General features: G+C 41.9%; 16 protein-coding genes and 1 non-coding gene across 31 annotated transcripts in view; 6 read left to right on the top strand and 11 right to left on the bottom strand.

Annotated features, from left to right (window-relative positions):
* Window positions 1-1,212: 1,212 nt before the first annotated feature.
* LOC115741324 lies at window positions 1,213-19,296 on the bottom strand. Of its 2 annotated transcripts, XM_030675190.2 has the most exons (6): window positions 19,264-19,296; window positions 4,547-5,017; window positions 3,951-4,209; window positions 1,765-1,863; window positions 1,483-1,664; window positions 1,213-1,382 (listed from the first exon to the last, which is right to left on the bottom strand). In XM_030675190.2, the coding sequence occupies exons 2-6, from the start codon at window positions 4,972-4,974 to the stop codon at window positions 1,307-1,309; spliced, it is 1,044 nt and encodes a 347-aa protein (XP_030531050.2). In that variant the 5' UTR covers window positions 4,975-5,017; window positions 19,264-19,296; the 3' UTR covers window positions 1,213-1,306. The 2 variants fall into 2 exon arrangements, with proteins under 2 accessions (XP_030531050.2, XP_048140640.1); XM_048284683.1 differs by lacking the exon at window positions 19,264-19,296 and having other exon boundaries at window positions 4,547-5,086.
* On the bottom strand, window positions 12,282-14,384 carry LOC115741326 (protein transport protein SEC13 homolog B). Of its 5 annotated transcripts, none has more exons than XM_030675194.2 (2): window positions 14,269-14,384; window positions 12,282-13,403 (listed from the first exon to the last, which is right to left on the bottom strand). In XM_030675194.2, the coding sequence occupies exon 2, from the start codon at window positions 13,352-13,354 to the stop codon at window positions 12,446-12,448; it is 909 nt and encodes a 302-aa protein (XP_030531054.1). In that variant the 5' UTR covers window positions 13,355-13,403; window positions 14,269-14,384; the 3' UTR covers window positions 12,282-12,445. The 5 variants fall into 5 exon arrangements, with proteins under 5 accessions (XP_030531054.1, XP_030531056.1, XP_030531052.1 ...); XM_030675196.2 differs by having other exon boundaries at window positions 12,282-13,400; window positions 14,269-14,370; XM_030675192.2 differs by having other exon boundaries at window positions 12,282-13,400; window positions 14,273-14,336.
* LOC115741322 (alpha-mannosidase 2) lies at window positions 17,204-23,188 on the top strand. The gene is made up of 4 exons (XM_030675187.2): window positions 17,204-18,030; window positions 18,996-19,145; window positions 19,227-19,259; window positions 20,066-23,188. Exons 1-4 carry the CDS (start codon window positions 17,455-17,457, stop codon window positions 22,799-22,801), a joined length of 3,495 nt encoding a protein of 1,164 aa, XP_030531047.1. The 5' UTR covers window positions 17,204-17,454; the 3' UTR covers window positions 22,802-23,188.
* A 7,414-nt stretch (window positions 23,189-30,602) lies between these two features.
* Window positions 30,603-33,962, top strand: LOC115741323 (protein NRT1/ PTR FAMILY 5.9). Its single transcript, XM_030675189.1, has 4 exons — window positions 30,603-30,989; window positions 31,114-31,331; window positions 32,513-33,027; window positions 33,121-33,962. Exons 1-4 carry the CDS (start codon window positions 30,950-30,952, stop codon window positions 33,935-33,937), a joined length of 1,590 nt encoding a protein of 529 aa, XP_030531049.1. The 5' UTR covers window positions 30,603-30,949; the 3' UTR covers window positions 33,938-33,962.
* Window positions 33,963-36,692: 2,730 nt separating this feature from the next.
* Window positions 36,693-38,399, bottom strand: LOC115741325. Its single transcript, XM_030675191.2, has one exon. The coding sequence runs from the start codon at window positions 38,002-38,004 to the stop codon at window positions 37,000-37,002; it is 1,005 nt and encodes a 334-aa protein (XP_030531051.1). The 5' UTR covers window positions 38,005-38,399; the 3' UTR covers window positions 36,693-36,999.
* Window positions 38,400-41,370: 2,971 nt separating this feature from the next.
* On the top strand, window positions 41,371-45,990 carry LOC115741328 (protein CREG1). 3 transcript variants are annotated; one of them, XM_048283754.1, is made up of 7 exons: window positions 41,371-41,604; window positions 42,146-42,181; window positions 42,272-42,473; window positions 43,275-43,353; window positions 43,489-43,606; window positions 43,903-43,948; window positions 45,897-45,990. In XM_048283754.1, exons 1-6 carry the CDS (start codon window positions 41,438-41,440, stop codon window positions 43,925-43,927), a joined length of 627 nt encoding a protein of 208 aa, XP_048139711.1. In that variant the 5' UTR covers window positions 41,371-41,437; the 3' UTR covers window positions 43,928-43,948; window positions 45,897-45,990. The 3 variants fall into 3 exon arrangements, with proteins under 3 accessions (XP_048139711.1, XP_048139712.1, XP_030531059.1); XM_048283755.1 differs by lacking the exon at window positions 45,897-45,990 and adding an exon at window positions 44,389-44,472; XM_030675199.2 differs by lacking the exon at window positions 45,897-45,990 and having other exon boundaries at window positions 41,372-41,604; window positions 43,903-44,077.
* A 6,167-nt stretch (window positions 45,991-52,157) lies between these two features.
* On the top strand, window positions 52,158-56,231 carry LOC115741330 (ferredoxin-thioredoxin reductase catalytic chain, chloroplastic). The gene is made up of 6 exons (XM_030675201.2): window positions 52,158-52,386; window positions 53,346-53,458; window positions 54,514-54,563; window positions 54,692-54,763; window positions 55,501-55,561; window positions 55,766-56,231. Exons 1-6 carry the CDS (start codon window positions 52,173-52,175, stop codon window positions 55,808-55,810), a joined length of 555 nt encoding a protein of 184 aa, XP_030531061.1. The 5' UTR covers window positions 52,158-52,172; the 3' UTR covers window positions 55,811-56,231.
* A 2,727-nt stretch (window positions 56,232-58,958) lies between these two features.
* On the bottom strand, window positions 58,959-66,727 carry LOC115741348 (peroxidase 63-like). Its single transcript, XM_048283712.1, has 5 exons — window positions 66,595-66,727; window positions 66,482-66,514; window positions 65,603-65,759; window positions 65,303-65,484; window positions 58,959-60,390 (listed from the first exon to the last, which is right to left on the bottom strand). Exons 1-5 carry the CDS (start codon window positions 66,649-66,651, stop codon window positions 59,158-59,160), a joined length of 1,662 nt encoding a protein of 553 aa, XP_048139669.1. The 5' UTR covers window positions 66,652-66,727; the 3' UTR covers window positions 58,959-59,157.
* Window positions 66,728-70,603: 3,876 nt separating this feature from the next.
* LOC115741331 (gibberellin-regulated protein 14-like) lies at window positions 70,604-72,114 on the bottom strand. Of its 2 annotated transcripts, XM_030675204.2 has the most exons (4): window positions 71,967-72,114; window positions 71,248-71,313; window positions 71,181-71,217; window positions 70,604-70,949 (listed from the first exon to the last, which is right to left on the bottom strand). In XM_030675204.2, exons 1-4 carry the CDS (start codon window positions 72,021-72,023, stop codon window positions 70,777-70,779), a joined length of 333 nt encoding a protein of 110 aa, XP_030531064.1. In that variant the 5' UTR covers window positions 72,024-72,114; the 3' UTR covers window positions 70,604-70,776. The 2 variants fall into 2 exon arrangements, with proteins under 2 accessions (XP_030531064.1, XP_030531063.1); XM_030675203.2 differs by having other exon boundaries at window positions 71,181-71,313.
* Window positions 72,115-73,560: 1,446 nt separating this feature from the next.
* LOC115741329 lies at window positions 73,561-76,242 on the bottom strand. The gene is made up of 4 exons (XM_030675200.2): window positions 75,787-76,242; window positions 74,964-75,017; window positions 74,326-74,385; window positions 73,561-73,842 (listed from the first exon to the last, which is right to left on the bottom strand). Exons 1-4 carry the CDS (start codon window positions 76,120-76,122, stop codon window positions 73,714-73,716), a joined length of 579 nt encoding a protein of 192 aa, XP_030531060.1. The 5' UTR covers window positions 76,123-76,242; the 3' UTR covers window positions 73,561-73,713.
* A 1,349-nt stretch (window positions 76,243-77,591) lies between these two features.
* LOC115741378 lies at window positions 77,592-77,693 on the bottom strand. Its single transcript, XR_004015462.1, has one exon. It is a non-coding gene; the product is annotated as a U6 spliceosomal RNA (small nuclear RNA).
* A 528-nt stretch (window positions 77,694-78,221) lies between these two features.
* LOC115741377 (ankyrin repeat domain-containing protein EMB506, chloroplastic) lies at window positions 78,222-80,642 on the bottom strand. Of its 4 annotated transcripts, none has more exons than XM_030675252.2 (8): window positions 80,177-80,642; window positions 79,988-80,067; window positions 79,709-79,807; window positions 79,527-79,625; window positions 79,325-79,423; window positions 79,126-79,224; window positions 78,719-78,844; window positions 78,222-78,590 (listed from the first exon to the last, which is right to left on the bottom strand). In XM_030675252.2, exons 1-7 carry the CDS (start codon window positions 80,565-80,567, stop codon window positions 78,740-78,742), a joined length of 972 nt encoding a protein of 323 aa, XP_030531112.1. In that variant the 5' UTR covers window positions 80,568-80,642; the 3' UTR covers window positions 78,222-78,590; window positions 78,719-78,739. The 4 variants fall into 4 exon arrangements, with proteins under 4 accessions (XP_030531112.1, XP_030531110.1, XP_030531111.1 ...); XM_030675250.2 differs by having other exon boundaries at window positions 78,222-78,623; window positions 78,721-78,844; XM_030675251.2 differs by having other exon boundaries at window positions 78,222-78,602; window positions 78,721-78,844.
* A 728-nt stretch (window positions 80,643-81,370) lies between these two features.
* Window positions 81,371-85,747, bottom strand: LOC115741300. 4 transcript variants are annotated; one of them, XM_030675143.2, is made up of 9 exons: window positions 85,442-85,747; window positions 84,477-84,635; window positions 83,887-83,967; window positions 83,164-83,253; window positions 82,746-82,838; window positions 82,524-82,667; window positions 81,983-82,056; window positions 81,784-81,835; window positions 81,371-81,683 (listed from the first exon to the last, which is right to left on the bottom strand). In XM_030675143.2, exons 1-8 carry the CDS (start codon window positions 85,544-85,546, stop codon window positions 81,799-81,801), a joined length of 783 nt encoding a protein of 260 aa, XP_030531003.1. In that variant the 5' UTR covers window positions 85,547-85,747; the 3' UTR covers window positions 81,371-81,683; window positions 81,784-81,798. The 4 variants fall into 4 exon arrangements, with proteins under 4 accessions (XP_030531003.1, XP_030531001.1, XP_030531004.1 ...); XM_030675141.2 differs by having other exon boundaries at window positions 81,949-82,056; window positions 83,164-83,250; XM_030675144.2 differs by lacking the exon at window positions 83,164-83,253 and having other exon boundaries at window positions 81,949-82,056.
* A 5,868-nt stretch (window positions 85,748-91,615) lies between these two features.
* On the bottom strand, window positions 91,616-92,736 carry LOC115741318. Its single transcript, XM_030675175.2, has one exon. It carries the CDS (start codon window positions 92,305-92,307, stop codon window positions 91,756-91,758), a length of 552 nt encoding a protein of 183 aa, XP_030531035.1. The 5' UTR covers window positions 92,308-92,736; the 3' UTR covers window positions 91,616-91,755.
* An 8,670-nt stretch (window positions 92,737-101,406) lies between these two features.
* LOC115741276 (probable inactive receptor kinase At2g26730) lies at window positions 101,407-103,793 on the top strand. The gene is made up of 3 exons (XM_048284017.1): window positions 101,407-102,813; window positions 103,071-103,638; window positions 103,690-103,793. Exons 1-3 carry the CDS (start codon window positions 101,526-101,528, stop codon window positions 103,703-103,705), a joined length of 1,872 nt encoding a protein of 623 aa, XP_048139974.1. The 5' UTR covers window positions 101,407-101,525; the 3' UTR covers window positions 103,706-103,793.
* A 4,240-nt stretch (window positions 103,794-108,033) lies between these two features.
* Window positions 108,034-109,984, top strand: LOC115741228 (RING-H2 finger protein ATL46). The gene is made up of 2 exons (XM_030675017.2): window positions 108,034-108,351; window positions 108,429-109,984. Exon 2 carries the CDS (start codon window positions 108,653-108,655, stop codon window positions 109,823-109,825), a length of 1,173 nt encoding a protein of 390 aa, XP_030530877.1. The 5' UTR covers window positions 108,034-108,351; window positions 108,429-108,652; the 3' UTR covers window positions 109,826-109,984.
* Window positions 109,985-115,824: 5,840 nt separating this feature from the next.
* Window positions 115,825-117,984, bottom strand: part of LOC115741227 — a 3,812-nt gene continuing 1,652 nt past the window's right edge. Inside the window, exons 4-7 of the mRNA XM_030675016.2 lie at window positions 117,708-117,878; window positions 117,381-117,593; window positions 117,204-117,292; window positions 115,825-116,794 (exon numbers count right to left, since the gene is read on the bottom strand). Of these exons, the coding sequence (XP_030530876.1) occupies window positions 116,093-116,794; window positions 117,204-117,292; window positions 117,381-117,593; window positions 117,708-117,878 (1,175 nt within the window). The 3' untranslated portion in view covers window positions 115,825-116,092. The remainder of the gene's footprint in view (window positions 116,795-117,203; window positions 117,293-117,380; window positions 117,594-117,707; window positions 117,879-117,984) is intronic.

The raw sequence follows: 117,984 nt of genomic DNA, 5'->3' as shown, positions 1-117,984 counted from the left end.
CACCGATGAATCCCTCTCGGAGTGCATAAGTTGGAGTGCAGTTTGAAGAAGAGGTAAAATGAAAACAAAATCTGCTATACTCAAAAGGGCTTTCAATAGGTGTCTTTGAGCTACGCATGCTTCTTCAATTTAGTTGAGTTAAATTCGGTAAAAAGATTTCGACTCTTCGACCTTGGGATCCAACATTATGCTCGTGCATGAAAAGGGAAGAAAAGCAGGACTATTGAACTGCCCAAGAACTGAGGAACAATCTGAATGAATAGCGAAACAATGACTTGTTCGATTCGAACGTTCGCCTACAGGGGCAACGGTATGTACGAGTACAAAATAGAGCGACGCTTGACATGAAATTAAGTCAGTTTCAAAAAGGAGAATAAAAAAAGAAAAAACTCAGCTGGGACAATTTGTGGGTCGCATTGTCTAGCACCAAACAAGGACCAGTGACGGTGTCGGCTGCCTCCATTAGCACGAGGAAGACAGCAATGCAAGACCCAATCATATTCCAGATCAAGTGGTTTGTCAGCCATTATGTTCTGTGTCTGCGAGGAGCAAGCGTGATTCAGACAGAAACTAGATTTTGATTGTGCACATCCACCTGCCTTTAACCCAACCATCGAGAGAGAGAGAGAGAGAGAGAGAGAGAGAGAGAGAGAAATAACACGAGTTAATTGGATGGATACCAGTTCACCAAAGACCACTTGAGCGGGGGTCATTAACGGATGTTTAGGATCTACTCTTAAGTCGGCTTCACTTCATGCTTGTTGCATGGAAGCCATGAACATGGACTAGAATGCACCCATATGGAACAACCTAATATCGCAACCATCTGCCACCGTTCGTCAATGGCCCGATTCAATAGCAAAAGAAAATTTTCATCACCTTGCCTCACCATGTCCAAGTAATAGGAAGGAATTGCGGTGCATAGGCCACTTTCACTAAGCAACGTTTAAAAGCCATCGCTCGAGCTTACTGATCCAAACAAGTTTACAGCTTGTATATTACCTCTATCAACAGTGATTGCATAATATCGGTAGAGAGATCAATGGCAGGGAATTTAGATACGAGACCATCATCGAGATGATATTCTTACTTAAACTACACCAGCACAGTCCTGTCCAATCGCGCAGACAATTTCACCGGAAGATGCATTTAAATGGTTGAAGCTACACTATTCATGAGCCTATAATTTCAGTGAAATGATTCGAGTAGGAGTGAGATGAAAAATTGGGGATTATTTTTCCACTGGCAATTTAAGTAAATAGAACGTCTGGGAAAAAGAAGAGAATGTACATGCCTCCTATAATCTCTACAACAATCCAACCACACAACTCAACTGCAACCTGTTCTCCAAGCCTCTCAAGTGATGACCCAACAACATACACCTGTCATGGAAGGAAAACCTGAGTAAGCAATTGATGAGGTAAAAAAACTGGCTCAAATTGATAGCACCAATAATCCATCAAGAAAAGAGAAATTACACACCAAAAAAGGAGTTTCGCTAAATTATCCCTTGAAGTGCCTATCACGTCAAACAATTCATCCTTGCCCTCTAGAGCACTTTCACTGGTCATTTTATCTTGAAAAAACCTTCTCAATATGTTGTGAACTAGTTGCTGAATGATTTCTTCCACTTGTGTCGATGAGGGATGTGATAATTCATTCACCTGTTGAAACAAATCAAGAGCATGAGTACACAAATTGTGCAGGAGGTGTTTTTACAACAATTTAGACAAAGCTAGTACCAGAAATGAAGTTTGAGTTTACCATATCAGAATCTAAAGACCGCAAGTAATTCAACAAATCATTGCTACTCTCTTTGTCCAACTGAATTCGCATGTTTCCCTTCTTGTGTGAATTCAACTCCTGAGAAGGTAAGAGCTCAACCAGGTAAGAAGCTGCACATTGATAATAAGAGAAAGGGAGAAGGAACGGCATATCAACATGAACTAACAGGTTATCCAATTCGCATACCAGGCTGCTGACACAAGACTTGCAGACAATTGTCTTATTAATCTGGTGGAAGGTCAAAAAGAGGCCAGAACAGGACTGTTTCTTACAGAGGTAGCCATCAATTCACTGCCAGTACGAGGAGACCAAGACACAGCATATCATACGATAGCTGTAGGATAGAAGTCCTAGATATTTCAGACAACTCGTCAAGAAGCAGCAAACATGCTGGAGCTAAGCAGAATCGCCAATTCATCACTCTCATTCTAGACTAATTATGTTGATGACATTGACTAAAGCACTTATATTCAAACAGCAAAGACCAGTATTTTTCCCATCATTGTGACTTCGCAACTTGATTTCTCATTATTGTCTCAGAAATGGCAATTTGCCCTACCCATTACAGATCCACACTTATCTGCCCCTGGCGGAGCAAAGTGTGGCAAAATCTCACGCATTTGGAATGCAAGTCAAGAGGCTTCTTTCCCCCACACTCCGTAAAGATCTTTGACAAAAGAAATTTAGTAATGATGTTGAGAGAGAGAGAGAGAGAGAGAGAGAGAGAGAGAGAGAGAGAGAGAGAACAACAGCATTCAAATTTAGCCATCCATTCAGGCAATTTGACTGTCCATGTTTTTGGGATTTCTTGAAAACAATTTAGTCAACATTTTGCCCCTTTTACCCTTTGCCACATTTACTATTTTCTGTAGTGTAATCATCTTCCTTACCGCGTCAAGCAACTTAAAAACCAGACATCACGACTTTTGTTCAATCGACATACAATGCGTATGCTTTTTTGCCTCATTGATATCGTTCTGTCCAATGATGTCCACACCCATGTGCACCGACAGCGGACACAGCCAATATTGACAACGACAAAGAGACAGTATTGTCTCCCCCTTCTGCCTCCACTTTCAACCAGTTCAATTTTTTTAGATTCTTTGTATTTACCCAACGGATGACTTGATCATCACAGTTTGATTACTGTTTTGCTGCATGTGCTACCTGTACCTTTTCCCTTCTTTTCCACTTCTGTTGGAAAGACAGAAAGGGCAGACTAACTCAAGCCAAGCAACATTGCAGAACACCCAATAGTTATGTATGGAAAGATGGAAAAAAGAAAATGACCACAACGTTGGGTATTCACTTAAATCTTGTTAGGGATAGTGCCTTTTTACTAGTATACAGGGCTCTTTATCTTGAAGGCGTATATAGCACTTGGGCTCTGGCAGGAGGAGACATAAGAAAAATTACAAACTTGACCCTCAGCCCTAGTGTTACACTCATTTATTTAATAAAACCTCCTTTTGTAGGAGGAGTCCCTGCACACTGGTGCTTAAAACACTTGTGCTTTGCCAGTCATGCATGCTGGGACTTAAGATGCTGGACTCCGATACAACATCAAATCCACATCTTGTCATAATATCCAATTTTCACCTTATCTATTCATCCCCTCATCAGCAGCTATGATGTATCAGTCAGGAAATACAAATGTGTCAACCAGCAAGCATATCCCTCAACCCACAAGACCCAAATAAGGGCAGAAATATAATGGAATATCATATGACCTTTGCACGTCATGCTGAAGTCATTTCCAAAATCCCTAACTTAACATCCAGATCATTCTGTAGCTGTCCACAACATGCCAAATTCCGGAAACCAACCCAAAGAACCATCTTGCAATGGGTGCTTAATCTCTGGCTTGCTACCATTACTAAGTAGCTTCTCCAGCTCATCGCCCCCAAAAATACGAGCAACTTCATTATGATTTACATTCAATGATTTAATCCTAAGAGACCTATAGCATGAAATTTGCAATAGCACCATATTTAGAAATATCTCATTCAAAGACACTCACATGAGGATTTCCAGTATCATCAAAGCTCAAATATGATAATCAACAGACAAGAGTATATAAGAACAGTTTGCATTCAGATTTTCACAAAAGAACAAATCATGGAAAGGAAGAAAATAATAATGAGGTGAAAAGGGAAAACACCTACCTCTTTGACCATATCCAGTTCTGACTGCAACTGCTGAATGTAATTCAATGCCTCCGGAGATAAATCACCAAATATCTGCACGTTTCTTCCCTCCAAATCTACAACAGACACATCACTCTCATCTCCACTCTGCCTCTCCTCACCTTCCACTTGTGAAACATCACTTTGGCTCACCAAATCCCTCTTCATGGAAGCGTCCGAGGAACTATCAAAGTTTCTCATCAAAGACATCCTGTACTCCGCATTCCACAACGTATACCTGAAGTTCAAGTCATATTGATGGCAGTTACTATGGACGTTCGCTTAGACATATATAGTTACACCAGTTCAAAAATAATATCCATGGACATCCCTTTGATTTGTTCAAATTACACACGAACGGTTACTTTTAAAAATCAGAACAGACACCGGCGTCCATTGCACGAACCCCCCTCGAAAAATGAAAAAGAAACCCCCGGTAATACAATCCAACATCCAGTGAGACCCCTAGGATTGCGATGAAAATGCACACGGCGATCAATTTTCCCTAAACACAGAAATTAACTTGAAATTCATCCCGTCCGTCGCGGGAAATCAACAGCAAGGCATTCAATTACCCGGTGATGATGGAGGAGACGAGGAGCCGACGTAGAGGCTGCTCGGAGATATGAATCGTAACGGCGAACTGATCCGAAGGCAGAAGCCCCAGCATCGCGGAGATCGTCTGCTTCATCGAGTCCTTGGCGGAGTCGGAAACGCCCTTGGAGATGACGGAATTATCGAGCGGCTCGATCCGCTTGAGCATGTTGGCGATGACCGAGAAGCCCCGGTCGAGCGAGGACTTGCGCGTGGAGACGAAGTCGTCGGAGACGCCGCCGCTGAGGCAGCTGACGGTGGCGGAGGGGGGCGGGGAGCTCCGCCTGGCGTGGGAGGGGGGAGCGGGGAAGAGGCGGCGAGGGAGGGGAGGGAGGAGGGGCGGCGGCTGCTGCTTCGGCCAGAGGTCGGCGACGCCGCGGAGCAAGAAGGAGCGGGCGGAGGTTGCCATGCGAGGGTTTTGGAGATGTGGGGAGAGCTCCTGCCGTCTCCCTCTCTCTGGTTCAGAGATTGCTGAAATCTCTCCGCGATTGGCCCTCTTTTCTTCCCTCTCTCTCTGCCCACTCGGAGAAGATTGGTTGTATGCCACTGGATTTCGGGATTTATTACGAAATCGCCATTCTGGGTGCACGCTAGTTTGGTGCCCCACTGGGGCGGGGCCGCGGGAGACGTCCTTTCATGTACCGAATCGTGTGGGGCCCATCTATTTCCAGCCATTAAAAATGGGTGTGGAGGGCCCCACACGAGACGCACGTGATGTACACGCGCTGGTCTACGCCTTTTTGGGATTTTCCTTCGCCGCCAAACACTGTAGTGACTGTACTTTCCACTGTAAACATTTTCTTAGCAGTACTAGATCGTGCAACGTCAATTTCATGTTCGGTTCTCACGCGCTAGTCTAGTCCTGCAATTATCTATTTCATGTTCGATTGCCCCAAATTAATATACATATATCATATTTACTTAAAGCCAGTGTTTTTGTTATAGATAATCACAAAGTGGTACAACGTGCCACATTTTCCCAAACTAATGAACCTGTCTCTAGAGGTGAGCGGTCTCAAGATCCGCTCACGTTTCACATCTATTCTTAATTGAAGAATTGCACTAAATCATCGCCTCTCATAATCACTATTTGCTGCTACGGTCCACTGATAAACACTCATATTTAAACACACGAAAAACATTAAACATTAACAAAGTATAAATCTCGATCATGGATATCGCTACAAATGAAAGTTCGGACTAGTGGTTCCAGATTATACACTCGTTATCGGACCCAAAGAATACCGCATGATGGCGCGAAGACATAAAACAAGAAAAGTATAAAAACTTGTTCCGGATCTCTGCCCGTTGAAACATGTTCCCTAATTTTTGGAACTTGAAAACTAGCTTACATACCCTAAAATATGAAATTAGATCGGTTCTTACCGGTTCGATTCTCCAATTCCCGATTCTATTATGGAATCATGCTCACCCTTACCTATGCCATATTTACCTGGCCCAATTCCCTAGAAAATCCCTAATTTTATGTTCGGTTTCAATTCTACCCCTGACTTTTTTTGTTCCAAAAAAGACCCCGATTTTTAGTCTGGTTCCAATTTTGCCCCCGAACATTTTTTCATCTAGAAAAAGCCCCTCACTTTAGATCTGGTCTCAAATATGTCCTAAACTTATTTTTGCCTTAAAAAAAAAAGCACCGACTTTTCATATAATGTCAAATTTGTCTCCGTTAACCGTCCGTCCAAAACTTGTCATTAGTTGTTTGACATGACATTTCAACGTCGGTGTCAAATCCACATTAGCAAGGTGTTGTGGTAAGTTATCTTAAAAATAAAACCATTCTTTAGTATGAAAACTAGAAAAATTAGGGACGACTAACGGCGACTTTTGAACGGAAGGTTAACGGAAAAGATTTGGAACCGAAACGAAAGTTTGTGATTCTTTATTTAGACAAATACAAATTTCAAGATAGATTTGAGACTTAACTTAAAGTTAGTTTTTTTTAGATTAAAAATGAGGTTTTACTTTGCCCCTCTCCATCCGATATACAACAATTCATTACTACGCATTTCAACGTAGCGCGATTCTCTTGTGAGAAGAGCGACTAGTTTCGTCTTGCATTTAGAAGTCGATTGGGTTGCATACGACGCGTACAACGCGATGCAATCGACCGGTTATATTGATTTGGGAGTGCATATTACGTGCGCAACGCAGTGCAGTTGATTAACTATATCTCGTCACTTTCGTGCAACCGATACAAGAAACGTCATTTCTTATAATGACAATTTGATGTTTTCTTTATAAAACAAAGTGTGCACGATTGCTGTAGGAAAAAGAATTTGTGATACTATAGACCATCTCAATATTTGATCATACGGATTCTATTACGAGATTTACAGTGAGATAATGCAAATTGACCGTAAAATTACTTGTCCTAATTCGAAACCAAGCCCAAGACATCAATATTACGGTGGTGGTTGGTCAGGCGTTATGTTTGCATTCGGGTTCCTAAGATTCCTCTTGCATCCCTTCGAATCTCGTCTACTCAAAAGCGCCTTGCGATGTAAGGTAACGTCGTCAGGTTAGTTTCCAAGTCAAGTTTCTTTTTCTTAATCTAATGAGGATCAAGCTAATCCCGTTGGGCTCAAGATATGAAAAGGTCTTCCGCGTGCATTTGAGCGAGACATGTACGTGGAATACGGCATAGATCTTATCGGATATCGATACATGCATTGAATTAGTATTCAATGTTTTAGACGGGAAGGGAAGATAATGCATGGGTGCAAGTTTCTGTTTATAAAGATTAATTTGTTGTTTGTTATTCTCTTCAAAGGAATGCTGCCTAATTCACCAATTTGCGAGAAGACATCTAAAGTGTAACGCGTGAGTTTCCTGGTGATAGTATTCTGAGTAATGCAACGGTCTATTGGGACATGCCACGTCCAAAGGGCCATGGCTGCGTGCACGATTAAGCAATACAATTCAGGATGGTCTATAGAACACTGGCTCCTTAGCCTCGGTCCCAGTCTAGGGATTGGCCGGGTTGTCCTCGAGATTGGGTTAATGCATATCGAACGAGTTGGAGTTTGAGAAGGATCTCTTTGGTAGCATTCCGGAACTAGTCCGGTCGGAGAGGTGAGAATGCACAGCTAGGACTACAAAATGACGGTCATTCGGACATCATCTTCCAAACTCAGGGTAAGATTGCACGAAGATGCATTGGATCTGGTGGAGGTGATTGTTTCTCGGCGGAAGCTGAGTAAGAGAGCGAGGTTTCTAAGGCCGGAAAATCCAAGGATGGACTTGGAAGCATGAGAAGAGGTGCAGGTACAGCAGCAGTACTTACTATAGTTGGCAGTTGTTCCACAAAACATCATATGATGATACCATAGTAGAAAGCCCTACATTGTTTAACTTCTAGAACAGTCAGCAATGGTCCCACAAAGTCCGACGATTATAAAATTTGAATATTAAACCTCCCTTTCATCGAACAATATAAAGTTTTAAAATAAATGATAATGGTCCGCAAAATCTTGCATAGTATCAAAACAGGAGAATTGTCCAAACTCCTATTTGCCTTCCCTGTTATCTTTAGACTTAGGTAGACCCATCAAACGGCTGGGCTTTTGATTGGGTCATAAATTGTTTAATCCAAATAGACTCATTTAATCCGTTTATGACCCATTTATTCCTATGCAATTGTAGTAACTCATAACCAAGCCGACTCATAACCAACGCATACCATACCCGACCCCGTACTCCTAAAACACTTTCTTTTATAATTTAATCTAAGAAAACTCATATCCAAACCGAGATTACAGTGCAAAGTGAGTAAGCGCGAGATCGAGTAAGGGCGAGAGAGAATGAATATAAAGTAATAAAGGTAGGTTGAGTATAAGTAAGTTGTATACCCATTTATGACCTTTTTTTTTTTGGGGTGCACGTGCTAGCCACCACACACGTACCACCGGTTAAGTCACCCCGCAACGCTCTTGGAATTCGAACACTCGACCTTTTGCGAAAGGAAGAGCGCGCGAACCCGCGGCGCCACCCGGGTGGGTGGTCATTTATGACCTATTTAATACTCATATTTTGTAAAAAATCCGTTTATGACTCATTTATTCGATACAACTGATCAATCTAACAAACGGATAAAGAAATGAGTTTATGTTTAACAAGTCTAGTCTTAGGTCAAAAGTCCAACCTACACATCAGCATTGCATTCTCCTTGTTGTGCTCCTCGAAGGCAAAACGAGCGAGGCCATCGATCTCGAGGCTGTTCTCCTTTCCCTCAACTTCACGCATATCTCCCAGCGTTGGCTTTGTTCATCAGCCTGAAAACCAATCTCCAATGCTCGCGGTCTAAAGATATTATAAGAGACAAAAGGCCAAATAGAATCATTTTCAACTTAAGTTACGGGTAACACATATATGCGGACTGAAAAGGTTTAGGACTTTTTTGACAATTTTCCCCGTCACCCCATGTAGACACCAGAACTCCGGCAAGGCCAGGGTCACGACGGTGGGTGGATCAAGGATTACCCCAAGCCACAGCAGCAGGAGCTGAGGCAAATGCAGCACCGCCACGGCCGGCATTACTCACCCCGAACCAAACATATATACTGTGAGAGAATCTGTGAGAAGAACGAAGTAGTCTTTGAGGCGGTGCTAGAACAAGATGGCCAACGCAAAGCCATGGTGATCAAGGCCGTCGACTAAGGAGATCCCGAGGTCCGACCGCCGCAATATTTGTCCTCGAATCAACTACACGGGCTACTCTCATATATACCGACTGACCGGATCGCGTGATCCGATCAAGTATTGTGGATGCACAAGTTTGTCATTTTTTTTTCTGTCATGATTTCTTCTTTTTCCTGTAATAATTAGTAAGTTTGTAACGTGGAGCATGAACGTGATGAGAGAATTATGCAGTGGGTACGAGATCGAGGTTTTAGCATCTTCTCTTTCTTCGGCTTTTCTTCTCTGGTGAGGAACGGATCGAAGCTTAGCGCGACTGAAAGTAAGAGTGATTCCCTCGAAGTAACCTCGTCATACTCTTGTTGCTGCTTTCTTTCATGTCTCCAAGATAGGGTAGCATCAAAACCACTGTGTCCGCCGACAAGTTGGCAACGAAACCAACTCTTGCAACATGAATTGATATGGAAATCGACAAAAGATGTGAAAGGGTCCTTTGTTGATTCTTGGACAGGAGAAGCGAATTGACGAGAAAATTAAAGGTACTAAAATTCGAGGAGATCAAGACCAACCGTGTGAAAGGGTATTGAAATTTGATGATAGCAAGAAAATTAAATAAAATAACTGGTGTTCATGCTCGATTGGCGGTCCTTTGCTTGAATTACAATCCTAAAATCTATAGCAACTGAAAATGGTTAACAACGATGACAAAGAACTAAATAACAACATACGTGACTCTTAAAATTCAGCAACATGTATTAATAAATGGTTACTAAAAGACCCACTACTCGACGATCGTGTCCTCATCACTTGGCCCACGCCGACAGACTGGTGATCGTGCCAACCAAAATCGTTGGCCTCATGACTCCAAACAGTTGCATCCCTCTTGATTTGTCAATCTTTCCTCATTTCAACGATGGTAATGGATGAATCTTATCGCAATCCTACGAACTCTTTTGATACTAAAAGCATCCAACTTGTGATTTCGGAATCTTTCTCGCGAAAGAAAACCACCCCGAGTATGATTGGCCAATACCGCTCGGACTTTGCCTCGCTTCTTGCCTAATCAAATGAAATTAGTTGGATATCTCATTTCACGAGCTCTAAAGTTGGAGGGACACACAAAACGAAGAAAAGAAAGAGAATGGCCTGATTACCTGTGGATAAATCATATTTCATTTGATGGTGTCTCAAACCAAAACATACATCAATCTTCTTGTCCGGTCATCTTCCTTTGATCTGCCGACCCAATTAATTCCGGACTGTTGTTTTGTGGCACAGCCGTGAGGACCACACTCTGGATGGACCGACCACCAGCCGAGTCTTAGGATGCGATTGTTTCCGGAAAATGAACAATTTAGTTTGAGTTTTCTGAACTTTGATAGTTAGTATCACTTATAAACACGAGTAACCAATACGTTCTTTATCGTCCGTAAAATATTTTTGCCTAGGTTGTTACTGATAAAAACATTTTCCTCATCGACTCACAATCATAAGTGAGATAACGGATCAAATTTAGTACAAATCGTCTTTAAATTGTCGATTCTTTGTGAAAAGAACGCGCCCTTATTTTTTTCCCAAACTCCATGCCACCGGCCAAAGGCCTACCGGTGGTCCACGGCTCTTCGTCGGCTAAGCACAACGAGTGTTTTTAAGTGTTGTGACATAGACAGTAACCCAAAAAGGCTTTGGCGGAGGCTCAGATCATTATCCACAAGCCCAAAGCGTACGAGCATCACTCGTCAATGAATGGACATGATGCTGATTCTTCGTGCTCGCTGGAGTTATGTATCCTACCCGATTAAGTGACTAGAGGATATCGATTCTGGCATTCGCGGATAATGGGTTTGTGATGTGCTGAATTGGCATAATAGGTGGAAATTGACCATTCACGTTGTTGACCATATTAAAACATATATTTCAACTTCGTGTCTAATTAGAGTAAACTGAAGTTCGTTGAATGAACGCAAGCTTTTAGAGCTTGGAGCTGTTGCAGACATGTAAATAGCTTCCACTTCTCTGGAAGATCTTTAGGCATCGGATCATGGTCACGAAACTAAACTCAGTATCGCATATTATCTTAGCTTAAATGCTTATAGCTGAGATCCAATCGGCCATAAGTTCAGGGTACATTTTTGGTATATGCAATGAAACATTTTCCTATTGTAGGAGGGTGGACTTTGGCTCTAAACCAACGTAATGGACAGAACTAGAGAGGGATAAATTTTTCAGGCGATTGAGAAAAGATCAATTTCTGTTCTTGACGCCCTATTAGGAGCTCAAGCAGGGCGAGGGGAAAAGGAGATTGAGAAGGCACTTACTGATGACACAATCTATACCCTGAACGTGTGCACATTTTAACTTCCAGCATAGCATCCAGTCAAATTTGACACAAGCGAAAGTCAAGATAGCATCACATAAAAGCTTCAACCCATTGGATCAGGCGGAGGAGCACAATCGATTCTCCGATCCAGGAAACACTGTATCAGACAGATCCCATCAACCGAACTCTGGATCGCACCTCAATCCTAGGAACAGGAAGAGAAAAGGAAGCGTGCAATGAAACACTATGCTTGATAGTGACCACGGATGCTGGACTCTCAGGGACCGCCGTATCAGTGATGAAACACAGTTAAGGTTATGAAAACCAATTTGAAGCCTTAATATAAAGATGGATACAAAGACAGATACAAAAAGCGCTAGTGTGGAATTTCCACACTTCCATTAAAATACCTGAGAATGGGAGAAGAGGACGACGGTTTGATAAAAAAATAGAATGTTTACTAGCCTTTAGAGGCATAGACTGATTGTTAAAGCATTTGAGACCAGAAAGTACGCAGTTTCTTGGTCTTCTTACATGTAATTTAGCTGCAGGTTGTTGAAGCAACCAATAATGATGCACAAAAACAACACACATGTAGTTTGGTCTTTGATCAGGCAGATAAATTCCTTGACCTTCTTAGACAATGAAGGGCATAAACATGCACTGGTATATATAACTATTTCCCAGAGAAAATGGAGTTTGTACCCACCAGTCGAACATTCGCCGAGAAAAAACAAATGTGATAATACGCCTTCATTAATCTCTTAAGGAAAGATTATGTAGAAATAATTGTATTCACAAACTCTAAGAATCAAAAAGAGAACACCACGACAATAAGAGTCTATCATAGAGGTCCTACGCAAAGCAAAACGCAAGTAGATAACAAAACAGGCAAACTCCAAATCTATGGCTCAACTGTAGTAACTTGTTGCCACTCACCATCCACCGCCTCATTCCACAACGTTACGTTGTTATTCCCATCAGCGACTGCTAGCAAATTTCCAGTCAGCGACCAGGAAACCCTCCAAACTGGAGTCTTGAAAACCTTCAAAACTTTACCCTGCCATTGCTCTCCTTCCTTGGCCACCGTCCATATTACAACGGTCCCATCTTGAGAAGCACTTGCAATAGTGGACTTTGGAAGCCCCAAATTAGGTGCCCAAGCCACATCTCTAACCCAATCAGAGTGCATCTGAAGGGCAGGGAAGCAATCCATCTTCCAAGTTCCATTATAAAGCTTCCACACCTTCACTGTATTGTCACACCCTCCCGAGGCCAGTTTCTGAACAGGATCTAGCAAACCAGATCCAACTAGAGCACCAGGAGCCATGGCTGGGGCCCATGAAACAGAAGTGACGCCAACGGGGTGAGCTTGCTCTATCCTAGTGGTGTCCCAACCCCCATCAGGTCGGGCAGTAAAGACAGAGATATTCCCATCAGATGAACCACAAGCCAAGCAGAGACCTAGTTCGTGAGGTGCCCAAGCAATGGAATTCACGGATGACTTGTGATCATTGAAAACATGAGCTTGAGCCCAATCATTTTGATTACCCTCCTTCCATAAGATAACTTGTCCATCATATGAGCAAGAAGCAAGGATTGATCCAAATTTAGGGTGTGCCCAAGCAACCTGCCAAACAGGGCCTTTATGACCACTCAATGAAGCAAGGTGCTGTGATCCAGAGTTATTGCTCACGCCTATTATCTTGATAGTGGTGTCCGACGAAGCTGTTGCCACACGCTTTCCATAGTAATCCATAGCTACATCATGGACAATGTCCTGGTGACCTGTCTCAATCTTTTGAGAAGGCATGATGAGTAAGTTCTCTTCTCCTCTTGACCACTAATTTCCTCGTCTTCTGATTCACATCAGGAGCAAAAGTGAGAGCATCAGTCTTCAGTATTAATAATTATAAATTTGTATATAGGATACGAAGATCAAAACTTCATGTTCATTTCCATATTTAACGGAATCTCCACAAAACAAGATTGTAATTCTAGGTCGCAGCTGGCGAAATAATCCAGACTTCTCTACAGTGCGACTAATGACATATTTCAAAGTCCAGAGTTCCTGTCAATATTAATCTCCCTAGTCATAGTCAAATCTCGAAAACCCACGAAGTTCTACCACCGTCAACTTCATGGCACTTTGAAGGCTTGAAAGGCCATAGAACCCAGCCCACATTACTTCATCTTCTAAAAACTGTTACGAATAAGCTGCTACTAAAGTAAGCAACCTTGAACATGGATCCAGCATCTCTAGAGGAACACACTGTATGCCTAATGCTTTTCTTAAAGGCAAAGTTCCCTATCAACGATAAACCTTTCATGGTCGGAGCATACCAAACAGTAAACACAACAGTCCAGAAACAATTTTCCCACCGTTGAGAATTTCGCCAGGAACTACAGCATTCGCATCAGTTCAAGAAACCGATTGCGCTAAGAAAGCACAACCAAACACGGAATCAGCCAAAAAGCACGACGAACTCATTCTAGACGACGATCAAAAGTACAAGCTACATCATACATAAATTCCAACAACCCCAGCAGCGAATTCGATTCCAAATCTACCTATCTACCGCAACCTCGATGGAGATCTAGGGATGCAAGGGATGGATCCGAATTCAATCGGCGTAAACACGGACAAAAATCAAATCAACAGCGATCAATGTCGAGCGAGCACGTAGAAGCACGAATCAACGTAGAGATTTAGAAGGAGAAATCCTCTTACCAGCACGAATCTGCCTACCAGCAACTTCAGCGAAATGAGAGAGAGAGAGAAGGTTGTGGAGAAGCTCAATCTCGAAACGCTCTTTCGGCTAATATACGCACTCTGGTTCTGCTCGTGGGCCTGTTTGGAAACGAGGTTGTCCTGCTCCACCTTGGGCCTGGTGCGAGGAAGGGCCCGGACTTAAAGCCCATAAGACATTTTCAAGTCCCACGTGGAAGTAAAATTCTAGTTGTTCTGTGGTTTGCATTTGGATATACTAATTTAAAAATTAATTTTGTCTAATCAAAAGAAAAAAAATTAGTAACACCATAAGATAATTACAGTCGTGGAAGAAGAGAACGGCATCGATAGCGAGACTTATACCAACCACCGAGGCGGTTGCCGCTCTCAGGCGACTATCGTTCCGATGCCCATAAATAACTTCATTTGCTTTGATTGTTATGGCCACTTTCTCTAGATTCAAGATTAGATATCGCTGCCTCCAGGTGGTTCATTTCCTTCGTTAATTCCCATGAGGTGGGAGCACATCTCGGGCCACGATGACCAACATTCGATGGCTAATGTTGCTAGAGATGGGCACAAGGCGAGACGGAGCATATTGCATGAGGCAACGTTGTCATGCCCTACCATAATTGTATATTTGAGCAATAGTTTTTCTTGTAGTATAAATGCACGGAAAGTCCTAAAAAGTCATAAAATTTGGCACGAAAATGCAATCAAATTCTAGAACTTTCAAAAAGTGCAATTAAGTCCTAAAACTTGTTATAAAAGTGAAATCGAGTTTTAAAACTTTTACAAAGTATAATCAACGGAATGACTTGATTGGATCAATTTAACAAATTTTATAACTTGATTGCATTTTTATTGCAAGTTTTATGACTTAATTACACTTTTTGCATGTTTTAAGACTCGTTTGCACTTTCATGATAGTTTTTAGGACTTTCAATGCACTTGTTCTTTTTTTTTTTCAAGAAATGGGTGCATTCGTGATATATATTCAAGCAATAAATAACAAAAAGTATTGCAAATGTCTAAATTTGGCATCAACCGCTTGCAATATAAAACAAGTAGGGGTGAGCAAATCGGACCGCCCGGACCGAACCGATCGAATTTTTTTAAATTTTTTTATTTTAAGTTCGGTGCTCCCTTTCTTCTCCACATGCAAATGAACAAGAAAGCTAAATCAAGTGTCCAAGAATGAGCAGCGGCCAGATGACTCAGTTGGAACGCGCCCATTGCGATCTCCGTGTCCCGGGTGCCGTTTATGGACCTCTGTTTGATGTTGGCCGATCCAACGATTATGTACTCGTCGTCAACTAAAATGGGACATAAATCAGCGCTCCGCCAAAAAATCCATCATATCCGATCAAAAGTCATCGTTCACGCACCTATCATCATCTTCCCATGGACATAAATCATGAACCTTCTTGCTTCCTAGGCTCTGAGATAGTCACTACCTGGCTCGGGTTTCTCTTTAGGCACTAGCTCACCACTCCTCCTTGCTTCCCTATTTCCAAGGCAGAAGAAGCCAAGTAATCTCTAGGATTTGCATCAACCCTCTTCTTCTGGAGGGCATTGGCAATGTTTGTGTACATCATCTCCATCGTCCTGCTTTGCCAATCCAAGATTGCCTTCACCAAGTCGCTCTCCGGTATGGCCTCGGGCCATATCGGGATCACCATGTACACGGCAAACCTCTTCATGACAGGGATTGCACTGTACTCGTCCAGATAGTTGGTCAAGCTTGTGTGCTCAACGTCAAGAGTGGTGCATATTTATTTTTTTTTAGCACGTGTCCAGTCCAATGGAACTGCCCCGAATCTGGACCGGACCGGTGGTCCGATTCTCGGTTCCAGAAAATTGAGAACCGAGACCACCAATCCGGTTCTCGATTCTTGAGGGGAACCGGACCTGACCGAGAACCGATCACTCCTAAAAACAAGTATGTATGTCTTGAATATATAAGTCACGAGTGCTACGTAAATTTGAATATGAGTACTCTTATGTCTAATTACAATACATATACGACTTATATAATAATCTATGTATGGATATATTCGTAACTATATGTTATATTAAGTTAAACAAGTTCGGGGCAAGGGAAATGGCTCGAGGAGGGTCTATTATCTCCCCTTGCCTCGTCAAATCCCTCGTGGAATATTTTTCGCATGAAAAGTCTGTCCACATAACGCGATAGGAAAGTCGACACTTAAGAGGAACAATATTTAAATCCGAGCTTTGTATATTTTAAGAAAAATGAATGACTCGAAAAATATTTATCAAAAACATACCACTTACATCACTCACAACAATGAATACATTTTTTTTTTTCAAAAATACGCAGATACAAATTTGTAAATAGTATTTATTTATTAATTATTTCAAGCGATAAAAATAAACCGAACCTTAAAATCCGAGTCTCATTGGTAATAGATTTAGGATATTTCCATAATCGCTAAGGGCATGTATGATAACACTCTTTGGAAAGTGTTTACGTTCCGAAAGTGCTCCCGGAACACTTTCGTAACGTAAACGTGTATGGTTGAAGAAACACTTTTAAAGCCAAAAAAAGAAAAAAAAATTTGTTTACGGGTTTTGGAACACTTTTTAGAAACAACTCGAGAGCGAGCTCGTGTAAGCCACCATCGCGCACCATCGTCGGAGAGGAGCTAAAGTGGCTGCCGTCGCCGCCGATCGCAGGTCGGCGGCCGGTGGTCGCTTGCGGCCGCCGGTTGTAGATATTTCCTTTTGGTGAAAAAAAATATTTTTTTATACTTGTCAAACGCGTTTCTGTTTTTGAAAATCGTAACTGAAAAAAAAAAAAATATTTCTATTCTAAATATGTTCTTAGAAATAGAAACGTTATCACACGCAGTCGAATTGCGTCGAGAATGGGAATGTTGAGTTCAAGATGATTGACTCCGCACCACCGCAATTCCAAAGTCCTCGCTTCTACTCCTTTCCCCGAGTCGCGAAACGCGCTCACTCCCATCCCAAGTCCCCCACGCGTGCTCTCTTCGGTACCATCGCTTTGCTCCGAAGTCTCCCGCCGCAGACCTACCGCCTCTGGCCGGCGCGCCGCCGCACCAACGCCGACCGAAATGACATCAATCTCGTAGATCCCGATATCTCTCGCTCTCTGTCTCTCTATCTATCGCACGGGTACGCACGACCCGGGGACGATGCCCTTCTCCTCCTACCTCGGCAAGACGCGGCGTCTCGGGGGAGGGCCGCCGCAGAGCCTTCTCCCTTCCTCGGCCCCCGCCAAGACGAAGGCGATCTCCACCCGCAAGTCCTCCCGCAAGCGGACGGCCCTGATCAACTTCGTCCTCACCAACCTCGTCACCATCGCCCTCTCCGCCTCCCTCCTCTTCTTCCTCCTCACCCTCTTCCTCTTCGGCGTCCCCCAGCCCATCTCCTCCCGCCTCCGCCCCTCCCCCACTTCCTACCGCCGCCCCTTCAAGCCCCGCAAGCCGATCTCCCTCATCAAGCGCGTCAACGACACCGCCTTCGGCGCCAAGGTCGACGTCACGACCAAGGACTTGTACGACAAGATCGAGTTCTTGGACGTCGACGGCGGACCGTGGAAGCAAGGGTGGAGGGTGAACTACAAGGGGAACGAGTGGGACGAGGAGCGGTTGAAGGTGTTCGTGGTCCCTCATTCGCATAACGATCCCGGTTGGAAGCTCACGGTGGAGGAGTACTATGACCGCCAGTCGCGGCACATTCTGGACACCATCGTTGAGTCTCTGTCGAAGGTGCGATTTTGGTTAGGGTTTCGGTTTAAGTGAATTTGGTGAAGTCGTTCGGGTGAATTTTTGCAGGTTCTGTGCGCTCTTTTTGGTGTTTGGGATGCGAAATCGGTCTATTCATTTCACCGAATGATGGAAGTTCCTGATTTGGAAATGCATTTGTTGCTGCTATAATACCTGGTCGAGATTCCTTTTATGCTCATGTGAGAGCATCTTGGTTTTACTTCGAGTTAGTGAAGGCGTTATGGTTGGTTAGGTTGAGGCACACTCGATCACACAAAAAGAGTCTCTGACTTTTACGATTAGATTTTCGACTTACCTTAGAGCTAGATCCTCTGTAGAGATGCTTTGGCAATATCACCTGTGGTGGATGACTGCCTGAGCTTTATGGTTCTTGAACCTGAATAACTTGATGGAAAAAGTCCAAGTCTTCTGCGAGCTTTTCAAGTCGTGATCACAACGCATAGACTCTTGCGAAATCTAACAAATTTAGAGTTTTGTAAGTGGATTTTCAGATTTTCAAATTTTACTGTATGATGAAATCCTGTGGTTTGATGGAATTGTTGCTCAAAGCCTCAATCGCAATCTCCTTTTTCAATGCATTTCATATGTTATCTTCTGCTTTGGCAGAAGCTTTGCAGTCGAACCAGGGTGCATAAAATGTCACTGCATACTAAGGATTAGCTGTGACTTGATCATTGTGGTTCTCTTGCCCGGAAATTTATCTATTCTCATGGGTTCCAAATTTTGGATGTTTTGACGCCAAAAGTTTCACTTCTCTTCTCTGCTCGTGAGAAGCTCATTAGCCATGTGAATTAGATTGTTTAACTTCAATTGATGTTAATGAGACCATTTGGTTGCTTGGGTGGAAAAAAGTGAAGGGGAAAAAAATAGATGGCTTCTTTTGTCAATTTTGGCTAGCAAGTTGAATTGGCGGAGATCTGCTAACTTGGAAAAGTATGGGTTTGCAGGATAATCGCCGAAAGTTTATCTGGGAAGAAATGTCATACCTGGAAAGGTGGTGGAGGGATGCATCAGAATTAAAAAGGCAATCTTTCACCAATTTGGTGAAGAATGGTCAACTAGAAATTGTTGGTGGTGGTTGGGTGATGAATGATGAGGTAACTAATGTGATTGCGCTCGACTGCAGCAATGGTTTATTAATTGTTATATAAGTTAACAACATTTGTCTCTTGATGCAGGCTAATTCGCATTATTACGCCATAATTGAACAGGTACTCTCTCTCTCTCTCTCTCTCTCTCTCTCTCAGAGTATCCAAACTATAAATGTGCTTTATGGCACATAATTCTGCTAAGAGTTTGATCTAGTTTTGCCAGTCTCAATAGTAGAATCTGAATAGGTCGAGGACAAAGTTAACTGTCTGCATCTCTACTGCAAGCTTGTCTCAGTGAAATGATAATGGAGTGTTCTCGACAAGCAACATGTTTCATCAAACACCATTTTCCATCATCGTTAGTTTTTGGTTAGGCCTTCCCTGAGACAAAAGCCACGTAGCCTATGTACGCAGATCTAGTGGAAACAGTATGTGTTTTCACCCTGAATGGAGGCCTGTGGATACGTGCCCTGGTTGTAATATATAGGTTTTATACTGGAATCTGTCTTTTAGTGTGGTAAATTGTGCTGATAGATCGACAAATGGTTCAGGGAAAATAACTTTTATACTGCTAGTCTCCAGTAAAATAATTCTACAATGGAGAAAAATTACTTAGAGATTGGTCATGCTAGGTCTTTTACAATTAATTTTACCCTAGCAGAAATATACCAACGGTTTTTCTTCTCTCAGCACTTGATGGCTTCAGCAGGCATATCCATGTCACATGCAAATATTTGTTTTAAGACCCTTGGATGTATGTGGATGTTGAGTTGTACTCATCAAGTGCATGTCGAGCCTATAGAGATACGGAGGGAGGGAGGGAGGGAGGGAGGGGGGGGGGGATGGGGAGGTAGGATGTGCCTGTTTCTTTGTTAACTTGTTGCTTCTCTTAATTTCTTCCCCTTCTTCTGCCTGAATGTTTACAGATGACAGAAGGGAATATGTGGCTCAATGAGACCATTGGCGTTATTCCTAAGAACTCTTGGGCTATAGATCCGTTCGGTTACTCGCCCACAATGGCATATCTTCTTCGTCGAATGGGCTTTGAAAACATGCTTATCCAGAGGACCCATTATGAGCTGAAGAAGGAACTTGCTTGGCACAAGAAATTGGAGTACGTATGGCGTCAGAGTTGGGATGCGGAGGAATCGACCGACATTTTTGTCCACATGATGCCCTTCTACTCTTATGATATACCACATACTTGTGGACCAGAGCCAGCTGTTTGTTGTCAGTTTGACTTTGCTCGAATGCGTGGGTTCATGTACGAACTTTGCCCTTGGGAACAACACCCAGTGGAAACCAACCAAGAAAATGTGCAGGAGAGGGCACTAAAACTGCTTGATCAATATAAGAAGAAATCAATGTTGTATAGGACGAACACACTTCTGGTTCCGCTTGGAGATGATTTCCGCTACATCAGCATTGATGAAGCTGAAGCCCAATTTAGGAATTACCAGTTGCTATTTGATTATATCAACTCTAATCCCAGTCTAAATGCAGAAGCAAAGTTTGGCACTTTGGATGATTACTTCAGAGTGCTTCGTGAAGAGGCTGAGAGGGTTAATTACTCACAACCTGGTGAAATTGGCTCGGCTCTAATTGGAGGCTTTCCATCTCTAGCAGGGGATTTCTTTACTTACGCAGATAGGCAACAGGACTATTGGAGTGGCTATTATGTTTCAAGACCCTTCTTCAAGGCCGTTGATCGAGTACTTGAGCAAACACTTCGTGCGACAGAGATGATTATAGCTTTATTGCTAGGATATTGTCAAAGAGCACAATGTGAAAAGCTTCCTGTAGGGTTTTCCTATAAGTTGACAGCTGCCAGAAGGAACTTGGCTCTTTTTCAGCATCATGATGGCGTGACTGGTACTGCTAAGGATCATGTGGTTCGTGACTATGGGATACGTATGCACACATCTTTGCAGGACTTGCAAATATTCATGTCCAAAGGAATTGAAGTACTGCTTGGGATCCGTCATGATAAGTCCGACCAGACCCCTGCCCAGTTTGAGCCAGAGCAGGTTAGGTCTAAGTATGATGCTCAGCCAGTTCATAAAGTGATCGCTGCTACTGAAGGAACTTATCACTCAGTCGTTTTTTTCAATCCCCTGGAACAATCGAGGGAAGAAGTTGTCATGGTCATTGTCGACAGGCCTGATGTTGCTGTTCTGGACTCAAATTGGACATGTGCTCAGAGCCAAGTATCTCCAGAGCTGCAGCACCACAAAAGCAAGATATTTACCGGGCGGCATCGACTTCACTTCAAAGTTTCTGTACCTCCCATGGGGTTGCAGACATATTATGTTGCAAGCGGTGTTGTTGGATGCGAAAAAGCTAAGCTGGCGAAAATCAAGCATCTCTCGAAGTCCAATACATTATCATGTCCAGCTCCATATACTTGTACAGAAATACAAAGCGACACTGTTGAAATCGGAAACAGGCATCAGGTGCTTACTATTGATGCAAAGCATGGATTGTTGCAAAAAATTAGCCATCCGGATGGTTCAGAAAACGTTGTTGGTGAAGTCATTGGTATTTACTCAAGTTCTGGAAGTGGGGCCTACCTGTTCAAACCGATCGGAGATGCAGAACCTATCATCCAAGCTGGTGGGGTCATGGTTGTCTCAGAAGGTCCCTTGGTGCAGGAGGTGTATTCTTATCCAAAGACAATGTGGGATAATTCACCAATCTCTCACAGCACACGCATCTACAATGTAGAAGACTCCGTACAGCGATTCTTTGTGGAGAAGGAGTATCATGTTGAGCTCTTGGGTAAAGATTTTAATGACAAAGAGTTGATTGCTCGATACAGATCAGATATAGATAACAGAAGAATATTCTATTCAGATTTGAATGGCTTTCAGATGAGTCGGCGGGAGTATTACACTAAGATCCCACTTGAGGGAAATTACTATCCAATGCCTTCTCTTGCCTTCATGCAAGGAACTGATGGTCGGCGCTTTTCCGTTCATTCAAGGCATTCACTGGGTGCAGCTAGCCCTAAAGATGGATGGTTAGAGATTATGCTAGACCGTCGATTACTACGAGATGATGGGCGCGGTCTAGGACAAGGAGTTATGGACAACCGTGCAGTGACTGTGGCATTCCACATCCTCGTCGAATCCAACATTTCCCGTGCCTCAAATGCTGAATCCAACCCTCTTCCATTAAGTCCCTCGCTTCTTTCCCATTCCGTTGGCGCCCACTTAAACTACCCTTTACACGCATTCATTTCCAAGAAGTCTCATGATATATCTGTTCAGCCTCCTGCAAAATCTTTCTCTCCTTTATCTTCTTCTCTGCCATGTGACTTGCACATTGTCAGCCTTAAGGTCCCCAGGCCTTTAAAATACTCTCAGCAAGCGGCGGAAGGTTCTAGGTTCATTCTAGTCCTGCAGCGGCGACACTGGGATTCTTCCTATTGTCACAAGGGTAGGATGAAGTGTACAAATTTAGCTGATGAGCCTGTCAATCTATTTAACATGTTCAAGGGGCTTTCAGTTTTAAATGCAAGAGCAACTTCTCTGAATCTTCTTCATGAGGATGCAGAGTTGCTTGGGTATGCTGAGCAGCATGCAGATGTTCAAGAAGGACACGTAATCATATCTCCCATGGAAATTCAAGCTTACAAGTTGGAATTACGGCCACATCCGTGAGTGTACTAGTATGGCCATTCTGTAAGTTTGTGAGTGTGAACCGTGGCACGGTGGATCCGGGTGATCTGCTCCTAGGTAATCCGACCCAAACCAGCATGGGTCCAGAACTGAATCTCACAGCAGCTGGGTGGGGTCTATCCTTCGGAAGATCTTCATATGTGAAAGAGAGTCCAAAGAGGCTCATACATTTCGTTGCTTTACTCAATTCTGCGCTGCCACGAGATCCGCTTGATGGTTTTTTCCCTATCTGATGTGATCTTTACACGCTTGTAAAACAGGATCAATTTTGTGATAATAGGAAGTTGGTAGTCATCTACGTACTTTGTGCCTGAGGATGCTGAGAAACCTTTTGTAATTTGGTTTCATAGGGAACGCCTCGAGACCACGAAAAGCTTCTGATATTATCTGCTTCGATGCTCATTTCTACCATAATCACTCTCTGCTTTTCCAAAATGGTTGAATTTATTCTTTCGAGAGAAGGAAGGAAGATTTCATCTGAATTCGAAGGGTAATTACTCAACTCTATTTAAAAATTTATTACAGGATATTTACGTTTGACATTTTCGTTGAGCTTCGGAAAAATCCAACTTCGTTTCTGTCGGTCTTTACCATCGTTGTGACACTTAGGTTTGTTTCCTCGTGTCTCGCTGCAACGCTCCCGTTCCTCCGTGAAACTAACCCCTGTTGAAGGATTCCTTTGTTTTTTTTTTTTTTTTGGGGGGTCGAAGGATTCCAAATCCTCCGATCTGTAACTCAAAACCCCATGAATACTCCCTCCATCAACCCTCTGATTTCTGTCATGGAAGACTCGTAGGAATGTGTCTGCACCGGGCATGCACACGCCGGAGACACCATCGTGGATATTCCATCTCATCTCTCCGGTAAGTGATCTCTACTTGGTCACCGCGGCGGTTTCGTATTTGCTTGTGTGAATTCTGTTGAGCACAGCCGGAGTTTAGTGACATCGAGATGATCATGAATATTTGCGTGGCTATGTAAATGATTGGTCCGATCAATGCCACAAAACTCACTAGCCGTACGCATCGTCGACATCTAAATTTTGATCTTTCCTTAATCATTTATTTTGAATAAAAAACCAGGAGTTAAATTTTTAATTCCTACCCAAAAAAGAAAAAATAAATTCGTTATTCATATCTAATTTTCTTTTTTTTTTGTCAATCATACATCGCATTTAGAATTTAATTGGACCGGCGGCAGAAATGGACCTCCGATATTGAGGTGCGGCGGACCAAGACCTATCAACGAAAAGGAAAAAGAGAATCGTGAGCGGATAAGAGAGACGATTCTCTCTATCTATCGTGGTGGTTCGTCGCAGCGGTCACGAAGTATTTCCCTTCGCAGGTCCACGTCGAGCGAATTTCCTGATCCGAGGATTGCAAGCTTGGTCGTCAACTTTCTTGAAATCAAAATCTTCGAGCATGTTCTAATATTACGTTTAGCTCGTTTTTGCTTGATTATTTAGTGCCTTTGATTGCATGTTCTGATTGCCTGTTTTAGAAGGATCTAAGTATCTGATTGCCATATTTTGCACGTTTGAGTATGTTGCATATCTGATTAGAAAAGCAGCATATTCTCTTCTTTGATTCGGATGATTGCATTCCTAGATAGAATGTTTTAAGAAATTGCAAAATCATCACCCGCCTAAATTTGGAATTTGTGATAGCAATTTTAGGGTATTTGAATATCTTGGTGTATAATCTTTGCCAAATTTGAAAGACTGTCAATCAGTTTCGAATATTCTTAAAATCTTGCCTAACACGGATAAATTCTATATAAAAAAAAATCTTTTGGGATATGCGCAGAATTTTCTAAATGTAATCGATTATGAAATTTCCTAATCCGCAACCGCGTACATGGAAATAAGTCTATCTATTAGGCTTTAGATGGAATTATTTTCATAGCGGGCATTTCGAATTTTAGGGTCGATCTGGCTTTAGATCGAAATTTAATTCGAAAGAAATAGCCGTAATTATATTTTCATTAGAAGATTTGCGAATTTAATTTAAATTCACCCATAAAAACCGAAAATCACAAAATAAAAAATAAAAAATCATTCATGTCTCATTTTTTTAATTTCACGTCACAAAATCTCACAAAAAAAAGAGAGGAAGATATGGTTTCTTAAAAACCACATCTCTTTATGGGTTGCATTCAACAAATTAAATTCTTTTGAATCCATTCTAATTTTTAAACGATGTAGAGTGTAGACATGGGGTAAAAATATTTTCTTAAAATTTTGGGGATTAATGCAAATTAAATTCGAAAATTATAAGTCAATCTTGAACTAATTCACCCTCCTTTTTCATTAATTTTTAATTTCGAAAATTTAAAAAAAGAAATACGAAAAAAATCATAAAAAAGAAAACCCAAAAAAATTGCATCTTTCAATTGCACTTTTGAAATTCAAATCAAAATTCATTAAAATTGCCAAATCAAACATTTTTATGAAATTGGTATCGAAATGGCATTAATTGAAAAAATAATGTAACCAAGTCCCCGAACTCTTAATTCTATGGTTCGTAAAAATAAAATAGTATTCTCTCACTATTTTATTTAGGTTTCTAATCAACCCACCAAAAATGATTAGTGGCGGCTCTGAAAATTAAAATCTTTGCATAATAAATACTTGAACCTAAAGTTGCGATTTGATAGAGCTCGAACTAGGTTAGCTAATCCAATTAATTAATCTAGTAATTCATTAACCTAAAATTGAAAAACTTAATTGTAGGTCACGACAGTAGGCGGAACCATCCGTCCCTATTCATATACTCGGTAGAGCGGATCATAATCATGTTGCTATTTGAATAACGCGTGACCGATAAGTTAATAGGCGAATTTAGTATACGAAACGGATGAATTTGAAACGTCGGAACTCACATAAGTCCATGCAAGACCAATCATTTCTAGTGGTCCAAATTCATCTTGGTATATGTACAACCTCCACTCACTAGATGGCTAGTTTCACATGAGATCTGGCCCCAGTCGCGATCGAGTTGTGAGGAGATCGTTTCGGGGCACAACATGATGACATTTTCTAAGTTCACATACCACTCTAATCGAAATATCTCATGCACTTCCTTTCGTTTTGCGAGTTACGTGGGTTGCTCCGAGTCTCAAAGTGGGTGCTCCGTCATTGGATTCAATAAGTTGGTGGTGGTGGTGAGGAGCACGTCGAGGGAAGTGCCATCCTTCTCATTCACCACCATATCTCAATCTCCCTATCCGTTTCTTTAATAAAAGCTTATTAGGGTTTTGAGAAATTGCCATGAAGCAGCAAGAGGAAAACGGAGGCTCTTTTGCATTGATTGGAGTGGTTGCCTGTTTCTAACATGCTCCACATCCTCGTCAGCCACCACTGACTCTCTCTCTCTCTCTCCCTGATTTTTTTGGGTAGAATGTCTATCCGGTGGATATAACCGACACCCGCCTCGCGTGCAAATCGAATTAGAAGTGACCCATGAAATTTCACAAGTTGAGGCAGAACCCATATTTGATACCGTGTTGAATATGGCTCTACTTAAGTTAATAGGCACTGAGAGCCCGTATGTATATAAAGAACACACACACACATATATATATATAGGATCTTCGGCTAATGTCATAAATGCCAAATGTCTTGTTATCATTGCATTATACAACGATCGAATGTTCTTTGGTTACGTTTGGTCGTCTAGAATTTTTAGTCATGATACAATGGGATATGAAGTACAGAAATTTTGATATATTATATCCATTGTGTGGTGAATTGCAGTAACAAAGGTGAATATTTTCACAGCATATCATATTCATTGTTTGGTATAACGGCACATTAGTGAAATGAGTCCGTCACGACACTCTTGCCTACTTCATTTTACTTGCTTAATTTTTATTATTTTTCCCCTATTTTTTATTCTTTTCTTTAATTTTTTCATTTTTTTACCCATACCATCATTACCTAATAAAAATTTTATAAATTTTAAGCTATACTAATATATTATAAGATAGTAAATTTGAATATATAAATAAATAAAAACATTTTTTTATTTTTTATTTATTTTGAAATTTTTCATATTAGAATGTAAATGCTATTTATATTCAAATGTTATTTATATTTTATTAGTTCAAGAAGTTTGTTATTCAAGAAAAATAACTTTTATTTTATAAATATTAGAAATTTTATCAACCTTTATCTCACCTCCCCATGAAATAATTTTATTCAGGCTATATCTCTATTATATCCGATTTTATCCTATCTTGAGTAAGCACCAAATATGGCACCATAAATTTTATCTTATCCTAAACTATATTTTGACTACTAGACGTAGGCTCATCAGTTGAAACTTTAGTGCGGGTAATAAGAGGTAGAATCGTGCATTTTAAGATTAGAATTGGTGGGTTTTGTTTTTCAACCCTTCTTTTCCTAGACAAGCAGGTCCAATAATAGATGACGAAGGCCTAATCGCAAATGCTTAAATTGTATGTTTCATAGCGTAACGCATCCGTAATTTGTGCATAAAAAGAAAAAGTTGAATGCCTTGTCGATTGGCGATTTAGGGCCTATTTGGTAATGTTTATGTTCTAAAAAAGTGATTCTGATTAGAATCAATATTTTTTATTCGATTCTCTGGATGAGTTTTAGAAAATCAGAACGCGTTTGGTGGCTGTTTAAAATTTCTGTTTTCGGAACAGAAACGTGTTTGGTAACCGCACAAAATTTCTGTCCTGGAAAATAATTTATCTTCATAATTTATCATTTAAATCAAATAATTACATAATCACATTCGATGACTTTCCTCAGACCCATTCTCTTGCACAATGACATCTTTTTGGCCAAAATAGGAATGCTTCAGATTTGTTCCTTGGAAGGATAATACGTTAAATTGTTGTTTTCCCATGCTTCTCTTGAGGCTATGCATATGCCAAGAATAAAAGAGGTAACTCTGATTATCTTTTATTGCTCAAAATGAATAAAATCCATCACTGCTACATATGTGGCTCGGTTTTACCCTTTGATACCATGCAAATGATCAACGATGCAGCATGGTACTTCGCCAACAAATCGCAAGGCTCAGGAAAAATCGAAAGGAGAAATTACCAAAAATAGGATTAGCCACAATTTCCTACTTTTTGAGATTTTTTTTGGAATTTTCGGGATTTTTTGGAACGATTTGCCCATGAGGGGAAAAATCGTCATTTGGGAGAAATCGAAATGAAAAATCATCAAAAATAGGATTGGCTAATTGAAATGCCCATCTCCTAATTTTTGAGATTTTTTTTTTGAATTTTTTCCAATTTTTTTAGATTTTTTTAAGAATTTTCCATTTTTATTTTTTAATCATTTATTATTTTTTAAATTTTTTTATTAATTTTCGAAATTTTTATTGAAAAAAAATTATCCAGACTGTATCAGATTGACCCAATCCACACCTCACGAGCGCCCGACAAAAGTGAAAGAAAACTATTGCTGCCTTTTTTATTCTTAAAAGTATTCTTTTTTTGGAGAAATGACTTTTTTTATATATTTTTTTATCCAAAAGTGTTTACGGGAGCAGAATCATAATCAGAATCATTTGCGTTACCAAACATATTTCTTATTCTTTTTTGTTTCGAGAAATAGAAACAAAGGAACAGAAACGCTACTAAACATGCTCTTAATCTTTTGCAATTATTATATCCAAGATTAGAACATGACGAAAATTGTCAAAACCTCTCACTTTTACACTTCCATGTTTACACACAAACACACATTTTCATTTACTTTTTAAGGGATGCATTAGATGCTCTCCATTAAAATGAGAAGTCAACTATGGCACCGATTCTCTTCCAGAGCTTCCATATTGTGTTGGATGTGTGTCAAATACTCCACATTCTCCGTGCTTAATACGTTCTGATAGATCAAAAGAGTAGTAATAGCTAGAGAGGAAATCAACTCTTTCTATCTATTTGATGAGACAACTATCGATTCTTGATCCATCGGATGCGACACGTGGTCGGTGTGGAGAGCGCACGGTAGAAGTGCGATACCTTACTCGAAGAGATCGCCAAGAGGAAGTTCAAGTTCGAGCCATCAACATATTCAGTTGGACTCATCTTTTCTCAAAGGCTTAACCAAGGAGTTATGGACCAACTATATATATGACCAAAAAAATTAGAATATACCGATTGCTCAACCCCACGTCAATTCTTTTATGTGGGACTTTTATAACATAACTTACACGTGCATCTCAACAGTTAGCACTCTACACACTCCAACGACAAGCGAGTCCAGTATCCCGACATACCATTTCGACATGCACATAATCAATTTTAAGCATTTTCAATAAAGTAGGGGTCAAAATGTAAATTTATAAAAAAAAATATTCTTAAGTCATATAACCAGTTACCCCAAAATTAATATAGCCAACCAGCCTAAAAAAAAATATAATCGTAAATCCCTAACAATAGAAGAAGAAGAAGAAACTCACTACCGATATTTTTATATATACATGATAGATTTATCATGTATATGCAATGTGTCAAAATTTTCTATTTTTTTAGAAATGATGTATCGGTGTATTGTGTCTGTTTGCCTGTTGGTATGGTGCTACTTAGGAAGTCACTCCACAAAAATCTAGTGAATAAATAAACCAAGTTTAATAAAAGAATAGCTTGATTTTTTTTTAAGACCGTTAGGAAGAAGCACTAATCTTTACATTTTTTTATGGGCACGGTAATTAAATACATTATGGTCTGCCATGTCGTCCGTAGTTAACTTATATTCATGTGGTGCTTGTCGAATATGGTGCACGATATTAAAGTGCATGATAAGGATTTTCAAATTAAGAAAACAGAGTCAAATAAAATTCACTTTCTGACCTATTGAAAAAAAAAGGGTTTTGATTTCGTTGCCATTATTTCAAGAGGGGACTTTGTTTCGGAAAAATTATCTAAAAAAATTTTCAACATTTTTTTAAAATTGAGTCATAAATGTTTTTATATTTTTTAATTAATTCTATCTGATCAATTTTAATCGAAAATTGATGACATGGATGTTGACCGTCCACAGGCCATCCTATGTGACTCTGCCGATGCCGATGTGAATTTTTTGTATTTTTGTATTCACATTTTTAAGTCTTTTTTCTTTCTTTTTATTTTTATTGTTGGGGCCGGTAGGAGGCCGGCCGCCGCTAGCCGAGGGCTCGCAGCCTCGGCCGAGGCTGCCATAGTTGGCGCACTTTTGCCGGCTCTTAACAATAAAAAAGAAAAAAGAAATGTTTCTAAAAAAAAAAACCCAAAAAAAATTATTTTCTGTCTTTCTTCCTTTTGGTCTTGTCCGCGAATCATCAATGCAATGCTTTTTGTTTCAGCGACACTCGCCATTAGCAACAGCCACCACTTTCCCTTGCCCAAGGTCCCAACTTTAGGACATGTGTCTTCATGGTGTCGAGGTTGCCGCAGCAGGGTTACACTTGTCCGAGACGCCACGTGTCTCCACGCAGTGGCTTCCGACTCGTGACCAGGAGAAACGCCCCGCCCTCTCTCGTCGGGCCAGGCCAACGTGGATGACCACGGCATGTCGACATTTTTACAGCTTTGATGCTGCAGTGCTGCACCAGCTCTTCTTCCCCCACCCCACCTCCCTGTATCGACATCTTCTCCCACTTCTTCTTTTTACCATAATCAAGATTTAGGGTTTTGAGAGAGAGAGAGAGAGAGAGAGAGAGATCATTTGGGTTGTTGGTGAAGAATATTCCCGGGTCAATATGCGACCCGACCGAAACTGAAAGCAGGATAAGATTTCCCTGTCCTCTCCGACTTTTACGTCTTTATGGAAACAAGACATGTTTTGGGGAGGCAGATCCGAAACTTTTCTTTTTCTAGTTTTGTTTTTTGAGATTAGTGTGAAGTCTAGTGTTGTCCCACTCACTATCGTATAAGAGAGAGCCTGAGCAAGAAATGCGAGTCATCAGTGGGAGCTACTGTTTTCCTCAGGTGGGAAGAGGGTGAAGGACTGACTCGGTTTCGCTCACTGAAGAGAGAGAGGGAGAGAGATGATTGATTTCGCCTCCTCTCTTCTTTCTGTTCAGATCGACCCAAGATCATCGTCAACTCCTTGAAGAATTCCGTGTCGCTTCTCGTCCCCCTTCTCCTCACCTCTCCAGACCCACAATGGAGAGGAGACTCAACAGGGCTTGCGTTCTTCTCATGGGTAAGGATCCTATCTGTATATACGCTGCATGCACGTAGCAAGAACGACCAATCCCATGAATTCTCACTGTGTTGTGTTATGTGTTTTTTTTTTTTTTTTTTTTTAATGGCGATTTCTGGTGCAGTGATAGGTGCGATGGAGAGGTTCGTGTTCAAAGGGGTGGCGTCGAATCTGGTGACGTATCTGACGGAGGTGATGAAGATGAGCAACTCGTCGGCGGCGAAGATGGTGAACGCCTGGTGCGGCCTCACCTCGCTGCTCCCTCTGTTGGTGGCGCCCCTCGCCGACTCCTACTGGGATCGCTACTCCACCGTCTTGTCCTTCTCTCTCTTCTACGTCGTGGTGAGCTCCGGTCGATTCTTGCTTTTGCTTTGCTTTGCATGCGCTCCTCGCTCCTCATTTTGCTTCATGATTTTTCTCGCTTCTTGCTCTTAAAAAAAAAGGATGTTCTTCATTTCGTGACTGGTCGATCTTTTAGGCGTGAACTCGTGGAATCGTCAAGAATTTCGTGATCCCCTTCTTGGTGCATTGAATCGTGACGTGAAGGCAGAAACATCTTGAAATCCTTAAAAGCCAGATTAGTTTTATTTTTTTCCATTCTTGTTTCTTGATGATTTAAGATTGCATTAATGTGATTTTATTACAAGATCTTGTCTGTAAGACAGGGACTTCTCGTAATCATGTATTAGTGGAAAAGAGGAGTTTAGAGTTTTTGTTTTTTTTTTTTTTTGGTCAAAAGGAGGTTAGAGTTTAGCGGTGACACAAAATGTCATTTCCGAGTGTTAGATCGCCGAAACACTCTCCGGACACTGTTCTTCTGAGGTTTGCCGATAACAAAGACGTTACGGCCGGTTCGTTATCGAGTTAAGTACAAACTTAATCCGCTAAAGTTTCGGTATTTTTTATTTTCGGTCCTCCAAAGAGGTCTTCTAACTTTCTTGATTTGTGCAATCAAGTGTTTTGTTTACCCTTTGGCGCTAATATTGTTAAGTTAAAAAAAAAATTCTTTTTTTCAGTTTTTTTTTCTGCTCAATCGATGCCAAATTAGAATCGAGCCTCATTTTCTAGCACATGAGCAATGTCGCATCGAGTTGAGTGGTCAATTAATGATTTGATTGCACAAATTGAGAAAACTAGAAGGTTTGATCTCAGAAGGGTAAAAGACTTGATTAAGTTAGAGGATCAAATTACATAGACGCTTAAATTCAGAGGACTAAATCTATACTTAACCCTTCTTTATTTTCGATTGTTTGGTAACATGATTAATTTTGATGTCTTCTATGTTTTTTTTTTTTTAAATTTAAGCTTTCATAGAAGATGACGATGAGACTACTTTCTGAATGTTGTTTCAATGCCTTTTCATTTGAATGCTTTTCATTTCATTAGCTCTCTTTGGTGACATGACCTCAAAGAGCAACTTTTTTCGGCAAAAGCATTCACTGGATGAGGAGTTGAGGCAGTGAAATCTGTAATTTGGTACCTTGCTATTGATACCCATTTTTTGTTTCCCTTGTGTTGTGAAGGGACTCATGGCATTGACATCGACCGCGTTGGCATCGGTGCAGCACCCGCCGAGCAAGCCCGACTATTCTCCATTCCTCTTCTGGTCCCTCTGTTTGATCTCGGTCGGCCTCGGCGGCTACAACCCATCGTTGCAGGCATTCGCGACGGATCAACTCGACCCTGAAGAGGAATTGCCTTGCAGCAAGGGTGACAAGAAGTCGGGCAAGAACAGCTTGTTCTTTCAATGGTGGTACTTTGCCATTTGTAGTGGCAGCCTCCTGGGGATAACATTCATGTCATACATACAAGATACCTTCGGGTGGGTTCTGGGGTTTGCGATACCAACCGGAGCGATGATCGTGTCGGTTGCATTTTTCTCATGCGGGAACAGAATTTGTGGGTACAAACAAGATGCGAATAATGTCGGTAACAAGCCTTTTCAGATCGTACTCAAGAGCATCCGAGCGATTGCATCCAAATTCAAGACTGGAGCAATTTCCTTAACAGATGAGAAGTCTGAATTGGTTGAGCTAGAGTAAGCTCTCCGAGTTCTTGACCCAATAATGACCACGCTTTTATGATCTTGATCAGTCACTTGCAAGTCTCATCATTTTTTGTTGCAATTCAGGCTGCAAGAGAAACCTCTCTGTCCTCAAAACGTCGGGGTGACCGAAAACTTGGAAAAGAACCCCAAAAGCAGTCGAATATATGCGATCAACAACGGGGAAGTAGTACTTCGATTGCTGCCCATCTGGACGATGCTCCTCATGTTCGCGGTGATCTTCCAACAACCGTCGACCTTCTTCACAAAGCAAGGGATGGTGATGAAACGGAACATCGGGAGCCACTTCGACATCCCCCCGGCGACCTTCCAGAGCGCCATCACGCTGTCCATAATCCTCCTGATGCCTCTGTACGACAAGATGCTGATCCCGATCACTCGGCTATTCACACGCAACGAGAAAGGCATCAACGTGATGCAGAGGATGGGGATCGGGATGTTCTTCTCGATCACAGCCATGGTGATAGCTGCGCTCATCGAGACGAAGAGGCTCGAGATGACCAGAGGAAGATCTTCCTCCGCCGAGCTGAGCATCTTCTGGTTGCTCCCGCAGTACATCCTGCTGGGCATATCCGATGTCTTCACCGTGGTGGGGATGCAAGAGTTCTTCTACAGCGAAGTCCCCGTCAGGATGAGGACCATGGGATTCGCACTGTACACCAGCGTGTTCGGAGTGGGGAGCTTCTTGAGCGCGCTGATGATAACGGTGATCGAGTACTTCACGAGGGGGGACAGCTGGTTCTCTGACGACATGAGCAAAGCCCACCTCGACAGTTACTACTGGATTCTGGCAATAGCGAGCTCATTGAGCTTGCTTCTGTACATAACATCGTGTAAATTTTACAGGAGCCCTAATGGTGCGGAACGTGAGGATGGTATATGACGTCATTGTTTTTTCGTTTTGGTTCTAGGTTGCCTTTGAAGTGGGAAATCTTTGATAATGTCCTTGTGGCAAGTTGATCACAAGATGTCACCTTCACCAACTCCTCCGGACAGAAAACTTACGTGTTCCATGGATGAAATCAACTGAACTATAATTTTTGCTGGGCGAAGCTGTTGACGCACAGGCGTTCCAGTTCGATAAAGGAGGTTTTGCATTCCCCTCGATCTAAAACCTGAGGCTGCGAATCATAAAGATCAGGTCAAAGTTCAAACCTCCACTTCGAAAAGGTTTTCAACCTAAAAGCTGATTTACATTACAAAACAGAGAAAAGCAAACGAAAAAGGCTCTCGCGCCATTGCATGCTTTAGTTAACCCAGAGATAGTGGGGGGATGTCGGGGTCGGCTTTAGGTCACATCTCCAACAAGGAAATTACGCATGGAGGATGAAGATATCTCACCCTCCAAAAGAACGTGACTTGGGTTGAAACAAGGACTCTCTAGGTGGTAATGGGGATGCGATCTGTGTACTGCAATTAGCATGAGAAGAAAAATTTTGGCCGAGTACCAAACGGTAGGTCACTCGGATCCTTGAGAACATCGCCTGCATAGGAAGTTACTGATCGATCCGATCAGTGCTAGAGTGTTCCATCAGGAAGAAGAAACGAATCGCATGAATTGAATGCCCAAACCACATGCTAACAAGCAGCAGCAACACTATTCGCACTCCAAGTATGATTTTCTGTTTAGAAAATCGAAAATCATTTTCCAAAAAATAACTAGATATCGGCTAATGGACCTGAAACTTTTCTCGTCACCAGGTCCTCGGCACCCGGGTTCGGGTTCATTAAGGCCTAGCCCGCGACCTCAGTGGCATTGCCCGGGTCTTTGCACCTAGGCATGGGTCCACGAAGGCAGCGCTTGGGTCCCCAGTGCCCGCGCCCAGGGCCCCAAGTCCGTACTCAAGGCTTGGCTTGAGAACCTGAGACCTCCGTGCCCGTGCTCGAGTTCCTCACACCTGGGCTTGAGTCCATAGAGGTCGGGCGTGATGGACCCTAGACCCCGATGCCCTTGCCTGGGTCTCAACGTCCCTGTCCATCAGGGCATGGCCTGGGACCTAGTGCCTGTGTTCGAATCCCCACGCCCTAATTTGAGTCCACCGAGTTCGAGGCCAGGGACCTCGGTATTTATGCCCGATCCATGATCGTGCTCGAGTCTCCAATGCCAAACCCCTGTCCATCGATGTTGTGGCTGAGCTCATTCACAACCACAGGTCCTAGGCTCAGTTCCCAGCAACCAGGGGTCCCACACTCTACCTCGATGGACCCGAGCCTAGTTGTCAAGGACCCGGGCCTGATCATCGAGTACACAGGCACGGGCACCAATGTCCACAAGCCAGCCTTGATGGAACAGAATTCAAGTGTCGAGGACCCGAGCTTGAGCACCTGGGACCTGGGTCATCGGGTTTCTTCCCTCGGCCTTTATGGGCTCTTTCCTATGCTCGGCCTTTGTGGACCACAGCCTAGGTGCCGAGGATTCAAGCAAGAGCACCGAGGCCTCGAGCCCGGGCACTATGGACCTCGGCCGAGGCGCCAACAAGTCTTGCACAGGTACATGCGCTCTTGCTCAAGACCCAAGTTGCCTTGGCCGAGTCCTCGATGCCAAGGTAAGGGTCCATCAAGGCTGAACCCAAGATCTTGGTTCCCGTGCCTGGTTCCCCGAATGGCCATGTGCAAGACACTAACGCCGAATAATGTATGTGTATTTAAGAAAATCAAATCAAACATTTCTTTATAAACGACGGAGAATATTTACCCCTTTTTTTTTCAGATTTCAACCAAACACTGGGAAATATTGCCATTTTTCCGGAAAATGGTTTTTTGAAAAATCATTTTCCGTGAAACAAACGGAGCCTAAAGTCAAGGTCGCAGTGAACCAAATACTGATCCTCAATCTAGTTATGCAATTGTTTCCAGAGGTAAGAAAAGCCAGACTAACGAGTAATTTCAAAATCACCTCGTGCTTTTACTTATTTTAAGGAAACCTGTAAAAAACAAAACGATGCAACTAATGCCAAATCAAGTATCTCACTCTGATTCATTGCTGTAACTTCAAGTGACTCAAATCATGTCTGAATCCAGCAAATGAGTTTGTCGCAGCATGATCAAGCTACAGTATGCCCGAGCATATCTTAGCTTGTAATCTATCACCAGCTGCCAGAAGAGACAGAGGAATGAAGAAGCTCTAATCGCTTTCGAGGGGTCAATGCCACCAGGTGCTTACTCAGAACACAGACGTATCAAATATGACACACAGAAATCGAAACTGCATCTTCTAAGGACATTAAGGTAAGAAAGGTAGCAAACCACTTCATAACCTCTAGCAAACTTGACAACAAGAGAAGATGGGATGACAAACGAATTGGTCAGTTTTGCTTCTCCAACCGAATGTGACACATACTGGCAATAAAGCAAGAGAACGGTGAGCATAAGGTCAAGCTTAGGCATTCATGGCAAGCTTTCCATAAGTTGAGATGCTAACTGCAGCAGCTAGCCCATGCATGCTGAACCAATTTTGGTTCATCTTGCTATCATCAGAAAGACTTTGGATCTTTCCTAGATGGTTGACTACACTTTCCCATGCTCGTCTCCTCCACCTATCGAAAATATAGTTCTCCTATCTACTTGATCAGACGAACCAGAAGAACCAAATGAAAGAAAGGAAGGCAACTGAAACTGGATTGACAATGGTGATCATGTCAATGGGAACCATACTCAAAGAGTTTGAATTTTATTATATGCTTCCCCCATTTCGGTAGAGGGTTTCTGACCTGATCCAAACAGAGACAGAAATTCGATACATATCACAAACATGAAAGAATTAGCTCGACCATTGCAGCAGGAAACTATAGCAACTGAAAATTTTTGCACAGAACCGAAAACCAACATAAAAGCTACCTCAGTTCACTTTGTACAGCAAGAATCGGGTTCATCTTCTCTAAGCACTTGGCAAATTGATATCATGAAGTCAGCCTTCTCAAACAAGAAACTTCATTATCTCTCCCCTCAATGGTGGGAACCATATCCATTGGCACTCAACTCTATCGCAGCACCCTTCGGCTTCCCCGCATTCTCCTCTTCCCTGATCCCGTCATCCACATCTTCATCAGAGTCCAGAGTAAACTGGGCATGATTGCCCAAGCTCTGAACTTCTATCCCTAAGGGCCTGTACTTTGCAAAATCCCCTTGGATCCCATTCTTCTGCGCGATCAGGGAGTAAACCCCGACCACTACAGTCACAAGCAGAGCAAGATGGCAATTGAACTGAAGCGTTGCGATCGCTCTAGCCCTATGATACTCAGGATGCCCCTTGCACTTAACCGTGTAATTCCCTCTACTCTTCCCATGCAACCAACACCCATGCGCAACCAAGCCGGTGTAAAAAGAAAACCCCATTTGCAAAAACCACGTTCCCTGGAGCACCAAACCCACAGCTCGCGCCAATCTTGGGAACGCCGATTTCGGGGATTTCAACCCGAGAATCGTAGAGAACGTGCATATCGTGATGGGCACGAGCATGAGATCGAAGTACCTGTTCTCAATCCCACTCGTGTCCTTCCTCTGGAAGTAATATACCAAGAACTCCTCCACGAAAGCGAACAGAGCAATCACATCGACCAACGAAGAGCTCAAAGGAAACGAGCTCAACAAATTGACTAAAATTCCAGCAACCGAGTACAGCAAGAACAGCGCCGCCACCGGCACGACTTGCAACTGGAGAGCCGAACCGACGCGGTCGCGCGCGCCGGCCGCGTCCGTGACCGAGATCAGGGAGTTGACTACGAACAGGATGGAGAGAACGGAGACCGAAACGAGTGAGATCAAGGACGTTCCTATCTTCGTCCTCGATCGGGGCGGCGATCGCGGCGTAGAAGAGGCGATCGGGCCGAGAGGCGAGGGAGGGCCAGGGCTGCCCGTCCGGCGCGCGAGCGAGCCCGACGCTGCGAGAGCTTCGAGCGCGCCGATGGAGATGAATCCGCCGCCAGCCACGGCGAGCTCGAAGAGCCCCATCGTCCTTCGAGTCGCTCACTGCGTGTGCTCGCCTCACGAGATTGAGTTTTGGTTTCACTTCGAAGGGATCGAAGAGGAGAAGGAGGAGGAGGAGGCCGGCGGATTCTCCAGAGAGATGGTCGCGCTCGCGCTGGGCCGAAGGTCAAAGGAGGTGAGCCTGTCGAATCTTCTCGGTGTTTGGTGTGTTACGGCCGTTCGTTTTCTGCGTGCTTGTGCCGGTTTTGGACTTTTTGGTCACGTTCCACTTCTAGAACCGCCGTCGGAATGACGACGGCCGGAGCATCCGGGTGACCCGACTCCGTTTTATTCTCCGATGATGCCCGATTAGCCTCTTTGTGAATTGCTTTCAGCTAATTTGGCAGAAATCATCATTGAGCCGGACTCAAGCCGGGTAAAGCCTGAATATTACACATAATATGTCGTCCAAATTTGCGCATAGCCAATGTACACGCCCGGCCCCAATTAGAATCCGGCGAATCCGGCTTTTCGGCGAAGATCATTACTCGCATAATCGCATTTGCCCGGTATTGATGGATGGATTTGATTTGGCATTCGAACGACAGCGTGCTCGCCTCTAGCTCTGATTGGCGAGAAAAGAAGAGGGTAAAACCGGCACATCTCCCAATGTAATTAAGTTGGTTGATATAATAAACCTATATAGTGGCTATATGTCCTTATTTAGGTCCGTTCCTTGTTCATGAAATATTAATTCTTACATAATGATCAAGGATGTGTTTCTTTCGTGAAAAATGAATTATATGAAAAAATAGATTTTCTGAAAATAATCAATTATATCGCTTACAAAAATGAACGAGCAAAAATATTTCCGTCGTCTACGTAATTGTTTATACATGTACTATTGTCGATAACCAATATTTTTTTTTAATAATTCTCTCAAATGATACAAGCGATCATTTTTAAAGAAATATTTTTTAAATTATTTATTTTTCGTGAAGCAAGCAGAGCCTAAAGCATGATTCCTTAGTCCGATAGGTTGGAACCCTTTTGGGTTGGCATGCTTTGGTTGGTATTTCCCCCCGGTGAACTCTCGTTAGCCTTGTAACCCTGGTTTAGGTAGATCAAGTCGGACCTTCTCTTGGTCGGGGTCGTGGGCCACGCAACTTCGCGGCATTTTTCGCACTTTTCATTGGTTTTTTTTTTCCATTAATTAAATTTCCCATTTCACATTAAAATTTTCTCCCTCTCACGCAATATATGGGACAGCATTGGTTGCAATTGCGTAAAAAAGAAAAAAAGCGCCAAAAATTTTGGCATAGCGAGTTAATTCTGAGTCGATTGATTTTTCTCTGCCAAATTGATTAATGCGGTCTCTACCAAGAATCTCTTTTAACTATTGAAAATGCCCTCGTTAGGCACTTTTACGAAGAAGGAACTTCTGATCCACGGGTAATTTTTCGATTAAATACTCACTTCTCGATGGTAACGGATCGTTTCTATTTATATTTTTCGCATAGCTTTTATACAAATTGCCGTAACATACAAAAACTTAGGCTTTAATGATTAATGAGCAAAACTTATTCTTCTTGTGGCGCCACGACCCCGTCAACATTTCGAAAAAGTAATTATTTAACGTGCGTTTTATTCATATACATATTTGATAGATTATTTTAGGAAAACTTACTTTGACCCTTTTTTTTTTTAGCGCTCACGGGTTCTCCTCAAGGCCTTATAACAAGACACCGTTTAATCGTCGGTCGAGACGACTCGAATTATTATCTTTTCCCTTTTCTAGTATGTAATTTATTCACTACTTTACATACATTTTCTATAGTTGGGAACTATTTAAATGTTTGATTAAGTGCTAACTTAGATTTGAGCTAACGTGATTCGTTGGAAATTCGATATGGCCTATTTTTTTTATTAATATTTGAGCCGACGTGGCTCTTTAGAGTTGGTACTGAAGTGCGCGGTTTTAAAAAAAAAATGGCACTTAAGTTATTGTTTTGAAAGTTTTGGTACTAAAGTGATCGCTTTTCAAAAAATTTGAAACTTAAGTGATTATTTTAAAAGTTTTAGCACTAAAGTGAGAGCCGTACACAAGTTTTGGCACTTGTAGTGTACTTTAGCTAGAGCTGTGAATATGGGTTCATGACCCATTTTTTACCCATATTTGAATAAATGAGTCTTATATGGGTTGTTAGCTTTTAGAGAGCCTAACAAAAATGGGTCCGAATAAGCGAAGCTAAATCCGATGGGTAAAAAATGGGTTACACATGTAACCCACATAGAACCCATTTTTTACCCTTCAAAAGGTTTAATCATCATTGTACTCGGGTTGGGTCACGAGCCACCCACCACCGGCCACTCCCATTGCTGACCGTCGTCGCCCACCATCTCCGACCCCTAACCACCGCTGCCGACAACCTCCGGCCCCGACCACCGCCTCCCCGCCAACCACCGTCTCCCGCCGCCGATTGCCACCATCGCCCACCACCGTTGCCACCCACCACCATCGCCGCCCTCTTGCGGTCGAATACCGCCGCCGCCCTCCCCCACCGCTGCTGCCGCTCCCCACCCCGCATGGTGAGCTTTTTCCGGAGAGTTAGTTGCAGCGTCGGGGAGGGGGCAGAGTGTGGCTAAGAACCTGCAAAAGGAAAAATTCGAGCGCGGAGCGTGGGCATCGTCGATTTATGTAATCGAAATCGATTAAATATCTTTGACCAAAGAACAAATCAATGAAATATCGAGATTCATCTCAGCCATCCAGTGGTGATTTGCCCCGTGAAATATCGAGATTCCCAGCTGCTAATCTTGGTTAGGAAAAATTTTGTTTCCCTCTTGGACTGATTTCCTTATCCATTTTGTTGTTTTCCTTGCTTCGTTTTGATTTTTCTCTCTATACTTTCTCGGCCAAAACTTCCTTCTACATGAAATATTTTTCTTAGACTAAGAACGTCATTGGATCCAAAAGTATCTTAGTAATATCATTCTTTTATTTTATTTTATTAATTTTTTTATTATTTAATTTGCTTTTTATTATTATTTAGTGTGCATTTTTCTATTAGATAGCATATACCAGTGAAAGCTTAAAATAAGTTAAATGAGTAGTATAGATTTTCCTAGAATATTAGTGTGTTTTGCTAATATGGATTAAAATGGGTCGGGTCGAATTGGGCCGGGTATGAATCAGTTGCGGATCGGATTGAGTGTAGGTCATTAGACGGGTTAATATTAGTCGGACCATATTCGACCCGATTAACCTATTTGACACCTCTAACTTTAGCCCGCAAAAGCATGTTAGGAGATAAAAATAACTTAACATTTTATGAAATGTTTTCCTTAAAATATTTGCATACGTTTCGTGCAAATTCAAACATTTGCTTTTTTTTACCAAAAAAGAAAATCATTTGCTTTCCGTATGATTATATATATTTATCCACCTCGGCGTTTGTTTTGAGGAGGAGGAAGGAGCATGGAAGTCAAGGGCTGGTCTCGCGTCCTATGTTCGATCTTGTTCTTCGTTGCGGGGTTTCTTCCGTCCGAACAGGGCCGACCGCTCTCCGTCTCGAAACCCGACCCGGAGGACGCCTCCGCTACGGCCCGATGGCTCGTCTCTCAGAACTCATGGGGCGTCCTGAAGTAAAGCATCTGCTTCTCGTTCTTGCCCTGTTCCCCCGTTTTGTCGTCTTTTCATTGTTTCGTCCTGGTTAGAGTCAAGTGTTGCTCTTTTTGGTGAATCCGTTAGGAATAGTTTTCCCAATCTTCTGATGAATGAGCTCGTGATTCAGCAAAAAGAGAGTGATCAATAGGAATGATTCGTCGTTCTTATACGTGTAACTGCATAAGGTTTCAGCTGTCTAATTTTTAATCTGTATCTCCCGTTGGAGAGGAGGGTCTGTCGGTACCGTGTCAATTTGATGGCAAGTTCTTTCTTTTACTTTGAAATTTCGGATTTCGAAGGCATAATAAAGAGCTGGAATTAGTGACTTTATCGAAATGCTGGAGCAGGGCGCAAGCAAATATTGGGTTGGCCGGGTTTGATCCATTGTGATATTGAAATTGTTTGATTCATGTTTGCTCTGTTGATTGATTAGCATACCAGGCTGTGGTCGTTTATGCTTTTAATTGTCTGTGTTCTGTTGCTGTTAATCGAAGCTAATTTGCTTCTTTGATTCCGCAGCACCATCTCCAGCGATTTGGGGGGAGCACCATTCGGGTACATTTCGCTAATCCAGATTATAATCTTGTAATTTGGTTGTTCATGCCTCAGTTGATGAGAATTCTTTTTAATGCCTCTGTTGCTCAGGAATGTGGTTTCATTCAGTGATGGGCTACCTAACGAAGGAAGGGGCGTCCCGTACTTTTACTTGACAACTCTCGATCCAACTGCCAAAAATGCGATGAAAGACGAGAGGGCTTCATTTACAGTTAGTGAGTACCCTATTGGGACCTGTGGGAAGATAGACCCTGAGAATCCCACTTGTGCGAAGATCACGCTAACTGGAAAGGTGCGCTACTTTTACTTTAGTTGATGTTGTGACCCAGTTGCTGTGGAAGTTTGTGAATTATCTGGATGTTTTTTCTTCAACTGCAGTGGTGACATAGTAGATGAGATAAGTGCAGAGAAAGGACATAAGATTTTGGCTGCTGGTCGCTTAAAGTTTTATTTTAGTGTCTTAAGATTTTAAAACGGCCATAAGCGGATCTCAAGCTTGCCGTTTGCCCTCAGAAATGACGCGTGAAATATGAGCAAATATGCCACGTGGAGGCCACGTCGGGTTTCCGACAATTACATTCTGCCGACAGGGAGCTCGAGACTTGTTAGGGCTTTTTAAAACCTTAAAATCGATCACAATAAACCCAAATTTCAATTGGCCAGCCGTCAAGACGCTAAATCCTGCTTCTGACTTATTCTGTCTTCACTGATTTATTCCATATGGCTTTTGTGTGTCCTTCTGCGAAGTCATTTTTTACTTGCTTTTTTCACTAACTAGCATCTGTTAGGTAGATAATGGCCTATGTAGAAATATATTCGTTGGTCATAAAACTGCATGCAGGGATCTTTGACATTATTGTTCTTGCCAACTAGTGTTTATTTGAGAGAGACTTGAATTATGACTAGCAAGTGCAATGTTGTTGAACCTGTCGCTGGATATCTTGAGAACCTGCTTGCAAAAGAGGAACGTTTGTAGTTAGTCTGTTTGTACCTTTCATGAATTCTGTTTGAGTAGAGCTATTTAGATTTCCTACATGTACTGACAAGCAAGATTGTCAGCTAATTGGTGGGAATTTTCGTTTATGTTTTTCAGCTGAAGCTAGTCGACCCGGAGTGTGAAGAAGCAGAATATGCTAAGTCTGCCTTGTTCTCAAAGCATGTAGAGATGAAGGGTAACTAGAGAAACTCTCATTTTTCTAGTGGCTATTTGGCCCTTGGTTTGATGAATTATATACATCCGAGGAACTTTGATGATCTTTTGCTAACGATATTATCATTTGATGTTGAACTTCATGGTTGGCTGACAGACTGGCCAAAGGGTCACAAGTTCCAGATTTACAAATTAGAAATCAAGAATATATTTTTGATTGATTGGTTCGGTGGTCCTAAGCCTCTGACTTTGGAGCAGTATCTGCACCCAAAGATGTAAGTTCTAGCGTAATCAAAACAATGCCTTGTCAGTCTCAAGGGTTTGAATTCAGTTCAACATGACAATTTTCAAGTTTCAGTCATAAGGCAAGGGTTTGGCCCAGTGGCGGCTCGTTGTTATTAAGACCAAAACATCCTGTCTTCCCCTTACTGTCTTACCCATTTCCGAAATGACTAGTGTGAAGAGGGAAGAAAAGGGCTTTGTGTGAATTTGACTGATCAGTTTCCACAGTTGATGTTTTACAGTTTATTTTTTATATTCGCACCATTAAGTTGTATTCTTCGATGTGCAGGAACAAGTTCAATTTCATCGGGTGATACCCCATGTCTGCATCGGAGGTAATAAAATGTAAAGCATAATCTACTGTAAAGTAAGGTGAACATCAAACGCCTTATTGTATGCACAACTTGCTGTTTCATACTATTGTCAATGAAATAAATTCTTGATCAAGTGTTTGTCCTGCAAAATATTTCGCACCATTAGTCCATCATATTGAAAATAAATATGCGTCGTACCATGGATAATCAGGCATAAAGAGGATTCCTGCAACGACCATCTCTGGTTTCACTCGTTTTAAAATTGAGCTATTTCATAAACTTGCTCCTGCATGGTGAAGTTTGATGTCATTTTGTCTCTTTCGAAGCCTTGGTTTCTCACTCTGATTCCTTGATGACTCTCTGGTTTCTGCAATGTTGCTATTTCAATTTTGGGGACTGAAACTACTGGAAAACTGATTCGACTTTGATCGAAGAGAACTGAAAATTCCTTGTTAATGCAAGTGGGAACTTCTGTTCAGGTTTGCTACAGTGTATATTGAGTTCTGTTCAGTTTGTTTCGCTGTCAACAACAAACCCGAATGACCGAACTGAATCTGGTGATTTAATCTTCTTGTGGGAATTAAATTGTTTCACTGTCGACAACAAACCCGAACGACCAAACTGAATCGGATAATTTAATCTTCTTGTGGAATTGAATCGTGCAATCCTCCATCAGAATATGTATGATGCGGCCGCAAGTAGAGATTGGAAAAAGAAAAACGAAAGTCTCGTGCAACAGACATTATGTATGGTGAAATAGTACACTTGTTAAGTCTGGGATTAAGGCGTGATTAGATGGTAGATCCTTAATTTTTTTAAAAATTTATGCTGCAGCTCGTGATTTAACAGTACTGTAAGCCTGTATCGGTGAGGAAGACAATTCACCGGATGCGATCAAACCTGTTTATGGAAGAATTTCCTGGGGGAAGACAAAAATTTCAACTTGGTCTGAGTGTATTGTCAAAACTGTCCATGGAAAATATCATCAGCAGGAGAGGAAAGACTCCTTGATTAGCGGCTTGATTAAGTGCAGCGGACTTTATAGGCATTTATACTTGGTTCTGCCGCTTCTTCCGCTTGCGCGGGGACCGTGTAGCTGTCATTGGTTCAAGTGACATCATAGATGTTGGAGGGGACAACCTTGTTCAACTTTCAACGGCAGACTAGTTTTGCTTTTCGGAGGCGATCTGCTGTGAACGTTTGAAGAAATTGTCCCAGAAAATTCAGTTTCGGATGGTACCAGATTCAAGAATTTAAGATCAGGGTAAGCTAGATTTTCAGGAATCACATCTAACTGACCCTAGATAATTTCTTAAACCCTCTCTCCTCCCTATTGGACTGTGTGTCATCTCGGCATGGCGGATCCGTCCAGATGCCGCCATAGACTCCGTTTTCAAGCATCACCGTCGCAGGGTACGTCCTGCCTAGTTCAATCGAATGGAGTCGAGCTCCTCCAGTGAGCTCCAGCTCTTGGCCGTGCGAAGGAGCTCGGCTTTGTCGAAGCCACTCGACGAGATCTAAATCAAAATTAACAGTGTTTTAATATGTGATCGACCGTGGCGGTGATAAAGAAACATGTCGAGGTTGACGTAGGCGTGACATTTATGGATTAACTCGCTCAGAGTATTGTCCGCTTAGGCCCGTCATTAAGCCTTTCGGTTTTGTCCTTTGGCATACAAGCAGGCACTTTCTCAAGAGGTCGCCCATCTTTGTATGAATCTAACCTGAGCATGCTAAACTTTGAAATTCCAAAGCAAAACTTGACATTAAGTCGAAAGCCATCTTGTTGGATTAATTCTAGTTTTCACACATATATTTGAGGTATGCTCTGGCTTTGTTCGGCCAATAATTCGGCTCATCCATGTTCCTTTTACCATCCTAGAAGCCTGCAAGGAGCTGCTCCTTATCTGAGTTCTCTGGTCACGCCGAATAGTTCCCGCCATCGTCGAATCGGGGCGTTACAGCGCAAATCTGAAAGAGAGACTGCGAAACTGGAGACAGCGGTTACAATGGCAAGCGTCGAGGACAACAAAGGCGACATGGAGGCAAATAGGCAATCTACTGAAGCTCCTGTGGAAAGACATTACAGTTATCGCGCGTACACGAACAACTACCACCGCCCAGGTGGACAACAGCCTTTAAATATGCTGCTAATGTCATGGACATAAACTAGTACGTATACGAGTACTTACTACTTATCATCTCAATAATTTCCTTAACGTCTCTCTCCTCTCTATGGCACGCTGTCCGGCCACCGCCATCGGCTCCATCTCGAGCACCACCATTGTAGGATCGTAGACTGCCTACCTAGTTTAACGGGATCGAGTTGAGCTCCTCCAACATTCTCAAGCTCCTCACCAGATGAACTAAGCTCGAGTCCATCGGAGACCCTCGAACGCTATTCTAGACCCTAATTAATGGTGAGAACCCAAACCCTAATCGATGGCGGTGATAATAGACGCACAAATTCAAAAGCAAGGTCTGAAATTACGATCGACCATAATGGTAATGGAGAGAGAGATAGAGGGGTTGACGTATATATCCAAAAGTGAGACCAAGACATGACGATGATGTTGGAGACAGCGGCAACGATGGCGACGGCGATGGAGAGCGTATTGGCGAACAACTAAGGCGGCCGGAAGCGCAATCTATTGAAGATATTGGAGGGAGAGGGCGGGAGAGAGGTTAACTTAGGGGTTCTATAGATAGCCTCTATGCTCCTACCAAGTTGCATAATTCTATTTATTTTTTTTCACAAGTACGGATTTTTTTTCATTGTATTGTGTTTATAATAAGTTACAAAAAAAAAAAATGCTGGTAAAAAATTACGGGTGACTTTATTTTCAAGTAACTTGTAAGAAGTTTTACAACAACTTTATGAAATTATCGATTTTTCAATAGTTTTGCAAATTAGTAATTTATGTACGAGTTTACGAACTTTAATTTGCATAACTTACCAACACTTCGAACTTGCCAACTCTTGTGTGAAATTAGAACTCTAATTTGAGTGATCTACTAACTTTTGTCGGATTAAATTACCAACTTGTTTTGGATTACCAACTCGCGTTTCAATTATTTATCGACATTCAAATTTTTTATTTACCATACTTCTCTTATGATTTTCCATTTGCCTTGGTTAGTAACCCTTTGCATATACACCACATTGCATTGGATTATCACCTGTCATATGAGTTGCTTGTCGACATTTGTTTGATTTTGTTAAATTTGCCAATTTTTCCTACCGTTTACAAACTTTTATTTGCATTTCTTAGTAACACATTAAACTTATCAAGTTTTTCAGACATTATCAATCTCGATTGGAATGGCTTACCACATTTTCTCTGGTTAACTACCTACTAGTTTTGTGATATCAACTCCCATGTAAGTTACTTGCAAAGTTCGTTTTTCTTTTAATTACTCACTTTCCTTATATTTGATCAATGTTATTTATCTTTCTTAATTACGCCTTACATTTACCAACTCTCATATGAAATTCCTACATTTAATTTAGGTGATATAACGTTTATTCTTCCAATTCAGTTATCAACTAATTATCGGGACCACACTATGAGATAGTTACTTACATTTATTTTATTTTATTAAATTCACCAACTTTTGTATTGGGTTACTTGATTGGAAATACAGGTCAGTAGTTTCACATAATAATTGATAAATTTAAGGTGTTTTATGAAAAAGTTGTTGATAACCTAAAAAGAGAAAAACCGGTAAAAATCATGCAAGTAAATATTGATAAATCCATATGAGAGGTTAAATTTATGACATCTGGACGAAAGACCGACAAAAGTTGGTAAACGATAACGAAAACTGGAATTTGAAAAGAAAAATTCAAATAAGCATTAGTGAGTAACTTAAATTAGAGTCGAAAACGTAGTTGGTAATGTAATCAAAAGTTGATAATTTTTATAAATTGTAATGAAGAGTTAGTATTTCGTGAGTTACTCAAGTTTTTGAAACGGTGAGGATTGATTTGTCATCCGACAATTCACACTGGCATCTCTTGCATCAAACGGTAGAAATACGGCGGAGACTTGATTATCTATAAAGCTAAGCTTGCCCTTGGCTCCGCCAGAGCGAATCTCTCTCTCTCTCTCTCTCTCTCTTAGAGAGAGGGATCAGAGAGAGGAGCACAGAAAAACTTGAACGTATTTTCATGCTTTTCCCTTGATTTTCAACGCCGAAACATCATCATGTCTCCGCTTACCCTCTCCCTCATCCTCCCCCTCCTCCATCCCCATCATGACCGCTGTCTTGCAGCTTCTCATATCGTTCGCAACCCACGACCACACAGTCTTCCGCAAAGTCATCACCGCCATCATTACCGGCGGCGACAAAGGAGAGAGGGGCCAATGAAGGAACGTAAAAAGGGTGGTCAAAAAGTTCTTAAGCACTTGCTAAAGTGGAAAGGGAGCATCAAGAAGAGCTCTTGAGCGTGGAACAGACCCTCGCCATCTACGGAACACCGGGTGTTCTCGAGAGCTGCTGCTTCATTTCTCTGCTCTCTCTCTTTTGGGGGGAATCAAGCGTCTTGGTCCGACTTTTATCGCTTTTGTTTTTTTTTACCTCGATAGATCTGTAACTTTTACCGATCACTGTCTACAGACATACACATGCCCTTAGAGTAGCTACAGATGTATGTACATGGGCTTTTCTTCTGCTCAGCTTGACCTAAACTGCCCTATGGTTTCTCTTGTTTCGGTCATTTCTTCCCTCTCCTTATGGAGGACTCTAGGGTTTGTGGTAGCAAGTTCCGGTACATAACACTTGGTCAAGGATCTGTCCTCTTTGAGAGATCATTTTAGTCTGTCTGCTCTTGAATGGATTGTGTAAAGCAACCTTCTCTTTATGCTTTGCTTTCTTGTTTCCTTTTGTCTAGACCAGATCTGGGCGTGAATGAGATGGGAAAAGAAAAAGCACGTCTGATGGAGTCCGCCGGCTCTAACCACCGGCTTAACCCCTACAGCTTCGGCAAATTAACGGCTTTCTAACGAGGCCGTTAGCCGTCAACTATTTGAGATTGCCCCTTTCTCGAATCAATTTTACTGCAAATTCGATCATTCGATTGCGGCGGTCATCCGTACTCGAGAGATGAGAGCGATTATCGATTCTTGTTTTTGCTCTTGACGATGGGGACTCGGTGTAATACCCCTCTAATTTCGTGATCAGATAAGGCGTGGTCCGAAGAAAATAAGTAAAGTGCTAATATAACAATTATCTTGGAGGACTTCATAGCCTTAAAATTTTTGGTGCAAGTGGCTATGCACTAATCATAAGCAAAAGAAAATAGTACGATCATGTTGTTATTTGTGAAATGGCTAGATACACTTAACTTATTATTCATGCATATAATCGAAAAAAAAAAAATCATTTTGAGCAAGGAAAAAATTAAGCAGAAGAATTAGACCAAAAAAAAAAAAAAAAAGAAGCAGAAGAAGAGAGATTTCCTGATGAGCCCGTGCATGTCTTTCGTTTGGTGGGTTAGTTCACGACAAAAGTTGATTTTCCTTTCAGATTCTATAAGTAACAATCGCAATATCATGATTTCATTACAAATACATGAGAAAAATATAATGATCGAATTAAAAGAAATGGAATCAGATTTTGAGGCGTGATAACACTCTCTTTAAGAAATTATTTGTCCCACAACGTTGCTAATGGTTATCGACAAAAATCCTTCATGACACAATAAAGTCTCGCAGTGAGAATCAATTTTGATATATCTTCGACAACTCTCAACAGGAAAACAATTGGAACAATGGCTGTATACTTTTATTCTAGAGAAACGAAAATGGAAGTTGAAGTAGTGAATATTGATCCAAATCATTGTATAAATAATAACGAAAAGAACTTCCGACCAAAAAAATAATAATAATAATAACGAAATGCCCCTCTTTATTTGTATTACAAACGATCAATGAACTTATGTGTGTGTAGGAAGATTAGACCAACACTACAACATGTTCTATTCTCTACATTAGTAAGTTTAAACAACTTCATGTTTGAGCCACTTGCTCCCGCAAATTTGGTTTACGTCTATGTCGTCATTTCCATGAACTTAGATTTTCCCGAGTGTAATCCCTGAGTTGACTTTTTTTTTTTTTTCCTTTTTAGTTTTCCCGAGAAAGTTCTGGGAAGAAAGTTAGATAGAATGAGCCCATTACCATTCGTTCACAACCAAATTCCCTTCTTGTTCGACTCTTCTTCTTTTGGTTTTTTTTGTTGGTACGATGATTGATCGTGCCAAAGAAAGCTTTGACGACGATGGACACATGAAATCACCTGGCTTTTCTTCATTTTGTTTTATGGGATGGCACCAATATTGGGCTTCCTTTGAGTTTGAAGACCAAGATAAAGGTTGGCGAAGGAGCGCTCTTATCCAAGTGCCGCACAAGATTTATGTGGGAGAGTTACAAAAAAACAGTCTTAAACCTTCTGTAATTGTATCAATCAGTCTTAAATCTTTTGTATTTGTGCAAATTTGGTCTATCTAGTCAATTTTGATCGATTGGTGCTAACATATGAATGAAATTTTAATATTTTTTGAAATTTTTATAATATTTTTCTCTTTTTTTTTTTCCTTTTTGTCCCAACCATTAGGGGCAGGATGCCATCGCCGACATTGAGGGGCCGTGGCGCCCTTGCCGGCCCTAAGAGTTAAGGAAAAAAATTAATGAAAAAAAGAAAAAAAATCATAAACTCAATTTCAAAAAAAATTATTAAAATTTAATTCGCATGTCAACTCCGGCCGGCTAAAATTGGCTGGATGGACTAAATAGCACAATGCAAAAGTTTTAGGACTAAATTGATTTTAAAAAAAAAAAGGTTTAGGGCTAAATTGATACAGATGCGATATGTTTAGAACTTTTTTGGTAACTTTTTTTCGATTTCCGTTGGATTTTTAACTCGTGGAGAGGTTACTAGAAAAATCCTTCATTGAAGTTTTGTCTTCAATCTCTAGCAAAGTTTGCTCTCCCTGGCCTGGCTTCTTTCCATAGATGGAGTGTGACTGAATTGAGTAATCTTCACGTGACTTCTCGAAGAACCGTGTCATTATAAATAAGGTGTCAATATTTGTGTGAAATTTTTATAGAACCAATGCCAAGTTATTCAAAAGCTAAACTGTTAGATGAAGACGTGATCTAATATTTAAATATTCCCCCACGCCCGATCTTCACTCGAGTCGAGTCCATGGGTTTTCAGTGGGTCCGGAAGTTTGGGAGTGGGGCATGGGAATTATCAAAAGTAAAAAAAAAAATGACGGTTTTAAATGGTCCATGAATTTTAGCTCAACATTCAATGTGATTTCTCAACTTTTAATTCATTTAAGATGATCCTTAAACTTTAGTCCAACGTATCGTGCGAAATGCGGCATTCCAAGCGCTGCTTACTCACTTAGAATTAGAAGTAGTCTTCGTGCACACACCAAACTGTCACTCCTTCAATGATTTAGGTACTGGTCATTCAAAAAGCACTCCTTATATTTTTCATATTTCCTAACTTATTCTTTACTTTTCTCTTTTTTTTTTTTAAGGTGGGTTATTCTACAAGACGAGCAAGTTGGGGCGGCTTCGAAACTCCGGTCTAGCTCGAGTAGTTATAACTAAAAGTCCCCTTCGTCCCCCACACGAAAGCTGAACGGTTGATGTGTTCGAATGCGTATGTCCGAAGCATTTCTTCTCAAAAAAGAACTCAGCACGGTTTCGAGGTCGCGATGCTGGACAGCCAGCCAAGATCCGAATAGAGGGTCTCGAGATCCCGACCAAGTCGGATTAGGCCGGATCGGGGTTCGGAGAGATCCCCGTCGCCTCTACGTTCTCGATTCGGCACGAGCTATTCCCGCGCGATACTTATTGCCAAGCATCTAATGCAAACTTGCTGTTTTTCCCCCCAACAAAACGCGTCTTGAGCGGAGAAATAAAATGTTCTTAAGGGGTACCGGAGTAGGTCGGTATACCGTATACCGTATACGGTTTAGTAAGGTTAGGAGATCGAATCGTGTAATGTGTCCGATCCGCACACGCGTTCGGAGTTCCAAGTTATAGCCCGATTTGCTTGGCTTGTGTGATTTCTCGCTTGATATTTTGCAACGAGTGGCGGGCATGGCCCCCCCAACTAAATTTTACAGATAAATATCAAAATAAATCATTTTTTTTTCCTAATTTCAGCAGAATGGAAAAAAAAAAAAAAAGGGCGAGAAAATAGAGAAAAATAAAGAGACGGAACGAGAATGCAAACATATATACAGCACACGCGCTCTTCTTCTCTGAACAACCAGCTTCTGTTCTCATTTCCTCCTCCTCGTCCTCCTCCTCCACCTCCGCTTCGGTTGCAGAAATCGGTGCTCGCCATGACTCTTCAAGCTTCTTCGTTCGCCGTCGGCGTGCCGTCCTTGGCCCCGCGTCGCTGCCGCTCCGGTCCCGGCCATGTCGTTCGAGCCAAAGGTATCGGCCTCGCCGTCGTTCTCTGTTCTTTTTTTTTTTGTTTACGCAGTGTGGTATCAGCAAAGGGGAGTGTAATTGCCGATTTTGTGCTCGAAGCATCGTTTTTTTTTTTTTTTTTTTGGGATTCGTTTACGCAGTTTGGTTTCTGAGTCGCCGTAGTGCTCCGTGTTGAATCGGACAGTTATCTGCAGAAGGCGAGCTTCGTAATGTCACTATTTTTCGCTTGTAGTGACTGCATACGTGCTTTGAGCTTCTTTTTTCTCTGGTGTGGGGTTGCTGAGTTCAGAACATTGGCCTTATGACCCGAGGATTTGAAGTGTTTTTTTTGTTTTTGTTTTCAATCTTCGATTATATATAACCTGATCGGTTTTTCAGTTCCTTGCGTAGCGGTATGACTGTAAAATGCGATCACAATTGTAAAATGTGATTGCGATAAGTTCTTAGGTGGGGTTGTGAGATGTTTACTGTCAATTTTGTGGGTGTTCCGTTTGTAGCTTTGTCACGGTGAAATTTGGTCAGAATTGTCAAACACCTTAGCTAATGCGATTTCTATTTAGAGTGAATTGGATTTGTTTATCTATGTGAACATTTGCGGCGTGGCTGACGAGAGCATGTTACCTTCAATTTTCAATTCTCTTGCTAATCAGTAGAATTGGTGGAAAGGAGAGGAGATTCACTGGGGTGAGGGGGAAAAACTGGGGGGCGAGAGAGAGAGAGAGAGAGAGAGAGAGAGAGAGCTCTAATCCAGATCAAAACACAAGCCACCTATTAGTCATAAGTTTGATGAGTAATTGCTGTGACTAATTGATTCTCGTTCCCTCATAGTAACTCCTAACCAGTGCACATGTCTTGCCTTCAGTAGTCAAACTCAAAAGTTTGCTGCCTTTTCTCCATTCAGTTTGTTTCTTCTTCCACTTCAGTTCGCACCTGACAAAAATTTAATGACTTTTTTTTTCCAGTGGAGCCAACAGAGAAGTCTGTTGAGATAATGAGAAAGTTCTCCGAGCAGTATGCTCGCCGATCAGGAACATATTTCTGCGTTGATAAGGGTGTGACTTCTGTTGTTATTAAGGTATGTAGAACTTATGTATGCGACTGCTTTTTATGATTCAAGTGCATTTTCTTTTTCTTTACCCCTTCATTTGGGTTTGAATTCTGAAAAGCTTTCGTCGCTGTATAGACTCCTAGTGGGTCGGTCAGTGTTTCATCTGTCTGTGATATACCTGTTATTCTATAACTAGGCCTTCATTTTAGTCGCCTTCTGATTGCTTTCCCAAAACAAGAAAGATGAAAGTGCCAAGTGGTGCCCTAAACCATTTATGGCACCACTTGTCCACTGATATCAGGACTTGACTACGGGGTCCTAGTCTTCTTCTGATAGCTTATCACTCCGTGTGAGCTTAGATTAGTGAAACACCTCTGTGAAATTCAATATGTGATGCTTTCATCTGCTGCATCCTTCTGTATGAATGAGTCCTTGAATTTCACTAATTTATTAAAGTTCATCACGTGCTCTGTAATTGCTGCGAGTTTGTTTTGCGAATTATCTCAAACGAAAACAAAGAATCATGTAGTTTTAACATGTGTGATCTGCAATTTGAGTTTCAATTGGAACTGGGCTTGGGTAATAGGTGGGCTTCCATGTGGTGTATAATTCAATAGCGTGTCTGCTATCGAATACAACATTGAAGATCTTGACAGACGGAAGTTTTTCCATTTAGATATGCAGTAGCTATGTCGAATAAAACATCATGCGCTCTTGTATACTAAAGAGTAACTTATCTTCTCAGAATATAGTGTCACCACTCTAACTCAACTCTTTGAAGTCTGATTATTTGCATTCCTTTCTAAAATTCTGAAATTGCTTTTTCAAGTCAATTAATAAATTCCTTCTTTGTATGAGTTAATTATTTCTTGAGATAAAGAAATCGGAGCTGAACTACCGGGGAAATGTGTGATTAAAAGAATCTGCATCTAAAATCAGAGATGAAACAGCGTGCCTGGAAATCCCTAATTCTACTAGTATCATCTGTTACTTCCTACAATATGAGCTTGTTTAGGGCTTTCAAGTGCTCGTTTGCTAATGCTGAATTTATGCTTAGCTAACTCACATTGGAATTTCAACAGGGACTGGCTGACCATAAAGACGCATTAGGTGCACCGCTTTGCCCATGTAGGTAAATACGTGTGAAACAACCTTGCCTTCTTCAGATTGTTTTATTACTTTAACATCCATTTAGAAATGTATATGAAGAGATATACATAGTCCGTGATATAATTTAAGGCTCAACTCACTGAACCGCAGGCATTATGATGACAAAGCTGCAGAGGCAGCGCAAGGTTTTTGGAATTGTCCTTGTGTTCCAATGAGGGAGAGGTAGAGTATATTTAATGCTATCGACTGATTTACCGAATATCTAATGTTGTGAAAGTACACAGTTTTTCTGGTTATGTTTATCTAGATATGTAAAACCAAGCTGGTTAAGAGTGTCCATTGATTCCTGACAATATTAACTGACTATGATGGTAGAATGTTTTTCTTTTTCTCCATCTTTGTGAGAATATAATGGATACTTGTGCCATCCAAAATACCATGGACATTATAGTAGGCATAATCTTAATGACATAAATTTAGATGCTTAATGATGCTGCAAATTGACTTTATAACTTTGACCAACATTGGATTTATTCCCTTATAAGCTTTTCTGTTTCCTGGACTATTTAGATTGTCATCATGTTATAGAACAATCCAAATTAAGTAGCAATGAAGTTCCTTTCTTGTAATTTTTTTTTCTTTTTTGTGTGTGTGTGTGTGTGTGTGGTGGAGGGGGGGGGTGGTTTGTTTATTGGGTTTGGGAGTTGTCGGTTGTAAACAGTGGGGGAAGCTGTTAGCCACAATAACGAGGTAAAATTAAGGCTGAATCCCCCCAGATTTTGCATACCACACTCAAGTTGGTCTTGGTGGACCTGGTGTCCATTGTCGTGGGATAGAGATGAATGTTTTCGCTTGGTTGCTTTGATGGTGCATGAGATTATCCGCGTGACTTTTCCCCCTGAAATAGGTCATGATTTTCCCTCTGCTCTAAATTGTAATCTTGCTGGTTACCCTGGCAGGAAAGAGTGCCACTGCATGCTATTCCTCACTCCAGACAATGATTTTGCTGGCCAAGATCAGGTGAATTATCTAATATACTAAGCACGTGTTCGGAGTCAGTTGGTAATTCAGCTTGGTATCATGAGCTCGTTAGACTTCCCTAGGCTATGGGAGAAGAACAGTGGCCCAGCAGCCACATATGGTGCCACGATTCACGTATGAGAATGGATGGATAAAATATTGAGGACATTCTAATTTCAGATGTTATTTTTTCCTTCTGTGCAGGCCATTTCGTTGGAAGAAATCAAGGAAACAACTGCAAGTATGTGATGCTCTGCCATGAAGTTGACTTGTTATGACATCTGTTCGAACCCTTGTTAGATGAAAATTGAAATACTAGTGAGAACGAAAAGGAGCAGCAGTTTTTAACCCCTCCATTGTATATTTTTGTATGCTAGCCTACTGTCCACCCTTGTTATCTGCAAATGGGGCTTTAGTTTCTTCCACAATTTTCTTAACGCTAAAATCTGTTTGGAGACATTTTCTGGTGTCCACTCTCAAATGTGGTTTGTGGGGAACTTTGAATGTACCATTCAGCGCAGCACAGACATACTAAGGATCACTCCCTGTGGTCGGGGATCGTGATGAGCTAAATGCTGTTGGGTTAACGGTCTGATTGATGATCAATTGGCTGTAACTTATTGCATCACGGGAATCGATTAAATCGGTCAAATCTGCATTTGGCCAGACATAAGGTTGATGTATTGAATCAGAGGGAGCTTCAAGGATTGAATCCTTTTCTTTTGTTAAATCAGCATGCTTTGAAGATCGAACTTGCCTGTTAATTCTAAAGGGTTGATTTTCATTCTCCAAACCTGAAAGCCCGTGGTGTGCAAGTGCTCAAAAACATTTGCAATGGAGGTTGTGATTCTTGTGCAGTTTCTGCAAGTTCTTCAACAATTGGCCTGAAACCTCAGAACTAACTTTTGGCAAGAAAGAGGATTACTATGTTGTTTCAGAAATAACCCTACTCTTCAAATTGTCTGATTATGTAGCTCATGTGGTTAAAATGTGATGCTCTGCGCTACAAATGCGCCCATGACTGTTGCCGATTTCTGGAGAGCATAGCAGATGGGCCCGGCTACACATGTTCTTTTAAATTGCTAAATTTTTCTTGAACCTCATGTTGAATATGATGAATCTCGAATGATCTGATGAATAATTTGAGCCCGTGCACTGGGATGCATCATGCAACGATTTCTTCCATTATTTGTTGCCGAGGACTTAGCAATCTTCCGCTTGAGGAGAGGGAGGCATGATGGGGCGTTGAATCCTTTCTGAAAAAGATTTAAGAGAGAATGTAGAAACGGCTCGTCTGTTGTAAGGCACTTTTGGAGGTTGCCTCTCTTAACTCCGCCAAAACTGACCTACCAGTCCTTAATTAATGTCTGCCCCAGAATTCTCAATCTGAGAAAATATTGCATACAGACTTGGTATAGCTGACGTGGTCCTTATTTTCATTCACCGTGCGACACGTGTCGAACGGGGCCCGCAGTTAAAAAAAATTTCTCTCTCCTCACGACCTCCCCCTTTCTCTTTCCGTAGCTCAACCAGATTGACGAAGATGGTGATGGCCGCCCAGCCATGGACGACAGGCGCACGGCTCGGGACTAGCGGTTCCGGGTAAATCCATGGCCGTCGTCGTCGTCGTTTGACCAGATCCGATCGGCCTGGTCAGAGTCCCTTCTTCACTGCTCGATGAAGTTGAGGGTGACGACGAGGGGAAGGGACGAGGGGTCTCCAGCTTGCAGGTGCCATGGCCTCCCGAACTCGAGCTTTGGGTTCACCGGCCACGGGCGAGGTAGCTGCAAGCTCGACCGAACCGGCAAGGCTGCCTCGGCCATGGATGCTCAAGCTCGACTCGCGGCCATGGCCACTCGAGCTCGAACGCTGGGTACGGAGAAGATGTCGGTGACGCCGATTTGACGAGCTCGAGCCCACAGCTCGCCGACGTTATGGCCACGGAGCTCGAGCTCTTGAGCTCCACAGTCATGGCAGCCGCAAGCCTTAGGCTCGAGCTTCGCGGCCAGGGAACGGAGAAGGCGTCGGCAAACGAAGGGATAGGATCCGGCGGCGAGCCCGTTGCCGAAGGCTCCGACTATGCTCTTCGCCGCGGCCCGTAATGGCAGTGATTGGGCTCGAGGTCGGAGAAGGGAAAAGGAAGCAGGCGGAGGAGAGAGAGGGTGGGAGGTCGGAGAGGTCAGGCGAAGGAGAGAGAGGAGAGAGAGTTTCTTTTTTCTAATAAGTGGGCCCACTCGCACGTGTCGCACGATGAGTGGAGATGGGTATGGCTGATGTGGCTAATACTTTCCCCATGCACTGCTGGCAAAACAGATTGGCCCTAGTTCAATCTACAAAGTTGAAGCATCAAGGTGGATCATTCAGAAAACTGTTAAATACCACCCAAACAATCCCGACCGGTAATCCAAATTTCGAACCGATGGAACCCATGTTACATTTACCCTCAACCTAATTTTTGTATCGCAAAAGATATCAGGACTGTATATTTATGACAAATGTACCAAACTCCTAAGCATAAGACTTAAGGCAAAATGAGGGACTTCAGAAGATTTTTCAAAAGTGAGGGAGCCGTTAAGGCAAAATTAGCGAAGTTTCTAATCCAATTCATTTTGCTTCGGATCTGGCTTATTCATTGAGGACGCCATTTTATGTTGAATTTCCGTGTTGAATCCACCCCGCTGCTGATAATCCAAATTGCTTGCCGCGTGTTTTTTTCACGTCAGTAATTTTAAGGGAGACATTAGACACAAGCTGAGGAAAGGACAGAGTCGTCATGATGCAGCAATTTTTGGGGCATTAAAATTAGTTCTCAGTGAATGTGGCCGGGCGACTCTTATCGACTTGACATTATTTTGGAACAAATTTTGCTGCAAATGTCTCCCCGTAGGGATTTTTTTGGGTTTATGGTACTAGTACTAACCACCCATCGGAAAAAAGAGTTAAATCGACAGACGTTGAAAAAGACAATCGTATTCATAGATTGAAGACCTTAAAACGAATGAAAAAGAAAACGAAAATGTAAAGAGTCCATCTTCCAATCAACCAATTACGTGATAAAAGCAAAAATGACCACTTCTACACCAGAAAAGGAAGGCAAGAAAGGAAAGCACCTCTTACCACTTTCCACTTTCCAGTTCTCCTCCTCTTACCTTTACCCTAGTCGGAGTTGATGCCTCAAATCAAATCCGTCACTGCAAATAACTTTTTTCTTAAAAAGGAAGAAGGCAAAGCTGAAACAGAGGACGATTATTCCTTTTGACAAAGAAGAAGAGAAGCAGCAGGAGCGGAGCTGAGCCGAGCCGAGCCCTGATGCTCAAGAACAGACAACGAAACAAACCCAGAAGAAGAATTGCAAACCAGCGAAGTCGTCAAGAACCAACTGCCCCCCAAGAATTCAAAAAAGTGAAATTTTTGTCATCTATAATGCCTTTAACTCCAGTACAAACATCATCATCACGTATACATATTGGCCCCAAGAAGAAATTTGAATACAAAATGAAAAATCCCACCCCTCATCCTCAACCCCATCTCGCTCTCTCGATCATAACACACCAAAGAGAACAAGAATCGACAACCGTCGAGAAATGAGAGGAGATCTAGTTGACAGCATCACACCTTCGCCTGATCTCGCCTCTCCTCCCGGTTTGGACCCCATAGAGGCTCAGCTTCTGCATCGCCTTAGCGAAGTCCCTGAAGAACGTGCCCTGGTCTTTGGCGTACATCTCCACGAACGGCCTCGTCCTCGGATCCCCGTACAGCCCCCGATCCGACGCCAGCAGGCCCAGCCCCTTGGGCAGGTTCTGGTAGTACATGTTGTCGAACTTGTTCGGCGTCATCACGTCGTTGAACACGGACAGCGTGGGGTCCGTGCCGTAGCTGGCGCAGGCCTTCTGCAGCCCCTGAGCGAACCTCGGGTTGTAGCTCGGGTCGAACGAGGAGGACTTGCTGAAGCCGTAGATCCCGGAGCTGAACTCATTGCAGTGGGAGAGCCCGACGGTGTGGGCGCCGGCGAGGGCCACCATCTCCTGGGCGGAGAACCCCCGGGCGGCGAAGAGGGAGAGGAGCTCCGACACGGTCATGTTGGGCCGCGGGAGGAGACCGGCGACGAGGGAGGCGCGGGAGATCCGGGAGTCGCGGCGGCCGAGGGCGACGTCGTAGTAGGGGCCGCCGAGCATGGTGACGAGGTCGCGCGCGGCGACGACGAGGATGTCGGAGCAGGACACGGTGACGGGGCAGGCGAGCTCGAGGGCGGTCTTGGCGCGGACGACGAGGTCGAAGGCATCGCCGGGGAGGGAGAGGTTGATGTCGGCGTCGCGCTCGGGAGGTGGGGAGAGGGGCGCGGCGGAGAGGAGGATGGAGGCGTCGCAGCCGTTGGCGAAGCAGTCGTGGAAGTGGACACGGAGGGTGGCGGCGGCTGTGGTGGGGGTGGAGATCTGCTTGGCGGTGACGGTGTCCTGGATGATCTGGAGGAAGCGCGGGCAGGACTTGGCGTAGTAGTCGGTGGTGAGGCGGGCTGAGGAGGGGCCGGCGGAGGAGACGAGGAGGAGGGCGAGGAGGAGCGGCGCAATGCGGAGGAGAGCTGAGCAGTGCGGCGGCGGCGTCGGCGACATTGTCGTTAGAGCTTCTGCTTCGGAGAGAGAGAGAGAGAGGAGAAGATGAAGGGAGGAAGAGAGAGATTTTCTCGAGGAGCGAGACTCACTGGCAGAGACTGAGGAGTGGGTTTTTTTTTTTTTTTTGCTAATGGGGCGGGCGTGCACGTGCCAGCTGGCACACCGCCAATCACGGTATGCATGCTGGACGGCGGGCCCCACTTTCACAATAATTTTAGACTAAACATCCCAAGTTTTTGCCAATTTTAAATTTAATACGACTTGGAATAACGCTACTGAATTTTTAATTTATTCAATGCAATTCTTAAAATTTGTTCAATTTCGTCTCTGTATCATATGAATATGTTCAATATTATCTTGAATTAATTGAAAGACGACGTTGAATAAATTAAAAATATATAGACTAAATTAAACAAGTTCAAAGTTCAAAGATCATATTAAACAAATTAAAAGTTCATGAACGACATTACATATTGAGTCAAAGTTTATAGATCACCTTAAAAAAATTATAGGATCACGTTACACATTGAACTAAAATTAATAGGCGATTAACCCATAATTTTATTACAAGGAGTTCATTTCTGTAAAACCTTTTATTTCGCAACAGCTTTTCATTTCACAATAATTCTATATCAAACAAAGATGTTACTACAACTGTTTTGTTAAAGGATTACTTTCATTCCAATTTGAAAATTGAAGTCATTGTCGGAAAGTTATGTCAAATAGTTTCTCCGTGCAACAAAATCAATCACGAAATGTTACAGGAAAATGCTCCTAAGCCATTTAATGAAAAGTTCATTGTATGAATGGAATCTATACTCAACTCGTGCATTTCAAAATTAATTGAAAATTTTGTTCAAAAAAATCATAAATTTATTATATAACAGCCAATTCAATCCTGAATTTTTAAATTGTGCTGAATTAATTTTAAATATTTTATTAATTTTATAAAATTTAGTACCAATCATTTCGATTGTGTCAACTTAATTCGTAAATATATTATCCGTATAATTAGCCGAAAGGATTGCATTGATAAATTGTAGGACTAACTCGGTACAATTAAATAACTTATTGTTGAATTAGTAATTGTACAGTACGATTAGGACTTTTCTGATAATTATCTTAAAATTAATTTAACTTAGTAACTACCGCTTGAGGTTTTCTTAATTTGATTTATGGGGGCGCGTGGGAGGTTAGTGGCGCGTGCGTTGGGGGTCAGTGGAAAGCAGTTACTGGAACAAGATGCCGGGAACGAAGAATACAGTAGACACCAGCTGGCTCAGGAACGCACAATACGAGGTGGGCTAATTTGGCGAGAGAGAAAATTTCGCGGGAGAGCGTGCAGTGCACGTGATTAGTGGATACTTAGTCTAATTCCCCCCTTAATTAACTGATAGACCTAACAATTATAATGAGATAAATGGTATTAAAAAAACTATTTGGTTGAAAACACTGGTTATGGATCACCGATTTCGGTCATAAGCAGATATTTTTTTTTTGGGAATGATTAATTGGGTTACTTTCTCCGAATCCCCAATTCACGGATCATTATTGGATTAATGTCCTAATTAATTACGTGCTAACAAACGAAAGTCCAACTCAAAAGCTTCAATTTATAAATGGAAGGAAACCATAAATTTGAAGGGCGCATAAGATCTATAATCAAGCGATGTCGGACAATATTTTGACAACACTCTTCATGGGACATTAGGAGTTTGTGTTTTTTTTTTTTTTTTGGGGGGTGGGGGGGAGTGGGGACAACAAAGGTCGATGTATATTTGGTCTATTGTTAGTATACATATTTAGAGGAATTGCTTAACGAGGGTCTCGATAACACGTGTCAGACATTTAAATTAAAGGATTTTATTTAAGGTGCTGTTTGTTTACAGAAAAATAAATGATTTGAAAAGTACTTTCACAAAACTAACTTAAATCACACACAAGACGAACGAACAAATCTTTTTCTCTTATCGTCCACGAAATATTGAGACATAAGTTGTTTTCCATAGTGAAAATATTTTTTATTGGTTAATTATCTCAAACAATATGAGCAATCACTTAAAAAAATCAAATAAAAAAATCAAATAATTTATTTTTTATCTAATGAAAAATAACTTTCAAGAAAACGTTTTTCAAATTTTTCGAAATTTGATTGATGAAAGATTAATCAAGAAACATAGTTTTCTTTTATAAAAAAAAACGACCTTAAAAAATTGGAGAAAATAATTACCTCTTTTTCGAAAATACCGTCCTTTTGTCCTATTACGAGGAATGAATGCACCGTAAATGCAGAATAGTGGTATGGTTGCCCTTACCCGCCACTCGTAAATCCCAGCTGTCGGGAGGGGCAAAAGGGGCAAAAGAACCTGAATTTTTGGCGCGTATTTGGTGGCTCACATGCCGGATCCATGTGCCACGGGCTATATCTGAAGGCAACATCAACCCTCCAGCACAATCCGGTGCAAAAAACAATCACGAGGAATAAATAAAACAAGTCAAACAAGACTTAAATCTCGACGAAACATAATAAGTCGGCCGAGCTCGCCCATTTACTTTTTCAAAACGGCAGTTGTTTATAGAGAAAATTACTATAAAAAAAAAAGTCATAAAATATATTGTAATTGTGTCAATTCAGTCTTAAATTTTTTTGTTTGTCAATTCGGTGCAATTATGCGAATTCAGTCCATTTTGGCGGATCGATGCTTTAATAGTATTTTAATATTTTTTAAATATTTTAACGAATCTTTTTACATTTTTAAGAATTTTGTTTTGCCTTTTTTCTTTTGTGGTTGGGCCGGCGACCTCCGCCAACCCCCGGGCAAGGGGTCCCAACCCTCACCCAAGGGCCGGCGGAGGTTGCCGACCTTCGGGCGGTGGTCGACAGTTTCCTGCCTTCCCAAACCAAAAAAATTGAAAAGAAATAGACGAGAGAAACAAATTATTAAAAAATTAAGAAAATATTACATAATTATTAAAAAAAATCGCCACATTAGCACCGGCTGGTCAAATGGATTGAATTCGGATTTAGAACTAAATTGAAAAAAAAAAAAAGAGTTTTGGACCGAATCGTCATAATTACTGTAAATTTATGACTTTTTTAATAATTACGGCAAGCGAAAGTGATTTCCTTTTTTCATTTCCTTTTTTTTTTTTTTAATTTGTGATCTACACGATGTCAAATTATAGATCGTGGATAGCTCAGATTTACACAAAATAATAAATAAAGATTGGTGTTGCTAAGTTTCTAGTGACATTGATCTGTCGATGAAATGACATATTAATGTTGCATGTTCATGTGCTCGACGGTCCCACCCCCATTGCCTCCAATTTTACAGCTCATCTATGCAAATATTGTTCCCTTATGTCTTCTATAACTTTTTTTTTTTGGAAAAAAAAAAACACGCTTCAACGCCGACACTCGTTGTTGGCTTTAATGCACAGAGACAGTTGTGTAATAATATCCTCGATCTTGAATAAAACGACGGCGTCCGTACATCGACAAAAACAATTTTCATGTCTGATCGTACCTGTATGGCAGATATAAATAAATCCATCGCTAACCAGCCCTTGTCCTAATTTTGTAAAATGAAGATCAATGTTTTGAAAATTAAAACACTATGAAAAAGATGAGCTATATTTTTTTACGTTAATAATTCATAAATTTGGCAAGGTTTTGGATTATCACGGTGGATGAAATCCACATGATCCGCATTCATAATACGAATTGGGCATTGAATTCGAGTAGCACAACACACTTATTGCTAAGGGTAAGCGGTTCTAAGGTCGGTTCACGTTTCACCCGAAACTTGCTAATTATGAATTAGTTCTCTAATTTTTGGAACACCGATCTACCTTACATACTCTGGAACTAAGAACCTATTTGGACATAGGTTCCGGGGTCTACTCAAGTTAGATATGCATTCTCAATTGAACGATTGCAGTGAAACATTGCCTTTAACGACCGTCATTTACCGATGCAATTCACTTACCACGTTTCATATTTGACACATGAAAAATATGAAATATTAACAAAGTAAAAGTATCACTTATGAATATGGCTGAAAATGAAAACTCGCACTAGTTATTATAGATTACAAACTCATCATTAGATGTAACAGAATACCGTTCGATTACATAAAGACATAAAACAAGAAGAACACAAAGAGTTGTTTTAGGTTCCACATAAAACCTAGCCGTCAAAACCGGTTCCTCTGTTTTGGAACTTGAAACCTACTTTGCATGCCCTTGAACTTAGAACCTAAAATCAAACCGGTTCTCTCCGGTTCCAGTTTTATCCCCGAAATCATGATCACTCCTTACATCTCAAAGTGTCTGTAGACGCATCCTGTCGTGGCCAACTCTCCAATATTTTACGTCGAATGTGGAAGTTGACAATCTTTGGTACTGATTTGCTTGGTCATAATACAAAAAATTGGTCAAAAGACGTTCTTCTTAACGAGACCCGATAGTGGGCCTGGTGCCAGACCGAGCATGACCAAGCCCACAAGGCCTAAAGTAAGATTTGGGTGGGCTTTGCACAAGCGTATATTACCTTCTTCAGCCCAGAAGCGGGGCTCGTCCACTCAGGCCAGCTGACAAAGTATGGGCAAGGCCTCGGGCTAGACGTGGCCGGTTTGTCCAAACTACCGATTCCGGTTCCTAGAAAAGGTGGAACCGCCGATTTCGGGCAAGTTCAGGTTCTGGTTCCGGTTCCCGAGCCCAATAACTCTTTCCTCCCGGGCCCCCCCTTTAGAAAAAAAAAAAACGGGTTGGAACTTTCAGCCCGATTAACGGGTCAGTTCCGGGCCCCCGGTTTCATTTGGCCATGTCTACCTCGGGCCATAACTTTTTAGACTTAGCAAGTAGGTCGCCACAGGTACTCAGCTTAAACATCTAGAAATTTAAAACTAAATTAACATAATTAAAAAATTTAAGGCTAAACTGACAGATTAAAATTAAATCCACATAATTAAAAACCCAAATTACAGATTAAGATAGGCAAAGCCTTTTGGCATCAGCCGAAACTCCAGCAAATCCTCCGTGGAAAACCATTGGTTTCCCCCACCTCTGTTTTCGAAACTTTTATTAAAGAGTCCCGTGACGTCGCCGAGGAAATGAGTCGAGCACTTCACGGGCACTTGACCCTGTTGCCGTGGGTGGTCATGCCGGTGTAGCACTTCCCGCACATCTCTTGGTTCCCGTACGTCCCCGGAGGCACGCACCTGCATCGGTCGCAGCACGTCATGCACGCCCTCATGCACACCCTCTTCCTGGAGTGGAGCTTGCACCTCTGGTCGCAGAGTGGGATGCAATCTGCAGAGACACCCACCGAAGCGTTTGATGAAATGCCTGCCTCAGTGAAAGAGGACAGGACAAGAGAATAATAATTAAAAATAAAATAAAAAACATCAGGAGAGGGAAAGATCGCTACCTGCTTTGGACTTCACTGGGGGCAATGGTGTGGGTGTGGGAGGCTTCGCAGGTGGCGGTGTCGCCTTCGACGGAGGAGATAGGGCTGGTGGTTTGGCTGGCAACTTGGCCGGCGCAGGAGCTGCCACTGGGACTTTGGCATACGGTGGAGACGGAGCCTGCAACGATCTTGGTCGTTCAATCTATACTTTGCAAGAAAGGACATCAAATTTCATTTGATCAGGCGACTTTAACGTGATTCAACCGGACATACTAGAAATGGCTCTAAAATTGCGGACAAGGGTACGTGGCGTCTTATCCGTTGAAAGATAATAGAGGCTTGGATTTTTCTGGACAGAGTCAATCAGTGAGGTTGTTGACTAATCTTGTCTCTTTGTGAATGCTAGACCTTACTATTCTCACTTTGCAGGACTTAGGCGAATTAAAATTAGAAAGTACATGTTTTTGCTGGTAGTCCAATAAACGTGAGCAAGATCCGGATCGCCTAATATTGAGATTTCTGTAATATACGTGATCGGACGGTTTGATTTGAGCCACGTTTGGGATTTAAAATTTTTCAAACCCCAAAAAATTTCCGTCCACGTCTTTTTCCTTCCTTTCAACACATGATGTGACTCAAATCAGACCCTCCATTTTTATTTGGTTGGCCCGATTTGAGTAATGTTACCGTTGTCATGTATGTCATGTATGTCACAGAAATCTTAATATTAGACTACCCAAATCCATGTGAGCATCTCTCTAGAAGGTGGAAAACAAACAAATGAACGCCCACTTTTTGCTGAACAACCCAGCACTGTATCCTACTCCTCCAAGTCGCCAAACCATTGATGCGCATAGAATGGAGGATTCACACAAAATTTCACAGGATCCTAGACGTTACCTTCATCTTGAGTTCCTCATCACTGGACGAAACCTGTCAAAAGAAGACAACGATTTTAGACCACAGAGAAGGCACGCCCACCCACAAACAGGGGGAAGAGGGAGAGAGAGTACCCTTGTGTTTATCAAGAGGAAAGCGGCCACCAAGAAGAGCACGGCTTTGAAGGCCATGGGGGAATGGCAACGAAAGTGGCAGAAACTCGAAAGAGATGAGATCAAAGAGAGCTTCTCTTCGGGACGATTAGCTGAGGAAGAGAGCAACAGCATTACCAGCTTTAAATAGAGCAGAGCTCACAGAGCGAGGGGTGAGGGAGCGAGATATTACGAGACACGAGGAGAGGTGGTGTGGGCGGGTTCAGTCAAGTGTGTGCCAGCTGGGCAGAGGACAATAGTTATGGCCTTTGATGTCAGAAATCTGACTTTGGCTTAGACCCCCATGTCCCAAGATCCGTCTGTCTCTGTTATCTATAGTTACTATATTCGAGCTCAGCCTCTGCACAAGATTTTAATTTTTTTTGGATTCCTGTACAGCATACACGAGGCCTCTTCTTCGGAACTTGCATGCAGTAATCGTCTTTGACAGCTGCTCTTTTTTGCAAGATAATAGTAAGTTGATGTCATTCTCTCTCTCTCTCTCTCTCTTTGGACGAGGGAAATGCTGCATTTCTTGAATCATGTTTTTACAGTGTCAAAGTTTGGTAATGGCAAGTGAAGTGAAGATGCTTTGGTGTCAGATGCCAGTTGTATTAGCGGTGACATGAAGTCCTTTTCACACACTCTTCCTTCCTCTGCGGTGAATATTAATGGTTGGGGTAGCATATTCATGATTCTTTTCCGAACACCAAGCCTTTCTTGCTAAGTGGGGTCTAAATGTCTAACTCCAGATTTGTTTTGAGTGATGCCTGTCTAGAAAGGAAGGCGTGAAGGGTCTTGAATCTTGATCCCTGAGCTTTACTTTTTTCCTATTTCCAGCGAGTCAGATTTTGGCTCTGGGTATATCTTATTGTATTAGCACTAGGATTAATCTAGAGAGTCCTCTACAAGGCTGAATGCCAGGCCACCTTCGCCTGAAACAAAACTGAGATTTGAGCAGTAGACGGTGGGATTCTCTCGTTCTGCTCTTCAATGTCTCTCTCTCTCTACATGTGATGTCATATGCGTTGTCTCCCAGAGATGGTCAATGTGCTAAGAGCAAGTGGGACATGGGCCTAGAAACTTCTCTCTGCATGTGCATTCACCAATTTGTAGATTGGATTTCTAAGTGTTAGGCCTTAACCATATGTGATGTTCGAAACCACTCTTGCTCTCCTGTCATGTTATCTGTCGCCATCTCAAGTGACATCTAAAGAAGTCGAGGACATCTCAAATGCTTGTTTATACACGTGATCTCCCCATTGTAAGAGTTTTTCATATTATGTGCAACAATTGAGAACCTTTTGTTTCGAAAGGAATATGCAACCTCTTTTCCGCTCTCTTGAAGAGCAACTTCTTCCTTCTGTCGGGAAACGTTCGGTCAGTCGTTTGAGAGCGATCTGTGAACCTACAATGTTCGGGTCGTCCTCTTTCATGAATGGTTAAGACTGGCCAAAAGAAAATGGCGAATTCATTTTTAGTCACCATAGGTAATGGAGATGCGTTCATCTTCAATCCTGGCCAAAAGAAAATGACCCCGTCAAGTTTTTCACAGTCGTAGCAGTGGAGAAGTCATCTAAGACAAAGCTAAAGCCCTAGACGCTGGTGGATCTCCAGGATCATCATTTTGTTCATCGTAGACGTCTTGACTTGGCATGTCTTTCGGACTCTTCGCAGAGGATGAAGCCTCCTTCCATTGGACAATTATCACATGAATCGAGTGCATGCATTCAAATGAATCTAGTGGAGTTCAAGAGATTCACACTTGGGATTCGTAGAATTTGATGGTTTATAAGGATCTAGAGCGGGGCTCCATCGTCACACATGAGAAGGCTGATTGCTAAACTGTGTAATGCAGATCTCAAGGCTTATTGAATGAGTTTTATTCCATTCCATATGCTTATATTTCTATATTGGGTGTGGCGATTTCATTGGCTCCCACTTTGCTTGAAGAAACTCTTTCGCTAGCGGGATGCTGTTAATCTGATGATTTGCGCAAAGATTTTCTTTACCCTGACTAATAACACATTGTAGATGGTCATATGATCAGTGTTGCTTGCGAAGGAAAATATATTCGCAGATGCAGAAGCTGTTCGAAATCTGATGTTCAATTACCAGTTACTTCGATCATTTTGAGGAGTTACAAACTCTGTATGTTTTTGCTTGCTTAAAGGCGAAAGGCTAACATGAAGCGAAGGCTGATCACATTTTTTTTTTCCAAATTTTAAGGGCAAACATAAGACTCTGAATGGGCGACACAACATACTTCCAGCCGGGGCACATCTCCTCGTCCACAGAAGTCCCCAGACTCACGCAGCCGTGGCACTGCCTGCAGCATGCCATGCACAGCTTCATGCACGGCCTCTTCTTCCGGTGCTCCTTGCACTGGCACCATGCATCCTGGGGACACGAGCTGAGAACGAGGGAACATATAGTGATTCCCATTTCAACTGCAAATTTGTCGCATCATCGCGGCACTCCTTGTGGAAATGGGGTGGATCGAACAGAGTACAGAAGTTAATAATTTCAAGAACATAAATTTTTTATAGACTCCATCTTTTTCTTTTCTTCGTTTTCTAGGGCAAGGCATGAATTGATGCTATTATTCACCATAGATGGATATGACAGGACGGTCCGCCCTGGGAGCCTTCTCTGGCTAATGAACTATCATGGGAGGCATCTCTGGTGCGTGAGCTGGAGTCTTGGTTGAACTCTTCATCAAATTACAAAGAATGTTACCCTGAGGACTCTTACTTACGTTATTCTGGTATGTCATGCACGTGATTTTAGCGATAACACTGTCGAAAAACTCTATCCGTTGTATGGAGTTGTAGGTTAGTGCCGCCCCGATGGTGGACCATGACTCATTTCATTGGTATGCCCATGATAAGATGAGGCGATCGTAATAAGGAAAGGACTAGTTGGTGCTCCAGGAATAGCCGTGCTTTTAGCAATGAACGAAGACGTTACCTAAATCCTAGAAATAATTGTGCACAAATCCTTTCTGCCTAAGATGTGAAAGAACAATTGACTAAGCTTTTGCTATAGGTATTGGCCACAAAAAAAAAAAAAGTTCTCTAAGAAAGTATCTGAGAAATCCGAAGAATCACCCGGTTGATTTTCTATTCATGAACCACATAAACTACAGATTATTATTGCAATTGATCAATCGAAAAAAGAAGAAGCGAGAAGGAACTAATTAAGCAGGATTGAATTTGAAAGAACATACAACAGAATATAAAAGTAAAAACGACTTAGTTTAGCTAATTAGCCACTCTCATCTTATGCAAGAGATTCATACCTGGTTGCAAACAAGAGCAAAGTCAGGATCAGGAAGGGGAAAGCCTTGAAAGCCATTTCAGAGACAGAAAGCTTGTGTGTGCAAAGATGACGGGCGAAATCGGCCAAAAAATGTGCTATAAATAAAGAAAATTTTGGTCAAGAAATCGCAATTTATGAGTTTTCATGGGTGCACTTGCGGTACACTAAAGATCACATCTACCCCAGATGAACATATGATGAGTTAGGATCAACCTGTGCCAATTTGATGCATCTGAGTTCGACTGCTCTGGGCTCGATGGATTTGTATAATTGCAGTCGTACATGGTCTTGAAAATGGTGTAGATTCTGTGCTTCTCGTGTAAGCTTTTTAGCTGTTGCAAGTTGAATCGATGAGATTCATCCTGAGAGTTAACGATACAAACTTCATGCGGTAGTTGATTTAATCGTGGAGGGACCGTCTAACAAAGAAAATATCTTTTCTGCATGTTTTTACGCAGCAAGAGATTCGCACTCGGGATTTGTCAAATTTTGATGATTCATACGGATCTGGAGCGGGGGCGCCGTCCTCACATACGAGAAGGCTGATTGTTAAACTATGAACTGCAGACCAATACAGTTACAGATGGAGAAGCCGGTTGAAATCATATGTTCAGCGACAAGATAGCTTGATCATTTTGTGGAGTTAAAGACTTTATTTTATGCACTTCTATTTGACAAACGAAGCTTTGCAACTTTTTTTTATGGAACATCCTCCCATATGGGATCTTATTACATGATCAAAGCAAATCAAAAGTACTAAGTACTGGACAATATATGAAGTAAACACAACCACATCCAAGCAAGATGAAGCAATGGCTAATCACATTTTTTTTTTGCAGATCATTAAGGGCAAGCAACACGCTCTCCATGGATGAGGACATAGTCCCAGTCGGAGCACTTTGAAGTTCCCAGAGGCACGCACTTGTTGCACTTCTTGCAGCATGCCGTGCACGACTTCATGCACGGCCTCTTCTTCTGGTGATCCTTGCAGTGCTCCTCGCACGGCTCCACGCATTCTGTGTTTTTTTTGGGAAATTAGATAGAATTGTATTACGCTACCGGAAAGGAAAAGAAAAACGAACTGAGAACGAGGGAACAGATGGCAATTCCTATTTCAAATGCGAATTCGCCGTGTCACGGCGTTACTTGTGGACACTGTTATTTTCTGCTGTTGCATGTAAGCTTTTCAATCTTTTTTCGGTTTCTTTTTGTTTAAGGGCAAGGGATGAATTGGCGCTACTATTTACCATAGATGGGCTTGACAGGGGGTTCTGCAATGGGAGCCTTCACTGGCGGGTGAACTGCAATGGGAGCCTTCTCTGGCGGGTGAAATGCCATGGGAGGTTTCTCTGGTGCGTGAGCTGGAGCCTTGGTTGAGCTCTGCATCAAATTACAAAGGATGTCACTCTTAAGACGCTTGCATTCTTTATAGCGGTATGTCGTGCATGTGATTTTAACGACAACTCTGCCAAAAAACTCTATCCGTTGTATTCATCGTTGGTTAGTGCTGCTGGACAGTGGACTCGCAGTATAGCCGCGATTTCAGTGATGAACGAAGGCAGTACCTTAAGTTCTAGAAATAATTCTGCACAAATCCTTTCTCCCTAAGATATGAAAGAACGATTGATTTCAGTGATGAACGAAGGCACTACCTTAAGTTCTAGAAATAATTCTGCACAAATCCTTTCTCCCTAAGATATGAAAGAACGATTAACCCAGCTTCTACTATAGGTTTTGGCCATAAAAAAGAAGTTCCCACTGGATTTCAAGCATTTTAGCACTGAGCTCAATGCTCATGCCCGTGCTCCAGGACCACTCCATAAGTAACTACAAATGTATCTGAAAAATTTGATGAAATCGCCCGGTTGATTTTCTATTCATGAACCACATAAACTACGTGTTCTTTATCGCAATTGATAAATGAAAGTAGAAGGAAAGAGGAGGAGATTTCGAAATGACATGGAACAGAATATGAAAGTTGACTCAGTTTAGCTAACTAGCTACTCTTAAGCTTATGCAAAAGAGATGGATACCCCAGTTGTGAACAAGAGCAAAGCCAGGAGCAGGAAGACGAAAGCCTTGAAAGCCATTTCAGCCAAAGAGAAGCGCGAATGTGCAAAGAAATTGCTCTCTGTGAGTGCTTGTCGGCGATGAGCGAAACCGGACGACAAATCTCACTATAAATAGTGAACAAATCTGGTCGAGAAAGGGTAATTTACAAGTTTCCTCGGGTGCACCTGCAATACACTAAAAGATAACATCTACCCCAGATAAAAGCAGGGTGAGTTAGAATCAACCTGCGCCTAAACTTGATGCATCTGGGTTCGAACGCTCCGGGCTCGATGGATTTGTTTAGTTGCAGCAACACATGGTCCCGTAATAAGTGTAGATTCCGCACTTTTCAAGTCAGCGGCAAGTTGAATCAATGAGAGTAATCCTGGGAGTCGACGTGTTCCATGCATGGCTGCATGGGCAATCAGTTTAATCGTGGAGGGTCTAACCTAGAAAGATCGTATCTGCAGGATTTTTAATGGAACACGAACATAAATGAATAGTATAATCAGTACTATGTGCCTCCATGCTACGTGTGGAAACCCGCCTAGGATTCTGACAACCGGAGAAGAAGAAGACCGCCTCGCACTGAACAATCTCACATGGGAGAGATTAAGAGAATGCCAGCACAATCTGACGATAGGGTTAGCTGGCATCTTACACAATCTGGCCTAGATAAAACTGTACAATCTCTCAATCCCTAGATGAATTTGCTTTATCTTGGCTTTGTCGATTAGATCATTCGAGACCCATCAGTCTAAACACGTGTGTGCGTTTTGACAGGGACGACTGGAGATTAATCAAATTCGATTTAAATGGATGTTTAACCCGCTTTCGCATTGCTCTTCCTCATGGAATTACAGTGGAAAAGGACCTCGACCCGATTACTCTACAGCGATCTTTTTTGTTGGGGCCCTTTTTTTTTGGTTTGTGAGTGTTAAAGGCGCCATTTTGTGATGCTATATAATGTCGTCGGTCCCGATCAGACTCAAGCATGACTTGAAGAGACGGTAATCACATCCAAGGTTAATAATTAGCTAATTTGTATTCTGAAGCGTGATAATGTTTGATGAACGGGTTTTGGTCGTACGAAGGCACCAATGAGCTGCAACGAGGAGGCCAATTGTAACATCCAGTTCACGCAAAAGCAGGGTTTAAGGTAAGGACTCTTAATTAACTTCACCGGTCGTGTTCTAAACTAGGCTTTTGCTAATACTTAAGTAGTTGCATGTGGCAGAGACGTAGCCTCCTCTGTTACACTTCGTCGCCTGTTCTTTGCAAATGCAGAACGCAATTGTCATCATCAGAGGACAAGAATGCCAAAGTACAGTGACAGATAATGTGCAACTAACGTGTTCAATTTGAAACAATGGCAAAGTTTTAGATGTATATGCCTTCACCTTCTCATGTCATGCGAACTCCTATGCAAAGAGGAGAGGATGCGCATTGCGTACGCATTCCTAGGCGGCAATAGATCTGTATCTAGACCATTACAGTTCATGCCAAGCAAATGGATGGTTGAGTATACCTTGGTATAGCAACACTCGGGAATTCAATGCATGCGAATTGGCCATGTTATCCTCGCAGAGAAAACAACTCTTTTAAGATCTGAATGTGCCAACACTTTTGAAATGATAACTGCACATGCCAATTTCAGAGGCACATTGGGGGCCGAGAATCTCTCCAGAACTTGAAAGATGATGCCTAATGGGTTCAGAGTTCAAATATCTAGACAAGGACCTCCTCTTCCTCTTCGAAGCTCAGATTCAATGTTTGTAACTTGAATCCCGCGCCTTGTATGGTCTCGACCAAACTGGAAGCCACCCCTGTGGCTTGTATAGTCGTCAGTTTCGTCAACTAATCAGAAAGGACGAAATTGTCAAAACATAAGCACCACAAACATCCCTCTGGCCAAAAGAGAATAAACGCTTCATAGCAGTCCAATGTTCAACAAACATAAATGACAAAGCATGCGGCGAGCAATATTAGAAACATCACGGTAGAAAAACGTTGACATGAAGAAAGTAAAGACAGGCCAGAGTTGGCCCTTGCTCCTTCAACATTTAAAACGTCTTCCATGGTTTGCAGGATATATAGCTGTATCTACTCACAGATCGGATAGAACTCCTTATTAATAGGGGCCTGCTAGATTCTTATCCTAGGGCCATCCTTCTCAAAGGACAATTCCTCCATGGGTTTGACGCATTGCAGGATAAACCTAGCAGTGTACATGCTTGCTTGGGGTCACTAATGCAGATGAGTTGAAATACAGTAAAAGGTCCAAACCAAATGGAAAGCAAATACAAAACCATAATGCACACTTTAAGAGTCCACACTCACCTCAACACTGGCAATGCCTTCGACAACTTGAACCTTCAAAGTTGTAATGCCCTCAGCTCCCTAGAGGAGAAAAGAAATCGGACACGTTACAGCACAATAGTAGTTTGATTACACAACACTACCTATTAAAAGTTCGATAGTAGCGTGCTTCCTTTCAGACTTCCACTACAAGTGAAATCAGAGGAGTGACACCATGTCCAAAACCATATTACTAAGGAATATTTCGGGCCCAGTCAACCGAGAAAAAAAGTATTCCTAAATGCAACAAAAATAAGGAATCCGTAGAAGTTTGTGACAAAAGACCAAAGGAAAAAAAAGGCAAATGAGGTCGAAGCTACAGCAGAGCAGCTTCTCTCACACTTGGAAATAAGTAAGAGAAGTTTCTTAGTGTTTAATGAGTAAATTCAACTTGCTTCCACAGTATAGCGATGAAAGCTGTAAATTGGACTTGGGTATTCCACCCCAGGCAGTCAATAAGATCACCTTGTCTTTTACAGTGAACGTGGCTGCCTGACGCCCTGGTTACTTGTATTTCTAATAGCAACTTCTCGACTTTGCCGTCAAAAGACAGGTAATTGACTTCCATACCACACTAAAGTATTTCCACCATGAGACGAGACAAAAACAAATGGGTCTACCTCCAACGCAGTGGTCACCGCCGGGATGGCTGACTCGCTCATTGTACCCTCTGCCTACAGAAATAAAAAAGTAAATACTACAAAGCATCAACCTTTTAAATGAACAGCAGAGGCTCAACATGCTGTTGTAACAAGACTAGCATACACATCCACAGCACATACATATTCAGCGAGCAAGAGTTTAAAGATCAAAATTATTCAGCAAGCAAAAGAGTATAAAGATCAAAATCATGCAAGAATTGCCCAGCAAAATACCTTGATTGTTTAACCTATAGAGACCGGCCTTTGTTTCCCCGATCCCATTCTTTATCTTTGATCCCCTTGAACAGAATAAAGGCCCAGGTCTTTCGAATCCGAAAAAAAGAAAATAGGTCAACATACTTCCCCTTTGATTGCTGGCACTCGTTAACGAAATATTTCTTTCATTATAAATTTCAAAATCTCATACTTTTCACTCTTCAGAAAAGCGCTTGCTCTTTCTTTGCTTCTTTTCTTTTCTCAATTCCTGATACATAATGCAATCTATGACAACATCTAGAGTTAACTCCAGCGCTACACGAACGCCTTGAAAACAAAATGACAATGCCAGCACTCGACCATTAATGATCTACCTCAACAGAACAATGCAGATAGCAATTCAACAACCCATCACCCGCTTGCTGCCAGAGAAAGGGAAGGGCACACAACCCCCCACAACCAGACTAGCAAACAAATTACAAACTCATAAGCCCTTCGACAAACAAAGACAAAAACCAACCACAGACACTAACAGAACAATAAGCAAAATTCACGTCAGGAACCAAATGGGTTCTCGTTGGTATACCTGAAAGAACATGGTCAGAGTGTCGGAGGGCGAGACCGGGACTGAGACCGTCTGTTGTTCAGCTGCTGATGAAAAAGACGAAGAAGAAGAGGCGTCTTCTTCGACTTGTGCCTCTGCGACCGGAGCTTCCTCTTCCTCCGATGACCTCACTGTTGTCCTCATCCAGCGGCTCCGATTTTGCTCGCTCGACGACAAGCGGTTCGCAGACACGACCTCCTTTCGCGCTTGAAATTGAAGGTTTTGCGCGCGAAGGCTAAAAAGCAATCTGGGATTCCTCGGAGATACTGTGGGATTGACAATGGAGTGGGAAGTAACGAATGCGGAGACGCTGGCCATTGTCTATCGATCCAGAGAGCTCAGAAAGCAAGAAAATTTATCTCCAAAGTTACGAAGAAGCGCGAGTGTTATCTTCTGAAGCTCCGTGCTTCGCTCTCTATCCGAATACCCGACCCAGATGACTGGGGTTGGGTCTTCCATAATTCGACCCGACTTGCTGGTAGTGGAGGGTATTTTTGTCACGATAAATTGGAGAACAGGGGCAAGGTGGTAAGATGAGATAGTCGAGCTTTCAACAGAGGGCACGAGGGACATCGCATAAAAAAAAAACTAATATGACGAAAAATCTTAAATTGATATATTAATGATAAATTTAGCTTAAATTAAGAAAAATTTCAAATAAAAATTTAAAGTGTCATTATTTTCTCAAATAAGATCTCAAATGAATCTTATTTTAAATAAATATCTGAAGTGGCCATAGAATTTCAAAAAAAGACCCGACCTAAATGGCATTTTCGTCATTTCTCCATTTTGGATTTTATTTTATTTTATTTTATTTCAAAAAATTAACAAAAAATAAAAACAACCACACAGGTGTGGCTGTTGCCCCACCGCCGGTGGGGGGTCGGCGAAGGTTGGCGAGGTCACTAGTCGGAGGCGAGGGCCCGTTCCTCTTTTTTTTTTTTTTAATTTTAAGAAAATAGAAAAGGGAAAGACTAATTAAAAAAGAAAAAAATCAAATAAAGAAAAATGACAAAAATACCCTTGAAATTAGGCCTTTTTTAAGACTTAATGGCTATTTCAAGTCTTTATTTGAAACAAGATTCACTTCAGATTATTATTTGAGAAAATAAATGTACTTTAGGTCCTTATTTAAAATAATGTTCATTTGGAGCTCTTATTTGAAAAAATGAAAACACTTCAGGCTCTTATTAGGAATTTTCCTTCTAAATTATTTTTTTAACTACAAAAAACTCCAAACTGGTACACCTCTCATAAATTTATCTCAAAATATTTTTTGACTATGATAAACTCTAAATTGGTGTACATGCGACGAATTTGCCCCAAAATATTTTTCCAACCATCAAAAATCTCAAATTAATACACTTATAACAAATTTACTCCAAATTAATTTTTTAACCACAAAAAATCTCAAACTGTAAACCTATGACAAATTTATCCTTATTTAATTTTCGTTAAATTAGGTTAATGTCACAAAAAATCCCAAAATAATACACTTATTACAAACTGAGGATAAAAACACCAAATTAATAAAAAAAATAATTTAAAATAAAATTATTATAAATATATTAATTTGAAATTTCACGTGATATTAATTCTAAAAAAAATTACAAACTTAGATCAGTAATTTCACCGTAATGAGAATAAAAACACCAAATTAATAAAAAATAATTTAAAATAAATTTATTATAAATATATTAATTTGAAATTTTTTGTGATATTAACTCCAAAAAAAATTACGAACTCAGATAGGTAATTCCACCGTTCTCAATTTGGGATAAAGCAAAAAAAAATTTGATCATTTCTCGATTTGTGCATATCATCCTTGCGCAGGGCCATGCTAATCTTCTTTATATGATTCCAATTTTATCGGTTATCTCCAAAGGGACGGTTGAGACTGCTTCGCATCTTAATATAAGCCCGCGGTTGGCACGGTCTTTGAGCGAAGTGGCACTGAAGGGGCACTGGGGCTGACATGACAGACTCCCATCAAAAGAGCCAGCTGGAGCGCCACTGACGGACTAGACTGACTCGATGGGACAACTGCGAAAACTTAATCTGATCTAATCATCTCCCACCTCCATCTTCGACAGATCAATGATCACAAAGCTGAAATAATTAAAAGATTCTCCTTTAATTCGGAGAAAAATAAATGAAAAACAACCGCAAACATACTGCTCGAACACGAGTAAACCAATAATTGAATGATTTGAAGGAAACACTAACTGTCCGGAAGAAAGATCATTACAGGTTGCAAAATGCCTCCCTAGAAATATAAGTTGCCCGACCATGAAACGTCAAAGTATAACTATGTTAACCACATTGTCCACGGGATTATCACGGCAAGAGCTTAGGAGTTTCATTCACAAATCAGCATTTCGTACGCCGAGTTGAAGGGACGAGGAGGGAAATCAAGAAAGAGAAGACCGGGCATAAAATTATAACTGGGAACCGAAATTTTGCCAAGATGAACGCAGATTTTAACCCTGGAGAATCTCATATTTAGTACAGCTTGAATAGCTGTAGAACAGATAAAGACCGGTTATACATCACCTTCCTAAGTTTGAAAACCAGCAGTCCCATGTATTAATCATCCAATGTAGGAGCAGCAAATGTTCGGAAATCAGCACCGTCTCGCATACTTGGGTAGGAATAAGTTCAAGTTAATGACCCCCATTCCCTCTGATGCGTTTCCTTGTACACAAAGTATCATCTTTCACTTGCTTCCAATTTTAGATCTTTATCAGTGCATGATGCCCAGAAACCAATCCTATAGTGGCCCTTGCCCTTGGAATATGCTTCATAGAATCCAATCCAATCTGAGATGATCCGAGATGATGCTATTCCCAATACACCACGGAGAAAAATGCAAAACTTTCAAAAGATTACCACACCAGATGAATACTTTTGACTTACCTTCAACTCCCATTGCCCATCAAAAATCTTGATTAGCCGGAACAAGCTTCAACAGCTTGGCGAGATCATATGACTTGAAGTCTTTGCCATAACACAGACTTAAATCTAGAGGTGTTTTTCCATCCTGAAACAAATTAGCCAAGAACTATAATACGAAAGGAGATAGAACAGATTTAATCTTACACTGACGGCAAGTAAGCAAAATCAATTATGAACAAACACTGACGGTAAGAAGTGAAGCTACCAGATAGTCTTCTTCTTTTATTCATCAACAATTCATGCATAGTCAAACAAGTCACAGGCTTGAGGCCCCAAGAATTATCTAAAGTACCAAAGTAGACCCATAAACAAGGCCACCTTTTAGTAAGTCATTTGTTCATGGTGTTGAAGAGTTTATCAAGATACCTTATTTCTTCTGGTTTTATCAGCTCCATTGACCAACAAAATTTTCGCAATATCTCTACTTCTACTCTGCATAGAGATGTGCAGCGGAGTCCATCCTTCCTGTAAAAAGACATTAAACATAGGATCATAAGGATTCATAGAGATTCATATTCACCAAGAAGAGGAATGAATACACAAAAGAAAGCTAAGCCATACTCACATTATCTGCAACATTAACATCAGCCTTGTACTTGATGAGTAGCTTCACGGTTTGCATGGCACTTACCTGAACAGCATAATGAAGCGGCGTAGCACCATCCTACCACAATATCAATAAGCAAGACCGCCGTTGCATCAGAACACACGAGTAATAGGCCGGAAAATCCTACAGAGATCCAGAACAATGAAATGAAGTCGCGCACCTGATCTCTAGCACGAGGATCAGCACCTTTCCTCAGCAGATGACTAATAACAGCCTCCTTTTTGCCAATTATTGCCCTGTGCAGGGCAGTAAGACCATACTGCGGACATAAACCCATCAAGCGTCAATCTGAGGGGACAAAAAAGAGCGTAGGAAACGAACCGGGGAGATCCTAAAACTTGCCTCATCGACAGTATCAATATCAAGACCATTTTCAAGAAGCTTGTCCATGAAAGGTATCTGTCCAGCTAGCGCAAAAGTATGAAGGGGGTTCCATTTTGACTGAGAACATGAAATGAAAACTAGCTAAGACATAGCCCGATATGCCAATTGTGCCGGATTAAGACAGGAAGATGTAAAACTTAAACTCAAGAGAATTCAGACAGCTTAAACAGTCAATGCAGTGCCAAAGAGATCAACTGTTGATCAAAAGAACTCGAATCCGAGTGTATTAACTTTTACCGTCGATATTTTTGCCAAATTAGGAGTGGGATTGTCACGCAGAACAGCTCTTTCCTCTGGTCCTAAGAGCTGTTCAACCTCTGCAACAGCAAATTAAACACGAAAATGATCAACGGGTCCCCACTAAGAAGATGATGAAAACGGGAAAAAAAAAAAAAAAAAAGCAGAGAGAACCCCCAAAGGCTATACCTTTCACCAATTCCTCCTCGTACTTGTCCGACGAAGACACCCCAACGCCGGAAGAAAGGCCCGCGACGTCGTCCCCGTCCTGTTCCCAGTCGCTCTCGAAGTCCAAGTCGTCCTCGCTCTCATCTTTTTCTTCTTCCTCGTAATCACTGCCGCTTCCGTCGTCGGGGTCTTCCCAAACGCCTAGTTGCGGGGTCTTCGAGGAAGAACCTCTCTTGGGGTTGAATGCATGCGCTACTGACACGAAGAAAAGCGAGCGCCCTCTTGTTGCTGCGGCGAAATAGGAAGTTTCGGAGGCAGTGGAACTGAATTTTGAACGAAGAACCGAAGCACTTGGAGGCGGGAGACATCTGTAGTCCAGGAAGGACATGGTGGAAAGCCGAGAAGCCGCCATTGCCGTTTGGTTTCTAACTGTTCGACAAAATGTCACAGATAGAGAGGGGAGCGCTGCGCTTTCTTGGCGCGACAGAACAAAATCCCCGCTATCGTAACTAAACCTCTTTAGACAACTTCATGAGTAACTACGGTCGGCCATTTTGTTTCATGAAAAACTTTATTTGCCTCGACGATGAAAAATTAATGGATCAACAAAACGTATTTTGCTTGGAACAAAAACAGTAAGTTTAGATCTTGAAAATGACTTCCTTAAAAAAAAATATATTTTCTCGATTTTTTGCTCCCTCTCCAAATGAGAAGAACATGTACCCAATAAGCCTCATCAATTTTTTTCTTTTTATTTATAAATCTTGTCTGTCATCTCCCTATTACAATCCGAAAAATACTGACATATATAGCATTTCACGAATATCATTCCGTAATTATTTCCCTAATTTCTTCTCGATTCTTGTCATTTTAATGAATTACAGAATAAAATAAAATAAAATTGTTTTTATTTCATTCTGTTTTCTCGGCTTTTATTCCCAAAAAGCAAAATTCATTGACTCAAAAAGAGAATTTTAAATCCCGTTAGTATTGAATCCAAAATTCTTTCTGTTGTTTCGTGGTAATATATGGCTGCCGCTAGAGCTGGTCCGAAACAACTGATTCTTGGCACAGCGTGCCCATCCATTCTAAAGCTAACATCACTCGGTAAAATAGTTTTTGCCATCACTTCAAAGAACGATCAACGGAAGCATGAGAAGGCACTGGTTATTGCTTCCTTGCACTTATAATTGGAGGTCCAACATGATTCTCCACTTCAGAAATCAATAACTAAGTTTTCATTACTTATTAACATACCCAAAGACAAAAGAATCATCGACAGCACCGCGTTGGAGGAAGAAATTGGCAGTCTGCATAATTTACATGTTAGTACTCCTTTTGCCAACACATGATGCTATTGCAGTTTCCCCTTGTGGCAATGTAAAGTCCCAAGCAAAAAGTGCCAACTCTGTCTCTCTCTCTCTCTCTCTCTCTCTCTTTCCACAACAATCTGAGGGCACAATCAGGAAGCCGCTGAGGGCTCCATGGTCCAGCTATTTCCTGCCACAATCCACTTCGACTTGACCATCTGCAGATCAACAGAAAAAGCAATTTTAGTTACTGTCGAGATCGAGTACGACGCCCCCTTAGTCAGATTCATCATAATCTCAGAGAGAACAAAACCGCACCCTTGAGATTAACAGCTAGATTCGCCTGAGCATCGGCTTCGGAGTTGAATTCCTAGCAAATGGGAAAGAGAGCCTTTCACGATGAAATCCGAGAAAGGTTGTTCGTGCACAAAATCCTATAGTGTAGATAACATTCAACATGAGAGGAAAGATTCGCGTTTGTACCCTACGAACATGATCAATCTGAAAAGTGGTAAACCTGTCCTTGAGCTCTTTGGCCACCTTACACAGATCGGCCATATTCTGGTTCTTTAGTTTCCATTTTCCCTGAATCTGTTGCATAGGCATTTCTTTAAGGAGAGAGCGGAGGAATAAAACATATAACTCAAGAGAATAGCAGGCAAGAGAAGCCAAGCATCCAAAGTGCTTGAGCAAGACTCTTAACAGAAATTGCTGTTGCGCAAACAAATTTATAAGGCTCGAGTAAGCAACTTCACTAACAAGCATCAAGCATGCTAATAATAAATACATGCCTTTTAGTTGCTCAAGCATTTTTGTTATACGAAGTACTTCAAGAGCTCACAGCTCAATGGTCCAAAGTCTCAGCACATACAGAAAGGATTCTAAGAGATGCTATCTTAACAATTCAAAAGAAATGGAGCCAACTTACAATTACACTACTCCCAAAGAAAAAAATCATATGAGTAATCCAGGGAAAAAAAATTATTGAAGAAAAATTCAAATATAAACACCACAGTATATTGGTAAAGGATGAGGGGACATCAAATGAAATGACAAACCTGCATACAGACAAGCATTGAATCCCCATGGACTTGAATTTTCTTAAACCCTTTCTGTAACGCATGTCTCAATCCCAGAATTAAAGCCCGATATTCAGCAACGTTATTAGTTGCGATTCCCACACCTTCACGCACCCGCCAAACCTGCCAAAAACTCGGGGTCCAGAGAAGTAATTGTAAAAGCAAGGAATATAAGATTGGGCGATCCAAGTGATTGCATACCAAACTCCCATCATCAGCACGCAGGACAGCTCCTGCACCAGCCGGTCCAGGGTTTCCTCTTGAAGCTCCATCAAATTGTAGAGAGCAAGAACTCTGCTAGGAAAAGCAGAAAGGTGAGAGAGAAAATCTATTCACCATATGGTAAAGATACAGCAAACAGAAGTTCTTAAAAACACATGAATAGATACAAAAGCAACACAGAATACATATTAAAGTTAAGATTTAATTCTAAAATGGCTAGAATATTTCTGAAGTGGAAAATTTTCTCCAGTGGAACTTACTGTTCTGCTTTACATTTTCAGATAAAGGTACGATTGATCCAAAAACAACAGCAACACTTTTGCCAACCTGGCTTTGAAAAGTTAACATATGATGACAAGATATGCATGAGAGAAGTGTTTTTCGGTCTGTGACCTACACAAGTGGAAGAAACTGGCTGACTTGCAGTACCATCATTTAACTTCAAATGTTTGCTCTGACAATTGATCAAAGTTGGACCGACTGCCTGCAGTTAGACAAACAAGACATAGATCAACCAAGCTACTAAGCATACGATAAAGCCAAACAGTGAGGATCAGGACAAGTATGTTGAGCTGCCCATACTTACTCAAGCTAAATGGGAAGTTCAAACTCCAAAACGACATGCATCACATACCCTTACAACAGAAATCCAGAAACACAATGCATAAGGTTCATCGACCAGGCTCTTAATTAAAAGCATAATGCCGACAAGTATGGTAAGGAAGCTTGTTTCCATTGTTAATCATATGCAGCAATCGAGAGATGAGCTTAGGGATCAACTCTAGGATGTAGGAATGATAACTTAAAGTACCAGTCCCAATATTCCAGCCTGGCTTCCGCCTGATCTGTTAACTGTTGAGCTATGTGTTCTTATAAATGTGTTCTTATAGCCTAAGTATCAGTCCCAATATTCCAGCCCGGTTTCCGCTTGATCTGTTAACTGTCAAGCAATGTGTTCTTATAAATGTGCAGCTTCTCAAATAATTATTGTCCATCCAATAGGCTCGTAATTTAAGTAATCACTCTAAACTACTGCAACTCCATGTGGCACCAGACATGAAAATTTCTAGACGCCAACTGAAAAGTCACGAATAAATTTTTGATAAACAGTTTAACTCACCATGTCCCACTGAAGCGCTTCCGCTGATCTCTTTGTAGGCGGTGCCTTGTCAGACGATGCTCCTCTTGAAGAGGCTGGTTGCTAAAGGAAAATAATGTTGAAGTACCAAATTAATCAAGGAGAATAAACAGTAAGTTTCCATCATATCTCCGTTCAGTGAGCCGACAAATAGTGCTCTCTACTATTGGACTTTCATGAATTCATGTCCTAAAAGAACACACAAACAAAAGATTCTTAGTCTTGGACCGTGCTATGATAGTCTGTCAATCGTACCAGGCATTTTAGGTCTCAGACACGAAATAAGAAGCTACTAAGGCTACAAGCAATCACCTAACCTAAACAACCAAATAAAAGCTTCTCTCCATTAGGGAGAGCCTGAAGATGAATAAATAAAAAAGAGAAGTGAATGACGAAAAAGCGGCATTCTAATGTAATTCATTATTTGACCAAAAAAAAAAAATGTAATTCATTAACAACAGCCAAACCAAAAAATTAACTGAAATTTGACACCTCCACCAATTAGGCTAATTCATCCCCACAATGAAGCATTTCAAATTACTAAGAAGCACTGATAATTTTTGCTATCTAACCTGAAATGGGCAAGGAACAAGTTCACCCAAAATAACATTTTTCAAGTCGGCGGCACTAATAGTATAAGAAGCATTCTTAAGACCATGTGACCTGAGATATTCCTCTGCCTCCTCTGGAAGACCATGGCCCTTATACACACTCACGGATGGAGAATGTACCTACAAGGAGGAGGAAAAGATCTCATTTAAACAACATGCAAAACCATTTTTACGCCATAGCACAAGATATTGATCATTTCATTTATCTTTGAGGCGGCGCAACCGTGTTAGATTCTGCTCTCACAAGAAAACAATAGAAAAACCAGAGGAGAATGAAGTCTTGCAGATGGCAGGACTAAGTCAAAGAGAGGTTGGTTGTCTGACCAGCAAAGTGGAGAATGCCCAGCAGGATTAAAGACACCTCAGTAGTGAGCTCACGATATCTTAAAACCCAGCGAAGAATTCTTGAACTGGAACCAAATCGAAGACTTAAGGAAATAGATTGTTCCACTATACCGCATCTTCAACCAGACTCAATGATCCTAAGATCAAGCATTGACATATCACAATATGCACCTCGACAACCAAAAACTGCGGCCAGCACAAATTATAACACGAGAAACTACAGCCCCGTAGATGCAGGGGTTAATGTGCCAAAGTGTTTCTGGCTATTTTTATCGGTGGACCACCCGCACCGGTTGGTGAACACCATATGACTGCTAAATGAAGGAGATCACACGGGAGGCGCTCTATACTCTAGGAACATACAAGTAATGCGGCATCAAATGGAATTACACTGAAACTATTCAGCCTTTAAGTACACGCGTGAAGGGCAGTTCTCCTTCTCCTTGTGTAAAGGCCTAAATTCAAATGGGTGCCCGGTAACACATGAAGAAAGCTTAATACACGAAGAAAACTCTTAAAGCAATGAACTTCACTCAAGACTATGCACAAGCAACAGGGAGTTAGCGTGGAAAGAAATTTACCGAAGATCCAGCTTGAGCTGGGCAATCGCTCAGACTCCTGTAAATGCCAATCAAATCCCCCTTCCTCACAACGTAAAATGCGTCCTCGGCTCCCTTTTTCGACATCGCCCAGTGTGATAAGGCTCAACTCGAGTGACAACTGCGCCAGCCCAAGGACAACTCACGATCGTGCGGCTAATACGAACAGCTTTGATCTCAGTGGGTGCAGAAGCCCTAGCAAAATGAACAAAAGCAAACTAAAAAAAAAAAGAAGATAGAAATTTCGACAAAGAAGAAGCAATTCTGGAGCGAGCGACTAGGGACAACTCGGACCGAGCGCGGCAAGAAACAGCGACGGTGGCTTTTTCCCAGTTCCGGCCGTAGTCGCAGTCGACGGTGGCTTTCAGTATGAATTGGTAAAAAATGACTCTCGTTGGAGAAATAAAAATGCTCGCGCTTTTTCCATTGCTGACTTTCGCACTTGGTTTTTTTTTTTTTGGTCGAAATTTTTAAATGTGTTTTGACCATTCTATTTTGAAAAAAATCCAAAAAAAAGCCTAAAATCCTCTTATTTTTTCAAATAAAGATTTCAAGTGAATTATGTTTTAAATAAGAACCCAAAATAACATAGTACGTTTCATTTAAAGGTCCGAAGTGGTCATAATATTTCAAAAAAAGGGTCCGGCCCGAAGGGCGTTTTCGTCATCTCACATTTTAATTTTTTTATCCATTTTTTTCTTTTCCCCGATTTAAAAAAAAAATGCCACACATAGGTAGGAGGTTGCCCCTCCCGCCTGTGGCCGCCGACCCACCGCCGGTGGGGGGTTGGCGGGCACGGCGAAGGCCGGCGAGGTCGTCGACGACCCCGCCTGTCAGAGGTGAGGGCCTCCGGCCCTCTCTCGAATCTGGGTGAGGGCCGGCGGTCCCCGCCCGGATCGAGGGCCGCCGACAGCCGCTCGGGATTGGGCAAGGGTCACCTTGACGAGGGCTAAAGGCCGTCACCTTTGGCCGGTGACTCTGCCCGCCTTTGCCGCCTTCCTTCAGTGGGGTGGTGGCCATAGGAGGGAGGGCTGCCCCTCTCGCTCGTGAAAGTCCACTTTCTCTTTTTTTTTTTTTTTTTGAGAAAACATATAACAAAAAGTATAATAAAAAAGAAAAAAATTAAATAAGTAAAAAGACTAAAATGCCCTTGAAATCAGACCCTTTTTTGAGATTTTATGGTCATTTCAAGCTCTTATTTGAAATAATATTCACTTCGGGCTCTTATTTAAGAAAATGATGGCATTTCGGGCTTTTATTGAAACATGGTTCACTTTGTGCCATTATTTGAGAAAACATAAGAACTTCGAGCCCTTTTTTAGATTTTTCCCTTCGATTTTCGTGTGACTCATTATTTTTTATATAAATATATTTGCATTTTTATTTATTATTTTGTCAACTCTTTTAGAAAAAATTTCAAATAAAGACATAAAGTGTTTTCTTTTTCTCAAATAAGAGTCCGAGATGAACCTTATTTCAAATAAAAATTTGAAGTGTTCTCATTTTCTCAAAAAATAGCTTGAAATAAACTTTGTTATAAATAAGGGCCTAAAGTGATCGTGGAGTTTCAAAAAGGGCATGATCTTAAGGACATTTTTATCATTTCCTTTTCTTTGATTTTTTTCTTTTTCTTTTTTCTTTTTCCTCTTATTATTCTTTTAATAAATTAAAAAAACGCAGAGGCAAGGGAAGGCCAATGGGGTCGCCAGCACCTCGGCGAGGGCTAGCAACCTAAGGGGGCCTAACCCTCTCTTTGTTCTAGTCAATGGGGTTGCCGACCTTCACCAAAATGACGAAAATGCCTTCTCCTCCCTCCTAAGTGTTCCTTTTTTTTTTCAACTTTTTTAATTTAAAAATAAATAGAAAAAGGAAACAAATCAAAAAATCAAGAAGGGTAAATGACAAAAATACCCTTTAGGGCAAGCCCTTTTTTAAGACTTCATAACCATTACGGGCTCTTATTTGAAAGAACTATACTACTTCAGACCTTTATTTGAAACAATGTTCCATTTACGCTATTATTTGAGAAATTAAAAGCGCTTTGGGTCCTTATTTGAAATTTTCCAACTCATTTATTTCATTTTTTCTTTTTTTTTCTTATGGGTCTCACTTTTCTCCTTATCCTTCTTCTTCCTTTCCATGCCTCCAGTTTCTCTATTCTCTCCCTCCCAGGGCATTTTCTTTGTACGCCTCTCACTCCTTCTTCTTTCGGAAACCTCAACGTCCTCTAATGTAATTTGTCCTCCACACTTTTGCCGGCACTGGCATTGGGCTCACCAGTGATCTCCTTAGAGCTCCTTTTCTTTGCATGCAAGCTCTTTTTGCACAATGGAAGGTAATATTGAGAAGCACCGCTTCTCTCTACAAGTATCAGTAGATTGATTTGGGCTCGAGGGTCCAATCACCTCGGTCAATGATATTAGGTAAATGAGCTTGCATATGATGTAAAGCGAATGGAAATCATTACAAACAGCTTTAGTAAAAATGGGAAGAGAGGGAAGTGATGGTTTTTAATATTACCTTCTACGGTGCAAGAAGAGCCTGTGCGAGGAGAAAAGGGGGGTTGCCGGGGAGGTCACTAGTGAGCCCAATGTTGGTGCCGGCCAAAGCGTGGAGGATGACAAGATTAGCATCATAAATAATAAATAAAGTACGCCGAGGTTTTCGAAAGAAGAAGGAGAGGGAGATGTATAGATGGAATGCCCTGCGAGGGAGAGAATAGAGAGAAAAGAAAGAAAGAAAGAAAGTCAGACCCATAAGGGAAAAAGAAGAAAAATAAAAAATAAAAAAGGAAGGATGTAAATTTATACCAAAAGTGATGGACCAAGCAAATGATAAGATGATCAAAACAAATAAAAAAAGAAGTGTCAAAGTGACAAGTGGGATGGAAAAAGTGCAAGTCAAGAAATATTTGACACGTCAAATCATACATTAATTTTTCATAGATTTTGCAATTTTTAAAATTCTCTTTTTGGGTTTTTTTTTTTTCCTTCCGAAGGTTTTATGGCCGTGCACAAACGGACCCCTCGTACCCTATCAAATCTTTTAAAAAAGAAGATTATAAACTTATCCTTGGTCTCGGAACTCATTCATTATATTTTAGCCTTTCTTTTGTTGACTAGATTCTCAAAATATATCGTTTTTCCAATTATGTTAAAACTATTGACGAATGTGCAAATGAAAATATAAAGTAGATTATGAAATGAGCCGCGCGTAAACACTATAGAGAGTAATTCATAATGTGCATGGATTTTTAGGTGGCCCATCGTGTTGTGGCCTCGAGAGAAAGACGAGGGAGCCACTAATGATTCACTATTCCTTCTGGTGTTATGTGTAAATATTGAAGCATTCTCGTAATAAGTATGTTTACTAAGAAGCCATAACATAATTCCTTAAGTTAGATTCTTTGAAGGTTCTCGAGAGTTGCAAGTGATGTGGGCGTGGGCATTCAACAATAACTCAGTCGTGTTGGTGTTATCGTTAACAAATCCATTGACTCTCTCTAATAGAAAGACCCCAAGTGAAAAATGAAAATCAGAGATGTGCACGATCCCTTCCTCAACTTTCCTAGCTTTCCAACGATAGTAGCTAGATGAGAAGTTAGTAATGGCATAAAGAGATCTTTTCACTGACACTGATATCGCCTTTCATAAAATCTTTACCATAGCTCGATCTTTATCAAAATCCCAAACCCTTCGCCTGGACGCCCATTCAAACCCTGCACGTCCACAAACATTCATTCTCGCTCAATCATATTTTTTCAAATAGATCTCCCTCTTCTTTGCCAGGTGAACTTTCCCGTGCTAAACTTCAAGCAAGTTACCCCATTTTTTACTCCATCATGTTGGGGGAAAAGGAAAAAATCGCGAACTCAGACTTAAGCACAAGCTCTGCTCAGATACAAAGTTTCCATCGCAGCTGCTGGATGAGAACGGGGCAACTGTAGTTTCTTGCGAAGTAGAAAGAAAAATGAAGTCTACAGAATCGAATCCTTCTCAGTCTGGACACGAAAGTGTAAAGGAAAGTTGCATCCGATGAGCCATCAAAAGATGTCAGAGAGCATACAACTTACACACAAACTCCAACCATGATTTCAGAGTTGATATGGCTTCTCATATCTCCAAATCCCTCCCGCCAAAACACACTGAACATCAAAAGTATTTGGAGTATGCTTTGGGGGGTAACTATACTGCAGAACAGATATACATCAAGCACAGCTCCTGCGGACAGCAGAAATGTAATGCATCCACACTTTCTAATGGCACAAATTCAGCAGCTCAATATAAAGTTGAAGTCATATCAATATGGAACATAACAGTTGCAACAGCAGGAGTTCCGAATGCCAAACTATGACGTCATTCAGAACTTTCTCAAATTCCGTTGAACAAGTGTATAGAGCAGCAGATGGTGCTAAAGAACCGGGTCATTTGTTTGAGATAGCGATTTTGAATATGATAAGTCACAATTAAAGACAATAAAACTCCTAGATGTCAGAACCGTGTTCATCATACCTAATGGAGCTCCAGCAGAGTACCACTGATTTAAAAAATGAAGCCTTTCAGAGATGAATGTTGGAAGTTGGGAACGGCAGGCCTTATTGGCAGGCATTTGCAAAATTCACCAAGAGAAAGGAACAGGTGATGCATTGGATACAAAAATTAAAAACCCAGTATGGAGACAGAACTGTTAAGAAAAAGCCGAAAGATGAGCCAGGCAAAGATGAAGAAAATGAAAAAAAAAAAAAAAACCGTTTCAAGGGACCTTTGGTTTTCCCTTTTTCTTCCATACGGTGTAGCTCTCCAATGAAGGACACAACTAGCCCATTATAGGCATGCAAAGATGGCTGATAGAAAGCAGCAGACTGCTTGTTAGGTGCCACTTCATCAAGTGGCTAGTTGATGCTAGGCACAAAAATTCTTTAAACAAGTCCTTATACTAGTAAAAAAGAAAAGCATATGACAGCTAGACATGCTTGTGCAAATCACAGAGCAACTTGAAGAGAGGACTACATAAGATTTGTCGTCAAGAGGTAGGACCTGGCTGCGCGTTCCCTATGGAACAGACAGCTAATAGCCAAATCCAGACGAAAGTAAAATTGTCATCTATATGAAGAGAATATTCACAAGACAGACTCCTGTATATAGAAATCTAAACGTCCATGAAAAGAACAGAGCCTTCTAAGTTCCCACTATGAGTAGAAGATTCAGAACACAGCATATGGGCAATAACTCTAATTAAAGAAGCAAGTCATGCCAAGAGCCATGTTAAGCCAGAACTTTCATGAAATTGCTGATTGTCATGAAGCAGTTTACAAGGAGGATGACCATTTTTTAACCAGCTTCAGACAATATCCACCAACGAAACGCTAGAAAATGGAAGTTAAGTCAATTGTGCAATGCAGCATCATCTCCACCTAAATACCCAAAGAGATACAGTGGAAGCAAAAGCACTAGAAACCACAATTCAGGAACAAAGATGCAGTCAATTGAACAAGAGGCCCACAGCCAAGATGAATAACCTTCAAAGATTGCAAGCCATACAGTCAGTGTGCCTAAAGCAATGGATGGATGGAATAGGATTGCTGAACAATTACAGATACACAACCTGAGACTTTATCAGCAGGATATAAAGGTAAAAGCCATGCAGGTGAGTGCAGAAGGGAAATATGGAATGCAAAATAATATTCAGAGCGTGTTATAATATTAAGATAGGCTTGTCTAGAATAGCTTAAGTCAGTACGATACCTTGGATCAAGGGCCAGAAACGTCTGCGGTCAATGACATACTAAAAGAGCCACAAAACAACTACTCAGACAAACAAAATTCCAGCAAAAGTTACGTTGGTGGTGTTAGTGGATTTTGCCAGTTTGGGATCACATTGCGAGCAACTGACAGGACACCATATGTTAATCCATATTTTGAACTTGCATAAGGTATTTTTATGGTAAAGGTTGTACTTAGGTTCTGTGGATTCGTGTAGAAGGAACAAAACCACGGATTGGGGGAGCACTAAAGGATTTTAGTCAGATCACAAGTATTTATAAAGAGTATTGCCTGTACAATTACCTAATGTAGTCACATTGACATCTTCAGGCATAAGCAAACAAATATTTAATCACGAATATGGCTACTCATATGTGTTCAGCCGCCACCAATCTTCAAAAGCATGAAAAAGGCTGAGAGGCTATTCTCTCAGTACCACCATCAATATGAGTTATAAACCCAATAAGAAAGAAATGCACCATGTTCAGATAAGAACATGCAATTAAATCTTCATATCAACTGATTCTCAAAATCTCATGCTTCTACAGTGTTACCCAGCACAAAAGAGAACAACTCCCTAACAGGTGAAAACTCCACCAACCCAATATCCACTCCATACCCAGTCACCGGCAACTTCAAGTCCCTCAACACACAAAATCCCTCGGCCATCCGCGTCTTCGGCACGTCCTGTGCGACCGTGCAGTATGGGGTCCATGATTCAGGGCGATACTCCTCCCCTACTTCAATGCCCTCCTTCTTCATCGCGTCGCACAGCTGCGAATGCAACTGGAGGAGGGACATGTTCGCCTTGGGCGCGAGGAAGAGGACGTTGTTGTCGACGGGGAAGCTCCCGACCGCGAAGAAGGAGAGAGGGACGGGCTCTTGCTTCGCGGCGAAAGCCCGGACCACGCTCTCCAGCTTCGAGGGCTCGACGAAGGGCGTGGAGAAGAGGGTGATGTGGGGGCGAGCTTCGATCTCGATGAGCTGAGTGCTGATTTGGCGGCGGGCGAGCACGTTCCAGGCCTTGAGGACCTGGTTCTCGAGCGCGGGATCGAAGTAGAGCTCGATCGCATAGCCTTGTGACATCGCGTTCCCGAATCGGAGCGCGCCGGAAACGCACAATCAAGCGAAGCTCGGTCGATTCCGAGGGTCCCTCCGAAACGCAAAAACCGAAATCGGAGATCCTCAGGGTCGAGCGGAAACGGGGAAATCGGTGAAACTGGAACCTTGGAAAGCGGCGGGCGAGGCTAAATCCAAAACCCTAGACGTCGGACATTTCAGCTGGAGATCTTCGCGGGTGCCGTCAGATCTCGCGAATGGCAAGCTAAAGCACACGGAGACGGAAGCGGAGAGAGGCGGAGAGAGAAATTCAAGAGGGCGGTGATGGAGATTGTCGAAATCGCAGAGAAGCAAGCGAGCACGCGTAACGGCGAAAGGGTGGGACGGAAGAAGATTGATTCGGACGGAGGAGAGAGAGAGAGAGAGAGAGAGTGTGTGGAGACCGACGGTTCCTGTTGGAGACCAAAAAGCCAACCAAAGTGGACCGCATTCGGAATCTTCGAAAAAAATCTTAAATCTTATAGCAATCTTAGTAAAATTAATGTTACTAACTACGACTAAGATTGATTTTCGAATTTAATCTTTAGTTATATTTTGCTTATGAATTATTTAAAAGCATTTAATAATTTCGTATTTCCTTCTACCTTTTTTATACACGCTAACTTCTAGAGAAAAGAGAGAGAAAAGCCACCTCACGTAAATTTTCGCCGGTCATAGTTGTAATTGTGTTGATGATAGTCAACAGGACAATGGATCTCTTAAACATATTTCTCATGGTAAATTTATTTGACTAGGAGATTCCTCGTATAGTATTTGGGTGGGAGAATCATGTTGATTTATTCAAATAACATCCGATTGTAGTGAGAGCAATATTGACTCAATCTTATTACGTGATATTACTAGATCAACTTTTCGAGATTTTATATATATATATCACTTAGAAGACGCGATTTAAATTTTTCTAAAATCGCAATTATTAAAAGATATTTTTGCTTTCGAATGGTCTTGAAGACATCTTTAAAGAATCTTGATTGGCTTCATCATAAAGAACAAGAGATAGACTTGTGTTGTACCGCTTCCTTTGACTTTCTCTTTTTTTTTTATCTTCTTCTTTAAATATATATACATACTGCATATCGAAGTATGAATTACATGATCGCTGCACTTTTTAATATTTATATATCAACAGTAGAATTTGTTTATTTTTTATTTTTTTGTTTAATAAAATTAGTTGACATAGAGTTATGAGTTATGACTATTACGAAGCAATTACAATTAGCAGTTTTTTTTTTGGTCGGAATTAAAATTAGCAGTTAGACATGACAAACGTTGTTGGTTATTAATGCTACGATGAACATTTACTAAGAATAACCGCTTTTAATTAAGACAAAAATACGTTACATGATTTTATTGTCCGTAAGTTGTCATCAACAATAGTATCCCCACCTTGTCGCCGCCTTTAACTCCCTACCAACCCACCACCACCACCAAAACTCCCCCACACACACCCACTATCTTACGCACCCTCTCCCCATGAGATCTGAGGTTTGCACGACGACCTTAGACCCGAGGCCAAGACCTAAAACGGAAGCGGGCTGTGGTGGTGCGCGCAAGTGACGATGACCGTTCGTAGTGTTATGTGTTGGAAATTAAACCAAATTCATTAAGTATCGCCAATATGTTAATGAGTCCATTAGACTCCCAAGGCGCATGCACACGCTAGTGCATGAATCAAGAACTGTCTTTAATACTTTGTAGTCTTTTCAAGTGTCTTTTAGAGTTGTAATGTTTTGATTGATGTATTTAGTTGTTTTTTATTTATGAGTCGTGTAATTGAAGTGTCATTGTATTATACATATATAAAGGCTTGTCTTGTAACCATTTCGGTATGGAAATGAGAATTTCTAAATTGAACAAAATCCCCTCCTCTCGAGCCGACTAAATCATCCTTCCTCTTCATCTTATTCCCATCAACGTGGTATCAGAGCTTTTGGTTCATAATCATGGCCTCAACAAATAATCTGCTTCCTCTTCAATATCCTCGCATTACCAAGGAAAACTATGGTAACTAGGCTTCAAGAATGAAAGCTCTGCTCGGCGCCTATAGTGTTTGGGAAGTTGTCAACAACGGATATGATGAGCCAGACGATGAAGTTACCATGAATCAAAATCAGAGGAATGCCTTGGAGAAGATTCAATCAAAAGATTAGCATGCCCCGTCAATTATCTATCAATGCTTAGATGATTCAATGTTCGAGAAAGTGTTGAATGTTTCTACTTCAAAGGAGGCATGGGAGATACTTCGCAGCACACACCAAGGAGTACAAAAAGTTCAAAAGATTCGCCTTCAAACTCTAAGAGGTGAGTTCGAGGTAATTTGTATGAAATAATCCGAGTGGATTTCTAATTATTTCACAAGAGTCTTAGCGATTGTGAACCGGATGAAAAGAAATGGTGAAGAAGTTCTCGATGTTCGAGTCGTCAAGAAGATTCTTCGATCATTAGACAAAAAGTTAGACCACATTGCGGTTGCAATCGAGGAATCCAAAGACCTTGATGCCATGACAATCGATGAACTGATGGGTTCATTACAAGCCCATGAAGAAAGACTCGGAAGAAATAAGCATGAACCGGTGGATGAAGTACTCCAAACTCGGTTGTCGATCCAAGATGAGAAGGAACAAAGACGAGAACCCGTGCAAGTTCGAAGCACTAATCAAGATTGAGGTCGTGGTCGTGGTCACTTTCATGGAAGAGGTCGTGGACAAAGTAGAGGGGAATTTGCTCGCAAAGAAGGTGGCTACTAGAATCAAAGTTTTGTTCGTGGAAGAGGGAGAATTCGAGAGGTCAATGGTATGATAAATCTAAAATTCGTTGTTATCATTGCAATAAACTAAGTCATTATGCTTCTGACTATTGGCATAAAGAAAGTAGTGGAGCAGATGAAAAGGCAAACTTGGTGAATGATGCTGATAACGTTCTTTTATTGGCATTCAAAGAAGACGAAGGAGAAAAGAGTGATACGTGGTACTTGGACACTGGAGCAAGCAACCACATGTGCGGAAGGAAGGAGATGTTTGCCGAGTTAGATGAGACAGTCAAAGGGAAAATCTCATTCGGTGATAATTCCCAAATTCTTATCGAAGGCAAAGGTACAATCCGGATTCGTTTGAAGAATGGTGCACTTCGATTGATTTCTAACATTTATTATGTTCCAAAAATGTCAAGCAATATCTTGAGTTTGAGACGACTTTCCGAAAAAGGATATTCTCTGCACATGAAAGATCTTAGCCTTGTGCTAAGAAATTAAAATAATAAGTAGATTGCATCCGTGAAGATGCTGAAGAATAGGATGTTCACCCTCAATATAAAAAATGAAATGACTCGTTGCTTACAATCATATGTGGATGATCCTTCATGGTTGTGGCATAGTAGGTTTGGCCATCTCAATTTTGGTGGACTCAATATGCTTTCTCGTAAGAAGATGGTTTATGGCTTACCACATATTGATCATCCCGATCAATTATGTGAAGGGTGTGTCATCGGCAAACATTCCGTAACTAGCTTTCCAAAAGAAGCAACTTTTCGAGCAAAGAAGCCGCTGGAATTGATCCATTCGAATGTGTGCGGTCCAATCACGCCCCGATCGTATGGTAATCATCGATATTTTGTTACATTTATTGATGACTTTACTCGAAAAACTTTGGTGTACTTTTTGAAAGAAAAATCGGAATGATTGAAGCTTTCAAACAATTCAAGAAATTAGTTGAAAAAGAGAGTGACTATTTCACTAAAGCCTTGAAAACCAATCGTGGAGGAGAATTTATTTCTGCTACATTCAACAGATTTTGTGAAGATTATGGCATTCAGCGTTTCCTGACGGCTCCTTATTCTCCTCAACAAAATGGTGTGGCGGAACGGAAAAATAGAACCATTCTCAACATGGTTCGAAGCATGTTGAAAAGCAAAAATCTGGCCAAAGAACTCTGGGGTGAGGCTGTTATGTGTGCAATCTATCTTCAAAATAGATGTCCGACAAATGAACTTGAAGGCGTGACTTCACAAGAAGCATGGATTGGGAGAACACCTAGTGTTTCACATTTGAGAATTTTTGGGAGCATTGCATATGCTCATGTTTCGGATCGAAAAAGATCAAAGTTGGAAGATAGGAGCAAAAAACTCATTTTTATTGGGTATGACTCTTCATCAAAAGCTTATAAATTATTTGATCCTAACACTTTAAAAGTGTACATAAGTAGAGATGTCAAGTTCGATGAAGATGCTTTGTGGGAGGACAATCCAAAAGATCAAGTGAATGTTCATGGTGATTCCAGTCAAATAAAATTGAAGGATCAACCTTCACCTTCCTCTCCAACATCATTTTCAAGTCCAAGTTCATCAACACCAACTTCTTCAAACGGTGTCGACGAACCAACAGTACAAAGATCGAGAAGATTGTCCGAGCTTTATGAAGTTACCGATGAACTTCACCTTGTATGCCTTCTTGCGGATTGTGAGCCGATTGTGTATGATGATGTCGTAAAAGAAGAAAAATGGAGGAAAGCCATGAATGAAGAAATCGAAGCTATTGAGAAAAATCAAACATGGCAACTTGCGAATCTTCCGAAGGACAAGAAAGCAATTGGTGTCAAATGGGTCAATAAGACGAAAAAGAACGAAAAAAGGAGAAGTCACTCGTTATAAGGCCAGGCTCGTCGCAAAAGGGTACAAGCAAAAGGCTGGAATTGATTATGACAAGGTATTTGCCCCTGTCATTCGCATGGAAACAATTAGATTAATCATTTTTGTTGCAGCTCAGAATGCATGGAAAATTCATCAAATGGATGTCAAATCAGTATTTTTAAATGGCATCCTTGAAGAAGAAATTTATGTTGAACAACCCAAAGGGTTTTTTGTGAAAGGTCGTGAATACAAAGTGTTGAGATTGAAGAAAGCTCTATATGGGTTTAAACAAGCATCGAGAGCATGAAATTCCAGAATTGATACCTATTTCAAGGCAAATGGATTTTCTCAATGTCCATATGAACATGCGCTCTATTTTAAGCATGAAAAAGGTGATGTTATATTGGCTTGTTTATATGTGGATGATCTTATTTTTACATGAAATAATGCAGCAATGATTGATACTTTTAAGGCATCTATGGTGAAAGAATTTGAAATGACCGATAATGCTCTCATGAATTATTTTCTGTAAAGCAAAGTGGTGACGGGTTTTTTATTTCCCAAAAAGGATATGCAGAAAACATGCTTGAAAAGTTTGACATGAAGAACTGCACATTGGTAAATACACCAATGGAATGCGGAGCCAAACTTTCAAAGTTCGATGAAAGTGTCGATGTTGATTCTACATATTATAGGAGCTTGATTGGGAGCCCGAGATATTTGACATGTACGAGGCCGGACATCTTGTATAGTGTCGGAATCGTGAGTCGATATATGGAGAAACCAAAATCCTCTCATCTTAAAGCTGGAAAGAGGATACTTCGATATGTCAAAGGTAGTGTTTCTCATGACTTACGTTATTATCCATCCCAAAATTTTCAACTTAGAGGTTTTTCGGATAGTGACTATGGTAGAGATATCAATGATCGAAAAAGTACTTCAGGCTTCGTATTTTTCTTATGTGATATTGCTTTCACATGGTCATCGAGGAAACAATCCAGTGTTACACTTTCGACAGGTGAAGCTGAATATGTTGCATCATCTTCATGCGTATGTCATGCAAATGTCATGCGATATGGTTGAGAAAACTTCTCAAAGAAATTCATTTGGAGCAGAAGAACGCGATAGAGATTAATGTCGATAATGTTTCAGCCATTGCTTTGGTGAAGAATCCAGTTTTGCATGGACAAAGCAAACATATCGATATTCGATATCACTTCATTCGAGAACATGTGATAGAGAAAGAAATCGAAGTGTCGTATGTAAAGACCAGAGATCAAGTTGTAGACATTTTTACTAAACCTCTGAAGGTTGATGTGTTTCGAAAATTCAAGAGTATGCTTGGAATAATTGATGGAAGAGAATTTGGTTTAAGGGGGAGTTTTGTTGGAAATTAAACCAAATTCATTAAGTCTCACCAAGATGTCAATGAGTCCATTAGACTCCCAAGGCGCATGCACGCGCTAGTGCTTTGTAGTTTTTCCAAGTGTCTTTTAGAGTTACAATGTTTTGATTAATGCATTTAGTTATTCTTTATTTATGAGTCGTGTAACTGAAGTGTCATTGTATTATACCTATATAAAGGTTTGTCTTGTAACCATTTCGGTATAGGAATGAGAATTTCTAAATTGAACAAAATCCCCTCCTCTCGAGCTGACTAAATCGTCATTCCTCTTCGTCTTATTCCCATCATTATGGCCCAACGATAATGGCGAGCTGCGATTGTGTTTCGGTGGGGTTGGTAGTTCGGTGGCGGTGGCGGTGCGAGAGGGCAGTGATGCGCATTGGCCGGGGTACGAGTGGGTGGCTATGGTTATCAATGGAGGTGGTGCTAGGCGCTCTCGGGTCCGCGCAAGGCTGGTGGCGTTGGAGCCGCTTAGTCCGTGACGGCAGAGGCGGCGGCGGCAACGGCAGCGATGGTAGTTAGTCGTCGACGGTGGGTGGAGGATGGTGGTTCCGTAAAATTAGAAATGATTATTTCCGTCAAAAGAAGAAAAAAAAAATATTGGGGGTCCTTGGAAAAAGGGAATAGTACACTAGAAGTGCCATAACTTTTGTATGGCGTTCACTTGAGTACCATAACTTTCAAAACGTTCACTTAAGTGCCATAACTTTTAAAAATTGTTCACTTGAGTGCCATGCCGACGTGGCGGCCGGAAAAGCCGACGTGGCGATCGGAAAAATTACTGTAGACCCCGGAAAAGTTATTGTAGCATGCCGAAAAAGTTACCGTAGACGCCGGAAAGATGACGTGGCATGCCGGAAAGGCGACGTGGCACGCCGGAAAAGTTCTTGTTGCACTCAAGTGAACGATTTTGCTCAGACGTAACACTCAAGTGAACAATTTTTGAAAGTTATGGTACTTAAGTGAACATTTTAAAAATTATAGCACTCAAGTGAACGCCGTACACAAGTTATAGCACTTCTAGTGTACTTTTCCCTCGGAAAAAAGACAGGAACAGGACTTCGGGACGACTCGAAAACAGACGAGTATGTGAAGAGAGGCGTCGGACATCGGTAAATAGCCGTCTAATGCAGACAACCGCCGCCGCTTCGCTGCTTCGGTTCAGCTAAACAAGGCTCAAGCTCTGTATCCACTCACCTCAGGACTGGAAGGGGGAGAGACACCCACAAACTTCTCCACGATCAATCTAAGTCTCGTCGAGGAAACTTCAGGCTCAATCGAGACGCTCAACAGGAGAGGTGGGTGAGGTGCACCAGATCGCCGTCGCAGAGAAAAGATATGCAAGGAACCGCCGATCCGGAAGTCAATAAGAAGCTCTCCGACCGGAGGTGGCGCGCCCAAAAACCCCTCATCCCCATCGGTGACAACCCCCCATCTTCAACATGCACACTGCTGAACTTACCCAGTAAGCTGAAACCCTGAAAACTTGCAAAAATTGCGCCACCGCGCAGGTGCGTTCGTCACGGCGGGAGTGCTGGCGGCGGGGCTGATGAGTTTCCAGCAAGGGGACTCGCGCCTGGGGCAGAAGTTGATGAGGGCGCGGGTCATCGCCTAAAGGCGTCACCGTCGCCCTCATGGTCGGCACTGCTTATTACTGCGGCCAGAAATCTGTGAACCGCTAACTCTTTGCCCCCGAACCAGATGAATATGAATTGACGTCGACTTTGGTCCTTGCGTAAAAAAAATAAGTTCTTTCGCTTTCCCACCACCTTGGTCGTTTGTTAGATTTCTCCTGTTTTCAATTGGGGTTGTTGCCGTTTTGCCTCGTGTAAATAAAGCGTGATCCGTCTGGGGACGACCGGCCGCGCACGGTGGCTTTTTCCCTTGGTTTTTTTCTTTCCATCGCTTGTCTGTTTTTTGGCTTGATGGAGATCTTGAAGTTGGCATCGTATCAACAGGTCGATTCATCCCTGAGTCGGTGAACATTTTTCGTTGGATGATGTTACGGGGCCATTTGCAAGTTCTCCCAAAATGACTACCTTACGGAGTTTTATTTATGAATGTGCCAAGACACTTGTTAAATATACTTCGCGAAAAGATATCCAGATTTAAAAAGTTACGAAGTCATAAAACTTAAGAATCAGTATTCGTTATATTTTAGCCCTGCTAAAGTGGTTAGTGTCCACTGAACACGTTAAACGAGTGGATTGGATGGGTCATAAATGGCCCGATCTAAAGAGACCCATTTAACCCGTTTACGAATGCAAATCTAGTGATTATCACAAACCCAATTCATAATCGACGTGGCTGATGTTTTTAAATATTTTCATATTTAACTTAACCTAGGAAAATCATATACAAATCGAGGTAAGAGTGCGGAGTGAGCAAGCGCAAGATCGAACGACGGCAAGAGAAAATGAAGAGAGTTTTAGAGACGGTTATGTCTAAGAAAGTTGTAAATTTATTTATGTTTCGTTTAATACTCATATTATGTTTAAACCCATTTATGACCCAATTTTTTTAATACAACTAACTTATACGACAACTCAACCTATTATATACAGGTTAAAAAATGAGTTTACGATCTATTTTGACAAGTCTAGTGTCTAGCTAACGACTCCAAACTCGATCCACATTTGCAACCTGCTAGACTATGGAATGCCAAGGCTAACGAATTCGATCAGACTTTCTCGTGGCATGGCCCTGGAGTGGTTGGATCAACTACGAATCAAACCAAGAGATCACCCTGTTCCGAGGATCCGTCGTTTTATCACTCGGCCAACCCGAGCCAGTCCCGCCAGGATACGAATGTACATGTACTCACAAAGGCAAATCAATGGGTCATGGTTGTCAAAACTTTCTTTGTGCAGACTTGAAAAGTCATTCCGTTTCTAGGGGGCCGACCGGCCTCTTGTTGAAGGAAGCCAAATAGCCTCTTCCTCGTCTCACCGGGCAACGGAATCCACAAGAATACAAATCTTACATTGTGGAATCAGAAATAGTTTATGCCACTAAAGAGATACTGGCAATTCCAGGAGCATTGGAATCTTCTCCCAATCCCACAATCAGCATTAAACAGACCCAAGACATCCTCCCTCCTATTTAGATCTCTCGATGCACAACTCCCGAGTCCGCGACAATCCTGAATTGTCCGAAAATGCGGCGAACTCTGTCCTGGGTGCTGGCAGTGCCTTTCTTTTGGCTCCTGGGTTTGACGGGTTCGGTGGTCGAAGTGGAGGTCAGGAGCTCGCTAATCAGCTTCCTGGGAAACCTCTCGAACAGCGCTGCTGCTATCGGCTGGGAACGAGAGTCCGACCCCTGCCTCGACAGCTGGAACGGCGTAGTTTGTAACGTGGGAAATGCTTCCGTGACGAGATTGCGCCTCGAAGGGCTCAATCTTTCGGGGAGTCTCGATGTGGGTTCTCTCTGCAATGTTCCTGCGGTCGCGCAATCTCTTACTCACCTCATTCTCAATGGGAACAACCTCCGTGGTGGAGTGCCCGCCGAGATCTCGATTTGCAGGCAACTCACTCACTTGCAAATCGGCGGGAACAAGTTCGAGGGGAAACTTCCCGACTCGCTAGCAGCGTTGGATAATCTCAAAGTCCTTAATGTTTCGCACAATAACTTTTCTGGCACCTTGCCAAATTTGTCCAGGATTTCGGGGCTTCAGACTTTCCTGGCTCAGGAAAATCAGCTGAGTGGGAAGATTCCCGTGTTCGACTTCTACAACTTGGATGACTTCAATGTCTCCTTCAACAACTTCAGCGGCCAAATCCCGGATGTCGCCCGTTATTTCAATTCGAGTAGCTTTATCGGCAACCCATTACTTTGTGGATATCCGCTCCAGAAGAACTGTCCGCGAGATAAAGGGAAAGGCAGCTCGGGCGACCAGGAACTTATGTACTCGGGCTATGCAATATTGGGTTCAATTCTTGTCGGCATAGTTGTCTTCAAGCTCTGCAAGAAGAAGAGGAAGACGGATGAGGATGATGCGGAAAACAAGGTATTAGCAATCGACGGAAGCAGGAACAAAGCTACTGTTCCGTCAAGTGAGCACAGAACTAGTGCTATTCCTAATAGATCCGAAGTTTCGGCTAACTCAGTTGAGAGTGGAACGGTCTCGTCATCGCTCGTAGTCATCACGAGCCCAACCATGAAGGGGCTGAGGTTGGAAGAGCTGCTTCGGGCTCCGGCCGAAATGCTCAGGAGAGGAAAGCACGGGAGCCTCTACAAGGTCATATGCGACAGCGGGGAGACGTACGCAGTGAAGAGGATCAAGGACTGGGCGATCTCGGGCGAGGACTTCAAGAAGAGGATGCAGAGGATAGACCAGGTGAAGCATCCGAACGTGCTCTCGGTCGCCGCCTTCTACTCCTTCAAGCAAGAGAAGCTTCTGGTGTATGAATTTCAGCAAAATGGAAGCCTGTTCATGCTCCTTCATGGTATCCTGTGATCTCTCTCTCTCTCCCTCTACTGCTTTGTCAATGTGCATAGAGTCTCAGCAGCTTGAACATATCTCCACCGGAGTTTCAACATTGTAATAGGATGTCGGATCCGAAAAATTTAGGCGCGACGAAAGTTTGTCATGGAAAATTGAGCACAAAATGGGATCTTAATCATTTGCAATGCCTCCTGAGGAATTGGATGGTGGTTAGTTAACGTCCTTGGCTAAATCTGATCGTATGCTTGCAAATTTCAGGAACCCAAATGGGAAAAGCATTTCAGTGGGGCAGCAGACTCAACTTTGCAGCCAGCATCGCCGAGGGTCTCGCCGCTATGCATCGAGAGCTTAGCGACGTCGACATTGCTCATGGCAATCTGAAATCCTCCAACATCTTGCTTACTAAGGACATGGAGCCCTGCATCAGTGAGTATGGTCTAATGGCGCAGTACGACCACCAGGAGATGACTCCATCGACAAACCCCGGGCTCAAACCTGACGACAAACCCAATTCAAGCATGTCGAGGGCCTTCGGTTCGGATGTGTACAGCTTCGGCGTGATCCTCCTCGAGCTGCTGACCAGGAAGATGGTCCACGACAGCGGGTTCGACTTGCCCAAGTGGGTCCTCTCCGTCGTTCAGGAAGAGTGGACCGTGGAAGTGTTCGACAAGTCCCTGATATCGGAAGGAGCGAGCGAGGAGCAGATGGTGTACTTGCTCCAGGTGGCCATCAAATGCGTGAACCGCTCGCCGGAGGCAAGGCCGAGCATGACCCAGGTCGCTTCCATGATCGCCACGATAAAAGACGAGGAAGACAGGTCTCTCTCTGTATCTAGCATATGAACCCTGAATCTGATGCGGCTAAAACCTTCTCTCTCGCCAAAGAGATCATAGAGAATTCACCGTTGGGTGGCAGTAGGAATCAGGACTAGGATAAAGTAATATTTCTTGCCAATTTGGAGTATGACTCTGGCTTTTTGTTTCTATCAATAATTAAGCAGCAATCAGTGCTTTCATGTCTCGATACAATCTTAGTAATCACGTACTCGAAAAATTTCATTTCGGATATTATTTTAAATTGAACCTTATCAACAGACGAATAGGTCCGGCTCGTTGCATAGGCCACATTGGATCAGTAGTCCTACGGAACTCGAGCAGTTTTTAGTTTGGCGTTGAACCGCTTTCGATACCGAACCGCCGGCCCGATCTTGATCTCTACTCGGCACGGCCACACCCGATTAAACAACAGGCATAGGGAGAGTTTTCCGATCTTTGTCCCGGTGTTAGCTCAACCCGTCCATTGATAAGCTCTCTTCTACAGTCGAAAACTTTCACCCGGCCGTTTCCTATTTTGGGCCTGGGCCGAGTCAAGCTCGGGGTCCTAAGATTCAATTACACGGGTCACCAATCCAGTGACCCAAATTTGGCTCGTAACTAGCTGAAATGGGGAAAGGGGAGAGCCACCAGCTTTCCGATTTTTCCCACCATAATTCGTGACCTACGCAACTCAACCAACATCCGTAACATCATCAGAGTCCACGATCAATGCTAGCCAATGGATCTTGAAGACAATGGGAGCCGTTATCCCGATAGTCCGATAATACTGTCGGTTTTTTCCGATCACGCAATTTCTCAATTAATGGTGACAAGAACTGATTTTTGAGAATTTGTGCCTCACTTGAACAAGACTACAACGACAATCCCGTGTCTCGGAATCATGGTGAGGCACGTGGTCTCAAGATATCGAACTTATTAAGCATTTTCTTCGGTGTAAGTTTTGCGTCCGTGCAATCGTGATTAGGGCACCATTACTCGCAACGCTTTTATTTTATTATTATTATTATTTTCAAATTATTTGAAAATGTATTTGCACTTCAATCTGATTCGATTGAATGGCCGTTTCCCATCAATTTCCGGCAATTCAACTTTCATTGATTCCAATATTTGAAAATGACTAGTTTAACTTTAATAAAATTCGTCATTGGAAAAATTGAATTAAAATTACCCGGGGCCCCGACAGACCCGATAATAAATCCACTTCTTCATCATCTTCACGGCAATCATTTCTCCCGCATTCGCCTACCCTAACTACTCCTCCGCAATCAAGCGGGAGCAAGAAATCAAACCTATCATGAACGACCTCCCATAAAAGGGGAAAGAAAGAGAAAGGCCGCAACTTCTTATGTTTCGCGAAAATTTAAATAATTTAAAAATATATATTTTTTAAAAAAACGATCTCTCAAATTAAGTGATTAACGAAAAATATTTTATTATCAATAATGATTTATGTCTAAACGTATTTATGAAGGACGAAAATATATTTCGTTCTACTTATTTTTGTAAACGATATAAGTGATCATCTTTACGAAAAATATTTTTGAGTTCATTCATTTTTTTTACGAAATTAACAGAGTCGACGCGTAATGCGCGTTTCCTCAGGCCTCAAAACGTGGACTTCCGCGTCGTGAATTCGAAAACAAAAATAGATAATAAATAAGGAGATTGCTGACGTAGGATCGACGTCGCATCCGCCGTCATCGGACGAATGATTTTGGGGGGCTAGGTCGAACCGGGAGCAAAATGATTAGAGAAGAGACAAAGCGGGGAGGCACCAAAAGAGGATTTCGAACGGGGGTGGTGGCTCACCGAACGGCCCCGTTGTCACGTCCTTTCACGATTGCCCTTTGATCTTGGCGCACTGCTCGCAAATGATTGTCGCTTTAAGACTCTCCGACCTAATTGCCCTCTCTAAGTAGAGAGTACACATAAGAACAAACATAGGGCGGGTTTATTTAAGTCAGGGTATTTTTTTTTTTCCGAGAATTAAGTTTCCGAACTTTTTGTAAAAAACGACTTAATCAAAGGAAAATATCTTCCGATCAACGAAAAATTCATGCGTAAAATTACAAAAGTGAGTACATAAATCTAAAGAGGTGAAATATTTTCCGAAATTGTTCATCTCGAATATTTTGATATTTTTACTAACCAAAAAATTATTTCAATATTTTATTTTATTTTATATTTTTTTCCTTCATCGACCGAGGCTCTGCAATCGGCCAAACGAGGTCGAGCCTCACCATGTGCGGTGAGCGAGGCTCGACCTCATCCGGCCAGCCACCGATCAGAACCGTGGCCCGGCGACCACCGAAGCACGAAAAAGAATAAAAAATATATATTTAAAAATTTGAATTTTCTTCGATTGGAGATATAGTTTCAATCATTTTTCAAATGAAAACGAAACATCAAAAAATATTTTAGGTCAAACATCACAAAACAAATGAAAACCAACATTTTCCTTAAAGATAATTTCCTGAAAAATACGAGGTTTTCCTTAAAAAAAAAAAAAAGGCACTCAAAACTCTTTCTTATCTTTAAAGGAGCGCAGTTCTTACTTTAATCTTCCAGCCAAAAAAAAAAAAACAATAATAAGAAACCTCTACGTGGGCCCCACCACTCTATTAAATTCCCGTAAAGCGCGGTGCCCAGAAATAAATAAAATAAATGGATAACGTAATGTCCTGTTAATCGTGCTTTTAGGCATTGGGTCGTCAATAATCAATACAAACCCTTTCTTTTTTCTTTTTTTTTTATTTCGCCCTTTGAGTTTTCATTTCAGCTTCATAGTAAATGGAAAAGGTGAGAAGACATCCCACTTACTTCCAGCGAAAGAAATCCCCCAAGTTCCGCTTCGTGAGCTGGAGCGACAGTAGATTTCTTACCAGAGAATCGAAAGTCAGCTCGCTCGAACTTTATTAGTGAAGATGCAGATCGAATATATAAATTAGAAATTTTGCAAAGTCCTCTAGAAATTTTTAAATAACTAGCCTCCTCATCATGCTCTCGTGTCATTGGATCCATCCAACGAAACGATAACAGAGAGAAAAAGAAATAAAACTCAATCCTTTATGTAGTTCGTCGAAGTTACAAAACTTGTAATTTCGTAGCCGACACTTTTCCAATACTTACATCCAAGTCCAGCAATAATAAAAAGAAAAATAGTCCTGATCAAAGTATAAATCCAAAAGCGACATTGTAATTTTCTAGACATTCGATTAAATTAAGGAGACCCAAAAGGAAATAAAAGGAATTCACAGGAGGTCTCGTTCTCGTGGGCTTATATTCTCCACGGTAACAGCGCCAGTTTTGTTTTCATCTTCCTTTTTCTTTTTTTTCTCCTCTCTCTCTCTTGGCGCGATAAAGCTAAAACAACTCGAAAGGCCTTACCCCCACCTCCAAGCAATCACGGGACGCCACGTGTCCGTGCTTTCATGCATCCCGAAGCGCGGAATCTCTCGCCCCTTCACAGGCTCAACTCGAAGTGGCGCGCGACGACTTTTTGAAAAGAAGGCCCAGGCCCACCTCGTAACCCACACTTGGCACTTTGTCACTCATGGTTGACCCCGTCCCACCTCCCCCCACACGCGCTGTCTTCCCGCGTGCCCCGCACTCGCCCACCAATAGTTTTTGTCCCCTCCCTCCCTCTCTCTCTCTCTGTTTCTTTCTTCCTTGAATAAAGCGGTGAGAAAAAAATTAAGGGTGGGCAAGAATCCTCGCTGGTCCGATTTAAGGCCGGTCGGTACCCATAAGAAGAACTAGGTTTGCTTATGTGTTGGAAAATTGGGATCCCATATCTGAGTTCACATCTTAAACCCGCAAATTCTTTTTCGGACCCGAATCGATGCGGCCAATTTCGGATAACTTTCGAAACGATAGGAAATATTTTTTTTTCTAGAAAAATCGCGGCGATTCAATCTTATACTCAATTATTCCTGTTGTACACATGAGCGCGTTCACATGAATCGGGCAATAACGCTATTCGCACGGTAGAAAGCGCAGCAGCCTCCGAAATTTACTCCGACGTGGGACGCCGCGATTCGAGCACGAGATTTCTCGGCACCTAAACTAGATGCTCAACCACTTGCCCAAGTTAGGATCAAACAATCATTTGCCGAGATGGGCGAGAGGCCCTTATGGATATTAGTAGCTCCGGTGCGTAAGTGGTTAGATATTTTCCCTTATATGCATGGAAAAACCCGAAGAAAGCATTTAATACCTTTGAAGAGCAATTTATTCAGTGAATATTTCTTACCTTAGGAATAGAGAAAGCTTGATGTCGTGAAAGAGAGGGAAGGTGTTTGGTCACACCACGCTCGGGGGTACATCGTAGGAAAGAACTAACGAGGCTCTAGGTTCTTTTTGGCATCCTTTAACCTCTCCCTGTGTCACCACTTCCCACTCCACCATCAACAGCTCTCTAGAGAGAGAGAGAGAGAGAGAGAGAGAGAGGGGCTTTCTTTCTTACGCACTCAACGCACGCTTCTAGAGAGGGAGAGGAACCTGATGCATCGTCTATCGGTCCTCATTCATTTCGCTTTCCTCTTCACGAGCTCAGCTGGACAGATTTGAATGAGCAAAAGCCACTTCCCCCAAAAAAGAGAAGAGAAGAGCCTCTCTGTCTTTAGGGTTTTGCCCCCCTCCCGAGCTCTTCCTTGCAAGTGCAACCACCTACGGGAAGAGCATCTTTGGGGCGTGCGCAAATGGTGGGTGTCTCGTGAATCGAGTTTTTTTTTTATGGTAAGTTCTTCTTCTCACCATCTTGTGGCGTCTCTGTAATCAGTGCTTAAATCAGTGACCAAGAGTCCCGCTCTACATGCTGTGCAAGAACTAGGAGTTTGGTTTCAAAAGGGCTTCTGTTTCTACTCAAATCTGGGGGCAAGAGCATATGGTGGGGATGCTAAAGCACAGGGGTGCCTGGGTTTGAGTAGTGTGGGTTTCGCTTTCGTCTTTGTGGAAGTGGAAGAATCGGTGTCTTTTAGTGTGAAACAAGATCCGTGATGTGTTATGTCAGAAGTTAGAGGCCTTACGCTGTATCTTGAGAGTGCCCATGTGAATATGTACTTGAATCAGCATCAAGTCAAGCAAAAGGATGGGTTTTTTTCAACTCGCCCGCCTCCTTTTTCACCTTCATCTCCCTATATCGGTGCTTTCCACAGAGAAGCAAGCTCTTCATCACCATCACCGTCCTCGTCGTCCTCAGTACCACCATCGCCACCATCGTCTTCTGGCGCTAGGATTAGTCCTGCAGTTCTTTTCATAATCATAATTTTGGCCGTGCTGTTTTTCATTTCTGGCCTCCTCCACCTGCTTGTGAGATTTCTTATAAAGCACCCCTCTTCGTCGGCGTCCTCTCAATCCAATAGATATCCGGAGATTTCGGGATCCGATGCTCTGCAGAGACAGTTGCAGCAGCTTTTCCATCTCCATGACTCCGGTTTAGATCAGGCTTTCATAGACGCTCTACCTGTTTTCCAGTACAAGGAGATCGTGGGTCTGAAAGAGCCGTTTGATTGCGCCGTCTGCCTCTGTGAATTCACTGAGAAGGATAAGTTGAGGTTGCTGCCGACGTGTAGCCATGCTTTCCATCTTGGTTGCATTGATACCTGGCTTTTATCGAACTCGACGTGCCCTCTTTGTAGAGGGACCCTTTTCGCTCCTGGGTTTTCCATTGAGAACCCAATGTTCGACTATGATGATCTGAGAGAAGAAGATGGGTATCTTGGTAATGGAGAAAATGGATTGGCTACGAATCATAAAGTGGCAGATATCGAAGAAATTGTCGTGGAAAAGGGCATTGTACCAGTGAGACTTGGTAAATTCAGAAGGATGAACAATGATGCGAGGGACGAAGGAGTCGGAGAGACAAGTAGCAGCAATTTAGATGCGCGACGATGTTATTCAATGGGTTCATATCAGTACGTGCTCGGTGATTGTGAACTGCGGGTCCCTTTACATGATCAAGATCGTCACGGCAATGTTGCCAAAACCACAGAAGGGGGACAACCTAATGGAGATTCCTCTGTTCTTGTGGATATGGAGCAGAAGAACATGAAAAGCGTAGCTAAAGGTGAGAGCTATTCTGTTTCCAAAATTTGGCTCTGGTCCAAAAAAAGCAAATTCTCTAGATCTTCAGATGACCAGATGGACATGCCTTCCTCTATTAAAATGGACTTTTAGCGGCTTAGAAACTGAGATTGAACATGCGATGCATTGCTTTTTTGTGATGCTTGATGATTTATTTCTTTGAAAGTACCTTGTGATGCAATTCCATGGCATTTCTCTTACAATCCTTGCGAATGCTTATTGAGAAATTGAATGAGTTGGCTGTGGTGCGCATAATGTTCTGGCTTTTCTGCGTGAGGAAGGATTTAGTGGAGAGAGGCTCCTTATTTTCTTGTTCAAGTGTCAAAAGGTTTCTTATTATTCGAGTTGGAGGGTCAAATCTATAAAGAACATTGAACCACAAGACAAGTTTCCCTTTCTATGAATTGCAAATATGTTCTTCACAAATTGAGTTTGGGAATCTGAAGTTGCGTCCTGAAATATCAAAGGTGTTTGTGCTGTGCCTTTTCATTCGGCACATGGAGTCACCGTCGTAAGAGTTGCAAAGGTATGCTGTCAAATGAAAAAGTGCCTTGACCGATCATGCGAGTGCGAACCTCTCTTTCTTCTCACTTTTAAGCACGCCAAGACATTCTCATCTGGGAGAATATGGAAAAGCCAACCAATACCCTCTCCCCTGTCCTATCTTTAACTTTCGACTACCGAATATTTCTTTCTTAGGAAAGGAGGCATTCTTCTACCCAATCGGGGAATGTCTTTAATCTCAATATCAGTTGCCTATTCAGGGTTCCCAGTTACTCTTCCTTCACTCTGCAATATCTACCCAAATCACAACAATGTATGGAGCTGAGAAGGATTGAGATGCTGTGCATTGGTTGTGGTGGGTTCCATGGAAGCATTTTGAGGGGAAAGCTTTTATTTTTTTTTTCTCCTGTTTATGCCATAATTGACAGGTATTATATTGAAGAACTTGCTGGTAGTTTGCCAAAAGATGTGGGGTCTGTCATATGCTCAACCCCATGTGAGCATACGTAGAAATCAGCCCTTGTTTAACTAAAACCTCCCCACTCCCCAAAGAACTGGTTTCTTGCTTCTCTGTACAGTGATGATGATGGGGCTGGCTTGAACTTCAAACACGTTTGACGAAAAAGAGTGCTTATCGTGTAGTTTCCAGATTTAATTGGGCAGGTGAGATGGTTGAGACTTGACAAATTGTCATACAGGACGACAATAACAAGAGGGGGTTGTCTCGTTCTTTAAGGAAGTTTACTTATGACAAGAAGTTCCAACGACATTGTTTATGGGCGTCCGCTGCATGGCTTTGAGCAATTTTGTCTGAGCTGGTTGGTCGGTGTGATGCTCGTGTCCCTGTCTTGTTCTCTGTCCATCGTCCACCCACCCCCACCATTTGCGATGGCTAATTACCAAATTCAATGAGAAGCGGTGCTTGTGGCTCCTAAGGAAATGGTATTTGATGGGACTTAATACACCTTGTTTTCCTCTCTGTCTCTCAATTCGCGAGCCAGTCAAATTTGTATCGGATCGAACGCAATGTAGATGGGGTGAGATGATTCGTTTACATCTTTCGAAGAGAGAGCTGGTATGTCGTTATCTAGTCGATGAATCGGCATATGTCGCATGATAACTCGCAGTTTTGGGGCCTCAATCGACATTCAAGCCTCACCCATGAGTTACACCGACGTCCATAATGGGGGTTTGTTAGTGCCGGTCGCCGCTCTCTGCCTTCTTGCAAATGAAAAAAAAAACGAAAGACAGAGGATGTTAAAATAGGTCGATTAGGCGGGACATTTTGACCTTGATTTGGAGTGGCTCCTGGCGGGATGTAGGGATATTATTGCCGTTTTACTTACCTAGAGCCGACAATTTAGTTAAAGTGGAACTTCGATCCGATTGATTCGATCGTTATTTTTTTAGAAAGAAAAACCCACTAATGTAAAAGAAAGAAAAACCCACTAATGTAAAAGAGAACAATTTACACCAAACGATGTTATTGACCGTCGAGATGAGATCCATAACTATCGAATCTCTCGAATCAATGATAGTTTTAAGTTGCCGAAATTGGCTACAAATGTTTATTTTTATTTTGCCCGCTAACACGATCTCTGTTTTTCGTTTTCCTCTTATGATTTAAATCTGTAGACATTCAAGCAACGACGGGGGCATGTCCTTCTGTCTCTGCTTCAACGGTCACGCTTGGGATTGGACAGTTCTTCAATTTTAACTTTACTGGGATCGACCGACACAGCTCAAAATTCGTAACATCCATGCATCGCCTCCCCTAGAATGACAGCCCACTCGTGACCGTACGGACTATTCTCCTGAACGACACTCTCTATTCATGTGCTCTGAACGTGGTTCCGGCACCCGGTCATCTAGCGCGGTTTCGGAGCGTCGTCGTCGAACGAAGGGTACTTCACGTGTTATGATTTGATGCTTTGAAAGTTTCGGGAGGTTCGGGTTTGAAGAAATCAAAGTGGACGTGAGTTGCAAAGTTTAAGTTGAAGCGACGAGCAGAAAGTGAAAGTCAATCCGGAACGGTTTAAAGCCGGTCGGGTGAGCCACTTGATGCTCGGCTTGACGATTTTAATTCTATAGTTGTTCGTGCATTTGTTAATGTTCCGAAACTCTATATGGTCGCAGCGCATTTCGCCATGGCCTAAGGACAGATGATCCAAGCAGGGTCTCAAATGTGATCATCCTAAAGGATTTACAGAGCTTGCGAAACATTTCCCAACTTCGGGGTTCCAGAAGTCCGAGGTATTAGGTCGGATTCTCGGGTCGGCGTCTCCGCGACATCTTGGCATTAGACAGTGAGGAAATGGTATTTCGATAATGTAATAGTCTTGACGAGGATGGATGTTTTACTGGATCGGAAAACGTGAAATTTTAATCGAGGACAAGTTGAGCTGCAGTTAGCACATTGCCGGCGTGTCTAGTCACATAAGACAGGAGCAATTCGACGGGAGTGTACTGTTATTACTTCCAAAAGTGTCTCTAAGGATCTTTGGGGGATCGGATCCTAACCCTAATGATCATCGGAGGTGCTTGCATGACAAGATAACGGTGAATTGCTAGTTATAAGATTAAAGGTGGGTCCCGCCATGACTACTATACATATTTTTTGCCATTCATAATACATGTGGTTGTGATTGTACTGTTATATTGTTAAATTGTCAGCTTCTCAAAATCAAGTGTTTGTATGTTTTTATATCTCCTACAAATGTTGTCAAAGAAAGCAACCAAGTCATGATACTCACAGTCATAGCCCAAGTCCATAGAGCCGCCCCACTTCCACAATTCCAAAGATAGCTCAGGCAAATTCCATCTCTCAATGCTGAGAAAAGGACACTGTCGGTACCAAAAGTTGTGTACGGAGAACAATTTGGTATCAAAAGTTTTATCCGAATCTCTTAAATATCGATTTTTTTGAAAAACGATCATTTGAGTGCCAATTCCGATTTATTTCACTAGAAACCCGACGTGGCATTATTTTACTATTATTTGAAGCTAATGTGTCTCCGACGAGGTCCAATGAGCAATTATAAAAAGTAAAAATTGAAAAAACTAAAAATAAAATTACAAACTTAATTAGTTTACAAAAATAAAAAAATATAATTTTCTTTCAAAATAAATTGAAAAATTAGGTTAAAAATTAACAAAAAAAAATAAATACTAAAAAAAAAAAAGTGAACATTTGCATAACAGGTGGTGAGGGCTTGCATAGCCCTCGTCGCCTGGTTCTCTACCCAGAAAAGCATTTTCCCTTATTTTTTTAAGTTTAAAGTTTTTTGTTAGATTTTTTAGCTTATTTTTAATTTTATTTTAAATAAAGTTTGTATTCTAAATGAATTTAATTTTTATCTAATTTTAAATTTGAATTTGATTTATTTTAATTTATTTTAAAGTTCAGAAATCCACGTGGAGTTATTTTTTTTAAAATGTCATTTTACATTAAAAATTAATTATTAATGACACGTGGCAGTTTTGGCCGGAAAAATTTCGTCAGGTGCACTAGAGTGATCATTTTACCTCCGATTTAGCACTGAAGTGATCCGGCATAAACTTTTGGTACCGAAGTGATCTCCATACACAATTTTTGGCACAGATACCATCCTTTTCCCCTCAATTGCCCTTGTCCTGTTCTTCACCGGGCCACAACTTTGCTTGTGATCCTCGCAATTTCAGGGTCAGCTTCAGTTCAGATCGATACTGAGCAGACCTTGTCATGGCTCTGCAACAAAACAACAATTTTGGAATTAATTGGTCCAGCAGATCAGTAGAAGATGACTAGCTAAGAAGATAGTTGTGGGTGCCGCTTGGCACGCTCACGAATGGAATGTGATAGCTACACCTAGAGGGGGCCGGTTCAACGGAACCGCCGGTTCCGGTTCAGGAACCGGCGGTTCCGGTTCCAAAAAAAGGTGGAACCGGAACCGGCCCTTGAAGAGCCGGTTCCGGTTACGGGTTTGGAACCGCCGGTTCCGGTTCCGGTTCGGAACCGCCGGTTCCAAAGCCCAATTACTCTTTTTATCAAACCTACTCCTCTTTTTTTTTTTTAAACCGGGTTGGAACTGTGGGCCCGGTCAACAGGCCGGTTCCGGGCCCACGGGTCCATTTGGCACCCCCTAGCTACACCCACTTGTTGGGGGGAAAAATACAAAAAAAAAAAAAAAGGTCATAAATCTATTATATTTTATTTATTTATTTATTTTTTATTTTTTTTATGACCGAGGTTCCGCGCGGCCGGCGAGCTTACGCTCAAACCGGCGATGAAGCACGACTAGTCCTCGAGAAGGCCGCAGGACCCCACCACCACGGTGCTCCGGGTAAGACACCGGTGTTAGCGCGAACGCCGCCTAGCCCCGGCGAGCTTGTGCTCAAACCACGGCTCGAACATGTGACCACCAGGTCATAAATCTATTATCTTGATATCAATTCAGTCCTAAAATTTTCAATTAGATTAATTTAGTCGTAAACTTTTTCATATTGATACCAATTCAGTCCTTTCGGCCAATTTAGACCGAAAAATCAAGTGGAGGCCGGCCGTTTTATGTGGCATAGCCAACGTTGACGTGAACATTGTAAAATATTTTAATGTAATTTCTTTATTTTATTTTTGGTTTAAAAATAAGAGAAAGGAAAAATGTAACAAAAATACTGAAAAATTTTCATGTCAGCATCGACAGTGCCACGTAGGAAAGGCAGCTTCCACGTCAGCGATTTTCGGCCAAAACTGGTTGGATGGATTGAATTGGCACAAATGTGAAGAGGTTTAGAACTGAATTGGTTCAATCGAAAGATTTATAACTGAATAGGCATTAATGCAATAGGTTTAGGACTTTGTTTTTGTGCTTGTCCGCCCGCTTGCGACATTGCCATGCTCTGGGGTTTTTCTTTTTGCAATTTAAGTTGACGAGACAACCACTTTGTACGTGTAAATCCCGAGCCGACGAAATGTCTGAGCAGTTTCGTGATGGAACCTGTCGTTTCTTTACCTGAATCTTGCCTAACGAAGTTATCTTGTGCTAAAACATACAGAGCAACTTCAGGAAAAGATGAAAACACCAAGTAGGATTGATTTTCGAGATGGAAAACTCCTATGTTCCTTCACCAATGATTGACAAGTCGGGATGGGACGCGAAGATGAGACTGAAATTTTTCGAACAGATGATGATCACTTAGACGGGAAAAAATTTTCCGAAAAGTCCTGAACCAATTGCGCTTTTGCCAATTCAATGTCCATTGAGTCCTAAATCTTTTCATGTTTTGCTAATTGAGTTCATTCGGCTAATTTTGACCGAAAATTGCTAACGTGGATGTCGGCCATCCTACAGGCGAGGGCGGGGATACCACCTTGCCCACGGTCGGCAAGGATTTTGTTTTGGACTGATAAATGAAGTAGTTTGTGGCATGCTTTAGACCATTCTGGTCGTCATCTTCTGCGGGTGTCGTCGCTGCTGCTACTGCTACCACAAATCTTTCAGGCAGTTGTCCTTTCTGGATTCCTAACTCAAACACAGATGCAAGTAGATAATGTACAACATAGGAAATCACAAAAGAGCAACCTTGGCTGGTCAAAAAAGAACAAAAAATTGCAGGGGAATCACTTGGTCACTTTCACTCGTGTTGTCTCTGATACATTGCTCACCGGAGAAGAAAAGGTAAAAAGAAAGAGATGGATGCTAAAGCCTAGCTCTCATATCCACAGCCCTGATTCTGCCATCATGTTTCATGCTTCACATAACAGACTTACATATCAGAAATGGTAAAAAGAGAAAGAAAGAAGGTAAGAAGACGGGAAAACATAATAATACAAACTTGTGTATCTACCATTCATGTGAGATTGCAAGATCCGGTCCTTCAGTATCCATGAGAGTAGCCCATGTAGTTGATTCGAGGCCGAATGTTGCGGTGGTCGAACCTGGGATCTGCGTAGTCGACCGCCTTGATCACCATGGCTTCGCGCCGGCCGTCTTGTTCTTGGACAGCCCCGAAGACTATCTCGTTTGTCTCGCAGCTCCTCTCGTAGTACGTGTTTGGTTCGGGTGAGTAATGCCGGTGGTGGTGCTGTTGGTGGTGCTGTTGGTGGTGCTGCATTTGCCTTGGCTGCTGCTGTTGCTGCTGCGGGGAGTAATCCCCAACCCACCTGCCGTACTGACCCTGGCTTTGCCTGAAGTGTTGACTCTTCTCGATTTCTTTGCTCCTGAACGGGTAGGTCCTCTTTGGGGTCGGAGTTCTGGTCTCTAATGGCGGCGGAGGCTCATCTCCATCTGGGATCGCGAAGCTCTCCTGCATCGGCCATGAATTGGTGTGCTCATTGAATAGCTGCTGTTGCTGCTGCTGACGGAGATCATAGTGCTGGGGTTTCCTTTTAGAACCAGAAAAAATTTGGGCCATGGATGAGCCAGAGTTGACCACGAGCCTCCCGATCGAAGAAAATAGACCCTCTTCTTCTGGTACTTCAGATTCCTCCTCCGGCGGTATGAGAGGGGGTCTAACCGATTTAGGAGGCCTTTGATATGGTGGTACAGGCGAAGCTTTCTTCATTGGAGGTCTTAAATCCTGCAGTAGAAGGAGAAATGAGGAACTGGTACTTATTGGAATTTAGCCATAAGGAAGCTCGGCAACATAGTAATTATTGTCTTTATGAGAACACCTATTCCAAGACTTGCTTATGCACATAGATTTGATGCTCAAGAATAAGCCAAGTTGATAGTCATCAAAGAAAAGACCGAGCATTAACAAGAAGCGCATTCTGAAAGATTTTGGCAAGCGAAAGTTGGGCATTTCAGCTAAATCTGTCCGAGAAATGCTAACAACAGGAAGGCAAAGAAAAGATGTCCAAATTAACGGGGCCTAGTTCATGAGAGAACATGAGGAAGATGCTTATTTTCAATCCACACGTATATCACAAATTGCATGGATTCACATTCTCGTGTTTCAACAGATTTCAAAAGGTGAGGTCACATACACCCTGGGAAGAAAACATGGCCTTCACTCTTTGCAGCAGTAGTGCCAACATATAACCAAAAAAGCCAGCCGCAACAAGTACTGCTATTCCTGTAATTAGAAGCAAAAGTAAATCGAAAATTACTACCTTAAAGAGAACAGGAGAATCGAATTGAGAGTTCGATAGTTGCATTTGTACCTAAATGAAAGCTCCCATTGGACGCATGGGAGCAATCATCATCGTGAAGTTGTATTTCCCGAATGGCCTGGTTACCTCTGTCTACTATCAGAAGAGAACAGCTACTAGCAACATAAACAACATCAAAATCATCTGAAAACTTTGCATCCTCGCTTGGACCGTCAATATGACCTCCTCCTCGACCCCTTTTCCCACCAGCTATGGTTGACATGCCTGTTCAAGAAAAATGCTTCCAGTACATTATTTTCGTCACCAACAACCATGTCATTTCTTAACCTGGACTAATGCCATGAAGACACCGCAGGTATTCACTAGTTTGTTCTATACCTGTGTCACTGATCTTTCTGATGGCCATGTTCATTGTGTCAGCAATGTAAATATTCCCTCTATTATCAACAGTAAGCCCCTTAGGATCGCTCATCCTCGCTTCTTTAGTCTTCCCATCTACATGGCCGGAGTACCCCTCGGGCGAGCCAGCAATGAGCTTGGGCCTGCTATCTGCAGTTATATGGATTCGTAACAGATAAATGATCTGCAGTTAATTGATTCATCCCAAAGCATATGTATGTTATGAAGATGCATATGATATTGCAATTAGACCGAC

The sequence above is a fragment of the Rhodamnia argentea genome, chromosome 8 (assembly GCF_020921035.1).
Source record: "Rhodamnia argentea isolate NSW1041297 chromosome 8, ASM2092103v1, whole genome shotgun sequence".
Lineage (NCBI taxonomy): Eukaryota > Viridiplantae > Streptophyta > Magnoliopsida > Myrtales > Myrtaceae > Rhodamnia > Rhodamnia argentea.
Note: the sequence above shows the minus strand (reverse complement) of the source record. Positions and strands in the feature narration are given on the sequence as shown.

Bases quoted from the DNA above. Each gene is read 5' to 3' on its own strand.
- LOC115741324 (XM_030675190.2), bottom strand. From the start codon at position 4,974: ATGGCAACCTCCGCCCGCTCCTTCTTGCTCCGCGGCGTCGCCGACCTC. The intron at 1,864-3,950 runs GTAGGTGTTTTC...TTACCTTCTCAG, and splicing joins AACTGGATATGGTCAAAGAG to GAGTTGAATTCACACAAGAA. The intron at 1,383-1,482 runs GTGTGTAATTTC...CTTCCATGACAG, and splicing joins TTAGCGAAACTCCTTTTTTG to GTGTATGTTGTTGGGTCATC.
- LOC115741326 (XM_030675194.2), bottom strand. From the start codon at position 13,354: ATGCCTTCTCAAAAGATTGAGACAGGTCACCAGGACATTGTCCATGAT.
- LOC115741322 (XM_030675187.2), top strand. From the start codon at position 17,455: ATGCCCTTCTCCTCCTACCTCGGCAAGACGCGGCGTCTCGGGGGAGGG. The intron at 19,146-19,226 runs GTAACTAATGTG...CTCTTGATGCAG, and splicing joins GTTGGGTGATGAATGATGAG to GCTAATTCGCATTATTACGC. The intron at 19,260-20,065 runs GTACTCTCTCTC...GAATGTTTACAG, and splicing joins ATTACGCCATAATTGAACAG to ATGACAGAAGGGAATATGTG.
- LOC115741323 (XM_030675189.1), top strand. From the start codon at position 30,950: ATGGAGAGGAGACTCAACAGGGCTTGCGTTCTTCTCATGG. The intron at 30,990-31,113 runs GTAAGGATCCTA...TTTCTGGTGCAG, and splicing joins GGCTTGCGTTCTTCTCATGG to TGATAGGTGCGATGGAGAGG. The intron at 31,332-32,512 runs GTGAGCTCCGGT...TGTGTTGTGAAG, and splicing joins TCTCTCTCTTCTACGTCGTG to GGACTCATGGCATTGACATC.
- LOC115741325 (XM_030675191.2), bottom strand. From the start codon at position 38,004: ATGGGGCTCTTCGAGCTCGCCGTGGCTGGCGGCGGATTCATCTCCATC.
- LOC115741328 (XM_048283754.1), top strand. From the start codon at position 41,438: ATGGAAGTCAAGGGCTGGTCTCGCGTCCTATGTTCGATCTTGTTCTTC. The intron at 42,474-43,274 runs GTGCGCTACTTT...TATGTTTTTCAG, and splicing joins AGATCACGCTAACTGGAAAG to CTGAAGCTAGTCGACCCGGA. The intron at 43,354-43,488 runs GTAACTAGAGAA...GTTGGCTGACAG, and splicing joins AAAGCATGTAGAGATGAAGG to ACTGGCCAAAGGGTCACAAG.
- LOC115741330 (XM_030675201.2), top strand. From the start codon at position 52,173: ATGCAAACATATATACAGCACACGCGCTCTTCTTCTCTGAACAACCAG. The intron at 54,564-54,691 runs GTAAATACGTGT...ACTGAACCGCAG, and splicing joins GCACCGCTTTGCCCATGTAG to GCATTATGATGACAAAGCTG. The intron at 54,764-55,500 runs GTAGAGTATATT...TTACCCTGGCAG, and splicing joins TGTGTTCCAATGAGGGAGAG to GAAAGAGTGCCACTGCATGC.
- LOC115741348 (XM_048283712.1), bottom strand. From the start codon at position 66,651: ATGGCCTTCAAAGCCGTGCTCTTCTTGGTGGCCGCTTTCCTCTTGATA. The intron at 66,515-66,594 runs GTACTCTCTCTC...TTCTTTTGACAG, and splicing joins TCCTCTTGATAAACACAAGG to GTTTCGTCCAGTGATGAGGA. The intron at 65,485-65,602 runs GTAGCGATCTTT...GTGTCTCTGCAG, and splicing joins CCCAGTGAAGTCCAAAGCAG to ATTGCATCCCACTCTGCGAC.
- LOC115741331 (XM_030675203.2), bottom strand. From the start codon at position 72,023: ATGGCTTTCAAGGCTTTCGTCTTCCTGCTCCTGGCTTTGCTCTTGTTC. The intron at 71,314-71,966 runs GTATCCATCTCT...AATTTGATGCAG, and splicing joins TGCTCTTGTTCACAACTGGG to AGCTCAACCAAGGCTCCAGC. The intron at 70,950-71,180 runs GTAAATAGTAGC...AAAAAAACACAG, and splicing joins CCCTGTCAAGCCCATCTATG to AATGCGTGGAGCCGTGCGAG.
- LOC115741329 (XM_030675200.2), bottom strand. From the start codon at position 76,122: ATGGCCAGCGTCTCCGCATTCGTTACTTCCCACTCCATTGTCAATCCC. The intron at 75,018-75,786 runs GTATACCAACGA...TTATTTCTGTAG, and splicing joins CTCTGACCATGTTCTTTCAG to GCAGAGGGTACAATGAGCGA. The intron at 74,386-74,963 runs GTAGACCCATTT...TTTCTCCTCTAG, and splicing joins CGGTGACCACTGCGTTGGAG to GGAGCTGAGGGCATTACAAC.
- LOC115741377 (XM_048284539.1), bottom strand. From the start codon at position 80,567: ATGGCGGCTTCTCGGCTTTCCACCATGTCCTTCCTGGACTACAGATGT. The intron at 80,068-80,176 runs GTATAGCCTTTG...TTGCTGTTGCAG, and splicing joins CGAGGAGGAATTGGTGAAAG to AGGTTGAACAGCTCTTAGGA. The intron at 79,225-79,324 runs GTGAGTATGGCT...GTCTTTTTACAG, and splicing joins ATGTTAATGTTGCAGATAAT to GAAGGATGGACTCCGCTGCA.
- LOC115741300 (XM_030675141.2), bottom strand. From the start codon at position 85,546: ATGTCGAAAAAGGGAGCCGAGGACGCATTTTACGTTGTGAGGAAGGGG. The intron at 84,636-85,441 runs GTAAATTTCTTT...TCCTCCTTGTAG, and splicing joins CAGCTCAAGCTGGATCTTCG to GTACATTCTCCATCCGTGAG. The intron at 81,836-81,948 runs GTACAAACGCGA...CCCATTTGCTAG, and splicing joins AGATTGATCATGTTCGTAGG to GAATTCAACTCCGAAGCCGA.
- LOC115741318 (XM_030675175.2), bottom strand. From the start codon at position 92,307: ATGTCACAAGGCTATGCGATCGAGCTCTACTTCGATCCCGCGCTCGAG.
- LOC115741276 (XM_048284017.1), top strand. From the start codon at position 101,526: ATGCGGCGAACTCTGTCCTGGGTGCTGGCAGTGCCTTTCTTTTGGCTC. The intron at 102,814-103,070 runs GTATCCTGTGAT...TGCAAATTTCAG, and splicing joins CCTGTTCATGCTCCTTCATG to GAACCCAAATGGGAAAAGCA.
- LOC115741228 (XM_030675017.2), top strand. From the start codon at position 108,653: ATGTCAGAAGTTAGAGGCCTTACGCTGTATCTTGAGAGTGCCCATGTG.